This window comes from Amphiura filiformis, chromosome 9, assembly GCF_039555335.1.
Source record: "Amphiura filiformis chromosome 9, Afil_fr2py, whole genome shotgun sequence".
In the NCBI taxonomy this organism is placed as follows: Eukaryota; Metazoa; Echinodermata; class Ophiuroidea; order Amphilepidida; family Amphiuridae; genus Amphiura; species Amphiura filiformis.
The window spans coordinates 52,206,116-52,327,278 of NC_092636.1; the positions used below are offsets into that span (position 1 = coordinate 52,206,116).

The window sequence follows — 121,163 nt, forward strand, 5'->3', positions numbered from 1 at the left end:
CAATTAATACTATTTTCCTTCGGGCTGCGCCCCTCAGGAAAACAGTACTATTGATCTCACCTCGGGCCCATAGTTTTAACCAGAACCTCTCATGGCAGTATATATTTGTATACTATCTACTGAAGATAGCAGATAGCAGATAGCATCATTCTTTGTAATTAAGGGACATTTGAGCTATTTACTGAAGATAGCATCATTCTTTGTAAAGAAGGGACATTTGAGCTATTTACTGAAGATAGCATCATTCTTTGTAAAGAAGGGACATTTGAGCTATATATTGACGTTATCATCATTCTTTGTAAAGAAGGGACTTTTGAGCTATCTACTAAAGATAGCATTATTCTATGTAATGAAGGGACATTTCAACTATCGAAGATAGCATCATCCTTCGTAATGAAGGGATATTTGAGCTATTATAGCTTCATTCTTTGTAATGAAGGGAACATTTGAGCTATCTACTGAGGATAGCATCATTCTTTGTAATGAAGGGACATTTGAGCTATCTACTGAAGATAGCTTCATTCTTTGTAATGAAGGGACATTTCAGCTATCGAAGATAGCTTTATTCTCTAAAATGAAGGGACATTTGAGTTATCTATTGAAGATAGCTTCATTCTTTGTAATAAATGGACAGTTGAGTTATGTAATGAACATAGCATCTTTCTTTGAAATGAAGGGGCATTTGAGCTATCTACTAAAGGCAGCACCATTCTTTGTAATGAAGGGATATTTGAGCTATCTACTGAAGCTAGCTTCATTCTTTGTAATGAAGGGACAATTGAGCTATCTATTGAAGATAGCATCATTCTTTGTAATAAAGGGATATTTGAGCTATCTACTGAAGCATCATTCTTTGTAAAGAAGGGACATTTGAGCTATATATTGACGTTATCATCATTCTTTGTAAAGAAGGGACTTTTGAGCTATCTACTGAAGATAGCATCATTCTTTGTAAAGAAGGGACATTTGAGCTATATATTGACGTTATCATCATTCTTTGTAAAGAAGGGACTTTTGAGCTATCTACTGAAGATAGCATTATTCTATGTAATGAAGGGACATTTCAACTATCGAAGATAGCATCATCCTTCGAAATGAAGGGACATTTGAGCTATTATAGCTTCATTCTTTGTAATGAAGGGGACATTTGAGCTATCTACTGAAGATAGCATCATTCTTTGTAATGAAGGGACATTTGAGTTATTGTAGCTTCATTCTTAAGGGAACATTTGAGTTATCTACTGAGGATAGCATCATTCTTTGTAATGAAGGGACATTCTTTGTAATGAAGGGACATTTCACCTATCGAAGATAGCTTTATTCTCTGAAATGAAGGGACATTTGAGCTATCTATTGAAGATAGCTTCATTCTTTGTAATAAAGAGACAGTTGAGTTATGTAATGAACATAGCATCTTTATTTGAAATGAAGCGGCATTTGAGCTATCTACTGAAGGCAGCATCATTCTTTGTAATGAAGGGATATTTGAGCTATCTATTGAAGATAGCATCATTCTTTGTAATAAAGGGACATTTGAGTTATTGTAGCTTCATTCTTAAGGGAACATTTGAGTTATCTACTGAGGATAGCATCATTCTTTGTAATGAAGGGACATTCTTTGTAATGAAGGGACATTTCACCTATCGAAGATAGCTTTATTCTCTGAAATGAAGGGACATTTGAGCTATCTATTGAAGATAGCTTCATTCTTTGTAATAAAGAGACAGTTGAATTATGTAATGAACATAGCATCTTTATTTGAAATGAAGCGGCATTTGAGCTATCTACTGAAGGCAGCATCATTCTTTGTAATGAAGGGATATTTGAGCTATCTATTGAAGATAGCATCATTCTTTGTAATAAAGGGACATTTGAGTTATTGTAGCTTCATTCTTAAGGGAACATTTGAGTTATCTACTGAGGATAGCATCATTCTTTGTAATGAAGGGACATTTGAGCTATCTACTGAAGATAGCATCATTCTTTGTAATGAAGGGACATTTGAGTTATCAATTGAAGATAGCATCATTCCTTGTAATGAAGGGATATTTGAGCTATCTACTGAAGATAGCATCATTCTTTGTAACGGAGAGACATTTCAACTGTTGAAGATAGCATCATTCTTCGTAATGAAGGGACATTTGAGCTATCTACTGAAGATAGCATCATTCTTTGTAAAGAAGGGACATTTGAGCTATCTACTGAAGATAGCATCATTCTTTGTAAAGAAGGGACATTTGAGCTATCTACTGAAGATAGCATCATTCTTTGTAATGAAGGGACATTTGAGCTATATATCTACTGAAAATAGCATCATTCTTTGTAATGAAGGGACATTTGAGCTATCTAATGAAGATAGCATCATTCTTTGTAACGGAGGGACATTTCAACTATTGAAGATAGCATCATTCTTCGTAATGAAGGGACATTTGAGCCATCTACTGAAGATAGCATCATTCTTTGTAAAGAAGGGACATTTGAGCTATCTACTGAAGATAGCATCATTCTTTGTAATGAAGGGACATTTGAGCTATCTACTGAAGATAGCATCTTTCTTTGTAATGAAGGGACATTTGAGCTATCTACTGAAGATAGCATCATTCTTTGTAATGAAGGGACATTTGAGCTATCTACTGAAGATAGCATCATTCTTTGTAATGAAGGGACATTTGAGCTATCTACTGAAGATAGCATCTTTCTTTGTAATGAAGGGACATTTGAGCTATCTACTGAAGATAGCATCATTCTTTGTAATGAAGGGACATTTGAGCTATCTACTGAAGATAGCATCATTCTTTGTAATGAAGGGACATTTGAGCTATATATTGACGTTATCATCATTCTTTGTAAAGAAGGGACTTTTGAGCAATCTACTGAAGCTGGCATTATTCTATGTAATGAAGGGACATTTCAACTATTGAAGATAGCATCATTCTTCGTAATGAAGGAGATATTTGAGCTATCTACTGAAGATAGCATCATTCTTTGTAAAGAAGGGACATTTGAGCTATCTACTGAAGATAGCATCATTCTTTGTAATGAAGGGACGTTTGAGCTATCTACTGAAGATAGCTTCATTCTTTGTAATGAAGGGACATTTCAACTATCGAACCATGATGATCGTAATGAAGGGACATTTGAGCTACAGCATCATTCTTTATAACGAAGGGACTTTTGAGCTATCTACTGAAGATAGCATTATTCTATGTAATGAAGGGACATTTCAACTATCGAAGATAGCATCATCCTTCGTAATGAAGGGACATTTGAGCTATTGTAGCTTTATTCTTAAGGGAACATTTGAGCTATCTACTGAGGATAGCATCATTCTTTGTAATGAAGGGACATTTGAGCTATCTACTGAAGATAGCATCATTCTTTTTAATGAAGGAACATTTGAGCTATCTACTGAAGATAGCATCATTCGTTGTAATGAAGGGACATTTGAGCTATCTACTGAAGATAGCATCATTCTTTGTAACGGAGGGACATTTCAACTATTGAAGATAGCATCATTCTTCGTAATGAAGGGACATTTGAGCCATCTACTGAAGATAGCATCATTCTTTGTAAAGAAGGGACATTTGAGCTATCTACTGAAGATAGCATCATTCTTTGTAATGAAGGGACATTTGAGCTATCTACTGAAGATAGCATCTTTCTTTGTAATGAAGGGACATTTGAGCTATATATCTACTGAAAATAGCATCATTCTTTGTAATGAAGGGACATTTGAGCTATCTACTGAAGATAGCATCATTCTTTGTAATGAAGGGACATTTGAGCTATCTACTGAAGATAGCATCTTTCTTTGTAATGAAGGGACATTTGAGCTATCTACTGAAGATAGCATCATTCTTTGTAATGAAGGGACATTTGAGCTATCTACTGAAGATAGCATCATTCTTTGTAATGAAGGGACATTTGAGCTATATATTGACGTTATCATCATTCTTTGTAAAGAAGGGACTTTTGAGCAATCTACTGAAGCTGGCATTATTCTATGTAATGAAGGGACATTTCAACTATTGAAGATAGCATCATTCTTCGTAATGAAGGGATATTTGAGCTATCTACTGAAGATAGCATCATTCTTTGTAAAGAAGGGACATTTGAGCTATCTACTGAAGATAGCATCATTCTTTGTAATGAAGGGACGTTTGAGCTATCTACTGAAGATAGCTTCATTCTTTGTAATGAAGGGACATTTCAACTATCGAACCATGATGATCGTAATGAAGGGACATTTGAGCTACAGCATCATTCTTTATAACGAAGGGACTTTTGAGCTATCTACTGAAGATAGCATTATTCTATGTAATGAAGGGACATTTCAACTATCGAAGATAGCATCATCCTTCGTAATGAAGGGACATTTGAGCTATTGTAGCTTTATTCTTAAGGGAACATTTGAGCTATCTACTGAGGATAGCATCATTCTTTGTAATGAAGGGACATTTGAGCTATCTACTGAAGATAGCATCATTCTTTTTAATGAAGGAACATTTGAGCTATCTACTGAAGATAGCATCATTCGTTGTAATGAAGGGACATTTGAGCTATCTACTGAAGATAGCATCATTCTTTGTAACGGAGGGACATTTCAACTATTGAAGATAGCATCATTCTTCGTGATGAAGGGACATTTTAGCTATCTACTGAAGATAGCATCATTCTTTGTAAAGAAGGGACATTTGAGCTATCTACTGAAGATACCATCATTCTTTGTAATGAAGGGACATTTGAGCTATCTACTGAAGATAGCATCATTCTTTGTAATGAAGGGACATTTGAGCTATCTACTGAAGATAGCATCATTCGTTGTAATGAAGGGACATTTGAGCTATCTACTGAGGATAGCATCATTCTTTGTAAAGAAGGGACACTTGAGCTATCTACTGAAGATAGCATCATTCTTTGTAATGAAGGGACATTTGAGCTATCTACTGAAGATAGCATCATTCGTTGTAATGAAGGGACATTTGAGCTATCTACTGAAGATAGCATCATTCTTTGTAACGGAGGGACATTTCAACTATTGAAGATAGCATCATTCTTCGTAATGAAGGGACATTTGATCTATAGCATCATTCTTTGTAAAGAATGGACATTTGAGCTTTATACTGAAGATAGCATCATCCTTTGTAAAGAAGGGACATTTGAGTTATCTACAGAAGATAGTATCATTCTTTGTAAAGGGACACTTGAGCTATCTACTGTAGATAGCATCATTCTTTGTAATGAAGGGACATTTCAACTATCGAACCATAATGATCGTAATGAAGGGACATTTGAGCTACAGCATCATTCTTTGTAATGAAGGGACGTTTGAGCTATCTACTGAAGATAGCTTCATTCTTTGTAATGAAGGGACATTTCAACTATCGAATCATAATGATCGTAATGAAGGTCATTTGAGCTATAGCATCATTCTTTGTAATGAAGGGAACATTTGAGACATTTACTGAAGATAGCATCATTCTTTGTAAAGAAGGGACATTTTGAGCTATATATTGAAGATAGCATCATTCTTTGTAAAGAAGGGACATTTGAGCTATCTACTGAAGATATCATTCTTCTATGTAATGAAGGGACATTTCAGCTATAGCTTCATTCTTTGTAATGAAGGGAGATTTTAGCTATCTACTAAAGATAGCATCATTCTTTGCAATGAAGGGACATTTGAGCTACCTACTGAAGATAACATCATATTTGATATGAGGGGACATTTCAGCTTCATTTAGCAATCTTTGGTATTGCGGTACTTTCGAGCTATATAACGATAGCAATATTCTTTGCTATGAATATACCTAATAATATTACAATTGGAGTTTAGGTGCCCTTTAGGTGCATGTATTATTGTCAACCTCTGTCATCCATCAGGACGGCATTTGTCTATCTTAGTTTATCAAGGATTTTAAAATAGTGTCTTAGATTTTAAAGTTCTGGCTCTTTGATGATAACATCAATCTTTGTTATAAAGGGACGTTTGTGCTTTTCAATCCAAGTTATAAAGGGACGTTTGAGCTATCTGCTAAAGTTAGCATCATTTTATTTGTAATGAAGGGACATTTGATCTACCGAAGATCGCATTATTTTTTGCGATAGAGGAACATTTGAGCTATATAATGAAGAATTATATAATGAACTTACACAAGTTACTTCTTACATCCCAGACTCCCATTTAGTCAGCTTTGCCAAGAATCAACAAGCTACGCTTTAATAACACACTTTACAAATTAAATATTGTTTAGGGATCACCCTCTTTATTATGATTAATAAATGATATCAATATGTCTTTATCATATTAATTTTAAACAATATTACCTCATATAATGATGGTTTTTGGCCACATTCTTAAGGTAGATAATGGCCAAATGAATAACCAATTTGAGGATTGGTAAATGTACACTTCTAAAATTCAGTCTGTGTCTTGTGGTTTTTATATCATCATGGTTGTATACATGTCTGGCACAATGATAACGCATGTTGCATTAAATTAATTGGTACACATTAGTTTTTGATGTTTATTGAAAAGCCTGTTTGTCCTAATGCAACATTGAATTTTCTTGAAATGACCACAATGCATGACCTTTTATAATTTAGATCAACAAATTAGGTACATCAAATGTCACATTTTGATGTGGCAGTCATCCTAACTGCCAACTGATGGGTACCAATCATTACAATGTATCCAGTAGACCATTCTCATACTTGAAAGTGGGTTACTGTTAGTTGATAGCTTTATACAATCTGCCACTCAACAAAAAACCATCTGCAACTTTAGCATTACATTTTATTGATGTAGTAACACAAGTCTTTGCTTTAGTACAAACATCTTGAAACTTACACATTCTATATCAGCCTCAAAACTTCCCAACGATTGCCGGATAGCAAGCACAGTTACCAACTTTCCGTGCTACAAGCCTACAAATGCACAGACATATCCCGCACATGCACAGACACATAACCGGGACAATTTGCTGCTTGAAAATACTATCTGCTGTCCCATAAATGGGAAATGGATATTATCAGTATTGAAATACTCCATCAATAGGTTTAGCTTGACACTTATGAGAATGGTCTTATGTACATATCAGTACACCCTTTGCATGGTTCAGCCATTATGGTTCAGCCATTATGCTTCCAAAGCAAAGTTCTCCATGGAAATGTATACATCAAAGTGCATTATTTGCTCTTTGCTTGCCTCCCATTATGCAGACAAGCACAGCAAAAAAAATATGAATGTAAAACATAATTATGCACAATAAACATGTTTATGCTTGCTTTACGCATATACCTCACACAGTATGCAAATACAACCTTGTTTTAAGATGACCTTGCATAGGGTAGCAGAATACCCATTCAAGTGAGCAGCAAAATAAAATATCATCAGCTTACTTAATGTGAAGCTGTTGTAGCAAGAGCTATTTTTGGTATTTCACCATGGAAATTACATACTCTTTGGTCTTGGAAACCTCATTTCATTTGTTGACACTACATGACAACAATCTAATACGACAGACAAAGGATTACGGAAATAATATGACACATAAAGTTAATTTCACACAGTGCAAGGACTTCGCAACTGTGTACACTTACATGATTTTAGAAGTAAAATTTCATGTGAATATCAACTTGCTCCCATTTACCCACAGTCCCATCACAATTTCAATTTCATCTTACTCCATAAAAGTAGCAGCACCAATCTAAATGAGTACATAGTACATTAACTATCAACAAATTAGTCGTCAGCCTGCTACGCTAAAGTCATTTTTTGTAATTTTGAGAACAAAGTACAAAATATGGTTCCCAGCATGCATTTATACATATTTATTCACCAATCTTTGCACAAGAACAAATGATAATGACACAAATGAAAGGGAATAATATGAAATAATTAGGGTGATTACGTAACTGATGCATGCTTGAACCACATTTTGTTCTTTGTTCTCAAAATTTACAAAAAATGACGTAGGCAATTAACGTAGCAGGCTGACATAGTGTTCTTGCAAGTTAGTTGACCCGTAATTAGGAGCCAAAAAATACTTCATGGTTAACTTATACCTCTCCGGAATAACATAATTCAGATTGTGACTTCACTTGATGCATGCAATCTGTTCACCAGTAGCAATATCAACCCCTTCATAGTAATTAATCTGTTCATTTACAGGCAAAACTATCCCACTTTGGACCTTTTGCACAGATCCATCATTTTGTTACTAAAACAAGGGTTTCCTGTGTCTCAGTTTACATTGTGAAATGTACTTCCAATCATGAAGCTATGTCACTCATGTAAGTCACTGGGACAAGACTTGCATGTATCTTTGTGTGAAACAAATACGGCATTGTACTAACAAACGCAAAATGGTTCATTTCAGATAAGAATGAAATATGCTTCACTCCACTGCATGTTAAGATGTAGTCCAAGACATCCAACAGTGCAAGACAAGGGGGTGATCTCAAAACCCCAACCGCAGGGCGACTGTCAATGCCCAAGCAGAAAAGACATTTTAACTGCGTTCTACTGTTCCGAACAATTGAAATGAGACCGCCGGTTCTGCCAGGGTGGTTGGGTTTTGAATGCATTCCACAGTTCCATTACTCCCCTTAAACCACATTGCATTTGTACATTACATTGTATTTGTATAGTACAAACCCCAATACATTTGTACACAACTTTAAAAAGTACAGGTATCTGTAACTTACAGACTGGATGACAGGATTGATTAGTAATTTTTTTTTGATACACATTTTTTTAGACAGCCTGGGACTCTCCATATTAACTGCCCCTTAAGAGACAAAACTTAGCACATTATAACTTAAACACACTATACATTATTAATAAAACTAGTCTATGTTATAACAAATACTGTTTAAAAAACATATATATTCTAGGTTGTAGAACCAAAATAATTGACACTAAGCAATACAAAAAAAACATGTCAAACTTATGACTTAATAATACATACGCTATTTATAGGTGGGCAAAAATGAAAATAAAGAACATATAAATGTCAGTTTATAAGTTTACACTTGGAAGTCACTTCCATACAATTTTACGTGTGGACATTTCAACTTGATGTCCATGGTCCAATAATTAGTATTGCTCCTAATCCATCATGTAAAACTCATGACTTACTGGTATTTAACCTCAAAACCCGCAACTGAAAAAAATGGGCTATTCCATATAGAATGCACACCCCACTGCAGGAGACTTTGGAATTGCAACCAAATTCAACAGTTAGTCCAGATCCAACCATTTTCATCCATTAAAAGTGAAAAAGGTGTGGAATATTTTGGAAATCCAAGCAAAACTGAAATTGAGATGGCAGTAAAATCTTCCACATGTGGTGTGCAGGTTTTAAATGGAATAATCATAGACCAAAAAGATAACAGACGGTGAGACCGCGTACAAGCAGTCAAAGTCTCAGCATCACCCGATAATGAGGGCTGATTGTTCCATGGAATGTCAAAACCGTGTATTTTTACGTTCTATTGAAATGCAATGCTCTATCATGTATTTGTGAAGGCACACAACACTGTTCTTTTGAATTTTAGATACTGCACTAAGCGAACAATCAGCCCTCATGAATATGCGAGAATTCACAGCATACAATACTTTGACTGTTGATACATGGCTGTAGTAGTCTGTGGGAATAACCCAATCCTCATTTCCATGGAAAATGGAGTGATGGTAACAGGTGTCATCTAGTATATACTAGGAATATACATGCACATGTTGACATTCATTTTAACATCTTTTTCCTTTCAGTTGCTGCTTTGAGGCCTACTTGAATTGAAATAACAATAGACACTATGATTTGATTCAAATTACCATGTGCCATTGTTGCTGTATTACGCCCAATCCACCCTAACATATTGGGTTATTCAAGTTTAGTTTTTAAAAGAAATTATTGCAATATTTCAGCATAAATATTAGTTGTGAAAGAGTTAATAATAATCTAACTTCTACTTACTGTTTTGGATAAGGTCACAAAAAGGGATTTTTGTGAGACAAAATTTTGTGGGAGAGAAATAAATATAAATAAAGACGTAAGGGAATACATATAATAATGAAAATGTTCAAATAGAAGAAAATTCTAATATGATTAGCCTATGTTTTGGTATCAGGTAGTTTTCATTCTTAAATTTTGGCACAATGGTTGCATTAGTATTTTTAATTAGGGCTCGACCCTATGTAAAACATTTTCGACATCAACAACCAACCTTAGATATGTGCTGAACTAAAGGTGCTGAAAAGCAGGGTGCGTAGTATGTGGATTGTCTAAATAGCATGGCTCTTTAAATATTCAACATAAAGATTGGAAGTGTAGAGATATTACAAATGACAAGCAAATCTATTTTAAACAATCTTGTAAAAACGAGAGAAAGAGCCAGGCCTATGCCCCAGTCACAAAACCTACACTGCCCATTGTTGTAACGGAATAAGTAGATCAGTGTATTTACAAAAATATGGATTATTTAATTAAGGACCATAAATTAGACACTAATAGGTTTTAGACTGAAGGGGTCTGTTGATTCAGAATATTGAATCTAACACAAATCAGTTTAAAAAAAATCTGAAATCGAATGTATCCACATCAGAAATCCTCAAGCTCCGCAAATTACGGGAAAAATTGATAACTTGACATTACTGTGTGTCCGACTCCAATGTGTTTCTAGTATTCTTTTCACAGGCTTCTGATTTCAGGCAAATATTTTTTATAACTTGGAATGGTCTCTATTGGGGCATTTTGTTTTACACTATCATGACTTGGTGTTGCAGCAAGTTGGTATGCACTGCGTTATTCCAGTTGAAATCCATACTCCCCCTATAGAAGACATGACCTTAATCTCACACACACACATGGGGGTGTAGATTTCAAATGGAGTCACTCTTTCAGGTAACCTCATTTGAAATTCACACTCCCTGTGTGGAAGATAAGGTCATGTTTTCCATAGAGGGTGTATGGATTTTAACTTGAATTGTCCATTGGTAGGGCTTTATAATATCGCACTATACCATTACTATACTAATCACTTGCAGTGTAGAACAAATTTGTGGACTCCATCATTATTTCATTCTGAAATTCACTTTTTTTTTCAATCACAAAAATTGTGGTGGAAATTGTCATCATCAAATTTCCATAATATGTTAATATTTTCACATTTAAATGATCATAATCCAGTTTGATAGTGCAAATGAAGCCATGAAACTCTTACCTTTGCTGATATTCTATGTCCCTCATGACAAAACAGTGCTTTCAAAGACTGTAATGATTGTACACATAATGAATATTAAGAGTTAGTGTTCAAAATTAGAGACTAAAAATATCATTAAAAACTCTTCCCATAACTTGCATACATTTGAAGGCGCCCAATGATATACCCTGTCCATAGTAGTAAGCACCATATTTACTTGTCTTTCTTTCCTTTTTTGCCCATTGTTTGTGAATGTTGCATTGCCTCTTCTGCTGCTGTTTGTTTCTTCTTATTGAAAAAGTTGATTTCTTCCTCTAGCTGTCGTCGCTTCTCATCCAACTGTTTCTTCTCCTCTGTGTGATCTTTCTTCAATTTGTCAAATCTTTCATGGAGCTGCAGAGAGAAGATAAATTAAAAAGGTGAGTCAAGCTTTCATTTCCTTGACCAGAACCAAAAACACTTGTTTTACATGTATCTCATCTTCTATGTATGTTTGTGTATGTGTGACATTTACCTCTATTTCTGCATGTTTGCATAGGTGTTGCTAGCAAACGAAGACACACACTTCACCTTTAAACCGTGGACCACTTTGCAATGGGTGATCATCCTGGGTTTCTGAAGGTCTGCAAATGACCACAATTGCATGTTTAATGTATTTGCGAAATACATCATCTATCATATGTGAGATATATAACGTTCACAGTTGATAGGTTAAATTCCATTCACATAAACAAAATGGCAGAAAATGTCCTCTGTATGTCGATTGAGTATAGATTCAGATGACCACATATGCATAGTCCTAAACGGCATCCATGTTTGGAGGCAATTACATGTGGGTGGGTGTGTGTGTGGGTGCATACAAATGTGTGACATTTTACCTCATTTTGCATCTGTTCGAGTTAACCTTCCTGACCAGCACCACAAGCACTGGTCTCTTCTGTGTGTGGGGGTGCATGTATGGGGTGTATAATATTTACCTCTTTCTCCATATGTTTGAGTTGACTTTCCTTTTCCTTGACCCGAACTACAAAAACTTGTCTCATCTCATCTTCTTTCTGCTGCAGTTCCTGGATGTGTTCTTGACGCTTGGCCTCGTATGTTTCTTGTAGACTATGGCAAAAAGAGTATGGGATAGTAATTATAATACAATAGACTCATGCATCATGGAAGACATGGAGGGGTCACTATTGGCTTCCTAGAGACAGTAACGTCTGCGTGTGAGATACACATGCAATCAAAGGCGGTGTATCTGTAGGGCACAGTCACTTCGCGCTTCGCTATAGATGCACCACTTTTGATCATGCGTATTTCACACATGGATACTACTGTTTTGAGAAAGCCAAATGGTCTATAAAGACTTGCTCACAATGCCAGTACTAAAACCATAGGTTAGCAAAACATGTGTATTTTAGTCAAACAAGTTCAATAAAAAACTGATCCAGATAATTGTTAGCAGTCATATTTTTCTCGCATCTCGCAAGGCCTTGATGTTTGGCAAACCTGTTCTGATTTGATACAATACTTTCACAATATACACCATTTTCACAACAATTTGCAAACACATAATAAATTCCAATCCAATGGTAATATTTTGTGTTGATTTGGGACCTGTGAATTGACCAATTGTTTAATAAATAAAACAAATTAATTAATTCAATCAAATTCTAATTCCAAACAGATATGTCAGAAACTGGGTCAATGCAATAGACCTGTAATGATGAGATTGACTCGTTATCAGGGTCCAACGATTTCCACGGTGAAATTGTGCCACAAAATTTCCCTTTTTCTGCGCAATTTCATTTGCTCTGCGAAATTTGTGTTTTACCGCGCAATTCAATATGAAATGTAAACAAAAACGGTCATTTTGTTGAAATATCAGCCTTTTTTGAAACGTCACAGTAATGTCAATCATTTGCGATTTGGCTTTTTTTAAAACTTTTTAACCCATTTTCTTATAAGTTTGTCCGTCTTGAAATTTGCCTTGCCCCCCTTTATAAAAGTCCCAGCTACACTATTTCACTTACCTAATTGGTTTGTTATCTGGTGCTGTATCCATGAAACCCATTTCTTCTAGTTTGCATCGTCTGTACAGCTCATAGTGTCTGGTGTGTGTCTGCTCAATCAAATCCTCCATATTGGTTCGGATAAGCATCTCACGCAACTTCACAAAGTCGCAATGGTTTTCATTCTCAACTGAAAGAACAGATGGCAAAATAAATGTGAGTACATACCTACATAAAATATTAACATGCATGGGAAATGGGATTTTGTTTCGTTAGCGAAAGTTTGACCTCCACAACCTATTATAATACTTTGATATAACAAAGTTTTAGTTTTATTGGTAGTACTTTAGTTCCTAAAGGAGGCTGTATAGCTGTAAAAACCATCCACAAGAAAATAACACGATCCCAGTTCCAATTTTTTATTCCTGCTGTATCTAAAATACAAAGGTTGTCATCTCAGACATATTCTGTATTTGCTAAAATTATTCAATATAAAGTCAGATTCTACTGGTATATTGTTCATCTTACCTTGCACAACTCCCCATGGGTACTGCCTAGCTCGCACCATCTTGTTTCCCATCTTAACTTCCTCTGTACTTCCTACTACGGCAAATGGAAGATGACCCTGTCATGTATATAACAAATAGGATTTGTCATCAGTGTTTTATTAGTACAACAATAACGATGAGTGTCTGAGTATTGTAAAAAGTGGAACTTCACCAGTTTTACTGTATGTATTTGGACAAGCTTTGTACTTAAATTTCCTATTTCATGACCCATTTCAGACAAGATTACCACTACTTTGTTAGTGTAAACACTATTGTAAGTGGCAGTCTTTAATCACACCAATGATAAAATGGTTTGTACATAATGCAAATGATCATGATTAGATTGTTGAATTTGTGGCATAGGTTGAGCTGCACCTATTCCACTATTCAGCATGACGGGTACCTTTGCAAATTGTGGATTTAGCCACCCATTTATGTTGTTGTAGTGGATAATAATTTGTTAATTGTGCACACTTGGTCTAACATTTGCACACATGTTTTAGGGTTAGAATAAAGGTTAGATTTAGAACAAACGATAAACAGTGAATTAAAACTACAGATAACTTAATCTAGTATACCTGCAGTTGTTTGTTTCTGAGTGTAATTCAAATGTAAAATACGCAAAACTTATATTATGCCCATGCTAATGTATACGCTACAGATGTTTTAATGAGCCATGGGCAGCTTCTTTTTGACAGTTACTGGTGCATTTCAAATGTTCAATATTACATGTATTACTATTTCTGTTTTCTATGATGCCAGTTACCAATTAATTCTTGATTAATGTGACATGTCCTGGCTCGGACAGAGTGGATGAGATTTGAACTTAGTATGAGGCCAAAAAAAAGGTTTGTCTCAAAGTTTACAAGTGGTTTGAAAACAAATTCGAAATGCGATTTAAAAAAAAAATTCCTGACTTGGTATTTCGCTGATTTTTCCGGAAAAAATAAAAAAAACATTTTTTTTAAATATAAAATTTCTGCATTTCTTTTTTTCAAATCACGCAATTTTAAAAATGTGCGCGCAAGCTTTGAGACAAACCTCCTTTTTTTTCTTGGCCTGATAACTTACATTCATGGTTGAGTTCAGGTCTGCAACTGTCTCATCGTCTGTTGGAAACTGATAAATCTGTACTCCATTGCTTACTAGTTCACTCATAATCTGCAGAATAAACACAAGTGTCATAGTAATGTTAATACAATGGTATAATAATTTTGTGAAAATTATACAAATTAAACTTAAGTCTAAAAGTTTTTTAAATCCACTTACTTTTCAATTTAATGGTGATCACAAAAGTTGAAAATGAAAATTTAGCTTACAGTTCAAAATTTACCAATTACAATCTTTCAATTTTATTTTCTGGGAATATTATCTAAACAAACAATCTTGTAAAGCCAATTTTTTATGGTGCCAAAATAAATGACAACAGATTCATGTCAGTATTGTACAGTTTTAAGAAGGCACAGTGGTGCAGCGGTCATAATCACAAGATCACAAGATAGCTCGAGGTCATGGGTTCAAGTCCCTGCGGCATCAATGTGTTGTGCACTTAGGCAAGGCTCTTCACCCCACCTATTGCCTCTTATTCAATGCTGGGAAGGTAACAGACTCAGTGTGGAGGGGGTGTAGCAATCTCCCGCAGTAACATTACGTATACATGGAGGAATTTGGCTTCAAACAAAGGTTCATCCCTTTACCTTTTTGTACAGTTTTAAACCTACCTTGATTTTGAATTTGTGTAGTTCACTTTTGGATATCGTGTCTGCTTTGGCAATCACTGGAATGATGTTGACTTTGCTGTCTAGTTTCTTCATTGTGACTAAATCTAGGGATTTCAGGGAGTGTCCGGTGGGGGCGATGAAATACAGACAAACATGGATACGTGAGTCGTGGTATCCATGCATGCTGCGCTTGATCTTGAGCTCTTCTTGCAGAAAGTTTTCAAATTGTTTGTCGATGTGCTCCACTATGGGCTGGTAACTGTCAGAACAAGAAATGTTATGAAAAAATGGATTATTAAAAGTTCTACTTGACGACTGAAATAACAAGTATTCTCACATTTGCTTTAAATATCAGAAAATAGGATAAATCCCCCCAATATTTTGCGGGGGGGAGGGGATGATCCATACAATCATCCCCCCCCCCAAATGTTGATGCCTGTATGTGGGTTTCTGACCAAATTAACCTCATATTTGGCTATTTTAGCCCCAAAAGTGCCATTATTTGTGTGCTTTGTGCGAATATATTAAACTTTTGCACCATATTTCATCATAAAGCTTCATTTCTACCATAAACTTATTTGGTCGCCAAAAGGCGCTGGATTCACTATACTTCAAGAAATTTTTGCCAACTCCATTCGCCCCAATGTCAAAAAGAAATCTGTACCCCACTAGCTGAAAAAGTTTGTGTTTGGATTTGGATAGGCCAAAATGTGCTCGGAAATTAGACCATTCATCATTCATAGAGTATTCTACACCAGCTCAATTCAAATCCATGTATCAATTCAATTGAAACCTTACCATAAACTCATCAGCAGTTGGGTAGTATGGTCTTTATCACTTCCGCACAGTTAGATGTGATGAAATTGGACAATCTGATGCAAGTTGGAAATAATATTCATTTTCTTGATTTGTCAACTTACCTATCTTCTTTGTTGATCTGATCACCAAAGCCAACAGTATTCACGACAGTTAACTTCAGTTTCACATTGCTTTCTTGCAATTCTGCATAAAAGGCAAACATATTCATAATCATAAGGTCAGATGGAAAATTCCACATATATTCCATTTAATTATTGTGTTCCAAAGTTGAATCCAACAAAATGGTGTTAGAATCATTATTCATATAATTTCAAACATGAGCACCAATACATATATTTTACCATGCAGGCCGATTCTAAGTAACTAGGTTGACAGCAAACTTGTTCTCACACTTGAACAATGGACCATTTCAAATACAATGAACTAAAACACTGTACAAATGCTTTTGCGAAAATTCTCCACTGGATAGTACATTGTTCATGTTTCTTATATTCTTTTATTATAATTATAACCATTTGTACTTGTACCTTCAATATTAACTGTCACAACTACATGTATACCTGTTTGTTTGGCGAATGTTCATGAAATATTGATTAATTGATGAATTGACTGGAAGGCTATGGGAAAATTTACTGTAATACTCTGACATCGACAGGCACCATAATACTGATTAAACTGGTGGCTACCAGTACCACCAGAAAGCGTATTAATACCAAGACTTATGTTTGAAAGTATGATGTTACTGTCCTCAGATTGATGTGCCAAATCTCCTGTTCAACGCACTACATGCTTTTTAGTCCATGTTTAGCCTATATGTTATATAATAGTTTTATAATCTTTCTCACCATATGTACTGGAGCTAACTTTGACTCCTGGAAGATCATGTGGTGCTGCTTCTGCTTCAAATGCTGTGTTGAAAAGTGTGTCCATAAGAGTTGATTTACCTAGACCAGTCTCACCTACAGGAAATAAACAAAGTTTGATGTCAGGTCAAGCAACTCTGTAACAGGGTAGAATGCTAAGGGGAATTGACCTTTTTTCACAATATTATTATTTACAAAAATAAGAAATAGAAACACCGTCGCGAGACAATTTTAGATACCGATCATCTGCGATCCTTTCATAAACGGTTATAGCCGAATGATTCCGATCTATTCATTATGTTCAGATCCAGTTTAAACCAGTTTTGAACAATGGGGGATGGGAACAAAAACCTGTGGTCCGTGCTGAGATAGTTCACTCTCTCGCTGAACCGACACGGCACAGTAACTATGGTTCTATGATTTGATGAGCTTTGTATTATTTTATATTATCTGAAGGATGAAAAGAAATAAATAAGTTACTACCAATCCATATGAAGACTGAACTTGTTTTGTTATTTACCAATACCGCTATCTAACTCGGCACGTTATAAGCTGTGATAAAACATGGTTGACGAAGTTTAAAGGGTTTTTTCCAGAATAGTTATGTTTGTTAGTTACAGATTCAAACTTTCTTTAATCAAATGTAAACATGGTAAGGCCTAAGATAGGCCTACAATTTTTTTTGTGTCGGTAAAAAGGTGCCATTTAAAAAAAATCATGTTTTGGGCAAAATATTATTTTCAGCATTGGCTGTGTCTTAAGTCCCATATGAGAGAGCTTATCAGAGCTGTGTAGATATAAGCCTTTGTAACAACTGCCAAATTTGCCTACTTCGACTTACGAACAATTTTGTCAGTGATGAGAATTTTTATAAAAACTGCTTTTACTATTTGTCTAAATTGCACTGCAAGTGTCCAAGTGAAATATTAAAATAAAATGGCATTAATTTATTCATTGCTATTCATAAGGTCATTTAAAATATTTTCAAAAAATAAACAAATTTCCCTTCCTCCAATCCCAATTTAGTTTGAATCTGTTACCGGAAACCAACATGTATTTGTTCTGGCTTAATTAGCAAGCATTAGGCCCATTGAGCCAGGAAGTTACAGATTAGTATTATGATACTGGTACATGCACAGGTAAATTAGGTAATTCTTGGGCAAGTTCAAACACTGCCAGGGATGCTAGTGGCTCAGCGATAAACACACACGCACATAGCGTGGTACAGAAGAAAGCATGCACGTGCCATACATTGCATGTACATGCTTAGTACGCTACATGGATGCAACAGACACGTTCGAGCTTGGCCAAGAATTCAAGAATTACTTAATTTACCTGTAGTAACCTTTTGTTCTTTCTCTTCTCTTATAATTTTGATTGTGGCAATAAAGTTGATTGATTTACAGTACCCCATTACAATGCATCTCTTACCTATACACAGAATGTTGAAAGCAAATCCTTGGCCAACAGATTTATTGACCAATTGGTCTGGGAGACTGTCAAATCCAACATGACCAGAGAGCTCCAAATTTCTTCCATCCCCTCCGGCACCAGCTGGTGGGTGCTGTGTAAACAAACACATTATCAATTGAATATTAATTCAATATAGTTCCACACAGCCCGCTACAACTATCTTGAAATTTTTTAGAGCTATCTGAATTCTCCTCAGAAGTTAGTGTGGTTCGCTCTTTTCACACAATATGAGTGAAGCGAAACCAAACTAGTTGTTGGGGAGACTATCTACGATCAGCCGGCCCAGAATTCCAGAAGTGGTAGCCACCAAATACAGGAAGCTGTTTTGGCATGAATTTCTCCGGAAATAAACTGAGCTCAAAAAGAAACTTATAATTTTTCACAAGGTCATATCTTGAAATCCTGTCCATCAAATTGAACCAAAATTACACACCGATTTACTTCAATACTCTACTCTTAACACATGTCAGTAAACAAGCAGTTATCCAACTGACACAACAGCAAAATGCACTGACATGGGACAGCTTCCTGGACCACATTCACAGCCCAGCCCTGTTTCATGAAAAAAAGTGTATGAAAAGCAGAAAGCAGCACCGTTTTATCATCTGTGCAAGGATCTTGTGTGCATTCTCACAGATTTTTTGTCCTGGGTGCCAAATGTTGGGCTGTGAAAGTGAAGGAAGTCCAGGAAGCTGTCCCATGACAGTGCATTTTGCTGTTGTGTCAGTTGGACAACTGCTTGTTTACTGACATGTGTTTTGAGTAGAGTATTAAAGCAATCCTGTGTGTAATTTTGGTTCATTTTGATTGATAGTATTTTAAGATATGACCTTGTGATTCACAAGTTGTAAAAAATTATAAGTTTCTTTTTGAGCTCAGTTTACATCGACTTGGAGCATCAAATTTCAGGATAGTAATGAGAAAAATACGAACTTTTTTCAAGTTTTTGTGATACCAAAAACTCATTAACAATGACAAAAAATCGGGGGTGATATTCTCTTGGTCGGGCTGACGTCACAAAGGTAGTCAGGCTCACATCACACACTATAGGTGGCGCTATTCGTCCATAGGGAAGTGGAATGTGCCTGTACGGTCCAAAAATGGCTTTACTGTGGGGCTCAATGGAAAAAATTACTAAAAATTAATTTTGACAACCAAAACCTAAGTGATGTTGACTTGTAATAATGGATTCATAAGCTATCACATAGTGCAATCTACGTTCCACCAAGTGGACGCTCGTTAAAGCGCAAAAGCAATTTGTGTGCAAATCAAGACCATCCAAAACAGCTTTCTTGCAGTAAAGAATAGGAGGTCATCTGGGGTCACATACCGTAGTGTACATTGTACATGTGCCTGCTGTCACAATTTCACACACAAAATTTAGGACAATTTGGTTACACTATTTTTGTCTGTAACTTCAATAGTATATGCACTAGAAACATGATCGACCCCTTATTGTTTAGGTAATTTGATTCTCTTTCAAATGAAAGAACTTCCAGCTAAAAATATTGAACTTCAAAATTTTATGAACATACCTAACAAAGGGAAATAGCCTTGTAAAACCAGCATGCCAGTGTACGCATGTGCAGTTCCCCTTTCTCGAGCTGGTTGCTATGCACAGTTGCACACGCTTGTGCGAAGAGGACAATGTTTCCGGATGTCCAACCGAGTGAATTGTCGATCAGGTTACGGACGTTATCTGTATCTGTATCTGTCTTGTCACGTACAATCACCATCTCTGGTTGTCGCATACGTTGGGGGGTCATGTGCAAGTCGCGGTTAAATATTGAAGTGGGCCTTTGAAGTCAGCGTCTTGATGTTGATGGTTTCTAGATTGGTCTTGAAGGTCTTGACGTCGGGTGCGGTGCGTAGGTTCTGGTCGAGTTGGTTCCATTCGCGAATAGTCTTTGGATAAAGCGAGTGCCTATAACAGTCTTTGTTTGTGGTGATTATGTTGTAAGATAAGGGCCCCGATTGCCTGGTCCTGGGTTGACTGGATGAATTTGTATCACGAAGACGACATGTGATGTTACTTGGTATGTACCCGTGAGTTTCTTTGTAGATGGTCGTCAAGCGTAATTTGGTCCTCACGGTCCTGAAGAGGTTCCCACTCTAAATCAGCAAGAATTTTAGTGATACTGGACTCCCTGCTGTAGTCGCCAACAGTAAACCTGGCAGCTCTTTTTTGGATTCTTTCTAACTTATCCCCATCTGATTTGTGCTGTGGATCCCAGATCCCGGAGCAGTACTCTAACTTGGGTCTTATCAGGGACTTGTAGGCAATAGACTTAGTGCTGTTGTTGCAGTAATATATGTTTCTCTTCAGCAAGCCCAGCATTTTATTAGCCTTGGTAACAGTTTGATTGATGTGAGTAGACCATTTCAAATCATTGCTAAGTTCAACGCCGAGGTACGGGTGATGTTTCACCTCCTCGAGGATATGGTGACCCATCTTGTAATTCTTGGTAACTGGATTCCTCTTGTGAGTGACTCTCATACTGAAGCACTTGGAAGAATTAAAAGACATCTGCCAGTCTCTCTCCCACTTGACTAAAGCATCAAGATCTTCTTGGAGTTTCTCGGAATCCTCGGTGGATTGTATTCTGTTGTAGAGAATACAATCGTCCATAAAAAGTCTGACCTTTGAGTGAACTTTGGACGGCAAATCATTAATGTATGCAAAAACAGTAGGGGTCCCAAGACTGTAGAGTGGGGGACCCCCGACGTAACACTAGCTCTGGTGGACGAAACTCCTTCCAAAACCACCTGCTGGTGACGACAAGTAAGGAAAGACTCAAGCCACTTCAATGTGTTGTTTCTGATTCCCATATGGTGAAGCTTCATCAAAAGACGTTGGTGGGGCACTGAATCAAACGCCTTGCTGAAATCCATAATAATTAGGTCCGCCTGGCCTTTATCATCCAAAATCTTAACAAGGTCGTCAACAAGAGCAGATAATTGAGTGTCACAAGAACGTCCTTACGAAAACCATGTTGCACGTCAACCAATATGTGATGTTGATCAAAATGATTCATGATGTGGTGATGCAGGATATGCTCCAAAATCTTACATGGAATTGATGTCAACGAAATTGGTCTGTAATTTCCAGGGTTACTTCTATCGCCTTTCTTATGAAGCGGAGTTACGTTAGCATCAAGCCAGGCATCAGGTAAACATCCCGAATCAAGCGATTTTTGAAAAATCTTGGTTAACACAGGAGCTATTGAAGAGGCGCAAACTTTCAAAATCTTGCTGGTATAGCGCCTGGGCCCAAGCTTTATTTGGATTCACATCTTGCAAAAGTTTCTCAACACCATGCGTGTCAACGACAATATCTGGTAAATCAGGAAAATTTGAGTCCGTCATATTAGGGAAATTATCTTTGTCCTCGTCGGTAAATACTGAACAAAATTGGTTGTTAAGGGGTTGTTTGGAATGACAGGTGAGTCAGGGGTCAAAAACAAAATGTTTACCTTTTTGACCTCAGCACATGTGTATGTATGATCTGCCATACAAAAATTTAAAAAACAATACCTCAAAGTATAATTTTTTTTGTCATAATCACGCTTTTCTACAAATTTCATCTGTTTGTACCGGGGGCGTGTCTGTTGCCAGGTAGGCCTACATGACAGCATAGACACACGTTACAACCTTGAATAATAATACCGAATTGTGACGTTATATTCTTCTTAACCTATCTTAGAACTGCCTATTATTTCAATTGTTATACTGTTCTGGTTGGTTTATTGCATACTGTATAGAAATTATGCAATATGACGTCTAGCATGACAGAGTCATCTTCATTCAAATAAAATTCAGGTACCCGTAAGGTACCACGGAGCAATTCGCACGATAATACAATAAAACAGATGAAAGGTATGAATGGTTGTGGAATCGAATTGCAGACCTGTCCCTCTGTCACCTTAGAACTGCATCTCGTAGGCAATGGTAGGTAATAAACCAACCGGACGGTATAACAATTGAGATAACAGCATGTCTTGGTCTCAATTCAAGATGTGCAATTTGGACACACATGGGTGACCGGACAGCGTTAATCTGCATTGTTGGGAAATCATTTATTGGGGAGTTGTGAGTTAGTTTGCAGAGTTTTGCACGCGTTTTTAGACGTAACATGATGATGCATGTATGGGTGGGGGCTTGTGTTAGGATGTGGTTACCTCATCATTTCTGCTTAAAATGTTCGGAGTGATGTGTGCTTTGTGTGATAGCGCCTGTGCGAAGTTGAGGACTTACATTTCATTTATTATTAATTTTCTAATAGACAGACACGTATAGCAGAAACAGTTTCACCTTAATTTACTGGTCTTCCACATGATAGTTATTTATAACAGGAATGTACAACATTTAACACCATAATGTGAAATTCTTGTCAAATTTGAATCTTGAAAGATGATGAAATAATATACGTAATAACATTTAAAGCCGAAATGATGAGGTAAATGAAATAAATAAATAAATAATTAATTAATTAATTAATTAATTAATTAATTAATTAATTAATTAATTAATTAATTAATTAATTAATTAATTAATTAATTAATTAATTAATTAATTAATTAATTAATTAATTAATTAATTAATTAATAATAAATAAATAAATAAATAAATAAATAAATAAATAAATAAATAAATAAATAAATAAATAAATAAATAAATAAATAAAAATTCATCCGTTATCCTCTATAAAAACAGCAACTTTATTTTAGTCCAATAAGGTGCCATGGGCCACGTGTAAAATTCACAAATATGTAAAAAAAAAAAGGTTTGGGAAATATCAACGTTAAAATTTCATGTTCAAACGTCGTCACTTTATGCATTCCAAATAATGTACATTTTCCTGATTTTTGCCCTTAACTGGTGGCATTATTTTCATAAAGTCATTGAGGTTAAATGTTTCAGTTAATTAAACATTCATGCAATATGAAGGTCTTTCTTTTTGTTCACAATTAGGATAAAACTTAATTAATATTCAAGACAGTGGTAAGTTATGGGTTACACGCCGATATTCTTGAGGTCATTAGTCCAAAACCCAGTAATTTTGTTCTATACCCTAAACTTCACTAACTTATAACCTAAGCTTTAATCCTAAACCTAAACCTAGCCCTATAACCCCAAACCTTAACCCATGACTCTCTGAATCCTAACTCTCACTTCTAACTCCTCACCACGCAACCCTTAATACACACCCCCCACACCTCACACACCGCGTAGCACCCACATCCACACACCCCACGCCATCGACCATGTGGACTTCAAACATATCCCCATATCCCAAAGAGCTCACTCTGCTCTAACTCCTATTCTACCATATAATAACTCGCCATTAAAAAACTCAAAAAAATTTACATGCTGCTGGAATATGATTTTTAGCTGTTGTTTTGTTGCTCCTCCTACTCGTTGGCTGATTTATACTTCAAGTGACAGAAGTCGTGAATTATGGAGGGTTTCATTGAACTTCTACCAGCAAAATATGGAATAATACTAACACAAGACACCAATCGAGATGATGATACCAGCCATAATGGAAGGCTTGTATTTGACCTTCTTATGAATCCAATTTCGTGGCGAGAAGTTGAAAAGGTAATGTATATTTCAAGAAATTTGGGTTCAAAAATTCCGTATCAGCTCGTATCATCAATTCCGTAAATATGGTGTATAGAGGCACAACTTGACAATAAACTGAACTATTTAAACGTAAAGCACGCACTGGATACACATAAATTTGTGTTTCCTTGCTGGCGGAATAGTTGCAAAACTCTTTTTTGTCAAAAAAGTTGGACAACTTATGAATTATGATTGGCAAAATAGCGAAAGGAAATAGACTTTTCCAACCATGTAAAACTACACTGGGTTGTTGACATGGTCGACATACATTAAGGCATATGCATGTTCCTAAAGTAGGAGGTAAGTACTATAATTAATTGTTTAAAGTACTCAACATACCAGCAAAAAGTTATAGGGTCATCAGAGTACAGGGACTTTGTGAAATACTCGGTACAAAAAAAAAGTGCGTGAGCCGATATGCAACATCAAATATAAAAGCCGATTTACATAATTTCCCATGACCTTACAGAAGTGATCATGCTCAAATATAAAACTATAGAGTTTGGTCCTTGATATGCACCATCAATTGTGTACTTGTGATCAATATTGCTAGGCAAACAATCACAGCAAACATGCCAAAATCCTCCCATTTCTCCTCCATTTACAAACAAATAAACCCATCCCTTAAGCACATTAGCTTTGTCTTTAGCAGAGCAGACTTTGGTACCATCAGAAGAAGTCAAAGATGAGACGCCAAACACCTCCTGCCTCTTTGATTTGATGAAATTCCAGAACGGTTTAGTGTTGTTACTCTCTAGACTACCGCCGATGATATCATGAACATACTCTCGCTTTGCTTTACGGATTTTACGGTCTGTTTGTCTACGAAAATGTTTGAAGGCATCCCAGGCAGCTGTGGAGCCATGTTTCTTTGCTTTATTATAAAGGCGTTTCTTTTTACAAATATCTTTCTTATATAGAAAGATTTAACTCTTGATCACAATACAAAATATTTACCTCCGAAATTTTCAGCTGTTGATACTACAGCTTTCTTCAGCGGACTGACCCGATCGAGCACACTTGAAGTGTGACGTAATGATCGGGTCATAGACCTTTGGCAGCTTGTAGCGCCCTCCGTCCTTGTTCAGAGATGGTTGGTTGGCCCTGATGTGTATGGCTTCCTTAACTCCCCTCTCGAACCAGCGGGGCTCCCTATCCAAAATTTGGACTTTGTCCAAGTCAACGTGGTGGCCTGGTGACTCAATATGGATGTGGTTGGAAACCTCGGACGAAGTGGTGCTTGGACGTCTGTGTTCTAAAAATCTGGTTTTAAGAGAACGTTCCGTCTCACCGATGTATGATTCTTGGCAGGTTCCTCTTGTGGTCTGCCCCTGGCATGGAATCATATACACCGGACCAGTGGCGTCCTTTTATCGGTTTTGTCCTTTGGCGCCACTAAAAATTGGCGCAATGTTCTTGTAGGTTTAAATGTCACTCTTATACCAACTTTCTGGAAGTTTCTGCGAAGTGCTTCCGAAATTCCTTTGATGTAAGGTAACACCACCTGTCCTTTAGATGTAACAGTACTGTCCCTGTTGTGGTTGGATTTCGCTCTCTTGGGTTTGTTGATTTTGTTGAACGCCCATTCGGGGTAGCCGCACTTAGTGAGAGCTTGCGTTATGTGCTGTTTTTCTTCTACCACAGCTTGGGGTTTAGTGATCACAGACTCCATGACGGTGAAACAAGGTCTGGATTACCCCAAATTTATGTTCTAAAGGGTGGTTAGAGGAGAAATGCAGATATTGATCTGTGTGGGTTGGCTTGCGGTAGATTTTTATTTCTAAGCTGCCGTCAGCTTGGATCACAGTGGAAGTGTCCAGGAACGCTAATGATCTATCCTCCTCTCCTTCAGTTGTGAATTTGATGTCTGGGTCTAATGAGTTAAGATGGTCTGTAAATTCCTCCGCGTACTCTTCTTGAGTTTCGTGTGCGTGTCGTCGACGTAGCGATACCACCACGCCGGGGGGTGGGGTGCTGTTCTAATGGCTATTTGCTCTAAATGTTCCATGTATAAGTTACACACAATTGGTGAAACCGGCGAGCCCATAGCTGCCCCATGAATTTGCTGGTAATATGTGCCATTATAAACAAAATACGTGCAGCGAAGGCACACTTCAAGAAGCTTGACCACATGGGCCGCAGACAACTGAGTTCTTTCTTTCAAAGTCTGATCGTTTTCAAGTCTGGACTGTATAATTGGAAGTGCTTTTTCCACAGGCACAGATGTAAATAATGCGGTTACGTCGTATGACCGAAGTTCTTCATCATCGTCAACGCGTTCACTTTTTATACAGTCCGCGAAATGCTGGGAATTGGTGACATGGTGTTTAGTCTTACCAACCAAAGGCGTTAAAATTTCAGCCAAGTGCTTAGCACAGTTATAAGTTATGGTGCCTACACTGCTAACAATCGGTCTAAGTGGAATGTTCGGCTTGTGATTCTTTGGTAGCCCATAAAACTTTGGTGGCGACTCAGTGGTGGGATAAAGCTTGCGATATTCTACCCTATTAATCCCTTTCTCATTCTCCAACTCTTGCAACACTGCCACTAGTTCTTTCTTATACTTAGGCGTGGGGTCTTTTTTGCCTAATTTCTTATAGGTTGCTGTGTCACTAAGAAGATTTTCACATTTTTGTTGATAATCTGAAGTATCCAAAACAACAACAATTCTGCCTTTATCGGCAGGCAAAATCCGAATGTCCTGATCTTTCTTTAACTGATTGAGAGCTTTATGCTCATCTGCATTCAAATTGGATTCAAGTTTCTTTGGCCGACTCAACAAACCAACTACTTTTGATCTAAGTTCACTAGCATCCCGTTCGGGTAACTTACGGCACGCCGATTCAGTGCTGGTAATGATGTCAACAACGGAACCTCTGTTGGTGCAACTGAGTAATTCAAACCTTTAACCAACACCGATAGCTCAGAATCGTTCAGGAGCCGTTCAGAACAGTTTTTCACCCATTTACTGATGCAATCGGACGCTAGAGTGTTGTTAGTTTATATTTTGTATTGTGATCAAGAGTTAAATCTTTCTATATATGGATTACCAATACAGATGAACTTTCATGCAAATATCTTTCTTAATTGAATTGTTGATCCACGGTAACTTCCATCTTGAAGAAGTCATTTTGGAAGGCACAAATTCATCCATAGAATTCAGGATAACTTGATTAAATTCAGTCACAAGTTCATTAACAGTCTTAGCGTTTAAATAGTCAGGAGTCAACTTTCGTCGAAAGACTTAATCTTGTCCCTATGTCGTCAAACTTGGCTTTCTTGTAGAGAAAAATCTTGCGTTTGACTGGTCGAACTAACTTTGGTTTCACAGAAGCATTCACAATCACCGCTTCATGGTCGCTAATACCAGGAATAACCACCACGCTTTCCACAAAAGATGGCGAGTTCGTGAAGCACAAATCAAGAATACTGTCTAGTCTAGTTGGCTCTTTCACTTGTTGATGTAAATTGAAATCAAGCGCAATTTCCAGCATTGCTTTGCTGGGTCCAGCATAGCGACCTCCCCGCTTGAACTTGAAAATTTCCCAATCGACATCCGGAAGGTTGAAATCTCCCAACAACCACACTGAAGCTTGAGGTGGAATTTTACAAAGAGCACTATCAAGCTGTTTCACATAGTCAGTATTGGTAACTGCGAACGGTAGAAAACTCCCACATACATAGGCGTCATTCCCTGCATGCGAATGCTTACCCATAGGCTTTCTGTTTCTGTCATAAGGTCCGTCTCCTCATTAGCAATGAGATTGTCTTTAATAGCGATGAAAACACCCCCATGTGAGTCGCCACCACTCCTATCATTTCTGAAGACTTGGTAGCAAGATGGGATTACTTCACCTGTGGCAATATTACTATTAAGCCACGATTCTGTACCTGTAATAACGTCCGGGTTTTCTGTGTCGAGCATCACCAGAAAACGGTCATTTTTTGCTTTAACACTCTGGCAGTTTATGTTTAGAAACTTGATGGGCTTGCACTTAGATTTCTGCTTGGCTTTACTTTCTTGACTAGCAGAACGCTTGGGGCTAGAAGTAGGATGGTGAACATCTCTAAGCTCCAGGTTTTCAAGGTTTAAGGAATCCATGCTAGTATCAGGCGATGCAGCCAATGGGTCAAATGGGTTTGATAAATCAAAACTGTCTGTAAAGTGAAAAAGGGATGAGGCAAAATTTGGAATGCCACATGCGGTACAAATCCAGGTGTAAGAAACATGATTTTGTAAAGCTTCAAACACTTCGTCACTCATATTCAAACATTGTTTATGATACCATACACTGCAGCCTTCACATTCGATGGCTTGTTGCTTCCATTTCACAGCCTTGTTACAAACACCACACGGGTACTTGGGGGCATATGGACCAGGGTTGATGTTGATATCCCCAGATAACATTAACATGAGCAAACTCAGATGGGTGGTACTATTCAAGTTCTTAATGGCAAAACGGTTGTTGTGGCTTGTTGATGACAAAAGAGAAAAATGGAACAGACTCACCGGCATGTCTTCAGTGATGTTTAACGTTGAATCAAAAAAGGATGGACACGCCCAATGTTCTAAATCCAATATGGTGGGCGGGTTGAGTTGTACAGCTGATGAGATGTCCAGAGGCACTACAATCTTCTTTAAAAAGCACATATATGTCAAAACAGCTAATGAAATGCGAGATTCCCCATAATAAAATGATATCCAGGCACAAAACAGCGATTAAAATATCCAAAGACTTAGCGAAAGTTAAAAAGTTCACTAAATTTTATACACGACGAAGTATACAGTACATCAAAATACGACGGCCGCGAAAATTTACAACACTGTGTTACATCAAAAATGTCCAAAATATTAACTCGAAGAATAGTTAAAAGTGCAAAAATGCACGGCCCAGCGTAAGCTTGGAACAGTTAAAAGTCAGATTATGAACTCAGGAAACTTAGGTGGCTGAACATAATCATTAAAAACTTAGATTAAAAAAGATAGCCCGGAGCTATCTGAAAATGCGACTTGCACGGACGATGACCGAACCCCGAACGTTAAGTTAAAACTGAACTTTTTATTTTTAATTTCATGATTTATTTAAATTATTATATTATCTGATTTCAAAATTGTTTTTGTTCGCATTCCTAATATCAAGGGACTGAGAACTGATGAGTTAGAATCTTATTTACAGCAACAAAGGGACAAAGTCGTAATTGTCCGGAATTACCTTGATTTATCTATTTATTAGTTCATGAATCACACATGTCACAAATTCCACGTTCATCCTGTGGAGCTAGTAAATTGCTAGTGTGAGTCACACCCATTTTTGTAAGTACTTTGATTTTCAATACCATTTCATACATGATCATAAGACATTTTAACTTTTAAATTTCTGAACAAAGTAGAGAATAGTACAGACTATATATCTCACCGAATTTTGGTTCGTTTCAACTGAGTTTTGGTCACCTTCCATCGTCATTTTCGAGGTGAATCAGTGTAACTTTTTACAAACAATTGATTTCCACAATCCACACAGGCACGGATATCCTTTTTTAAACGTGTAGTTGATGATGTGTCAATAAGAAATTAGTAGACAATTTAAATAATTATAAGATAGAATTCAAAAAAATATTACTAAATATACTCAATTTTCAATTTTATAATATTTTTAAAAGCCTTGCATTCAGTCATTTATTATCTTAAGTGCATATAAGAAAAAACAATATCACCTCACACAGCTATGAAATTTTAAAGTGTTCAAGAAACGCACGCTAAAAATGAATGAGTCACTCAACCGCATGGTGGTTTTCGTTATTTTTTGTGACAATGAGGCGATTGCTTCACGGAACCTTGGTAGTCCTACATGTGTACACAACAGGGACAGGGATTTCCACATCTGGCCTATATCATTATGTCTGTGCAGTGTTTAAAAAAAGTTATGTACTTTATAAACCTAAGGCTTAGGAACCGGGGGGCTTGGGGTGGGTTCAGCCCCCTAAATAATTTTGGTGTGGGGACTGAGATACCTTTCAGCCCGGCCCCCCAATCCTAGATGAAGTAAAAAAATTGTGATAAAATAGAGGGAAAATGGGTGACTGTTTAATATGACCTATATTTTGCAAAATTTTCTGGGGCACCCCCAGGGTGGCCCACCAAAAAGTTAAAAAAATCCCCCCCCCCCAAAAATGTTGAAAACCTTCCTAAATAAAGCCAATGTAGGCCCCTATATAGGGACCATTTACACCGTGAGGGTTGGGAGAAAAATAACTTTTATGTTCCTCCTTTGCATCTAGGCCTAATTGCATATGTTCAGCATTCTTGTTTTCCCAATTTTCTGCAAAGCTATTAAAACACCCCCCCCACTCGATGATGGATGGTTAAAAAAATCAGATTGCCCTCAAATCCCACCCCTGCGGTAAATATTGAGTCGTCTCTATGAACATTTTCTGGATGGTGAGCTGATATCTGATATCAAACAACTTTGCGGGGCCTGGGAGCTCCTGGGGGAGGGAGGGGTGGTGGAAGCATGAAATGTTAGGGGCCGAGTCAGGGGATGAACATATGTGACGCGATCGATCAAGGGAAACATTGCGACTAGTATAATTGGCAAAGTTCTTTTGTCGTTTTCAGCCATTGAAAAGTTGTTTGGGGGGTATTAGTTTCTGAAAGCTCTATAATTATGTCCTCTTTAGAATCCTAGTATGTAAAACTCATTTTCAACCATGGTCGACATGTGACTCATTCCCCTTGATCATGTCACATATTTGATATTTTGTTGCAGTTTCATAGGCTGAGCAGTAGGCCTATATCACGTTTTTTGCAGGTAGTTTACAATAACTATTAGATGACTGACATGTGGTAACAAAGGTAACAGTCACTGCAATTTGAATACTTCCCCTCTGGTTGGCCATTCAATACATCCCTGTGATACACCATGCACCATTACCAGCTATTACCATAGCAGGCCTCATAGCCTATCATGTTGGACTATAACTTATTGCATGTACGGCCAACAATGTGGAGGTCAACGCACTTCTAGGTATGGGCAGTATGTATTACATAATGATTCCGCAGGGGACAATTGAACGAATGAATGACCTACGGTATGACCTGAAGATTGCGTGTGAATGAAACCGGGGGTGTCACTCCCATTGTGGCATGTACACCATCCGCGATAATCAACTTTTGATAAGCACCCTAAACAAGGATTTAACCCTTGGAGCTCCTTGGCTAAAACAATACCCAAAACAGGGATTTTATTCCTTGCATCAAATTTCATACCCTAAATTTCATTTCCGCGTATTAGGCTAATGAAAGTCAATTCCCAGTTTCCCGTTACATACTTTTTCATGACTGTGTAGGTGACCATTTCATTATTCATTATTCATTATTTTAAACCATTTCATTATTGCATCTGTTACATGTGTAAACCACTAACTACCCCGATGCATACATTTGATAAATCACAGTTTGTAGTTTACAAATGTAGTTTACAACCACATGAAGGTGATTGTATTATCAAAAGTTTCACAATATATTTTACGGGATGAGATCAGAGCAGATCAAAGAGTGCGGGACAGAGAATTGAGTAGGTATTCATTATTATTTCATTATTATTTCATTATTAACCATATACCATGCTCCTACTGCAAAGAAAATCCCTGGAAATCAACAGAAAGTGATTTATGATATATTTTTGGGAGTACCTTTAGAATACCCTACCACATCGACGGCGCCGCGAAGCTGCACCTTTTTTTGTAAAACTACACCGACGTCGGCACAAATTACTTATTAATGGGATAGATTTAAATTAAGTTAGAGGTTTATGAGTCAGGTTTTTAATAAAGTATGTCGGCGTTTGACTTAATGAAGTTTGCAATCATCAAGGTAATAAGTGTTAGTACGATTAAATTATTGTGGTTACTTCTAGATAGAAATAATGTCATTTGAATTGAATTTAAGCATAATGAAATAACTATATTGCATTATATAATGGCTTAGAAGTATTAATTATGCGTAATAGATTTTAATGTACTCAAGTAATGATGACCGCATCAAAAGATGATGTTAATAAGCATGATATAATTATAATTAGTGTGACGTATAAGGGGCCGATTGTAATTGGTTATGAATGATTATATAATTATAATTATTATGATGGATTAGAGGGCGATGGTAGTTAATTAATAATTATGACATAATAATAATGAGTGTGAGGGATAAGAGGGTTGTTGTAAGTAATTAACAATGATTGTTAATAGTGATTAAAGTTATATTGATAAGAGGAATGTTAATTGTTAATGAGTGGTTTGATTAAGAATGAGTAGCATTAATTTCATGGAGTAAATCGTTAAGTATCATATATTGAATAATGATGTGATGGTGAATGAAGGTATCGTTGTTGCTGTGCTACAGCGACGCCGCAAAAAGGTATCGCTGTTGCCGTGCTACACCGACGGCGCGAAGCTAGACCATTTATGAGGGGCCTACACCGACGGCGGTAAGGTAGACCTATTTCCGTAAGGCTACACCGACGGTGCAAAGGTGCATCTTAAGTAGGCCTAATTGTTAAAGTTGTCATATTAGCAAATGAGTGTGGTGGAGGAAGGTATCGTTGTTGCCGTGCTACAGCGACGGCGCAAAGCTAGACCTTTTACAGGACTACACCGGACGGCGCGAAGGTATCGCCGTTGCCGTGCGTTACAGCGACGGCGCCGAAGCTATACCTTTTCAATGGGCTACACCGACGGCGCGAAGGTGTCGTTGTTGCCGTGCTACAGCGACGGCGCAAAGCTAGACTTTTCGAGGGGCTAAATCGTCGGGCGCGAAGGTATACCTATTTCCGTATGCTAACACCGACGGCACTGAGATATACCTTATTTGGTCATGTCACCAAATGAATGTAGGGGAGGTAGGTATCGCTGTTGCCGTGCTACAGCGACGGCGCCGGCTATACCTTTTACTGGGCTACACCGACGGCGGGAAGGTATCGCTGTTGCCGTGCTACAGCGACGGCGCGAAGCTATATCTTTTTCCTGGGCTACACCGACCACTTGCTATAAGGTTGTTGCCATGCTACAGCGACGGTGCGCAGCTAGACACTTCTGAGGGCTTAAACCGACGACGCGAAAGTATACCTACTCTCGTATGGTAACACCAACGGCACTGAGGTATACCTTATTTGGTCATGTCACCAAATTAATGTAGGGGAGGAAGGTATCGCTGTTGCCGTGCTTACGGCGACGGCGCCGCAAGCTATACCTTTTACTGGGCTACACCGACGGGCGCGAAGGTATCGCTGTTGCCGTGCTACAGCGACGGCGCCGGCTTATACCTTTTTACTGGCTACACCGACGGCGCAAAAGCTATCGTTGTTGCTGTGCTACAGCGACGGCGCAAAACTAGACTTTATGCGCATTTTGTAATGACTTGATCAAATAAATGTAATGAAGGGGAGGAAGGTATCGCTGTTGCCGTGCTACAGCGACGCCGCTAACCTATACCTTGCCATTGGGTGATTTTTTTAATTTTTTTATTATTTGATTATTTAAAGAATAAAAATAAATGACCAGCTTGGTTTTAGGATTAAGCAACACATGTTTATTTACGCTTCGCCCGCCCAGGCCTGACTTAAAAGCCGTTAAAAACTAATCCCTATTATTATATGCACGTATTGAATCATATATTTGCATATTGATACAAGTGATCGTTGGATTGTAGATGATTATGCTTGGGCGATATACATATGATGCACATGTGAAATGGGGAGTTGCTTGTTTGTTGACAAGAGGAAATATTAAGTTAAGCTGTCATTGGTAAGCGCATAATGCACATAACTTAGTTTGCACCTGCTTGTCACTGGTTGGGGCATTTTATGAACGACGTATACACTGGTTTATGTGATTTCATAATTTCCAGATATTATAAATAAAAACAGGACCGTGACCACTGAAAAGTTAATTAAAAAGAAACAGAACTTTTGCACCTGGTTATCTTTGGTTGGGGCCTTTTATGAACGACGTACACACTGGTTTATGTGATTTCATACGTTGTAGCTGTTGTTATAAATAAAAACAGACCACTGAAAAGTTAATTAAGAAGAAAATGGTCATACAGTCCCGACTAGTTAGGTGAAAAAATAAGCATCATAAGACATTTTTTTACAAGTTCAACAAAACATTGTGAATGAAACAGAACTGTTATCTGCCATCTTTATTCAGATTTGTATTGAACGTAAGAACGCGGTCAATGTAAAGTAAAGCTTGTGAGTGGTAGGGGCGTTTTATGAACGACGTATAATCATGATAATTTTTATCATTTAGGCCTGTACTTAGCAAGGTCGTTTAAAAAGAAGAAATTTGGTACAAAAATCATGGAAATCGATAGTAGGGTTGTTGAGAAATTGTCGTTCACGGCGATGTCGCTGTAGCCTGCAACAACGATAACCTTCCTCATAGGCATCGCATTAATGGGTGAATATTTATAAAGTTTTGTTTGTTTGTTTGTTTGTCAATTAATTCATTAATTATCAAACGGCGATGTCGCTGTAGCCTGCAACAACGATAACCTTCCTCATAGGCATCGCATTAATGGGTGAATATTTATCAAGTTTGTTTGTTTGTTTGTTTGTTAATTAATTCATTAATTATCAAACGGCGATGTCGCTGTAGCCCTGCAACAACGGTAACCTTCCTCGCGTGCATCATAATTTACATATTATACGGTAATTAATGACTGAGTATTGTTAAAAGTTAATGTTTTTATTTAATGTTCTTAAGTTAATTAATAATTCCTTTAAATAAGATAATTAATGAATGGAAACCGATCATTATGCAGATTTATGATTCCTGGCTGATTATGGGAAGCAAAGCAATAATTATGAACATTAATTAAATTTAAAATTTACTAATGTTCCTCTTCTTCATTATATAGTGGCATTATTAATTAAATTACTACAATGTTGTTTTGAATCTCTCTCGTTCGTTTATTTAATTTGCTAAATTAAGTGATTTATATATTGCACTGAGTTAATCCATACATCATTCAATGTAATCCTATCATCGAGTTTCGCGCCGTCGGTGTAGCAGGGCTAAAACTAGGGTAGCTTCGGCGACGGTCAAATGTGGTAGGGTATAGTAAAGTTTAGCCTATTTTTGCGCGTTTTCATTATCGCGGATGGTGTACAGGCCACAATGGGAGTGACCCCCCGGGGAATGAAAGCTATGATGAAAGCTCAGGGGGAAAGCTAAGAGAACGAACGAATGAATGACTGATCCAAAAAGTTGGTGTAACCAGAAGAAGAGAAGATTGAAGAAGAAGAATGATGAATGAATCGGAAATTATTAAAATGAATCGGAATGAATGCATGAATCGGAAATCGGAATGAAAGCTAGTGAACATAGGCATATATCAAAGATCCGGGGGGGGGGATAACCCCCCCAATCTTTTGCCAGGAGGGATGGTCCATACAATCATCCCCCAATGTGTTATGTTGATGCCGCCTGAATATGAGTTTCTGAAGGCTTTTTTCTCAAGATTTTTTTCCAACCCCCATCCCCCCAATGTCAAAAAGATATGTGTACACTAAGTGCCATCATTTTTTCAAACAAAATCACTGAAAACCCAAACTTGCCCATGTTAAGAGTGATATAGAGGGTCTCAATGCGCGCAAAGCGCGCGGAAATTTTGGGTTTTGAAGAGGACAACTTTTTGGCCCCCCCTTTAAAACTTTTGGTCCCCCTCTTTTAAGGTCCAAAACTTTTTTGGCCCCCTCCTTTTACCAGCCCCCCACCAAAGTATTTCGGAACACTCCCTTATTGCACAGCCCCTTATAGAGCTCACAGATATTAGTGAACCGATTCTGATCCGTCTATCTGGGTAAGAACCTGAGCACAATTTACAGTTTTCTTATTTTTCCACACCCCAAATTTCGCTTCCATAGCATAGAGTATTATTAACTTAATATTGGTAAGACCAGTGAGTCAAAAAGTTTGCAAGTGATATCAATTGCATCATTTTGCATGAAGTCTGATTGACTTGGTCAATATAATAATGCATGCCTTGGCTGACTTGTTTAATACTTTTTTAACCTTTCCATTTATAATTAAAAACTACCCCGAGATAATTATAATCATCACACACAATTAGGGTCTCATTATCATAGTGGAATAATGGTTTTCTGCTCATCTTCCCACGAGAAAATATTACAACTTTTGTTTTGCTTGGGTTTACCACTGCACTCAGCAAGATTCCCATGTTTCACAATAAAGAGAATTTTGTGACTGTCCTTTTCGCTATCGATTCGCCCATTCCTACTACTAAATTAATTTTTCCAATATGGCGAACTCCGTGGTGTCCTTGGACCACTGCAAAACATGGGATAAATCTGGCAAAAATGAGTTGTAAGTTCATTCTGAATCATCTTTTACACCAATCGTCATTTTCTTAAGATTCCAGAGATGCGTCCTGAGCTAAATTTGTGGGTCACAGGAGGTTGCATAGCTACCAATCGAGAGGTTTTTCTCGAAGTGTTTGCGACGTCCACAGTGATCATGATCGAAATTATCAGCAGGAAAAGTATTTCTTCTGGGTCGACTTTGCCTTCAAGTTTACCGAAGTTGTCCATATACACAGCCGAACTTTCGCACTTAGATCAAGGATGAAACGGTTCTCCCAAATCATTACGTCAGGTGGTATGGTACACGGCTATTTTGCGTTTCGCTAAATCCCGATTCAATCGATTGCATGATCATGATTGCATGATCTCAGTGCATGAGTGATGATTGGAACGTCATGGTCGAAGTGCAAGTTACCAATGGCTACAAAACAAGTGATTGATTATAGTATTACCATCATACATGAATGTGCTTAGTTGCTGTTGGAACACGTCAGAATTGGAGGAAGAGGCCCTGCTGCTGTGTGTTTGCGAGCGAGTCGGTGTGTTGTTCGTCAACCCAGAAGAATCCAGCCAGCCATGGCAAAAATAAAATGGTGCTCTACTTAGAACTGCTAGTTCTTCGTTTGCATTGAAATTGCCACATTCATTATGTTCATGATGTGAGCAGCCAATGCATGTGCTAAATTCTAGAAACTGAGTGAAATTTACAATTTTCGAGGTGCAGACTTTTGAACTCTTCATGGATGCAGTTGTTAGTTCTACATTTATCATTTGAATGCAGTCATCTCAGCATGCAAGAAAAGCATTTATATTAATTGCAGTTGCAGTTACTGGGTTCAGTAATCAAAGCTGAGTGGTTTCAATTTGTGCAAAAAATGCATAGTTTATTCATCTGTCACAGAATGTCCGGAGTGAGAAGTCATGTTGTGGCTGTGGAAGTTGGTACCTGTACTTGATGTCAACGTTTCACACAGCAGTGCAGATCAGTATGCAATATGGGAATAACCATGATAAATTCCAGTTTTTTAGAGCAAAAAGAGCTGACATCAGATGGCCCAAAAGCTGTTTGGAATACTGTTACAGATCTATGTATGTACCAAATGAAGTCTGAAGTTCATTTCTGAAGATTTAAATCAAGTCACTACCAATGCCATGAACATTATTCAACTCAAGATTGCTGTCTACCACCAAAGCATCTTAGCATTCATCCTCCTTCGCATCAGAGATCATACCAGTTTACCTACATGTATACACAATAATTAACAACTGGCCCAGCCTGCTTTGGAGTTGACTCAGAGGGTTATCAGTCTAAATCTTGCCCTCAAAGTTATTCCTCCCAAAGCCATTCACCAGTTGTCTGCAAAATAAGCCCAGCCTCCTTCAAACCCTGTTACCAGAAAGCGATTAAACCTGTCATCAGCTAGCAAGATCCGAAGTTGTCGCAACAGCACCAGCACACTTCCAGGTGAAAAGGTCAATTAGATTCCAGTCTACCAAAATGATGATGCCAGATCCTGATACATGAACGGATACAACAAGAAGTGGCCCTACAACAAATTTTACCAACAACAGTTGACATCGTTGAAGATTATATGCTGAAGTGCCCAGGAGCTGTTACATTTGGTTGAGTATCAATGCTTGGATTTCACAACATGAGCATGCTAATTTACAAGATTCACACACTTGGAGGAGAACTTTCATTCACATGAACAATGAAAAGCCACTACCGTACCTGAACAGCAATGGAGCAGTCATGAAGACACCTGTATCGAGAAGTAGGCCTACATGTACTACATTGTAGATGTACTTGAAGACATTTATCGCATTTTATTGATACGTGCAGTGAAGTGTGAGAGAACCTGGGATAATTTACAAACCTGAATTTATAGAATTATTACATCAGATCACATACTTGGAAGAGATAGCTCTCTCCTAATGCAACATAATGATTGTTGATCATATTTTTAAAAGGAGTTTACTTTAATACAAAAATCTATTATTCTCATTATTTATAATGTATTTCATCTTTTGTGGCTTTGAAGTGGTTCAAACTGAGTGAGAAATGAAGACAAAATACAATTATACTATGTACACAACTTTATTATTATTGATCAGCAATCAATGAAGCATTAATTTTGAAGATGTTATGGCAACGAGAGCATTTTAACAGCTTGTGATGAGCACACTAGTCACTTGTGACCATTACAACATCAAAGTTTAGTTAGTGTGAGTGATGCAGTCATCATGACATTTTAAGTCTTCGCTTTCAAATGATAGCAATTATCAACCAGCATCTTATGACTGTTTTGCTAACTTACATCCCTGCATTATTATTGCCTTAAATACGGAAGGCAAATTATAGTATTCGCTGAAATATGGATATTTTCCATACATTTTCAATCTTGCTTAAAGTTACGGTACAAAAAGAATTTTATCACATCAAGACCAACCTTGGAAGTTGGATGTTTCAATCTTGGATTCAATCTTGCTGTTCATAGCATAGTTGAGTGTGTTACACAAGAAAACCTTGTTCCAGACTTAGGTGTTTACACAAAGTTACTATTTAGTGTTCTTCAAACTATTTTCTTAATGCTTTCTCCTTTGTGCTTGGGAAACAAAAAGCATACTACCATTGTTGTATAAATGTAAGATCTTACAAGCCGTACTTTGTCTCAACTTGAGTTTGGCTGGGACACTGATTTCCCTGGTTGCAGTATTGAATCATGCATGCCATAAACAAAGTTAGTTTGTCAGCATGCTTGCTGCACAACTGCATAAAATCACAGACACCAGAACCAAACTTGAGGTGAAATGAAGTGTAGTAGATAGTATATGTAGGCTAAGTGTAAGATATGTAGATAGAAATTTGACGTTAACCAGTACAATGTATGCGAAAAGATATTAAGCTGAAAAGTACTACCTAGGGTGACTTTCACTTCACCCAGAAAAGCAGAGTCTTGCCTCAGAAACATTGTATCTCATCTACTTAAGAAATTCTGGGTCTCTCAAAACCTCTTTTTGTTTTGTGTTTGATGAAATTTTGACAAAACGAAACAAGGTTTTGAGAGACCCATAACTTCCTAATTTGATAAGATACACTGTACTTCTGAGGCCAGGTTCTGCTTTTTAGGTACCGTACCGTAATACTATTCAGCGTAATATCTTTTTTTGTCAAAATAAGAGTGTCCCAAAACGTGACTAGTTCAACGACGCCACGCGCAAGAGCAATAAGTGGGGGTCTGGGTCAAATTTTGACAAGCCATTATCTCTAAAAACGCTTGGGAGTTGAGCATTCATATTTTTCAGGTGTTCCTTATGCCAATAGAGGTATTGCTAGAGGGAATGACCACTGACCAGCCAACCCATTTGTTGATATGGCATGGAATGACTTGCATACATGAAGTATAACCTAACTGATTTTTTAAGCAAAACCATCAAGGACATATTTTTAACATACCTGAAGTGGATGGTGGGGTAAAATGTCTGACATTGGTTTTCAGGGGGGTCAAAATGTACAAAAAATGTACAATTGGGGTTTTGCATGGGTAATATCTCGGCTAAAAGTATTAAATCGGCTCAATATTGGATAATAGTAATGTGCCACCAAAGGGCTCTGACTGGCAAAAAAATGGACAGTAAAATTATGTTTACTTTTTGAGTTCTGACCCCCAAAGTTGGTCCTGGAGGGACGAAGTTGCATTTTGAGGGCCCTATATCTTCTAAAGTAAGAGAGTTACACATTTGCTGATGCCAGATTTGAATTCTACACAAAAAGTATCCCAGGTTACATACCTTTTAAAGTTGTAGGGGTTCCCTTTATACATTTATGGAATATGGACCTCCAAACATTGTCTTTCGCGTCGCGGCACATTTTACGCTGACCCCCAAAATTTCAAATTGCTGCCACAGGAAAATGAATGAAGTATGAAGCTCAAATTTTCAGCATTTTAATTTCTCAACAATATCTACCACCACATAGAAAAAGAAAAAAAATTGAAGAGGTGCTGCGGTGCACATCCCTGAAGTTGACATGGATTGAATTATCAAATTTTTTTTCTTCCTCTTACAATAAGGATTCAGAAAAAAGTATAATTTGAACTATATAGATCTTACAATTTCCATGTTTGAAGCATTTTATAAGCAAAAATGTTTAAGGTCATTATTGTAAACATTATTTTTCACCAGGTTCGCCATCGCAAATAATAAAGGAGACAAGTAGAAAAAGTGATTCCGCCTGGGAATCGAACCCAGGACCTACGGTTTACGAGACCTATGCCTTAACCACTTGGCCACAGGAACTTCATGATCAGGCTGGTTGAAATTCGAACCCATAAGCGGTCACTTAAACTTACCTCCTCCCCGCATGTTAGCAAGTAGCCCATAGTAGCTAGGGCCGTAAATGCGAGAAATAAATTGCCATCCTCCCTGTGAGGAAATATAACAGTGGCATGATCGACGGGAATTATTCCTGTCGATCATGCCACTGTTTTTCCATGTAAATTATTGTTTTGTGCTCCAGTAGTGAGTCAAAATCTTAAATGCTTTGATTTTAACCAAAATGGTCTCAAAGTATTGCAAAACAAATCAAATAAAGAATAGTTTCATAGTTTGCACCATCAAGGATGTTTCCTTTTACATCACAAAATGAGATAGATCGAGGTCAGTGGACATCTTTCTCATTGATCTGTTGGTAATGAAACAACCAGGATATATGGCAAAAATTAGGATATTTTTGAAGATGAATTTACTCCTTTTAAAATGAAAATTGAATTCTATTACCATGTATTGACACCTGTGGAGCATAAGATATGACCTTTGACCTTGGAATTGTAAATCACAGATTTATATGTACCTTTACCTTTTAAAGCTAATTTGACTGGCCTTTATCAGAAAGTTACGAGGTTTACTACCATACATCTTTTTAATTCTTTTAATTGTATCAAAAAACTTTACTTTGCATAATTCATCATTTCATGCATATAGAAAATAACCTGGCAACAGTGCATACAAAAAATTAAAAAGTACGGTAAAAAAAAAAAGTTTTTGCCAACTTCTTGGTTTCATGCCATTTTAAAAGGCCATATTTTGGTAATTTAATGTCCAATATAAAAATATAATTGTCAGTCTTTTTTAATCAGGAGAGCATCAAAATATTTAAATAGAAAAAATATCTATCCAATAGTGAGCTACCATAATTAGCAGCACCTGCATTTGGCTGAAAGAGATCATAACCTTGTACCGTACCTGTAGATGTTCAAGTTCAAAGTTACTTAAACTAAAGTCTGCACAAAAAGTAAATCAGCTGGTATAAATATGCCTATAGATTCAGAACTAATAATTGTTTTCACAATATTTCAACATAAAAAGAAGGATGATTTATTTACACGCATTTTGATACCCATTTGTCCAATTTTCTTCATTATTATGTTTTCAGGGTTATTAGGAGTTAAGAAAACCTAATAATGATAATATTGGATGGCTTATTTCGCATGATACCATAACATATCAGATTCGTCATACAAATATCGGACTCGCCGTTGGCTCGTCCGATATTTTTATGACTCATCGGATATGTTATGGTATCATGCTCAGCCATCCAATATTATATCAATATTGACAATACAGCAGTGTTTTGAAAGAAAAATACCCCAATTTAAAAGTTGCAGTTATTTGTATTGATTTGAAGTAAGAGCGAAGATAATGGCGGGCTTTACGTGTTACAGTGCTGGCATTATAACCATTGATCGCTGTAAACTGCAAATTTTAAATTAGGGTAAAAACCGTATTTTTCTGTAAAAGCACTACTGTGTTGTTAATTTTGAACGACATTTGACGAATGGGGTATAAAAATGCGCGTAAAAAAATCATCCTTCTTTTTATGTTGAAATATTGTGAAAACAATTATTACTTCTGAATCTATATCGGCGTATTTATAACAGCTGAGTTACTTTTTGTGCAGACTTTAGTTCATAACTGATCATCTGCCCCTACATGTAAGGATTCAGAAAAAGGATACTTTGACTTATACAATTAGGGTCTTACATGTATAGGCGACGGGCGTAAGGGTAACATTGCGACGTTGTAGACTTATTTTGGCTCCGCACGAGGCAAAAAAGAAAATTGCTCTGATTTTGTTGAAAATGGTGTCAAATTATTTGTCTTGAAATCAGAAACAGTGAACTCTCCAGGCCTAGTCCAGGGTACTTCTTGTCCAGGTAACACACCAATTGTCAAGGTCAAAAAGATTCAACATAGTAACTCAATTGATGTGACTCAATGGTGGTGTCCTGTGTTAGCAAAGTGACAAAATATCCTACATGTATCTCGTATGTAGGGCAAGTTGTTCTTTTTCTGATTTCTCATGGCAAGACAAATAATTTAAGCCATTTTCAACGAAATCAGAGCAATTTTCATAACCTCTTTAGACTTTGTGCCCATGTACATGTATAACGTAACTATATATGTTATATGTAAATCGGTCAACTGTACTCTTTCTGAATCCTCATGACTAGAGGAACACATGAGTATATTTGGTTTTTCAAGTAGTATTAAACTTGCCCACTGATACTGTCGAAAAGTTCAGCTGGGGTGCTGTTGAAATGGCTCCATAGCCTACATGTATGTATGTACATTTATAATGATGACCAAAATACAGCAAATTAAACATGATTTGCAAGTGTTTGGCAGAAAATTGGACTAAAACTAAAGGTGGCTATTGCAATGGTGTGCATTATATGTATATTCCGTCTGTGTGTGCGTAGCTGTATGTTCCTTTTTCCCAATATCTGGATATCCATGCAATGATTTAAGGTACTACACTACACCCTTCGATAAATTTGTGACTATTTTTGCATTTTTCTCAAAAATAATAACACACTGGTAACAAAAGTTATGTATATTATAGGGGCAAGGAATCCAGTTACTACACTGGAATTAAAGTGACTCAAGACAAACGGTACATTATTTATGATAAGAAAAGAGGTACCATTAGAATGTACCTCATTTCTTAACATATAATGAACCACTTGTCTTGAATCACTGAAATTTCATTGAAGTAATTGGATTCATTGCCCCTATAATATACATAACTTTTGTTACCAGTGTAGTTTATTTTTAGAAAAATGCAAAATTAGTCACAAAATTTATCAGGGGTGTAGTACCACCTTAACTTTTAGAGAGTTGGACTGCCAGAGGTTTTCAACCTGATACATTTTTCGGCACAAAATATGCTAATAAATTATCTGGTTTGCCTTATTAATCTAATGGCACATTGTTAGGGTTTTTAAAAAAAAAACAGCCAAAATGTGACTCAACATCCAATAGGGGTAAAAACAAAGAAATACACATGGCTAAAAACCCCAATGTTTAAAAAAGACAAGACATCTTTATCAAGGGAGAGAAACCAGCTTTATGTATGTACAGGGTTAGCGGTGACCTGCTGAGTCCAGGGGTCCAAATTGGCAAATAAAGGGGTCCATGCATCTAATTCTACACAGACGTACAAAATTAAGGGGTCCAAATCACGGGGACCTGCCAAATCAAGGAGTCCTGGACCCCAAGACCCCTTAAAACGCTACCCCTGTGTATGTACATGTACTGTATAGTGTACAAATGTATAATCGGGAGACCAGCTCCCAAGTTGTACAAAAATGTACATGGGGTTAAAAAAATCATCAAAATTGGCTTCCTTTCTTCTATTTTAAGGGGAGGGCTGCTGTAATGTACCATCTGAAGGGCATGGGTAAGGGTAAGAGACAGAGTGCATACAAGTACATGTACATTTTTGTAGGTCCTTTGAAAACTTTTGTAAAGGTGTTTGGATGTCTGAAATAAACAAAGCACTAAGAGAACAGATGCAAATTATATTGACTGCTTATGAGGGGATGATGGAAAGTATTGTCAGCAGATGGTCTTGATAGCATACATACATATACGTACGCCTATTTCATTGAGACCGAATCACAATCCTCCAATAAAGATCAGTCAGTAGTTGTTTTATATAATGTACACCGTACAAATATTTTGTTCCACACTAGCAACCATATCTTGCTAACAAACTTCATTAAACAGGCCAATGAGTGCAGGCAGTGTCACCATCATGATTCATGCCCGATGTCACAATATCCAGGCCTTGTCTTTTGAGGAGTGCGATCGCAGTCATTGCTCACCTTAACTAGCCAAGCTGCACCCCTGTGGCAAGGTAGGCCTGTGCACAACACCTGAGGGCTTGGGGGTTCGAAACCCGAGAAAAAAAGTTTTCTCTTCTTCTTTCTTCCATTCCTCCTTGCCAAAAAGCAACTGGGGCATTAGGTTTAAAGATAACAAACTGTAATTTTTTCTAATTAACTATGAATTATCCTCCGAATAGGTCCAGTCCAGTGGTTTGTGCCGGTCGGCGCCGGTCCATGCTTGTTAGTCCCGAACAGAGTAACTATAACCCTGCTTGCTCTCTATTTAGTCCTTAGCCATAAAAATCCAGTTATAAGAAGCCGCAAATTCAATTACAAGAGTGTCTAATGTCAAACAAAGCTGCTGTTATTTGTTTACATTTTGCAGGTATACATGTATATATACCATTCCTACTATACTAACTTGCAACTGTTTGGGTTCTATTAAAAAACTTTACTGGATATCACATTTACGCAAAGATCCCTTTTGTTTTTTTTCTGAAAAGCACAAATGCAATTACTAATCATGAAAGTCAATTTTATGCTCTTTGCTATTGGAAATTAAAGAAGAAACAAAAAAGGAGAGAAGATCAACAAAGAAATCACTTAGACCCTCCACATGCCAAACACACGATCGCCGACTAGTAGCCACACAGATTATGCTGCCCCAGGCAGTGAGCATATAGCACCTAGGGTGATTGCGTCATCGCAGACCCAGGGATGCATGCATGCGCAGTGGTTTTCATCTTGGTATTTATGGGTGTTAGTGTTAGGGTTAACATAGGCTTCAGTCTGAAAAAATAAAGATTTTACTACAATTACATGTACATGAAATTCCACTGCAAATAACATTGATTCTTATTTATTTGAATTTAACAAGCAAATTTGTAATAGTATAATTGTTATGCCTCCACCGGAGGTATTACAAATGTATGTTCCTGGTTGTCCGTCTTTCCGTCTGAGCTTGCGAGTGAAATTTCTCGGAACTGGTAAGGCGTATAGTGATGCAATTTGGTGGAGGGGTGGCAATTGGTGGTCTCCAAGTTTTAGCAGGTTTTCGTCGCAAAACATGGTATTTAAGTACAAGTACCTAATTTGCATAATTTATGCATATGAAGCAAAATAACCTTGTGCACAGATTATCTGGAGATCTGTACGAGTTACAGTGGTGAAGCTTGGCGGAGAGTAGCACAGCCAGAGATTTGCTTTTCAGCGCAAAATTTGCGTAATCGCAAGGTCATTTTGGGGTCATCCGAGGTCAAATTGCCATAGATTGTCGCAGGTTCATGAAATTTTGTGGAGACGACCACTGAAACAAGGCAAAAATGTCAAGGTCATTTTGGGGTCATTCTGGGTCATCTGGGGTCAAATTGCCATAGACTGCTGCAGGTTCATGAAATTTGGTGGGAATGGCCACCTTAGTGAGGCAAATAATGTTAAGGTTATTTTGGGGTCAAGTGAAATTGCACCGGTTAAAATGATGGAGGCCTTGCCGCGCAGGTCGAGAACCGCGAAATTCTAGTTATTGTTAGAGTCTGTTTATGCGGGTCTTCCTGTTTTAGTATTGTGTCACATAATTTGAAGGTCGTATAAAGTTTTAAAATGTTCTCATGTGAACAGTTAATTCACACAAAATCGTGGCCCGGAGGCTGAATTACATTGTACACAAAATATAAGCTAAAAATTACAATGAGAATAGCATTATGAACAACAAATTGAGATCAGAACACAAGGCAGCCAATAAGAAACAAGACCCACAGGCGGAGATGAGGCAGAATTTTAGTAACACAACAAAAGGACTGGACTCCTATAGTTTGATCAGCTCGTAATTGGCGTGCCTTATAATATCGCGCATTAATATCAATTTATTTTATTTTGAGAATTGCCTTACAAATGTATGACATCACACCAGAAGCATCAAGCAGAAGTCCTATACTTTGTAAACTTTATTTTTTTTGTATTTTTTTACACAATATAGATCAGACAGGTCAACTATACCACTCTTAACGTGGGTCTAGTAGTGGTAAAAGCCTAACAATTCCCGCCGATTACGAGTTGATCAAAGTATAGCCAACAGCATTGCAAATGTTGGGCATAGGCGTAGTAATAACAGTGTAGTACTAGTATGCAGTCTCAACTGGAAAGGTACATGTACCTCAGTCCTGCCATGACCCAAGCCATTCCAAGGTCATTAGGGGTTATCTGAGGTCAAAATGGTAACAATTGTTGGATTTTCATGAAACTTGGTACAGTAATTTGAAAAAATATGAAAATTGTTTCCTGCCAAAGTTCATCACATAAAGAGTTGGTCTCTAATGCAGGCAAGTTACTTAAAAAGTCACCTTGTTAGGGAGTCTTGGTTGAGCAGCAAGGTAGCTCCCGACACCATCACGCTGAATGAAGACAATGTGATGGTGTCACAAGCTTCTTTCTTTCTCATTGAGCAATGCTCAACAAAGACTCTGAAAAAGGTATCTTTTAAGTAAGTCAAAATGACTTATTTTGACCGTGCCACTGTTCCCTACACATACATGTACCTACTCCAGTACACCGTACATGCCTTTGGAGAGTGTGAATTTAAAATGATGTTTTATACATGTAACTCGCTTTGGGAGAGTTTAAGTACCAAGTTTCATGAAGATCCAACAATCTACCATTTTGACCTCAGATAACCCATAATGACCTTGAATTCCCATATTTCTTTTCAAGTAGAAGTACCTAGTTTCATGAAAATCCAACATCCTTTACAAATTTGACCTTCAATGGCCCCCCTGATGACCTTGGAGTTAATGTTCAATATGTCTAGCATGTTCTGCATGATAAGCCATAGGCTTGATCATATTTTCTAATCTTAAAAACCACTGAACCAATACTAGGCTTGTTTGTACTATTTGTAATGCACTTTTCATGCCGAGTTCAAATAATGTCATGAAAATGTGCAATTCTGAAATTTCTGATTTTTAACAGAAATTTTAAACTTTTCATCTGCAGTCAACACTCCCATGAGGATAGAGTTAATGTTAACAGTTACATGTATAATGTATACATGATTTTTGCCAAAATTATTTTTTGTAGAATGGGTTGAAGAACACTAATGGCAGTTAACTGTTGTAAACACCTTTTAAAATGTGACATTGTATGTTGAAAATGAAATATATAATTTGAATAAAATTTCTTGCCATGAGGAAGTTGATTTGTGTGTTTGTGTGTTTTCTATATATAGTATCAGTTAATGGGTTGATTGGGCGCCGAAAAACCCCCCTGTTTTATGGGCGGATGGACTTTAAGGATGGTTGCTCAGTCGGAATCTTTAAGCTAAAATAACCCTAGAATATCACGGAAAGCTTGAAAATTAGGCAAAAATTTGCAGTCAAAATCCAAAGCATTTTGGCCCAATGACTGATTTTACATGATTTTAGCAAAAAGTAAAAATTCTCCCAAAATGCAAAATCTGGATCAGTCGGGCCTGTAAAACTGGGTTTATTTTTGTCGCCTTATCATTCACTGTTTTTTTTTTCATCAACCAAGGCTGTTATGGATAGTTTTTACTATTACGACAATGCTTATTATGTATGTCCTGCAATGACCCATCGTGTCTGAGCCAGACAGTTTGTGTTGTGTATGTGTAGGGAAGAGAACAGAATTTTCCCTCTAAATAAGTCCCATATGAAGACAATTATTTGGTGTGTTATTTCCCCATGCACCTTATGCGCATATTTTTTTGGGGGGGCTTTGGGGGCGCCAGCCCCCCCAGGGTAAAAGCAGGGGGGCGCCAAAACGAAGGTGCGACAGAAGAAGAAGGCGGCAAAAGAGGCGGCGGAAGAAGGGCGGCAAAAAGAATTAGTAAAGAAAAAGGACAGAATTTTTTTTTTTTTTTTTGCTCTTCACTTTTTCAAACCACCGAAAAAAAAAAATTGGGTCAACCTTTTTTCGGGCTGTTGAGGAAGGGGCAGCAAAATTGAATTTTCTTCAGCCCCCCCAGCCCGGCCACGGTACGCCACTGCACCTGTCCGTAAAAAGAACCAGGGTCACACAATGTTGGATCACATCACCGTAAAGAAATAGGACTGCCCACTTGGCTTTGACCATGGTTTTATGGATGCGGTTTTATGTGTGCATGTCCGTAGCCAGGGGGGGGGACAAAAATGCCGAAGGCCCAAAAGTCCCCTTTTTTGACCATGCCTTTTTTTATGCCTTTTTGGTCCAAAAATGTCTATATGCGCTCCCAGTCCAAAAAGGTCTAAATTATGAAAAAAGGTCCACTTTTTCAAAATCAGCACCCCTCCAAAATAAATCCTGGCTATGGGCCTGCCTGTGTGTAATCACACCAGTTTAAGTCAACAGGCGATTTTATACTGCACACACTGGAGCATGCACGGATGTCACTTTCTCGAGGAAGCTATGAATGGACTAAACAAAGACCAAGTGCAGTGCACATCCCTGTCATGAATTTGTGTTTGATATGTACATTGTGAATGCAGGTGCTGGGAAAAGTGCATGTAAAATAAGTATGGCTTGGTGTGAATTAACTCCAGATCATTAAATTTTATTGAATAGTTAATGATAGAAATTATCCCTCTGACCCTACCTCCTCATTTTATTGATGCTATCTTCATTTTTTTTTTTTAGACATTATTTTGCATTCTAAATTTGAATCATACAATACTGTGATAGCCTATATTGATAATCATTGACCATTTTTGTTATTGTTTCAGCATTAAATTATGCCGCAGTCATGTATCAGGTGCAGGAGACAATGGGTTGCCAATAGAACACGCAGCTGGTAAGAACAAAATTTGCCGCTACTTTTCGCTTCATTGTACTCTGTGGCTTTGGCCATAAATTGGGTATTTACCTTCATGTATGGTCATCTAACAGCATTTCTGATTGGTTGATAACTTGAAATACTAGGCTTTAAACTATGTATGGTCAAACTTGCATTTGTAGATGATCTTATTAACACCATCCTTGATTGGTTTAAAATTAGACATAATATTCATTTTGGCCAATCGGCAGGTAGTTCTCATGGGGTTAATAAAGCTGTCTGATCAATGAAGTCTTCACAGCAGCAGTGTGTGAAATAGAGCATGTCCGAGATGGGCTACTTTGTCTTTCCTATTTTCCTAACCAGTCCATCCGGCGTACGCTTTGAAAGGTTGCCACCATACCTAGTAGTGGCATACCAACCACTGAAATACCAGGACAAAATTGACCAAATTTCAGCATTTTGACATTAAAAAATGGCAAATTTTTGCGCACACACACATCTCAGTAAAGTCATTTGGTAAAGGGTTGGCTGGACAATTTTGCCCACCATGGAAATCGTGTCCACTGATAACTAAACACTAAGACAATGCCCGAGCACAAAGATCAAACCAAAGTTACATGTAATATGGACATGTGACTTCCAGGTCGGACAGGCTACTTTTAGCAGCAGCCCGTCATGCGGACTAGTTGCGTCTTGACTAATTTTACACACTGTCAGTAGGCTAATTTTGTATGGGCTTATATGAAGGATAGACTGGATATTGCAGTAGTATATTCCATCTTGTGTTTGTATATGTGACACGATCTGGTCCATGGGGCCAAAGGCGGCAAATTTGAAACTGAGATAAAGGTAAAAATATGGAGTAAAAAATAATAAAATACATAAGAAAATAGACATCAAAAAACTTCATAACTTTAGAACAAAGTATGCTAGACCTTTGGTGTTTTCAGTAAATGATAGCCTATTGTATGTATAATGTAATAATCACAACAACTCAACTTTCAAAAATGCCTCCTTGGGCCCCCATGGACCAGATTGTGTCACATATATGCATATGTAATGTATGTTGCATAAAAACAGAATACAACTACACAGCATTTGACACTGCCTTCTTCCTCCATAACCACATTTACAGGTCTGCGTGATGCAGTATATGAGTTAACATGGCATTGTCTACGAGAAAATATAAAACTGGAACAGACACTACAGAGTGTGGGGGTGTTGACGGTGAGTAAACATCCACTGGATTGTAGATTATCATTGATGAACGATAATTACTTTTAAACTTGTGCAATCAATAAACATTTGTAAGAATGACTTGAAATACAAAGTGCTAGTACTAGTATGATTTGTGGTACTTTTCCTCCTTGTAAGGCCCACTGTGAGTTATGTTATAAATGATTTGAAATAAAGTTTGTACCACATTCACAGCAAAATTATACCAACATTTTTATTGGGCCACATCATCTCTTTTTATTGACAACAAATACCATGAGTATGAAAAGTGAGTATGGGGATTTATAACACAAACCCATTATGAAGTTATGACAAATATAGAGTAAGTTCATAACAATCTACAAGTGTATTTTTGTAACTACATTAAAATAAGTGAGCAAAAAATGACCCACCTGTGAGTGAAAAATAGCACAAACCACACTATATCATGACATTGTCAGCATATTGAGGATGTGGCTTAACTCAACACATAATCTATCTGTACTTGATCAGTGCTTTTCACATGATCATTTCTGACTAGGTTACAGTGTAGGACTACTAATGAAAGTTAGAAGGAAAAAAATGACATTTTCTTGTTGCCTTATTATGTTCCAGGACATGCATCCAGGTATACCATCTTTACTGGCAGATACACTCAGTGTTATAGGTAGGTTCTTAAGCAATTAATGGGTTATATGTTTTAATTATAATATGCAATAGAAGCTGTATGGAATAGATTTTAAGATCACCAATGTAATTTGATGTTAAAGGATGTGAGGAGGGTAATCGGCCAGCTGTTATTTTGTATTATATCACACATACATTAATTCTAGACAGGTCATTGGTCGATTGCCATTTATCATAAATACTCTATTGATGTGATACTCTATTAATGATTTCAAAATGAATACAAATTAAATGCATTTTGAAGTCATCAAAAGAGTATGATATGAACACAAATTATCATTTCGCATATTAAAAACACTAACAGTTTTTTTGTAGGTCAACCATGAATGATCCCAGCATTTGGCTTTAGGTCCAGGGACACTCCAAACCCCGAAAAAATAAATAATCTAACCTTTTTTGGGGGTAATCTGATGCTGTCTCTCTTACCCGGGTATAGGGTTGTAAAATTCCCGGGAATTTTCGAAGTGGAAAATTTCCACCAGCAATTTTGGGAATTAACAGGAATATTGGGAATTTTCAGGAATTTTAGACTTAGAACCCGGACTTAGAAAATCCCACGTGAAAAAATCTTTTTAATTTTTTTAATACTGAAAATCTGTGGTAAAAGAACATATAAACAAGGCCTATTCTTCTTTGGAAGCACTTATCTGATTGTAAACATCATATATAATGTTGTGAAAAGATTCAATTTGCTTTCAATTTGCTTTCTGAATGATTAGATATTAAAATACAAGTAAAAAACATAATAAAAGCCAATAATTGAAAATTCCCAAAATTCCCAATATTCCCGGGCCCTTCAAAATTCCCGGAAACTTTCCGGGAAACTTTCCAAAATTCCCGGAAACTTTCCACCCCTTTACAACCCTACCCGGGTAGTGAAATCCCAGTCGATACCCGAAAACCTAACAGAAAATGCCTGCCTTAAGTATGTAACAGCAAAACATTGTGTTATGTTGAAGACAAAATAGTGATATAAAAAGCATATAAACTGTCTTAAATTTGTTTAATGGTCTAAATATAATCACATGGTGATAGAATTATTGTTCCATTCTACTCGCCATTCTGGCTCATGGAAGGAAACAATCCATCTTTTACCTCTGATTATATTTTGACCATCACACTCATAGACAGTTGATATTTTTATACTCACACATGATTGGTACCTGTAGCTATAAGCAGCACTCAACACAAGTGTTGAAAAATTTAATTGTTTTCAGTGGGTATTTTCTTAATTCCAATTCATGCTGTTAAATCATAACCCTCTATCTGTGCTGCCTGTTTAAGAGTTAGTTAAAGAGCACATGATGTCTTGTAGATAATTATTTAGGGCTCTGCATATGTTGAACTATTCAAGTTAAAATTGCATAGCAAAGTACTAGTACTCAGTTGGGGTAAATCAGCCAATCTTATATTGGTGTAAGCGTTTAATATATATATGGTACCTGTTTTATTTTTTACAGACACAGAGACCACCTGTCAGGACAATGAATCCGTGAGAGAGATCTTTTTGGCTCTATTGTCAGAGAGCAAGGTCAGTATAGTAGCTAAATTCAGCAGTGATGTATGAAATGCCTGAATTTGTAATGTTATTATTGTTGAAGAGTTTGTGAAATATAGGAGACAATGTACAGCCCACATAATGGCAGTGTATGGATGCTATCAGTGTGACTCTAAATGCAAATTTGGCTTGGAAGGACTGCCCAACTTAGAGTTGAACTAAGAGCCAATTAACACCATGCAGTTACATAGCAATTGGTTGTTGCAGACCACCACTCCATATCACCTTGCATTTGGATTGTGCTATGTGATCTGTACTTGTAAGCGGATTGATACCCCTGGGTAACACTGCAATATGTAGTATACTTTCAAGCATATTGGTTGCAATATAATGTAGTGCAGCTGATTGTGTTGTTTATGAACTATTATGTCTGTCAGTTCGCACATAACTTTCCCACCAAATTAATAGGCCTTGAATATGTAATTGAAATGTCTTCATGTGAATTGACTTTAAGGAGACAAAAAGGTTGATTAATAGCCATAACCAGGAATTTGTTTAATCTGAGGACAAGCTACAATGTAGTAAGGGAGCTAGCTGCCCATGTTTCTCAATATTGTTTTTTTCACTTATTTTTTGTTAGTTGAATTTAAGCTTGTATACCGTATATCTGCTTACATTACAGGAACTAATAGGTGAAGGTCTGCTAAAGGAAAGATTGGATTATGAAACCATGGAAGCTGTCAAAGTAATCACAAATAAACTAGCTTTTAGCCAGAAATATGTTCGTCTCAAAACTAAATTATTGTAAGTATTAGCAAATTGCAACTAAAAATAAGTGGTATGGCACATTTGTCATTCATTGATATTATAATGAACAGTAGAGATCTAGTTAAGGCCAAAAAAAAAAAAGAAGGTTCGTCTCAAAGCTTGCGCGCGCGTTTGTAAAATCCCACGATTTGACAAAAAACAAATGCGGAAATTTTTTTTATTTCAAATTTTTTTTTTTTTTATAGTTTTTTCCAGAAAAAATCAGCGAAAATCAGACATTTTTCTCAAAATACCGGTACTGACGCGAGTATAGTCCCACCCTTTTTTTGGGTGAAAAATTACCAAAAATTACCATAACAGTGAATTTACGTCAAGGTCTCCAATATTCGGCACCGACCTTCCCAACAAGCTTAAAAAAGTAGTCTCACTTGAGTTGTAAAAAACTTCTATTTTCTCCTATTTTTGGGTGGAATTTTAGCCTTACCTTCACTAAATAGAATTTTGGGAATATTGTTGATACAAATGTCCATTTCTCTGAAAGAAATGACATGCAAACTATTTTATTTTCAATTTATTTTACGCCTACTTGTCTGAATCTCGCCAGCCAGGCCATGCGTGTTATTTATGTAGGCGGCCATCTTGGATTTGTCCACGGTCGTAAAGTTTATTTTTTACTGAATTGGACTTTATTTTCTCATATCATAATCCTTCAAAAATTCCAAAATAAAATGTTTCCATGCATTCATGATTTATGTAGAGCATTTTTAATATTTATGGTTGATTTTTACAACAAGTATGAGACAGAAAGTAAATAAAATGAGTGAAAGTGGTTGTTTACACGGTGCATAGGAAATAATGACAACTGATTAATTTTCCATTTTTCAAGCGAGAGTATTATGAAAGCTTGATGTTTTGATGAATTTATAACATCTTTAAAATAATATGTGAACTATATTGACGATGTTTCAAGGTAAATAAATAATCTAGCAATGAAAATTAAGCTCCGTAGTCACAAAAATAATTTTGAGGTGATTTTGCAAATGAAGTTGCATGGTTTGGGTTGCCAAATTCGGAACCAGGTGCACAAAGTCGGGAATAAACAAAATAAAATAATAAAAAAATCGCATTTCGCATTTGTTTTTAAATTTCTCGTCAGCTTTGAGACAAACCTTTTTTTTTTTGGCCTAATCTTCCCCTTGTTTTAAGAGGTAGTTGGCTCTGTCATTTCTGAGACTTTCTGATCTGAAGATTGCCCATCTGTTTTATGATGATATTGAATCATTCCTTATTATGGATAGCTCTGTCAGTATAGTTATACATATCTTATAAGCATTGCTGATGTAAATGTACAGGCAAATAATAACAAAATACAAAATGAATGTTTTGCATGATTATGGCCTGAAGAAGGAACCCTTTCAAGTTAACTCATTGGTACAATGTTAGAGATGCCATATCATTGGTGTTTGATGATGGGAGTTTGAGCCCCAGTACAGGTTTTTTTTTTCCTTTAGTGAAATAATTGAGATAACTTGAAACACCCCAGGACAAGGATGTAGCTGCTTATTGTCTCATTTACCTGTAGGAGAACTCTGGTAGCCAATCATGGCTGCGATGGTTTATTGTGGTTTGTATAGGGTGTGATAAAAATGAAACAATTGTATAGTCACACTTGTGTAATCCTAAGCTTTGATTTTCCCCTTTTTGTACTTTTTATACCCAGTTACAAGCAACAGAAGTTCAATTTACTGAGGGAGGAGAGTGAAGGCTATGCTAAAGTTGTGACTGAACTGATGCAAACTAAAAATGACTGTAGTAGCACCATGGCTCTGGAAGGGATCAAGTCACTCATTGGTAAGTCAGATTCAGGAGATAACCAACCTCCCAGTTGTATATACGACACATACTGGCTATATCGGGCACAAAATCACAGCATTATGTATATTAGAATTGTTTATGTAATATGAGGTTAAAATTAAAAGTATGTTAAGCATAAGAAACTTCATTTACATGAATAGCAAATCAGAATAGATAATCAGAATTCATTTTGAGATAACTACTTTATTTTGAATATTCATTGTCAAAACAAAAGTAACTTTGATTCAGAGCTATTTAGTACTCTATGTAAATGTCTTGATCGTAATTGATTCTTTCCATTGAAAGATCCGGGTGTTAGCTAGCCACCCGTTCACCTGTCATTTTGGACAGGCAGTTTACTCCTGGGATAGGAATGCCTGTGACATATGCTAAATTCTAAACACAATGCTTGAACAAGTAAGTACTGTAAACTTAAAACAAGACTAGACTAGTAAATCAAGGCTGTAGTCAGGCCCGTACGCAGGGGGGGGGGGTTCGATGCACCTCCCCCCCCCCAAATTTGGAAAAGTATACAAAAAGTCCCAAAATTTCAGAATTTGCGAGCGTAGCAAGCAAAAAATCAGGTTTTTTTTACACTGTTTTGGACAAAAAGCTTTTTCACAAAATTGCTCCCCCTTGAAAAAAAGTCCACTTTTAAAAAATTGGCACCCCCAAATGAAATCCTGCGTGTGGGCCATGCTGTAGCAATAGCTATTTGAGCTGACTGAACCCCAGAGGGTACAGGTGTCTGGTTTATGCTTTCAGGATCAAATTTTGGACTAGTGAAAATGATGGGCACTTGCCAAATCCTACCCTGAGAATGATAGAATAAAGAGTAACTGTTCATGTTTTGTTTTCAGGTTGTTTTGATCTTGATCCCAATCGTGTCTTGGACATCATCTTGGAGGCGTTTGAGTGTTCACGCATCTAGATAAGTTCTTCAGTATCTCTTCTAGAGTCCTACATGTATGAACCAATCACATTATGTCATATGCTGGGATTTAAATTCCAGTTTTATAAGGTAAACATGTGTGTTTGTGATCACTTGTTTCTTCCTTCGTAAACTAGGGGCCAAATTCTTGTACAATGTCATTATCTTGGCAGGTGTGTACTGTGTGGCCGCTTGCCATTATGTGCAACTATTATCTATACTGCGCCAATAAAGTATCCTTACACTTGGAAAAATAATCACAATTTCCAAACTGAACAATATTGGGGTAAATTTGTTTTTTTAATAGATGTACTATCAAATCCTGCACATTATGACACCACATTGAATCCAATGTGACTTCAAGAAGCAAAGTTACAAGCATTTGATTAGACGAAGGTCCCGTTTTAAAAGTGACAAACTGGCCTATTCAAAACTCCACAGACTAGACATCTGGTTTATGAAAGTGGTGAATGGCTAATTTATCGCTTGGCTTTAATTTAAAACAAAAGGAACAAAACAAAATTGAAACAAAAGACTGACAAATAAAATGAAAGTTATGAAAAATATAGAGAAGTAAAAACTGAAATAAAAACTGCTTTAAATCATCCTTCATTGAAGAAACTGTGTTGTCTCTTTGTGTCGCTTGTTGGAATCTTTTTTTTTTTTTTTTAGGCCAGTTTGTCACTTTTAAAAGTGGACCCTCGTCTATTCAATTGCTTGTAACTTTACTTCTAGAGGTCACATTGGATTCAATGTGATGTCATAATGTGCAGGATTAGATAGTGCATCTATTAAAAAAACTAATTTACCTCAATATTGTTCAGTTTTGAAATCGTGATTATTTTTCCAAGTGTAAGGATACTTTATTGGCGCAGTATATATACCCATGACCAAGGCCACACACAGTAGATGCGAAAACCTAAAACAGATTCAGACAACTCCAGAGGTGTCGTAGATTTACATGGATTTAAAAGTGCCATGACAGTGTAATTAGCCACATGTCTAGGTGGTAGTGGTCATACTCATAGCTTTATAGTTTTACAAAATTTCAAAGTAGCTGCACAGTACAGGGATGGTGATACAGCCCATCTAAGGTCTCTCTTACGATACTGTTATGAGAATCAGGCCCCTGCTGCAATAGTCTTTCAATATGAGGTTTGCTATGCTATAGGTTGTTTTTTGAAGCACAGGTTGCTTTTTGAAATGGGACATATATTAGTAATGCTATTTAATTATCCAATCAAAGAAAATATAGCATTGTATGTTTCACCACACCATATGTACGAGGGACATGATGTTGGCAATTACTGAATACTTTGATCAGCTCGCAATCGCCGGGAATTGTTAGGCGTTTACTACTATTCCGAAAAGTAGACCGACGTTAAGAGTGTCAGTGATATACATGTAGTTGACCTCTATGGTCTTTTGCGTGTTAAAGAAAGTAGACAAAGTATACTATGATCAGCGCTTAATAGACGGGAATTATTCGGTTTTTGTTACTGCACGGATCAATAAAGTTCCAACTTACGCACGCGTAAATTCACAAAAGCACGCGTCATTCACACAATACGCAAAGCGCAGTTCGCGTAGGTGCTGCGCCCAGCTGTGTGTACGCCATTCTATATCAATCCACGATGTTACGAGTCCCGCCTATTATTTAAGAGCTGATCAGAGTATATAGGACTTCAATTAATAACTTGTGATGCTCCTGGCGAGATGTCATCAGACAATTCTCAAAATAAAATATAATTGATATCAATCTGCGATGTTACAAGGCCCGCCAATTACGAGCTGATCAAACTATAGAAGGTTGACTTAAAGTGAATACTGATATTATAATGTAATAATGCATGTTCTGTTCCTTTTATAAATTGTTTGTATATATTTTACTACTGTGTTTGTATGTTCATACATTATAGGAAGAAGATATAGCCACACCAGAATCCTTGTACAGGGTAGCTGCCTTACTGATGCAGCATGGGTTACTACAACTAGACAATCTCTATGCTCATGTAAGTAGCTTAGCTCTTTTGTTATGTCCGATACTTAAATATGCAAAGTGTCAAATGATGCTTTTTTTCCTTTTTTCCTTTTTTTTTAAATTTTCCATCTTGATTTCACTAGGAAGAAATGGTTTATTTTGTTTACATGTTAATCTTATCTGGAACAGATTCTATATATCTAGTGGTGTGAAAGCTACTTCACTGAGACATGATTCCGAAAAGTTTTTTCAGTATGCAAATAAATATTATTACTATTATAAGTTAATTATCACTGTCCCCACCCACCTCAAGAGATTAAGTTTATATTTTGAGTTAGGATAAGGGTTATGATTAGTGTTACAGTTTAGGATTAGCATAAGTGTTAGAATTAAGAGATTAGGGTTAGGATTATGGTTGGGGTGACAGCAGTGATTATAAGTTATTCTAATGAATGTAAATGTGGCAGTCATAAGATGTTGATTCTGTCTCAAAAATTAACATTTAGCCTCATCTAATTTGGATGATTCTTTCCCCTAGTTGGCACCTGATGATAGTGAGATATTACAGAAAGCCAAGTTGGAGATGAGAGCTGCTAGGACGTATGCCAGGAATATGAGTATGGTTATTCTGTCAGACAAAGGCGCTGATAAAGAAGACGAAGACAAGGACAAAATTGAAAAGGTAAGATGGCAATTCAAAATAAGAGATGAACTCAAACAAAAGTCGGCTTGTGCAAATGTGTTGTTTTTTAATTTTTTATCTCCAATGGTTTTACCATACTGAGCATTATTTTGTATTTTTTTTTTGCATCTATGTTTGATTTATCAATCAATTAGAAGTTGGCAGCGCATCCAGCGTTGAAGCGTTACTAGATTAACTGAAATCAACTTTAAAAAAAGACAACACAAATCACCATCGCTATAGTCTGTTTAATTTATAATAGGTGTATAGCATGGCACATGCACTCTGCATAATGTATGACCAGCACACACTTTACTTAGGACATGAGAATTTACTTGGAACATGTATTGATGTACAAAGTAACAAAAGCCGAATAATTTTTGCCTATTACGAGTGTAACAATGACTGAATTGTCAGTACATTGTCAGTAACATTCGCTAGTATGATACAAGCGATACATATGTATGCTGTACTTCCCATTTTGTATGACAGTTTAATGATATTTATACCATTTATTCCATGCAGCCTGTAGACAATCAGAAACTTGGTTTATGTGAAGCATTACTGAACCTTGGTGATTGGGACCATGCTAAGCAGGTGATTGACAGGCTACCTAGTAATAGTGCTGTGTCCAATCCACAGATTGCTAAGGCTCTATGTATACTAGTCAGTAAACTGATTGATCCTCTATACAGAAGGTAAGTATAAGACTGAATTGTCTAATATATGACACCTGTTTCTATTGGGTGTACTCATCTAATTAAAGGGGCATTTCGTGAGCCACAGCCTCATCCCCCACTTTCTCAAAAAAAAGTTGAGATTTTTATATCACTGGAAACCTCTGGCTACATAATGTTTATGTACAAAATATTTCTTGCAGATTAATTCGTTTTAGCAAAGATATCGTGAAATTTGAATTTCGTTCTGGTGCACCAGAACGAAATTACTAAACGCATTGTCTATGGAGCAGTGTAATACACACAATCATGCATAACTCCCGAACGCAAAATCGGAAGCAACTGATCTTTTGGGAATAGGTTTTTTCGTGGATATCTAATGAAAAATGACATAAATAGAGGATGCTAGGATCACGAAATACTCCTTTAACCTACTAATAACTATAAATATTTTGATTGGTTACAAAGAGGCTATATCATGCATTGAGCCAATCAGAGATGTGGTAAGAATAGTCAATAGGGTTGAAGTAGGTTAAGCTTAAAATTGCCCAGAGATCTAAAAGCTCTATTTTGATTGGTTACAAAGAGGCTATATCATGCATTGAGCCAATCAGAGATATGGTAAGAATAGTAGGGCTCAAGGGAGAAGCTTAAAATTGCAAAGAGATCTAAAAGCTCTATTTTGATTGGTTACTTGGATGATTATATCATGCAATAAACCCAATCATGCTGTTAGATGAGTGATATGTCCAAGGTTGGAAAAAATGCGATCATAATGGATTGGATTTTTCAGTGTGTGTTTGTCATGCAAATTAAATTTTGTAAATCTGAACTGTTGATATTTTTTAATAACTATGCCAACTGTTGTTGAGCAGCATGACTTAGTGGTTTTAAAAGATCTTTGACTCTGGTGCAAGAGGTCCCCAGTTCAATACACTATGGAGGCAACTGCAAAAAAAGAAGAATTTTGGGGCGGATTTAGTGTATGACAAAGAATTTGCAGCCAGTTCCGAACAGGATAACGCCTGACTTTATGTACTTCTCTGTTTATAAAGTTAGTATAGTTTGGTTTAAGAAATTGTTATATAAATTATTAGTGATGATTTGAAATATAATTTGATTTTATAACCCATACTGGGCTTTGAAGCTACATACTAATATAATCCATACTTGGCTTTAATTTTTACAGGTATGGACAGCCCAATGGTGCTAAACCACGCCGTGTTGGGTCCCTAACTAGTCCCTTTGCACTGAAACCACCTACCAGAATCAGTGAGTTGGGTCCAGTGTTTCAAGTGGGCTGTGTGTTAGGCCCCTATGCCAGCTTAGATCAAGTGTTGCTATGGAAACTGCTTCGTCTGGGAAAATACATCATGAAAGAGGTAAACATAAAAGTCTGACAACTCAACATGTTATATACGACTAATAGGCCTGGGCGATGTAACAAAATAACATTAACTATTTTGTTTATAGGCTATCTGAAAAAGATGCTTGAAAATCCCTAAAAAATACCAAGTTTCATAGCAAAAATATTGCATTTTCTGGTTTGATTAGTGTTTTTTTACCAACTTGTTTGTTCACTGTAGGTGTTCCTAAAACCAGGATAAAAGCCAATGATGAAGAAAAGTTAATATATTCTGTTCTGAAATAATTTATTGAAATTTATTACTAAACCTGAAGTAAATTTTTATATCTAAGGCATAATTGTAATTTCCACTCTCCTTTTTTATTGACAGAAAAACTCAACAAAAGGAGGTATCAGAACTGACTTGGTAAGTGATTATACTGTATATTGGAGATTAGGTTAATCAAGATTTCTGGAAATGTGAGAGGATAAAAAAAGTATCATTCATATGGTATACTCATCAGTATACACTAAAGTTTGTAATAAATAATTAAACTCTCACAATTGTTTTGATCTTCCGGGTCTTGAAAATGCACACTTTAAAGAGCTTTTAAAAGACTTCTCCCAGCAAATCACCACTGGAACTGTGTCTCTTAACCAGACTGTGTCTGTCCAGATTGATGACTTCTCAATGTCTAACTAATCTATATCTTAAAAGGGCATTACGTGATCCACAGCCTCATCCCCCCACTTTTCTCAAAAAAAGTTGAGATTTTTATACCACTGGAAACCACTAGCTACATAATGTTTATGTACCAAAAATTTCTTGCATATTAATTCATTTAGCAAAAATATTGTCAAATTTGAATTTTGTTCTGCTATACCAGAACGAAATTACAACAGTGGCCTATGGAGCAGTATAATACACATAATCATGCATAACCCGCAAACGCAAAATCGGAATCAATTGAAATTTTGGGAATAAACTTTTTTTGTGGATATCTACTGAAAAATGTCATAATTAAGAGGATGCTAAGATCACGAAATCCTCCTTAATTGTTTGTTTGCCCAGAGTTAATTATTTGTTCTGTTCCACCATACAGGAGGATGTTTACAGAAGGTTACTCTCACTATGTGAAATGGTGCTACTTCCTTCTCTGAGCATGATTGAGAATAATGCATGCATATCAGAGGCTATGTGGACACTCATCAAAACATTCCCATATCATATAAGGTAAGTCTGAGAGGATATGAGAGTGAACATAAGTGCTGTGACTGCAATTCTGGGTATAATTGGTGCTGTATGTGGATGTCAGTGTCACTTCATACACATTTGTCTGTGAGTGAGTCTGTGCACCACTCTGCTTGCTCCTACAACAAAAAAACCCTGCCAATTGAGATGAGACCAGGTCTCAAAGTATGCTGTATGTTGTCATAATTTCCAATCCGAAATGTGCCTGTTACACCACAACTTTCAAACTGGGGTGCAAAATTGCATTACAGGTTTTTGAACGATAAGCATTCTATTGCTTATATTTTCAAACAACATGTCAGTGTGGTGCAATTTAGTGACACAAGTTGATATGTTAAAAAAGACAAGGTTTTGAGTACTGGATAAAATTTGCAGAGTAGGGCCTTCAAGTGTCACATCTACTGTTTTTAGTCACACAGGTCTTACAGTCATTTTGGTAAATTGCATTTTTTTTACTCAGGTACTCACTATATGGTCGTTGGAAGAACAGGATGTATAATCAGTACGCGCCACTTATACGCATGAAGGCCAATGCTCTAGATAAGTCCAAGTACATCATGAAGAGATTGACCAAGGAAAATGTAAAACAGATGGGACGACAGATTGGCAAACTCAGTCATGCTAACCCAGGGGTCCTCTTTGATTATGTAAGTATTCTTGATCTAGTGTAGAATTCATTTTAATTTATCATAGGGAGAAAGGTCTATACATTAGATGAACAAAGCAATAGATAGCCACCAAATGTGTAAAATTGTTAATGAAGATCCTCCATTCCTTGATATTTGTGAGACAAATTTGCTAAGCTCACACTATGCTGTCAGAAAATGTTTTCCGTTTTATCTTGCGTTTAAGAGAGCATAGAATTTGGTGCATAGATTACAATGATGGATTATAAGCTTTATTTTGTGATCTTTAATTGTCCTACACTAACTAAGGATACACCTATTTACAGAAGAACAATCATCCATCTTTCATGTATACCCATTAAACATGCAACACTGCATTGTTGGCCGCTTGAATATAAGTGGAATAAAACGGGTCCATCTAAATCTAAACAGAAAACTGGCATACAATGAAAACAAACCAGTAAACATACCCAAATGGATTAGACAAAATATATGTGAAATGTATTGTATTGATCTATTGTTGTGTTTTGTTTTACAGCTCTTATCTCAGATACAGAAGTATGACAACTTTATTCTTCCTGTTGTGGATTCACTGAAATATCTCACCTCTCTCTCCTATGATGTCATGGCATGTATCCTTTGAAATTGATTGTGATGTAAAAACATTGACCCAAAACTTCAATTAAACATGGGCTCCAAACATGACATTAATATCGACTCAGAAAAACCTAAGTGGGACATGACTTGGACATGAACCTGACTTGGATGTTTACTCAATTATAGACTTTCACTTATTTTCAAGAGAATAAAGTCATTTTTTTTAAACCAGTGACATCTTTCTTTGTTTTGAAAATATTGTATGCATCATATGCTAGGTATTGCTGTATATAATATTGTATGGCCATTATCGGGTTCAAGTTCCTTTCCATAAAGCGTATACTTCATTAGTTAGTGATGAATATAATTGTAGAATTGTTGAAAAAGAATGGAAATTGTTATGTTTACTAGACCAGGAAAATAACATGTTCTAATATATACATGTGTGTAATCAGGACTTTATTTTTACAATTCATTGTGTTAGCAAAAAACTTATTGAAGAATTATTACAGGTAGTTTATGTGTGGATTATGCATTGTTTCAGTTCTACATATTCCTTGACTACATACTGTGTGTCAGATTGTGTCATAGAAGCATTAGCCAATCCTGAGAAGGAGAGAATGAAGCATGATGACACAGAGTTATCCATGTGGCTACAAAGTAAGTAGATTGCCTCTTTATTTGGTTGTGTAGAAAATGATTGAGCAATGTGAACAAGATGTTGCTGTTTGGACAATTTTATACAGCTATAAAGATCAGGTAGGTAATTTTGCCTGAATTCAGACTTTTTGTGGTCCATATTTACGCAATTTCTTTTATTTTCAGTTGGCCCATTTTAGGGCCATTTTGGTCATTTTCACACTGTTTTTAGGCTTATTCAGGCTTATTGTCAAGAGTGGACTTTCATCCGTGAAAGATGTTTTATTCATTGTTATTTGCTGTGCATCAAGATAATGACATTTTATTTGTAGCAGATGATCTCTTGTTGAACATTCAGTTTGCTGAGGCAAGACATCATGCACAGCTTTGTTATGCATGTGTCATCCCCCAGTGGATGTTGTGTCACATTTACCCTGTTTTTACTGTTTTTAAGCAGTTGGAAGTTATTACATTTCATAGCTTATCAAAAGTGAATATTCCTCCACACCTTTTCTTACCTAGGTTTAGCCAGTTTCTGTGGTGCTGTATTCCGCAAGTACAACATAGAGTTGACCGGGCTGCTTCAGTACGTAGCAAATCAACTCAAAGCTGGTAAAAGTTATGATCTGCTCATCATGCGAGAGATTATACAGAAGATGTCTGGCATTGAAGTGACAGAATTGATGACTGCGGATCAGTTGGAAGCCCTAGCTGGTGGTGAACTACTCAGGGCAGAGGTGAGTTACAAGCTAATGAAAACAAAATGGTAAAATATCTCAAATATATAAATTAGCATGTAGGAATTTCAAGCTAACTCAGTTTTCACAAGAACAAAATTTGATACCATCTAGCACCAGAGTCTAGATCCTTACCGATCAAGCTAACTGGACCGATTGGCCCTGATACGATAAATATAAAATATAGGCCCAAACGCCTTGTCAGACATCAGTCCTTGAACGAGGCTAATGCTGTGATATAAATTAGAGCAGGATTTCTTTACAATGTTTCATGAATAAACATGTATTCTCATCCAATTGACGTATTCCTGTTTCAACTCTGTCCATAGGGAGGCTATTTCTCTCAGGTGCGTAATACCAAGAAATCCTCGCAGCGTCTTAAAGAAGCTCTGCTAGAAGACAACCTGGCTGTGAGTCTATGTATGCTGATGTCGCAGGAGAGGTTCAATATCGTCTTCAAACATGGCACAGAAACACATCTCAAATTAGTTGGCAAACTCTATGACCAGGTAGGTACTATTTGTTGTGACATCTGGATAGATAATTTAATTGGTTTTACAGAAGTAGTCTCTGTTGAATATCATAAAGTGATAAAAAACAAGGTGATAGTTATATTTGTTCATTCTTGAAATGCATGAACCATAAAACACTGTCAGTGTATGTCATTTGATTCACATATAGTATAAGCAAAAGCTGTGCATTCAAATTATCATAAAATATGTGTACATAGGCATAGGAAAAAAGCAACTGTTGGTATGGAGTGTAAGCAAGTTAAACATATATATTCCAGGTCAATTGAGGTATTCAAAATAATAATATAATTTGACAAACATAAAATATACTTCATATCTTTTTATATCAAATCACATTTATCATCATTAAAACAATGTGTATACCTCTTAAATATTCTAACAGGTTTAGCTCAAATATATTAAAACTGGAATCAGAATTTTTTTTTAAATGATCAGAGCTTTATTCACAAAATATGTGCTCTTTTTTTTCTCCTTAGGTACTTGGCTGTTTTTAGTGGATTTCAAACAATATTGACTGTTTGAGAAAGGATAGTGAGCATTTGACCTTGACCATTGCCTGCAGTAGGAAAATAATCATGACTACTGCATAGCATGGATTTAACAGACCCCTCAGTTCATCACAAACCTGTACAAAAATACAGATTAATACAGATCAGTGTGGAACTAATAATTGCATGAAATGGTGACTTAAGTTATAGGTAATAATTGACGCCTCTAGTTTATGCTGGTGTTGTATGATTAATTGGTCATTGTTTGTTCTCCATTTCTAGTGTCAAGATACGTTGGTGCAACTTGGTGGTTTCCTAGCCAATCTACTCAACACAGATGACTATGCCAAACACCTGCCAGCACTTGATATACTTGTGTTGGAATATCAATTAACTGCAGACAGTGCCTTCTTTCTACATAGACCAATGTGCTCACATGCTATCATGGTAAGATTGCAGTGTTGCTATGTTAGTTCAGTTGATTATTTTGTGCATGTGTATTATAGCAAGTTCTGAGTTACAACAAAAATTACAAAAAGGAGGGGGTGGTTAGAATATGGGGCAAAGGAAGGAAGGGAAATTAAAATGTGCATCATCTAAAGTTTGTGGGGGCAGACATATTTGGCTTGGAATCATCTGATCATGATCACTACTTATATCTCCCGAATTATAGGTTAAACTCAGTTTTGGGTCTTGATGAACCTTAACATAGAGTCTGAAGTTTTCCGTTTTACGGAAACCGGAAGAAAATCACGGAATCGGAGGTACAACACGGAAAATTACATTTTTGTATGATGTGACAAAAATTGTTAAAGGATAAGAGAAATGTTAAAAACAATCATGAGTTGTGTATGTCAATTTTTATGATAAAAATACTGTTTAATAATACCGAAATAACACTTTATTGTGACATTAAGATCATTGTTTATACATTTTAAGCTTATTTCATGACACAGATTCACAAATATTACAACACGGATTACAACACGGAAAATGGATTTTAGAAAACGGTTAACTTCAGACTCTACCTTAACATAAAAGTGTACTAAACAAGCTTCAAATGTCAACCCAGGAACTTGGTTGGACCTACTCTAGATCTTATCACATTGCAGATATGTTAAAGTTCATCAGACTTGACACTTGCTTTGGGGAAGTCAGTTTTGATCTTTAGTTTATGCAACAAATATACCCTAGATGGGAACATTGGATGAGTTGCTAAAAAAGCTTGGCATTGCTGACACAGTGTCACATAATTGAATTGCTGAAAATAAAAATACCAGCAAATAATGTAAAATGAATCATTTGTGTGTATTTATTATCCATAGTCCAAGTATGATGAGTTACGGAAACAAGACAAGTTGGACAAGAGCAGCAAGTCATCTTCATCAGGGTCCAGTCAACAGAAGACACAACGCTACGTTGAGGCGGTTGAGGCAGTTATACCACCTATTGTAGAGAGGGTCAAAGCATTACAGTCACCAAAAGTCTGGGATGAAATCAGGTGAATGCAATTGGATTTTTATTATTAGCAGTATGCGTTGGAGTATTTTATCATACAGTTTTTCAAAAATTCTTTTTGAATTGAATAAAGTTCTAGGTTTATAATTTGCAGCATCTGGTACTACACCTGCAGTTTTTGTCAGAGAAGAACGGCAGTTGTTTACATTTTGAGAGCGTGCAGAGAGTAAACACGAAAGTGGGGTTCTGATTGGCTGAATCAATCGTCTGATAATCATAGCAACAGACCGATAATCTGATTGGCCGATTATGCATCCAAACTTTGGTCGATGCAGATCAGCGCCCTAGAAGGACACGCAAAGCTCCGCATATGTCTCTCATTAACAGGGCGCTCGCGTCAATCTGAGCAAGGGACTGCCGTCCTTCTTGAAACCCAGTGTAGTACTTCTTCAAACCTGAGGAGAAGATGTGAGATTAGATTCAAAGAGTTTTGACCTGGCAAGCAAAATGGAGGGCAAGTAGTGTACCTCCGGATTTGTTTGCCATGCGTTTGATAAACCTTAATTTAAAAGTATGCGCTTGTTTGCATTGAGCGTCTAATGGATTGTGCCAGCTAGCATGTGCAAAGCACTATACGCAAACCCTTGTCAAATGTTGAAGTGTCCAGTAGTAGAAAAGCTCTTATTTTTAATAAATGCATGAGCTACACAACAACAACAAACCATACTGAGTGCTTATAGTGCTTTACACCGAAGTCCCTTTGTGGAAGTTGCTGTATGCAGTGGAAGTTGACTGATGCGAAGGATATTGTTATCATTGTCTTAATTTTAAATCTTGTTTTGCCTTTTAATCAGTCCTCAGTTTTATGTGACATTCTGGACCTTATCAATGTATGATCTGAAGGTGCCAAGTAATAGCTACACAAAAGAGATTGCAAAGCTGGATGCCTCTGTTGCAGCACTGGAAGATAACAAAGAAATGGTAAGTACATATATATGTGTGTGTATAATGGGTGTGCATACTGTGTGCCTGTGTAGCAAAATCTCATTTGAGGGGAAATTGTCTTGGTCATAGAATAAGGAAAAAAAAAAGATTGTTTGCTTGTCCTCCAACGACCGACCCTAATTTGAAAAAAAATAGTAGAGAAATATCCCAATTCATAACTATTTGGGCTATTTATTAAGCTAATTAAATACAGTCATGTTTTGGCTATGACCTTTAAAAAAAAAAAAATAGTAATAATCCCGACCAACCGACCCAATTCTGAAAAAGTTGTGGAGAACAAGCAAACTATCTTTTTTTAAAAACTAATATTGGTAGAAAAGGATGCTAAGTTTCCATGAATTTTCATCTCTTCCTTTCCGATTTAGCCTGAAAGCACAAGTGACACACTGCACTGGTTTTATACAATGGTTGACATTTTTTTTTCAGGTGTCGGCTAAGAAACGTAAGGAAAAGGAGCGATTCAATGCCATCAAAGACAAGCTGAAAGATGAGGAGAAGAAACAACAGGAGCATTGTTCCAGAGTAGAAGCAAGGCTTAAGCAGGAATGCAACGCATGGTTCACACAACGTAGGTTACTCAATCTACATTTATCTTTGTCGTCTGATTTGTAATATATAGTATCTTGCTTATTTACAAAAAAAGTAAATGTTTTCAGGCTATTTGTGATGATACATGTCTTCCTAATCATATTCCAGAATTCAATGTCCTTTGATGCAAAAATCAGTTTGGTTGATTTATATATTTTGTCAATACCAAGAAATATTTTCCCCTTTATGTTGTAAGAAAAAAGAGCGTACTTACTGCATGATAGTGGTCTGTAGAAGCAGTATTATCATAAAAATGAAATACACTATCAAACTGGATTAAATATTTGTCAACCTGACTATTTTTTGTGGAAGGAGCACTCACTCACATTTGCTTCTTTACTTGTTGAACCAGAATATCCCAAGAAATTTGCTCATCTTGATCAAAAGAAGAGCAGTTATAATCGTGAGCCAGAGTATCCTCTTGAGCAGAAGAACGAGTTGTTGTAATCATTGAATTGGGATAACCAGCTTCATATTATGCTTATTTCTAAACCTGCCATTGAAAAATAAATTATCACATGCTTGTATCTCATTTCTGTGTGTCAGGCTCTACCAAGAATGAGACTATAACCCAGTTCCTGCAACATTGCATCTTTCCTCGCTGCTGTTTCACTGCCAGTGATGCCTTATACTGCGCCAAGTTTGTGCTCACTGTTCACCAGCTGAAAACTCCAAACTTCTCAACACTTCTATGCTATGATAGGGTATGTATACAGAGTGAATAGTGGTTATACTTATTAAACAACAACTATTTGTGTAGTCCTTTGTAATTATATACTTCAGCAATAAGAATTGATTTGTTAAAGGTAGTTCATGTGACTTGAACAAACATAAATGATATATGCCCTGGCAAGTCCCATGTATGACTTATAAGGAATAACTTCATATGTCAACAGTTAGCTTAAACAGCCGAACTCATTCCTTGTAATTTTGAGAACAAGTACAAGATACGGTTTAAGCATGCATCAGTAATGTAATCAACCTAATCGTTTCTGATTCCTTTTAATTTGTCTCATTATTATTTGTTCTTGTGCAAAGATTGTTGAATAAATTATGTTTAAAAGCATGCTTGAATCGTATTTTGTACTTGTTCTCAAAATTACAAAAAAATGAGTTGGGCAATTATCGTAGCAGGCTGACGATTTGTGACACAATCTGATCCAATCATACCAAAGTTGGCAATATTGAAATTGAGATATAGGCAAATAATAGTTTGCCAAAAACCATAAGAAAATGGACATGTAAAAATTCATAACTTTGCAACCAATGTTAAGGTATTAAGCAAGTTAGTAATGGTAATGACTCAATTTTCAAAATGTCCAACTTTGGTCTGAGTAGATCAGATTGTGTCACATTTAGGGATGGTGGCATGCACTTTAATTGATGCAACATACTGTAAGGCAATTGTGCTTTGTGTTGAGTGTGGTTTTGGCCAAACATATGTAGGTGCAACATGTGAAAACTGTTGCGATACACTCTTTCCCAGATCCCAAGTATTGTTTGATTCTAGCATGATTGGTACTGTTATATTGCAGGTTTTCCAAGATATTACCTACACGGTGGCTAGCTGTACAGAGAATGAGGCGAGTCGCTATGGCAGGTTTCTATGTGCAATGCTCGAGACTGTTATCAGGTGGCATGGGGACAAGGCAATCTATGAAAAGGTAATTAGTCACATAACTCGTAGTACTCATATAAGATGCAGTGTATTGAAGTTTATGTTAGTCTTTGGTTGAAAAAGTTATAATCAACAGTGCAATGTTAGCAAATGTAGGAAGCGGTTGTGTTGGAAATGCTATAAATAGAGTAGGCCTATCCATTTTATAATGGTTTCACATTAGATACCAATCAATGTAAATAGGTAAGAGTGGAGAAGATACCTTGCACGTCCCACACTGCTTCTCTTCCCTGTACTGATTTGCTATTATTCAGTGCAACATTGGTTGATAGTGACAAGAAATACCTCAACTGCAAGATCTGGATGAGCTCTGTTAATTGAGTACATTTTTTTGTCACTATCAACTCATGTTGCACTGAATAGCAAATCATTACAGGGACAAGCAAATGTAGACTTCATTTATGTACTTTAATCAGTGACCTTCCAACCATGAGGATTTCATGTCAAACCAATAGGCCTACATAACAAGTAAAAACCAAAAACAGTTCCATCAAACACAGGCCTAAAAAATACACAATGTAACATCGCCAATTACACGTTTTTGTATGTTATTTCACACAGGAATGCAGTAACTACCCAGGCTTTGTGACTGTAGTGAGGGCAACAGGTGCTGGGGATTCCAGTAATAAAGCAGACCAGCTGGATTATGAGAACTTCAGACATGTGTGTCATAAATGGCAATACAAACTCACAAAGGTAATAAATAATAGTCTCAACCTTTGCACAAATTTGTTGAGATGTTTTTTCCTTTCATCCATCAGGATTTTAATTTTTTCTGTGAATGTGAAAAGTACATACTTTGTTAAATTGTTAATTTCTCAAATAAAATGTTGTGATTATAGGTGTGTTTAGACGGTAGCCTACATTTGAATGTTACTTACAAGCGAGCCAGCAATTAAATTATGCTACAAGCGAGTGTGTGTCCACACGGACTTACTAGTAAGCCAACTCACTTGTAAGAGTGACCTTCACTGGTAAATCATGCCATGATTATGCACAATCAGAATAGGATTGGGTCATCAAGGTCATGCTTACAAGCGAGCTAACATGCAAGTCTTGTTCACACTGGCCTTACATTTGAATGTTACTCGCTACATGTAAGATCTCTTACATGTAAAATTGTCACTTGTAACTTGCATGTAGCTTCATGCGAGTGTGTTTAGATGGGCACTACATGCAAGTTTACATTTGAATGTAGTTACAAGCGACTTTACAAGCGACCGTCTGAACAAGCCTTATAGGCAATTTCGTAATTGACCACTTAAATGCGTGCCGGTGGCGTTTAGCTCTCTAACTCCAGTTTAGCGGAACAGAAACACTGAAAGCGAGGCCAAAGATCAAATTACATACTCCCAATTATGCAAAGTTAATTTGCTAAGTAAATATAAGGACTATCTAGCTGAGACTAGATACATAATGTAATACAAGCACAATAGAAGTATATTATGTTTAGCATTTTGCTAATTTTAATCTGCATAATTAATTATGGTTAATTTCTTGAAAAAATAAAATGAACTCTAATTAATTATGCAGATTAAAATTAGCAAAATGCTAAACGTAATATACTTCTATTTTACTTATACTACATTATGTACCAAGTTTCAGCTAGATAGTCCTTATAGTTATTTAGCAAATTAACTTTGCATAATTGGGAGTATGTAATTTGATCTTTGACCTCGCTTTCAGTGTTTCTGTTCGCTAAACTGGAGTTAAGATAGCTAAACGCCGCTAACGGCATTTAATGGTCAATTACGGAAATCGCCTATATTACTTCCTCTCTCCCCATCATTCCCTCTCTCCTTCCATTCCTCCTTCACATTAGCCCTTCTATCCTCGTAGCGCTTAAGCTAGTTGTGCGTTGCATAATGTGTGACTGGCGCACGCTTATGTGAATATACGCAAGCTTGAGATGGGACTTTATTGACGCGTGCAGTAACAAAAATCAAATAATTTATTTATTATAAGCCGAACAAACTTTAGAGCATGAATTATTAACATTGTTTTATAACTAATATTGAAGGTATTACCCAGCACAGGCTATTTACCATTGTTTTCCATTTGTTAAATTGTGTTGAGTTTCTGACTTCATGGTTTCATTATTTGTCCAGATTATTGATTGATAACTATAAAAGATAAAAATGTTCTTCAACCCAACACTCTCAAAGCATGAGCTCAGTTTTTGTATTTTTGTTGTTGTTATTTTGCAGGCTCTTGTAGCATGTCTGGAATCTAAAGAGTACACACAGATAAGAAATACACTGATTCTGTTAACCAAGGTAACTTAAAAATGATATGATAGAATGTAGAAAACATGATTGTCAAATATAGAGCGGGATACAGATAGTAATTTTGCTGTCACTGAGACACCTTAATCAATAATCCCTTGCTTCCCCCTGTTACACATTTTTTTTTATGGAAGCAACACAGTTCTATCTGGTTAGGCTGAAAAGTACAATCATAATTTTTTTTTAAATTATTTCTGTTGTGATGATGACATCTTCAGACTTTTAGCTTGTTCCCAGTATCTTAGGGAATCTACCATACCAATGAATTTAACAAATAGACTATTGAGTGGATTTAAAAAAAATTAGATGTAATAGCCTTCAATTGTATGTAATGATCAAAATTGTATGTAATGATTAAAACTTATACACGGTTTCCTCAATAAGCATTGCTTAAAACATTGCATTGTAAAACACATTGCTTTTTGATTATATTGCATTGTAGGGCTTAATGTGTGAACTGCATAATGTTACATATTTCTTGACATGACTTTTTTTTTTTTTTTTTCATTTTAGATTCTACCATACTTTCCTCTTGTTCAAAATCTTGGCAACGTACTTGAGAAGAGAGTGGACAAAATCAGGGCAGACGAGAAAGACAAGAGGCCAGACATTTATGCACTGGCTATGGGGTATGTATAACTATGAAGTATGCATTTGTACTGACCCAAACCTGGACACGATACATCAGAGTGGTGTGCTGCCCTCAGCTGACCAAACTTGCCATCATCATACAACAAAGAATATGAGCATTAATATAATTGAACCTACAGAGTGTCCCAGAAAAAAATTACCGAGCGAATAAAATTGAACGTAAATTGAGAAATAGACATCAGAAGCAAATAATTTAAAATGTAGCACATAGCTTATTTTGTTGTGCCTCACATACAAAAATTGTATTTGATTCGGTTGACTGGTTGCGAAGAAATGAACGATTACATAATGCGTGCATCAATTCAGTTCATTCCAAGTTTGATCAACAGGCGCTTTTTTCATACTCGCTCACCACTTCCTAAAGTTTGTGTATCTCATTAAATTAAGTCCACATCACACTATCTATTTTATAATCGGACGTTGCTATGTCATTCATGCTTTCACTGAAGATAAATAACAGTTTGTCCGAGAAAATTTTGCAATTTCTGCAATTGCAAGCTTTCCAACTGCAATTCTTTATGTTGTGCAAATTTGTTATATTTTAACTTTCCAAAGAACATTTGAGCCAAGAATAATAATGATCAAGTGCTTACAGCTTTACGTGTGATATTTGATACCATGCAACATTAATGTTGAAGTTTTTAAAGATTTAAACTTTAAAAAATACAATTTCTTGGAAATATTCCAAAAACATTAATGTGTGTGAGAAATTTTTTAAGCCAGCTGGAATTCTTTATGCAATTATTCTTTATGCAACATTTATATCAACATTAACGAAAAAATATATTTACAAGTACCAAGCATCATCTTATATGCAAGCTTTCATTTTCAATATCGTGCAGGTTTTCAAATTTGAACAACAATTGTAAATTGTACTCGCAAGTGTACAGGGAAAATTACTTGGTTCCGTCATCCTTTTTCTTCAACAATTGATTACTTTTTAGTATCAGATGGTTTATTCCGATGTGTAAACAATATGATTGTCGATGAGGAGCGTGAATTCAATATTGGAAGTGATCATAATATGCTTTTCCTAAATATGAATATTAACGATATTCCTACAGAAAAATATGCTTGTAACAAAAAAGAATTATATGGGACATTAAGAAAGGTCAGGACTTTACCGATTATGAAAACGAGATTAAGTCACAATTTTGTAATTGGAATGCTAATTCTTTTGATGATCCAGATTCCCTGTGGAGTGACTGGAAAAATAAGCTAATTTTCGCAGCAAACAAAACAATAGGTGTGAAAAACTCCAATTGTAAACCAAAACAATGGTGGGACAAAACAATAGATGATGCCATAAAAGACAGGAAGAAGAGTTGTCAGGCTCATCGCAGGTGGTCCACTTCAAGTTAGATCTTCAAGTGTGGGTCATAATAAGGAAATTGGAGATAAATTATGGAAAGAATATATTGAAAGAAAAACTCGAGTGAAGAACCATATTAAGAATCGTATAATGCAAATGCGAATTGATAGAAGTGTAAAATTGCTAAAGAAGGCGGTCCCTCAAATAGGGACTTTTGGAAAAACCTAAGAGGGCCTAAAAACCAGATAAGCAATGTATACTCTTTAAAATTGCCCAATTCGATGATGTAACTAACGACCGTAAAGTCATGAATCAAACTGTCAAACAATATTACCATTCATTGGGCAAAATGAATAATCAGCTGTATCAAGAAGATTTTATTAATGATATGATATCTAATACTAAGTATCTAAGCAACCATACTTTTAACAATCTAGATGTATCTGAAGATAATATTATGCATAACATTGTACTTACACTTGATGAGGTTATTGATTCCATTAATCAAGCCAAATATAACAAGTCTCCGGTATTGATTCAATCACAAATGAGCTTATCAAAATGGCGGGGATGCTCTTAACAGTTCCATGTTCTTTTTGTTCAAAAGATTGCTTGTTTTAGAGAAGATCCCCAAAGAATGGAATAAGGGAATAATTATCCCAATTTTCAAGAAGGGCGATAAGAAGGATCTCAATAACTATAGAGGTATCACCCTTACCTCATGTATCTCCAAAATTTTCAACCGTATTATATCAAATTCAATTTCGAATTTCTGGAAGATAATGACGTGCTGTCGGAAATCCAGGGCGGATTTAGGAAAGATCATAGATGTGAAGATCACGTTTTTGTCGTTAAGAGTATAGCTGCTGCCAGGTTAATTGAAAACAAACCAACTTTCCTAGCTTTCCTGGATTTCGAAAAGCTTTTGATACGGTTTGGAGGGATGGCCTCCTCTCTGTGGCCTGGAACGTAGGGAATTCGAGGGAGTGCTTGGAAATTAATTGAAAGTCTTTATTGTAATGTAGAAGCTAAAGTAAAGTTTGGTGATATTGACACTGAATATTTCGAGGTGGAAGAAGGTCTTAAACAGGGATGTGTCTTATCCCCAATTTTATTTTGCATTTATATAAACCAGCTAGCTAAACTTTTCAAAGAAAGTGGTAACGGTATTCGCATTTGTGATGTTCAAATAGGTTGCTTATTCTGGGCTGATGACGTTGTTTTGATCGCAAATGATGAAGACGAACTTCAGAAAATGCTGAATATTGCATCTTCTTTCTCTCGCTTATGGAAATTAGATTTTAATTATGATAAGTCAAATGTTGTAGTAATTGGAAAACAAGTAAGTAATGACAAGACATGGAACCTATGTGATAGCACCATTTCCTCATGTGACAGTTATAAATATTTAGGAGTTCATATTTCTAAAAATCTTTCTGATCACACACATGTTAATGAAGTTGTAAAAAAGGGAAATAGACTTATTGGTTATATTAGATCTATTTTGGATGGTCACGATGACTTTAATAGGGTGCAGTATGGGGATATTTTATGGCGTACACTTGCTCTACCATGTATTAATTACGCGTGCGCAGTGTGGACATGTGGAAGTCAAGCGGACATCAAAAGAATTGAAAACCTGCAGTTACAAATGGCCCGATATATTCTTAAGGCACCGCGTAATACCCCAGCGGCAGCCCTTTATGGTGATCTAGGATGGCAATCAATTGCCTCCATTCAAGATACTATTAGGATTAACTATTTTGCTCGTCTCAGATCAATGGATTTACATCGATGGCCAAAACTGCTTTTCAATACTTTATTCATTCTTGATTGCAATATTGACAAAATTCGCTTTAAATGGTTAAGCTCGACCAAATCTGCTCTCGATAAATGTGATATGAACCGCCTTTTCACAAACGACGCGTCTATCAACATGATCAATCCACACTGGGCCAAATGTTGTAAAGAAATTATAAAAAATGTGTATGAAATCTCGTGGTATGACAATGCCAAAACCAAATCTTCTCTGGCTGAATATGTTAAGTTTAAACAAACACTTGCCTTTGAAAACTACCTTCTTGACAAAACTGATTTTTGGGGGATAAGCCTCAAATTTAAAGCACGTTCAAACACTCTCCCTTAAATGGTAGAATCCACGGTTGGACCGAGGGCATGGACGACACCTGCCCTCTATGCAAAAAGCGCAGCGAAAATCTTAGTCACTTCCTTTTCACCTGTAGGACTCTGAACACAATTCGCGCAGAAGAGTACCTGAAACTGGAAAGTGACCTTTATGATCAGCAACTTGAGGCCTTTTGGTACATATTTATTGCTGGGAATGAGGACATTAAAACGTGCTTGATGCTGGGGGCCCCCTTAGACAGTGAAGAAGGTAGTTTTTGTTTTGATTCTTTTGTAAATCATTTCTTAAACGTGCTTGGGCTCTTAGAGCTTCTCTTGTTAAATGATTCTATGCACAATTAATGCCAGTATTTTGCCATGTTAATGTATATTATTTTAATATTATTTTATATTTCGTTTTATTTGCCTGCTAACGACCCATTTCAAATCAACTTGGGTTGACACAGGCAATTTATTTATTTATTTTGCTTTTGTTCTGTGCCATAATAATTGTGCGTGTATATTGTTTTTAAATCATTTCTTGTATATAATTATGTTTGATATTGTTTTGAACGCACCGCTGGTTAGGCGTGTGCCACTGTTACAAAAGTGTATGTTCCAATAAATAAATAAATAAAAATGTTTTGCAAGAAACAGGTTGTTTAAAAAGAACGAAAATGATTTCACAGAACAAAATATGAAGCTCATTGACAGTTAACCAATGACCTTTCTTTCAAACTTGGAATGAAGTGAATTGATGCATGCGTTATGTAATCGCTCATTTTTTCGCGATCAGTCAACCGATTCCTGTAAAATTGGCGTATAAGATGCAGAATAAGATGGGCTACACGCTGATTTTTAGATTTTTGGATTCTCGACTTACGTCCAAATTCATTCGCCCGGTAATTGTTTTGGGGACACCCTGTATACTTGCAGGTATATGGGTGTTTGGTTGGATTGTATGATATCAAAGAAGTTTTTGCATAAGTTCATTTGGTAAATTGGTATTTTCAAACTGCTAAACAATTTCCATATGTACATTTCCAATTAAAAAAGACGGAAATAGTTAAATTTTGTCAGTGATGTTTTTTTTTCTGGCAACCGTTCTGACTCCTTTTCACCCTTTAATTTTCATCAGCAGTTCATGTGAAGCATGTGACAAATTAATCAGATATTAAGTGTGCAGTTCCCATTTTCTTTGTTTATTGTCCTCCTCAAGTAAAGCGTTATACATTTGTAGACGCGCAAACCATGGTTACAGAGAAATCGGTAGGCTAAATGAAGTAGATCGTCATAAGTTTATCAATTAAACAAGCAAGGTTGTTGCGGATTTGCTGTTTGAAACATGTTGTTATCTTAATTGTTAGCTCAGATACGATATACAAGCAAATGATGGCACTATTTAAAATAACTTACAGATATTGACAGATTTTTAGGTAAAAATATCTTGCATTTGATATCCAAGAATGACGGTTCCTAACAATATTTTGTTGACTTCTTTTTTTGCTGCAGATATTCAGGTCAGTTGAAATCCAGGAAACCTCACATGCTGCCTGAGGATAAGTTCCACCAGAAAGAGGTAAGACAAAGTTTCAATATTTACAGATCCAAAGTTAGTTTTTGCTTATTTGTACATTTTTGTCCTTTATTTGATTTCTTATTTGAACCTGAATGAATCATTCAATGTCAGCCACTGTTGTCCCATGATGCCTAAGTAGGGTGTACAGACAGCCAGGTGTTACCCTGATTGGAACTGACTGTGAGATCTTTGTCATTCACAGTTCAAATGCAGTATGGAGAGAGCGGGTAATACATTTTTGATAGGTGGTATCAAACTAATAGTTAACAGTCATTGAGTGACAAAGTGATAAAATGCTGGAAGTGATTGTTATTACCATCTATTGTGTCTTAAAATCAGTTGTTGCTTGTGATAGTGATAGATTTGACAGGAAATCACCTGCTAGCAGCATAGTGATTGGATGTAGAAACTTCTTGGATTATAAAGATGCATAAACTGTACTGTTTGAATAATCCATAGATGTTAACCAGAGACCCGAACACCCGTCATTTGGACAGTCAATTGAAAAATTGCATAACCTGTTTGATCCCTGATGAGATAAATTTATAGTACAATTTTGTTTAAAAATCTATATTTTGGTAAAAGCAACAACCTAATAGCCTCTAAATGTGTATAAAAAGGCAATTTCTGATGCATTATCACAGTCAGAATGTAGCACAATAGTTGTCATTTTGATATTGCAAAATATGGTTGTAAATTCATAAATCAACATGTGATCAACCTGTTTCATACTGGGCACAACTGTGGCTCAATGTTATTTTTTCTGCCTTTGATGTGTTGGCAGAGAGAAGAAGAAAACCAATGTTTTATTGGTTCCCATTGTAAATTAAAAAAACCGAGAAAGTAAATTTTTAAATATTTAGATCATAAACAAAGGTCATATAGTAAACATGTACCACTGTGTCTTGTTTTCCTTTCAGCGTGTAAAGTCAGCAACCTCTGAGGCTGTTTTTGCCAAACCAAATGCCTTGGTATACAACATTTTGATATACATTCAATCCTTTTGACTCATCACTCTATATCTCCTTTTATGTACATACCATCATGCTAACATGAATGAAAAGCATCTGTAGTGTGACTTTCTCAAGTCAGTGATATCAGACCCCTGATGTAACTACACACCACTATAGCCTGTCTTGTCTCAAGTTGAGAGTAACGCCATGCTGGATTTTAAAGTTTCCGATTCAAATCGTGCATGCTAATCTAATCCCGTGGGGCATATACACACACACGTAGAAGGGCAATTTGTTCATACGCTGGTGATGCAACCACATAAACGCACTGATTCGAGTCTGCCACTATAAAATCCAACATGGCGTTACTCTCAACTTGAGACGAGACAAACTATAGTCAACAAACAAGTGATGTGTTCACTAGTGGTGTGTAATTACACCATCTGTGAACAAACAAGTTAATTCTTAGTTTCAGTGTTTTTAGTATGTGGTTCTAAACATTACCAACAGAAATGAAAATGTTACCCAAATTCTGAAGTGAATATTGTGACAAATCTAGTGACTGGGTGGCAATTTGGCTCTATATTTTGATCATATGTGCAAAAATACACTGGAAAGTTAACCCACAAAGGCTATTACTGATTCACAGCCCAAAGGACATTAAGATTGTCATAACAAGTAGCTTTCACATTAAGATTGTCTTTACATATTGGCCTATAGCTTTCAGTTCATGCCTCATGAATGTAGTTATATAGCATGTACAGCAAAAGACATATACTCAAGTTATTAACCTTGCTTATTTTCAATCCATTGTATACTTAGTATAATATTATGTAACCACTAAGTCATGCTTTCTTGATTTACCCAAAACTCCCAGGTATTTTGGGCAGATGTGTCAGTTCAGCCCTCTCAGGGCTATTGAGTTTTGTTGGGTTCAGGGTGGAGGTGGTTAGGGTTAATGAAAGAAAACTTGTTCAGTAAGACACATTTTTGATCAAACATCATTTTCATGTTACTTTTCATGAAGTTACAGTCATGGTTATGAAAATAATGTTAGTTTAAAGGCCTATTCAATGATCACAGCGAAAGTGTAAACAAATTAAAATTGTGTATAAATTGCCTAAAGTGAAAGAAAAGTTGTGAAAAAAAATTGTCATTAAGAATTTTTAAAATGAAAATTTTGGCAAAAACAAGGAAACCAGCAATATTAACAAAGTTGAAACCCTATTCAAATACATGTAGCTAATTTCTCTACTTAAATGGAGAAATTATGGTTACTCCTTCATGTAATTATACACAAAATTAGGGTTAGGGTTAGTTTAGGGTTAGGATTAGGGTTAGGAATAGCTTACACAAAATAATTACACGAAGGATCTACCAAAATTACAGATTCATGTATTATTGTCTTTAATACAATACTTTCGGCTTAACAACCAGCAGGCTATATTAGCACATCTACATGTATGATGCTAACGAAGGTGCCAAATTCTGAATTTGGATGATTTTTACGATCCTCCGGATGAGCAAATCACTGAATAGGCCTTTAAGTTCATTTAACATCCTTAAACCATGATGTGGCCAACATTACACATCTGTAATTTGTAACTATTAGGGAAAGGTTGCTTTCTTGTAATTAACACAAGAAGGATATTTGATTTAATCTTGGTCATATACTGGTTGTTCCTACCCATTTAGTTTCTATCTGTTAAGGCAGGACTGATTTGTTGCATGTTATATTGCTGTTCTCTCCAATGGATAACAAAATTGTGTGTTTGATACTAGTATTGATTGCAGTATTGCATGCAATAACTTAGAGAAAGATTTTCTTCCTGCCCGTATGGGTCTGGGTCAACATTGGGGTTACATGAAAAGTAAATTCATTAATACCAAAGATGCCTTATGCTTATCTCAGGAGAAGCATGTGAGAAACTGCTGTTAAAATAGAGCCTTTACAGGAAAAAACCCATCCCCTAGTTGTTACTCCAAAATGGTAGGAACAGGAGTGGGTTTTTTTTAATGGAAGAATGTTACCTACCTTTGATCTAGCATGAACTCATTGTGTTGATCATACCCCAATAAAAGCTAAACTTGTTGGTGGGACATATCAGAACACTTTTCTACAATATCAAATGGGGTGTAAATTAAGACTTCTTTGGGCAACATCTGCATGTGTCCTCAACCGTCACTCATGACTACCTTTCACAGGGTCATTTTCACATATTGATGGGCACTACTGTGAATGCAGCTGAACCAAAATTATTTTTAAGCTGAATTTACACTAGATCGCTTTTGCAGAAATTCTCTTCCATTTTCAGAGCATCAAGCTGATTAATCCATACAAATAAGATTGTACAAAGTAGTAGTACAAATAGTGAGGCAAAACAATGTTGATTTTGCGAGTAGAAGAAATCACAACTCCCAAGCGATATCACTTGTCGTGGAATGTATCAACCAATCATTTCCTACCAACTGTATCTATTATTTTACTAATTAATTTAACTTTCTCGATCATTAACTTTTGGTGACGCCATGATTAGTATAAATGCAAAAGCGATGAGTGATCCATCGCAATGTTTTTAGAATATTAATTAGGAAATACTGGTGGGCTTTCCAAGTTGGACTCTAGCCTGCATGGTTATGGTAGTAACATGGAGGTGGAGGAAGTGTTTTCCATCAGTATACCATTTTGCACCCTGATGTGGCAATGACGTTAAAGTGGTTAGGCAGCTGTTTCTCGCTCACATCTATTCAGCGTCTGTAAGTGTGTGTGTGTGTACGCCAGCGCTTTGATCGAATGCTAGCTATTTGAAGCTGTGCTCAATGAAATGCGCACTGACGTCACTGCCAGATCTGACAGGGTGAAATATGATATAGTTTCTATATATTCATCTCTATCAATAGTACTATATTGCACAATTCAAATTCAACTTAATTCAAATGCATTTTCAACTGGTACCAAGGTTATTTTACACTGCATGTATAGGTTATGAACATGTTAAATTCAATCCATGTATTTAGGTAATTAATGAGCTATGAACAGGTTAATAAAAGTATTGCCCAGTTCTGTAATCTGACAATCATTCTTGATGCATCTCACATAGCATGTGGCTACATTGTTTTAAGAAATTGATCATTACTCTGTTTGGTTCATTAGTAATCTTGTGCTTTTGGTATCTTCATCATGCAGGCCAAACCAACAGCATCAACACTTCAACTGGGTCAGCAGCAAAACGGAACTAGTAACAGTGCTGCCAGTAAGAAGCCTGCAGGGACAGCTACAGCAAACAATTCAGCAACAGCAGCTGTGAAAGAGAATGGTACTACAGGAGTAGAGGAAGGAAGCAAGACAAATGCCACAAAAGGTAGGGGACTCTAAAGGGGATTATCAGAGAGATGTCACTGAACCAGAACACCATAAAATTCATCAAAATTCAGATTTGGGCATTTTTCATACATATGTGACATGTGCTACTGAAACAGACAAATGGCAACGTGAAAGTAATCTGATAAAGACAAAATCGGACATTAAAAATTAAGATGTAATTAAAGTGTGCTTGTTCTGTTATTACTTCCGTTTTCACCAAGGATAGCAATTACACTTACAGAGCGGATTATTTACATGATATAGTTGTTGTTTGTTTGCAAAATATCTGATGAAGTCTTTAAGGGAGCAAAAGCAAAAGATCTCAAGATACATGAAGTTGGTTGAACAGGTTATTTCTAGTAACAAACAGACATACAAAGAAACCTGGAAAAATAACCATTGTATTTACCGTTGATTTACAGAGAGGGATCCATCTACACCAGACAAGACGATAGGGAAGACCAGTACTTCATCATCTACCAAACGGTCATCGGGTAGTCCAGCTCCAAGCAAGAAGGAATCAAAGTAAGAATATACATGCTTGCAATCTTACACATCACTTGATTATAAAATAACAAAATAATCATGTGATACCCCTCGTGATCTAGCTTTCGCTACCCTATATGATATGTCAGGAAGGTGCCAATTCTAGGAATGGTCTATAAGGTTCTTTATAATGTGTCTTTATAATGCAAAGCTCTTTTTAAAATACAAGTGATTATAGTTTTCAGCAAGGTTCTTCAGCGGTCTGCCAATTTGGTGCAGTTTATGGTATATACGTAAGTGGAGTTAAGATGGGCTAATTGAATCATGTTATCATCACATCAACACCTCATTCCCTGGTCAAGCTGCATAACATCACATGACTAGTTCTTTTTACACGATAATCAGAAAGAGCAGACGGACACCGCTGAAAAGGAACATGCTGAATATTATTATAGTTCTGAAAAGGTGCCAGTATGGTAAATGTGCCAGTGCATATGTGAATGTTATTTGTTTCTTCAAATCTGGTGATAATTTACACTAAATTAACCACATGAGAACTACCTGCATGCCGATTGGCATGTATGTACATGATCCACCAGTGGAGCTTCTGCGACCCCTACTCAGAACTTCCGATAGTGGATTATCTGCGCACGGTGGACGCAAGGAATCCACTGCGGATTTTCGGCATGCGTTATGTTTTGTTTTTAAACATGAAACTTGATGCCAGAACTGACTCTAAACATATATAGGCCCTAAAATAATATTTTATACTTTCTACCTTTTAATAATATCAAATCATAACAATTCATGAGATGATTAAAACGTGCGCCGAAAATCCGTCAGTGGATTCCCTGCGACCGTGCGCAGAATTACTCCACCGGAGCTATATACAGAGGGGAGCTTCAGCCCACGCACCCCGGCAATCCGTCCGTGGATTCCCTGCGACCGTCGCGCAGAATTACTCCACCTGAACTATATACGGAGGGAGTTTCAGCACGCGTGTGGCGAAAAATCCGTCAGTGGATTCCCTGCGACCGTGCGCAGAAATACTCCACCGGAGCTATAAGCGCGCCGAAAGTCCAACTGTGGCTTCCCTGCGACCGTGCACAGAATTACTCCACCGAACTATATCACGGAGGGAGTTTCAGCGCGCAGCGCCGAAAATCCGTCAGTGGATTCCCTGCGGCCGTGCGCAGATTTACTCCACCGGAACTATATACGGAGGGACTTTCAGTGCACGTGCGCCGAAAATCCGACTGTGGATTCCTTGCGTCCACCGTGCGCAGATAATCCACTATCGGAAGTTCTGCGTAGGGGTCGCAGAAGCTCCAATGGTGGATAGCTTACATAACTCCGATTGGCCAAAAAGAAGTTTTCAGTATCAATTGGACCAGTCAGCAACATTGTTAGAGTATAATTTCACCATGCAAAAAAATTGGGGTGAATTATTTGCAAAGCTCCATTCTGATTGGTGATTAAAGTGAAGATATCATGTAATTGACCAATCACAGGCAATGTTAGATCGGCTGGTATTGCCCAGGGGGTTAAGTACTAGATATAGTTATGCACTATTAGCATATGTTACTTACCGTTTTGTTCAATTTTATTTTGACAAATAGGTCTGATGGGAAGGAGCGCTCTAGTAAAGAAGAAAAGGCATCAAAAGACGAGAAGAAAGAAGAATCCAAGAAAGAAAAGAGCTCCAAGGAGGGAAAGAGTCACAAGAGCCACCACAAGGATAAAGATGTCAAAGGTCACAAGGAGGATAAAGGTCATAAGGGTGAGGAGAAATTGTCAAAAGGAGAAAAGGTTAAGGACCATAAATTGGGGAAGGGCCACAGGAAGGAAGAGAAGGAAAGTCACAAGAGGGCTAACACAAAAGAAGATGAGAAGGTTGACACCATGATACAGGGTGAATCGGAGATTAAAGGTCACAAAGATAGGATGGCGAGGTCGTGGAGCGTGGCATCCAATTCTAGCCAGGATTCGACGGCGTCATCCTCATGGAAGGCGTCTCCTGGCACAGAGACTGATCGAGGTAAGGTTGTGTGGTAACAGTCCTGGTTGGTTTGCTTGATTGCGTGGGTGGTTTGGACTCTAAACCAGGTTTAAAGCACAGTTTGTAACTGGGTTTATGATGCCATGAAACCTGGTGTAGCTGTCTGAAGCAATAGTTGAGGATTGGACATTTCCAGAAATTGCATGTTGCATTTGTGTCTTAGCCACCACAGCAAGTTTATTAGACTACACACATACATACACACCCCTACTCGTTTTCACCGACAACCGTGGACCTGTGTTGTTTGTGTGGTTGTTGAAATTGAAACTGTGGACCCAAACACACACAGACATATCATAATTGAAACCTTGACTTAATTATGACAGTTAATCGACTAGCCATGGACCTGGTATTACACCTATGATGGAGGACCCTACCCCATGTGCAAAGTTATGCTGTATTGCACCATCTCGCTATCTAACGACCATGAACGTCCACTGTTCACTATATGTGGTTTTCGCAACATAAGAGTGGACCGAGTCCATGTTTGTAGGTGAAAACCTACACCATACACTACCACAGACCCACCCCACCCTGACATGCACATCCCACACATATACATACTCACCCTCTGTCGCTATCTTACGACCGTGAACGTCCACTGTTCGCTATGTGTGGTTTTTGCTGCATAAGCAATGTTTGTAGGTGAAAACAAACACGTCCCACACCATACACTACCACCCGACATAAACACCCTATATACAGTGTATATTATACACATTTACATACTCGCCCTTATTAATGCAACATCAGCATTTTCAAACTGAAGACCTTTAACTTGGATCTATCTATCTAAATTGGACTTGATTTGCACTCCTGTGCCAAAATGTGGACTCACTTGAAGTATTCCAATCCAATAGCAATCGAGACCTGACTCTATACGGGCAAATGGGACATGGTCTTATGCATGCTACATTGTTTGCAATATGCTGGTAGGGGAAAGGGTCCAAGGATGTCCTCAACACACCCCACCCCACCCCATACACACAAATAACTTACCATGACCTTTTTTTTCTAAATTTTCTCAACAAAGAAATAACAAAATTCATAGGTTGACTTTATAACTCTGCTGAGTCTTGTATGCTCATTGTGATTGTTCAGTGTTTGAATTATATTAGCCAGTAAATAGCAGGTAGCTTGTAGCTCAGTTTATATTTGAGATAATAGTATATATAGTCACTTTGTCTTCATTTTGTCTATCTCTTTAGTAGATGTAGTCATCATGGCAGTCACGTGTCCTGACAAGTCAAACTGTAACATACAGCAAGTCATTTTGAAATTTTCCTGCATACCTGTTTACTCTCCTACTTCGAACTTTCCTTCCTTCATTCCATTCTTCAAAACAGGTGTATACTGACCTGTAAGGGGACAAACCAAACGTTTGATGATGTCCAATAAATGCAAGTTCGTTAGTTAGGAAGCTGACCCCTTCCCCCGTCCTGAAACGTAAATCAAATGATGAAAATTCCAAGCTGAGAGGTCAAAGTCTTTGACCGATATTTTAACTAGATAGGTCGTCCGAAGGAAAAAAAACCTTGTGACATCATGAGTCATGTGTCCGTCTATGTGGGGTGTGTCCATCTGTGTGTTGTGTCCATCAACAATTAATGTAAGGAATTTGGTTAAAATTTGGTCTCATAGGAACAGTTCACATCCTATTGCAACCAAGTGTATGAAAATATTGGATCTAAAACATAATAATGATAAAATTGGATGCTTTACACCCAATATTTATTGGTCTCGCTATGAGTTTTAAAATATTGGACTATACTATATCTTGTCCAATATTTTATAACTCATAACTCGACCAATAAATATGGGCTTGATCGATCCAATTTTATATCAAACTTAGCTGAAGCTGCATTATGGGAGCTTTATGTTATGGTGGTGTTCAAGGTCACAGATTGAGGTCAAATATCATTTGGGTCAACTGGTAAAATTAGCTGAAAATGAAAAAAAGTGTTCCACACAAATGAAAAAAATGTTTCACATAAATATTTAGGACCACCATCCCTAATTATTTTTACAAATGTAATCAGATTTGTTAATCTCCTCTCCCAAACAAAAGGACTTGTCATTTATTGGATGTTATCAAACTTTTAATTTGTTCCCTAAATAAACCTATTCTTGACCAACAAAAGAAAAGGTTTGTCATAAACCCAAGAGCATTAAGTATGTGAAATCCATCCCAGTGCATAGCACTATGCGCTGGGCTTTTTTTCCCAGGTTTTTTCTTAATTATCCAAATTGTTTTTTTAATATTTGGCTTCAGAGACCTATCTTGTTTTCTACCTTAAACTCAATATCTAGCCTCAACGTTCTCACTTATGGGAACACATTTTTACATAAGATTTTTGGCATGTAAGCTACTGAAATGCATCATGTCTCCCTTATTTTCTCTCTCGTGGATATAAAAATATCAGATGTACACTTTTAATTTTCATCACTTTCTCATTATTATGATTGGTTAATATTGTGCATATTATTTCAACATTATATAGTGAAAATGAAAATTACGAAGGCAAATCACTTGCAATTTGCTACTTGTTTTTTAATGTACAATGTCAGTTTTGTATTATTGAGTGTGCTTTGAATTCAATGTTATCTGTGTCATTGTACTAGCATATAATGTAACTACCCCAATGATTGATGTAAATGTGTTCAAATTTAGGCACAAGGTTTAATTTTTTTCCAATTGTGAAATATTCTGAAAAATAATGTCATGAAAGTCTTCTCTTTTATGATTATTTAAAGACATCTCACAATTCAATTAAACAATTACATTTTTTTGTCTAAGTTAATTGAGCATAATAGTAGTACTGAAAAGTTATCATACCAAAGGATTCGTGCAAGAATGTCCAATCTGCCATAGCTGCCCTATAGACTGCATATACTGTAGTCTGTATACTTTCCTCGAGTCAGTAATTTAGAAATTGTTTTTTATTGTATCTCTAAATGTAATGATGAGAAGTATATAAAAGTACACATTTTCAGAAAGGAAATGATACAAGGAATCCAGCTAGCATAACAGATTTCTGCAAAAATTAACAGTTTTTGAGAAAATCTCACAATTTGATTTTACTTTACTGACTCGAGGAAGGTATACGGACTATATATTGTATACATCTTAAAATATGATACCTGGCAGCTATTGCAGATGGGGCTTTCTTACACTGACATCTGGATATGTTGATGGGCCAAATGAAATAATGCATATCAATGCTATGTATCGCCCAAATTAAAGGGGAATGAGAAGGAAAATGGTAGGGAAACTAAAACTGATGGTGGTTATTATTTAAGTGTTATGTGGATGGATAAATCAGTAGGTTTGTCTCAGGAGACTGTGCACGTAGCTTTAAAATTCACAATTCAGTGCATTTTTTTTAGAGGGTTTTTTTTTGGGTATTAGGGGTTGGTTTTCTATCATCAGAAAAAAGGAAAGAAATTTGGTCGTGAAGCAACTGGAAAAAGAAAAAGAAAGTGGCCCAAAAAGTGTATATGTGACCGTCCCACGGCGAATGAGCCGTAAATTCCTCCCCGGTCAATTTTGTTTTATTTCGTGTTTAAAAATAAACATCATAAACTTAAAAATGGTATATCATTTGACTTCAAACGATATCCAGAAGCGGGGTTATGGTTTGTTAAACATTGCTCCTTCAACAAAATTATAGCTTTTTACGTTTTTACATGTGTCTCTTTTTCCACATTGTTGGCAATAAATATCAAACAGTTATAATTGGCGGTCATTTCAAATCATCCCCAAGTCAACGAGGTTTAAGAAAGTTCTCTCATTGTTAATTGTTGATTATGCATACCTGTACAAAATACAATGCCTGGTAACCCGCCACTTGAACAGGATTTAGCAATATAAGCAAACAAAGACCAGAACTATTAAAAGTTCTATAGCCATCTAAGGTAGAAGCTTATTATCCACTTCAACAATAGGATTATTGATTAGTTTTTGACTATCGAAATGAGACGGATGTCGGGCCAGCCTTAGTTACCGATGAATATGACCTTCGTACACATTTTACACCATAACTCAGAATACAATTTAGGGAATTTAGGGCTCATTTGTGCTGCCGGGTCACATATCGCTTTTGTCTTTTTACCATTTGCTCCTGAGACAAACCTGTTTTTTGCCTTAAGTGGTGATCCTAACATGCCATGCTTATCTTTTCAGATCACAAGAGGAGGAAAGTAGAGCATTCTTCATCGGTAAGATAACAAGTGGCTAATAAGCATAACATTAGTAGGATACCATAGAAGTATAATGTACTTCTAAATGAAGAGTTTTTGTTGACAAAAGAGACGAAAGGTAGACATCCTCCACAAAAACATTACAATAGATTGATCTTGCAATAATACATGGACGTACAACACCTGCTTCGCCTTGTTGTTTTACTTAAAATAATGATGTCGCCTGTGTTATATGAGACGATAGATGCACTCCAGAGGCTAAAAACAATACCTTTATTCTCTAATGGTCAAAAGGTCAAATTAGGCACAACTCAATGCAGAATCTGGTTGCAAAGTTCAACACTTTTTAACACATAAGTTTCTCAGTCATCAACACAGATAGTTGACTAATGAGGACATCAGTCTATGGGAATACCTCATGAGTGGTGCATTGTGGGATATTGGGAAAAAGGTATACAGGAAAACAATCTTATCAACCCATGCTATATATCTTTGTGATTTGAATAATTGCAGGATGGAGCTTCAGGTGACGTGAAAGACGGATCAAGTAAATCAAGGAGTAAGGTAAGACACACTATTTAAATCATGATTAAAATGATCAAATTATTCCACCATAATTAGTAGGTATTCCTCTCTTACCAATGCCAAGTTGTGTAGAGGATAACTGTGTACTCTATTTACTCTATGTCAAATATATACATGTTTAGACACATCTTTTACTCTTTCAATGGCTCAAAGCACTATGCCAGTGCATACCAAGTAATAAAACTGTATGCCCTCAGGCACTGGCCTATTTTTGCTAACATTTTCTGATTTCTTGTCTGTTTGTCCATAAATTCAATTCAATTCAATTCAAAAAAGTTTTTCTAAAATGATTTAGTCAATACTAAAATGATTGTTAAAATCACTGAACTTATAGCAGTAGGTCTATACTATCTCTCCCATGTTTTTAATTCATAGGAAACGACAGGAATTGTAAAAATAACACAAAATGCCGAAGAAAATTGTTGGACACCTGCCACTTTGCACATGCATGGGAGTATGGTGGCATAGCGCTTAAATTATCAGACCGTTAACCATTGGGTGGCGGGTTCAGGTCACATCACACACAACATGTTGCATCCTTGCATAAGGCTTGTAATCCTTACTGGCGTGGTGGCCTAGTAGTTAGAGCGTCCGCCTCACGATCGGGAGGTCGCGGGTTTGAATCCCGGCCGGGCCATACCAAAGGCTTTAAAAATGGTACCTACTGCCTTCTTGCCAGGCGTTCGATATTGAAAGAATGGAGTAGGGAAAGTTAAACACATGGCTACCAGTGGACTATCCCCCTGCTGTAGCTTTTCTGCTTGCAGACATGTGGCCTAGGGTTATGAAACGGAGATAGGCGCCGCCCAATGGGCCGAAAGGCTTGGGAAGGATTTAACTTCTTTTTTTTTAACTTGTAATCCTGTTTGCTTCACTTCACCCAAGTGTAAATGGGTACCAGCTTATGAACCGGGAAGTTAAACGGACTTGTTGTGCAAGAGGAGTGGTGCCCCCAGCAACATTATCCATGGCTCCAAGTCACTTTGTATGATTAATGGGCACTCCAGCCTGTGAACACACAGGCATGAACTTTAACCTTTCCACATTAAATAGCTACAAATATTAGGTTTACCCTGATTTGATAATTCAATGGCTGGTCAATTTTCTTCCTAGCAGTCATTTATTATAATTTATTAAACTTAAAATTTCTTAATGAATCATGATATTTGCAGAGCCGAGAGAGAATTACAGTGGAGAAAGACAGAGAGAGGGACGAAAGAAGTAGAAGTATGGAAAAGAAAGGTGAAAAGAAGCGGGACCATTCAGAAGGAGACAGAGATTCCATGGAAGTAAAGAGACGCAAGGAAGATGAATCTAGTAAGTCTTAGTAGAGACACATTACAAAACAAAGCAAATAATTAATGAAGAAATTATGAAGGAAACTATTTTGTTAGGGGGAAATGGTTTCAAAGGGTGGTTACGCTCAGCCACAACAGCACTCGCTGCTAACAAATGTCACTTAACCTTATTGAAGCCTTCCCATCTGGCACATACTTAATTTGGCTAAACATACCGAATATTTCAATATTTGGTCTAGAACCTTTATAATGTAGTATTTTGTGCTTGAAATATGAACATTTAAAAAAAAGCACTAATATCACCCTAGTTATAACCTTGTATATATTGACTGTCTGTTAAGAATTTGTCTATTTTTTTATTTTTTTACCCTCAGGTTCTCGACGTTCATCCAAATCGCCAAGTTCTAAGGAAGAAAAGAAATCAAAGTCCAGCAAAAGTTCTGGTGATGCTGTTAATGGTGAAAGACTGAGCAAAAAGGTACGTACAGCCATGTTAAAATAGATTTTTGGTGAAGGTTTAAAGAGCATTGGAATTTCAAAAATTGGTAGAAATAAAAAAAAATCAACATAAAGATCTCTTTTCGACTGTAAAATATAATTACATTGCACTGCTTAGTGTGGAGTCATGCAATGACCCCCTCAATTGGTAATATTATCTGAGTTATTTACAATGAACGTGGAATGTATTTATACTATTATAGTAGTCAGTATAATAGTAAAACATATTAAATCGTATATTAAGCAACCTAAACATTTTCACATTTATCAGAGCACATAAAAAACTTCATGTGGCACCACTGTATAAGATTCCAGTTGTATATTGCCCCAAATTGGAAACAGAATTAACAAAAATTATTATTACGCTACTCATCTTGGTTTTTGACAGTCTGTTTCACATGTGCAGTTGCATTTACCCACCCTATTCTTGAGCTTCTTCCCCCATTTTCCCCCCAGTTAAAATAAGAAATTGTGGGAATTTCCTTTTGGGGCAAAAATCCCCCCTCCCCGCGGAAAAAATCTGGTTGCTGCCAATGCATATTGCATTGATATGGCATGCTTCATTCATAATCAAACATTAACAGGACCAAATTAACTATTGTTGTGATTATTTTAATTTTTAATTTCCATTTGCAGGAGAAGAGGGAAGAAAGGAAAGAGAAGAAAGAAGCCAAAGAAGAGGCCAAGAAGGAGAGCAGAGAAGAAAGGAGAGAATCAAGGGAAGAAGGCAGAGAGGCTAAAGAAAAGAAAGCCAAGAGGGAAAGTAAAGAAGATGGCAGGGATGAAGACAGACAATATCCTTTATGATTAAAACTCTCAATACAAATAAATAGAACAAAAAAGAGATTTTTTGTTGAATTTTAATTTTTTTTCTTCAAATCTAACATATTTCCTGGTACGATATAACAACTGATGTGTTTGCCTCCGGTAGGTGGGCCCAAAACCAAGATTATAACTTGAAATGGTGCCTCACTGATAGTTTAAACCATACTTTTTCTGAATCCTGATGGCTAGAAGAATACATTGGAGCAGTTTTCAACAAGATTCAAGCGGATTGAAAATTGTCTGTATCCAGTAGTGTCCCTTTAAAACGAGAATTGACCGCTTTCCCCTTATTACAAATTTTACCTACAGCTGATTTGAACTCGTCACCCTCAAACTGACCTAAAACACCTCAGATCTTTCAGTGTATCTTGTGTATGGTTCCCCCTTAAATATGTCACCTATGGGTCCCCTTGTAAAAGCTGCAAATGTAACAATAATTAGCATCTTTAAGCTTGTGTGTCGCAAAACTCTGTGTACATAAGTGTACATTATTGTCGCATTGCAGAATGCAAGCATGCAAATATTACCAAAACTTGTTTACCTTAACATATCTTACTCATTCTAGGAAGCAGAGATCTCGGTAACAAGAAACATAACACAGAAGGGAGAATATGATGGTGGGCAACCAGGAAGCAAAAATTGTAGTGGTGACAAAGTCACTTTCAATCGAGTACCTAATTACTTGGGATACAACAAGTGGAGTGGGCTTACTACAAACCTGAATACATCATGTGAACTGGACTTACTACAAAAGTTACTTGATATGTAGCATGAGAATTGTGCTTACCTCAAAAATTACCCGATAGACAGCATCTGAACTGGATTTAATACAACACTTGCAGTTTCCCACTTTTAGTCGCCATTACCTGTAGCGAAACATTCCTATTTTATTGTCATAGATGTGTCATAAGGAGGCTTAGTTATAGATAGCAGCTGGACTCTTAATTTACATACAAAGAACAAATCTACATGTAGTACTTGTGGAGATGATTTTAAATACTTGTGGAGATGATTTCACACTCAATTTTGATAAACATGTGACCTCCAGTGAAACCCATGAACTGTCAACCTATTTTGATTCTTAGCAAGAGAAGTTATTAATAGAAATAAGCTATCAGGTCAAGTGCTTAACAGTTACTTGTTAAAACATCAATTTCCCAGCAAACAAAACGTTTTACAGAAAACGTTTAAAATGTCTGGGTAAAATGTTGGATGATTATATCATTTTACAGAAAACATCTTAAATGTCGGGTTATATAAAGGGTACAAAATACCATTCAAAAACACTTTTGAAAACTTGATGCAAAACATTCTAAGGTATTTTGATCTAAATGTTAACAAAATATTTTGTCAAATGTTTGCCAAATATATTTTACAATAACAAATCTTGACTTTTATATAACCCATCATCTGAACTTATTAAAACGTTTTGACTAAAACCAAAACATAATTATAATGTTTTAAAAACATTGCTGTGTTTGCTCGGTTCTTAGACCACAGTCACGCAGTCACATGTACTGTTGTTTCATTATTATGACAAAATCACAATAATGAAACGATTAGCAGTAACACATAAAAGCTTTTTTTTGTTTTTATTTCCCATTGTGATAATATACTTATCATGCTTGTGTAAACAAGACTGCCTCATTTTATTTCCTGCTCTGTGTCCATTACAGTACAGTAAACATGGTATCATGACAGAATGCAGGCATTTTAGACTTTGACTGATCCAATGATGAAATGTTAGATGAAGATATGATCATGTAGTGCCAACTTTGAGCAGTCACACGCTATAATAAGATTGTAACACAATTGTATTTGACATGAAAAATAACTGCTGTATGACCCGGTCTTTGTCAAGTATTACAATGTACTTAACCTATAGCTTACTATGGCTAACTTATTGTCAACACTTACATTGTCTTCGTTTTTGCATAGTGTTGAATCACAGATTACTCTGAACTGCCATTTGGTATTATACAATTTGTTACCTAAACAATTTTCAGTCCAAAAGCCATTTCTCCCATTGTCTCTATCCTGGCTTGATCTCATGTAAGGCCCATCAGACTATCATATTTCAAGAAGGGACGTTTTATTGTAACAGAGATGCCACTTTTCGGGTTATAGCCTGAATTCAGGTTCTTTGCGAGTCCTGTTTTGGGCCTGTTTGGCCTGCATCCACATACTTGTTCAGGTGAAACAAGTACTTGTTTCAGGTGAAACTGAGTGGCATCTCTGATAGTAATCTGGTAACCATAACAATGAAAATACAATGATATATATGTGATGCGATCAAGTAAAATGAGTCGGATGTCGGGATATAATCTGATTTCAAGATGGAGCCAATAATAGTGTTGAATTTCCTTTGTATTTTATTGTTCTGAGCAACACTAAAATTGCCCTAAGTCTAAAATTATGATGGGCCTTCTTTCAGCAAAGGAAAACTCTGAGAATAGCTCATGTAATTAAATTGAAAACTGAATTTTGATTTTGATAAACAGACTCATTTAGCAATCATGTAGATTGATGAAGAGAGTTTGCAAAGCTAATACAAAGTGGTTATATAATGTGACACAATCAAGGGAATGATGCTTAATGTCACATATATTCAGGGTTGTAGCCATGCTGGACGCTGGTCCGGTGCCGGTCGGAAGTAATTAAAAAAAATTTTCCCACAAATGATTTATTCATCATAAAAAGAGTAAAAGACCAAAAACATTTCGGGGGTATACCCCATATCCTATTCCGCGATCCCTCATGTTCGCTAAAAAGATTGTGCCCCAAGCCAGTGTTCTAATTTGATAGTAAAATTAGCCGGCACTCAACTTGGTCTAGCTACAACCCTGCATATATTCAATGCTAAGTTTCTTACATCAGTTACTAACCTTTCAAACCTCATGAAAATTGAACTTCTGGTTACCCAATTATATGCAATATATCAGTTGCTGAAAACAATAATACCAAAAGATTTCGAGCATCTATTTTGCCAATAACTGAAAGTAAATATTAACGACATCGAACTCATTCCCCTTGATGGCAGTTCCACTCACAGTTCATGTAGGCAACAGAGAGAGAGAGTTTGGGAAGCAGTAATCGACTCAAAATAAATTGTATTCAATAGGACTTTGGGCATGCTGCATATTACATGTATCACTCTGTGCAGTACTGCAGTATGTGGCTGGTGCAGAGATGGCCATCAACATCAATTGTACATCCCAATTATATGGTTTCTGAAAGTTGGAAAAGTCAATGAGCTATTGATAAACCCATTACTCCATCTGCATAGCAAAACTATTTTAAATGCAGCTGTCTGTGTTTTTATAACCTGTTCAAAAGATCCCTCAGGGATATGGAAGTTTTATATATTGGCTTGACAAAGAGTTTAACACATTTGTGATGCGATCAAGCAAAATCAGTCGGAACTCGGAAATATTAAAGTTTCTTGTAGGATAGTAAGAAGCATTTACAAATCGAGATTTTGCATAAAATACCATTGAAATTGAACAACCAGTTCCACAAATATGAGCAATTCAAGAATTTCCAAAACAATATGAAACAAAAGGAAATATTTCCTATGTATGGTTATATCTCAAAATCAATATTTCTGAGTTCCGACTGATTTTGCTTGATCGTATCACATTTGTGGAAAAATTGTTGAGTATTACTTTTGTTTGATAATTGTAAGTTATTTGAGTAAGAAAACAAGTAAATTCATTATTTTGTGACTAAATTTTGTGTTCAATTTTATTTTGTACTTTTTAGTCAAAATGTTGAGTATTCTATTTATCACTTTCAATGTGTGCGTAGGTTCAGGGAAATTAATGCGGTATCACTGGAACTGGAATAGACCATTGTAGTTTTATTCAGTTGCTCAGTTCCTTATTTTAGATTTTTACATTTCAAATGGCGTAGCTAGGGGGCAATGGGCATGTTCCCTGCTAGGGGGCGGCAAATTGCTGCTGGTTAATTTTTTGGGTCAACCAATTCAAAATATTGTGTGTACAATGTAATATGCTGCCAAAATTAATATTGCTACAGATATGTATGCTGGACATTTATTTTATCCTCCCCCACTTTTAGATTCTTGAGCGCCCTGTGCAAAAAAATCTGGGGTCAACAGTTAACAATATCAGTCGGCAAAAACATTGTCTACAAGATTGGGGCGACATTCTGTATCCTTGCCTGGGCCGCCAGAACCCCTAGCTACGTCACTGTACATTTCAAAGAATAATCAAGTGTTTGAAAAATATTAAAGTCAATGTACAACACTTTCTATTATTTTGTTTAGTGTTAAATAATAGAAATTCAAGGACAATTCACACCCACTTAAATGCTACTAAATATATCATTTCATTATTCAACAATAAAATTGAACATGCTTTTTGCCATAAAAAGTACAAAGAAATATCTGATATTTTATTGAGCAATCAATCCATTAGTTTTTTATTTGCTTGAGTGTGAATGAACTAAATCACTGTATTTGTGTGACCAGAGATCAGACAATGTTTAAGAAAACATTAAAATACTATTCTTAGACCTGGATAATGCTACCACATTATTTCATAGAAATTATATTGTTGTTTTCGAATTACATTACAAAGTATATAATAGAGACAATAAACCAGCGTGTGATTGAGTAACTAACTCAAAATACTTACAAGCAATGTTCTTTTGTCTATTACATGAAGGCACTTTATATGATTGCTGTTAGGAAGCTTTTAAAAGAAGAAAAGTTCACTTGGCTGAAGAACTTAGTAAAATTGATTTAAATTCAGAGGCAAATATGAACAAGTTTATAAAGGAAAAGGACAATATAGATGGCAAATAGGCATGTGGAGAGAACAAAGAAAGTTAGAAAAGTGAATAAAAAGCAAATGAAAAAAATGTTCAAAAGTAACTACAAAATATCACTGACAGTAACAAGGGGGGGGGGCTTCATAAGTATTATGAAATTTAGAAAGGAAATTCTTATGTATTTCAAGTTTGAAAAGTTAAAAAATGTGCAATGGCAGGATTCCTCATTTTACTCATTTTCCAGCATTTTGCGTGAGATTTACTACCTAGGAGTGAGATTATACTTATTACTACCTTAGCGTGAGAAAGTGAGCCAATGGTCGAGACTCACGGCCAATGCATGGGAGTTGACAGCCCTGATCCAGGCTACTGGGCGATCATGCATATCATGCTAAAGATGAGGTACAAAATTAATGATTGACCGGCAGCCTGGATTTGTTGGAAAAACACCCCATGATGGGTTGAATCTGCTGTAGGATGTTTTTTTATATTTGTTGATGTATGATTTATCCAACTTTGGCCTCTGCAAAGCAAAACAGGCCCTAAGTAGTGTTTTGCTGTTTGTTTCAATGTTTTCAAAGTTCTGTAATAGAGGTTTTAAATAATCATGTCAAAATGATTTTAAAAAGATACAATGATACAAGAGTTTTAATGAAAAGTACAAGTTGTTGAAAAGTACCATATAGGCTACATATTATCAATGTATGTATATTTTTTAAAGGAAGGATTCATTTGACCGCTTTGAGTACAAAAAGCTTATGTGCCTTTTCAAAACAGTCATGTGTACACTGGATGCGGACACGTAAAGCAAGGAGCATTGGTATTTCAGAAATTATGAGAGTGCCGTTACTTACAACAATTACAGTACATGTAAAGTCAGAATGTCCGATACCCTAGTCCAGTGTACAAATCAGTTAAGCTTTTTGTGCTCTTAGCAGTTGATTTGTGCAAGCATTCAGTAACTTCCAGGGTATAATGTAATATAAGTTTGTGTCTGCTAAGAAATCAATTGCATCATGTAGATTTCTATTAAGCACTGGATTATAAACAGCGGTATTGGTTTGATGCAATGATTGGGCTATTCTTGTTGAAATCCATACACCCCCTGTGGAAGACATGACCTTAATCTTCCTCAAAGGGTGTGTGAATTTCAAATGGGGTTACCTGAATGGGTGACACCATTTGATATCTACACTTGCTGTGTGAGAGATTCAGGTCATGTCTTCCATAATAGGGGGTGTATGAATTTCAACTGGAATTGATGAGGCAAGATAGATTTAATGCAAATTGGTGGTATATAATTATTTTGTTGTGAAGTGAACCTATTATATTAAGTCCTTTGTGTTTGGGTATAATTTCGTGATTGGGTATTGTTTTATAATCAATAGAGACAAATGAAATGACATGAGGATTACAGAGTATGTGCCAAGAGTGACCCTTGACCTCATCACAGGCATCTCACCCTGTGACCTTTAACTTAAGGCCCACAACTTTGGCAAATATCCAGCTATACAAATGAGCTACTACCATTGATTCTGTCTGGTACTGGTATGCTAGTTACCAGCACTAGTTACCCATCCCCAGTGCATTGCCATCCCCTGCGGTTCAAGGTTTCTGGGCACAACCCCGAGTACTGTGTGTATTCAGGCATCTTAATTTCACCTTTGACATTTCAGAAAACCATAGCTACCAAAAACAACAATATTCCATGGTATTTCTATAAGAACCAATCAGTACTGACCGGTGTCCTTCATATAAAATAGTCAAGCTGGTCATTCAGCATCATTCTCACAGTACATGTCCTGTAAGTAAGTTATGGCTGTGTAGTATTTGCTTTGATATACATGATGTATGTATGGTATGGCAGGAAACATACCCTGTGCTTTTGTATACATATCCATCTTTGTGTGTAAATATGTATGTACAACAGAATAAACAAGTCAAAAAAATGTCAAATCTTGTGAATTGCATTTCTATTATTTATTTACATGTAACATTTCATTATTCAAACGTGACCCTCAGTATCATTTCCCCTTAGTATCATTCTGTTTATACCAAAGAATGAGCGACTCAATTCTTTGGTATAAACAGAATGATACCAGAAGGGGAAATGACACTACTAAAAAAAATTAAAGCATCAGACTTATTTATTGGCATTTTCTCAAAACAGCATCAGTGGCATAGCGAGGGGGACAGGCACGTGACCTGGGCGCCACATTAGGGGGGCGCCAAAATGGTGGATAAAGAAAAAAAAATTGATTCTGCACTTAAAGCCATATTATAACATTTCTTTAAAAATAGATTAGTATTTATTTTCCATAAAATGGTAGCTTTTACTGTCAGATATGTTCCCTTTTAATTTTGAGCCGAACAAGTGAGGTAAACATGGTAAAAGCAAAGAAAATTGGAATTTACTACTAGCGCCAATGCATGTTACTCCGGCGGTTTGTAATATGGTACGATCCTCTGGCATGTGTGTGTGTGTGTCACGCACGCCGTGTACGTAGAGGTGTGTTGACATCAAATACGCGTTCGACTAATATTTCCATCGTAATAACAAAATGCTGAGTCAGGCGGTTTATTCAAAATCTTGGATTTTGACAAAACTATAGCACCTAAAGTCTTGATTTTTGCAGAGATCTTTGTTTACTAAAGTACATTACAATCGTGCAAAAACCTGAATTTAAAATTTTTTTGAGGGCGTTCTCCGCAAATGTTATAATATGGCTTTAAGTGCAAGTGGTAAAAGTCAAAATTCAGTCAATTCAGCACAAGTAGTCATTTTGAAAGATCAATTTAATACCAAAATTCAACTTTATAACCAAAATTATTGAAAGTGGTGTTTGTGCAAATTTTGGGGCACTCCGCGGGCAATTGTTTCAAGAATGGGGGGTGTAGGGGCACCATTATGCATCCTTGCCCCGGCCCTCCACAACCCCTAGCTTCGCCACTGAACAGCATTGACACTGTTGATCGGATGAATGTCATTTCATGTTGCCTGGAGTAAATATACTAGTTTGATCGGTGATTACAGTATCCCCAACTGATATTGTTAAACGGATGAGTGTCCTTTCATTCCAAACACTTGCACTATTAAGTACTGAAATTGCAAAACACTGGTCAGATTTTAAATTTTGCTCAAAATTGTGACATGTCATGTCAAAAGGAGACACTTTTGGGCAGGTTATCAATTTTGAGGTTTTTACATATATATCTTAAATAAAGAGATATTTTGCTCCCAACACCGTTTTCCCCAATGAAATTGGACATTCCTAAGTGAAGATATTGAGTTCGTAAGTTATGGTATTATAAAATTGCAAATTGAGATACCGGTCTTTAAAAATATTATTGACAATGTTGAGAGTAGGAATTACCTTTGAAAAATGTCTCAAAAAATACAATATTTTTAACATTAATAACATCACAAATTCGCAACAAACCCGAATTGCGAAGGAAAAAAAAAACCCGGGCAGATTTTTGGCTATTTCTCCATTTACGATCCTGCCCAAAAGTCTCCTTTTGACATGACACGTCACAATTTATATTCTAAAAAGTCCTAATAAAACATTCAATTTTGAAATCTTTGAATGAGATCTACATGCCTACCTAGCATATTTTGCCTTTTTTTTTTAGATGGCCTCACTGTCTTGTCCTCCCCACCACCTGCGCAGTGGCGGGTGGCATTGCTGGCTGGTGCCAGGGGTGGCTTTCCTGCCACTGGTAGCACGTCTGAGATAGACCGTGTTTCCAACCCGAAAGGATCTGCTGGTGTGGCTACCCTGAGGGAATCATCGTTGGTACTTCCTCAAAGGAATTATTGTTCATCAGTTCCAAGATATCACATGCACTTTATACTGCAAGGAAATATAGCTTCTTGGCCAAACCTTTCTTTTGACCCAAGCCTGGGATTCTTTTGGATTACTGGATGTAAATGTTTTGTGAATGGGAGATGTAACTTGTCTGGACACTGTGGCCCATATAAAAATTCTGGATACGCATTTCAATAAAAACATTTCCAAAATTGGATGATTCACACACAAAAATATTTTTGAAGGGGTGTGATATACCGGATGAGTTCCCATAAATGTTTCATGGCCATGGGCCAGATCAAGTTTCGGTTACATCTCCGATGAATTTAACCAATGGCTTATTTTTTTTCCACATGTGGTGTCCTGTCATCTGACATTGCCCTTTACATCCAAACAACCAGTTGTGTATGCAATAAAGCACTGCAAGAATGGTAAACCAAGGTCAGTAAGAGCACTGAAAGAAACAAACAAAACTAGACTTAGCTGTGGTCTAAGACCACGAACACAGCCGCTTTTGTGACCCCTTAATGACATTTGACCCCAAAATATATGAAAATCCCATAAACATTGGCTAATGTCAACGTATGTGTGCACGTGGCATCACTTTGCCATGTTATTTATGGCAGAAGGGGCATTTTGAAGGCTTTTTTGTCTCAGACCGGAAGTTACCCCTTAATGACCTTTTACCCCAAATAAAAAATACCACGTATACACTGAGTAACATCAATTCATGAGTGAATGTACCGTCTCTGTGCTATATTTTTCTTGGCTGATAAAGTTTTTGAAGTTATTTCGTTTTATACCGGAAGTGACACCTTAATGACCTTTGACCTCAAATCTGTGTACACCCCATAGACACTGGGTAATAACAATGCATGTGTGTAAGTGGCATCACTGTCCTTCGTAATTTGTGGGAGAAGATGCATTTTAAAGGTATTTCGTTTTATACGGAAATGACCCCTTAATGACCTTTGACCCAAAATAAAAAATACCATATATACATTGGGTAAACACAATTCATGTGTGAACATATCATCACTCTCCTATGTTTTTCTTAGTTTATACAATTTTTTGAAGATATTTCGATTTATACCGGAAGTGACCCCTTAATGACCATTGACCCAAAATCTGTGTACACCACATTGACACTGGTGTCATTGTCCTACGTAATTTGTGGGAGAAGATGCATTTTAAAGGTATTTTGTTTTAAACCGGAAGTGACCCCTTAATGACCTTTTGACCCCAAATAAAAAAATACCACATGTACATTGGGTAATTGCAATTCAAATGTGAACATACCGTTACTGTCCTATGTTTTCCTGAGCTAATAAAAAAATTTGAAGGTATTCCGTTTTATGCGGAAGTGACCCCTTAATGACCTTTGACCCCAAATATGTGTACACCTTATAGACACTGGGTAATTACAATGCATGTGTGCAAGTTGCGTCACTGTCCTACGTAATTTGTAGGAGAAGGTGCATTTTGAGTTGAAATCACGTTTTTTGACACCTGTGACCCCAGCATGACATTTGACCACACGAGTTTCATGTGACATGTAGGGGCAAGGTCAATGATCATTGTGACGAAGTTAGGTCAAAATCGATGTAAGCATGTGAGTGCTAGAGCAAATGTAATGGTTGACAGAAGAAAGAAGAAGAAAGAAGAAAGAAAGAAAGAAAGAACCTGTAAGAAAAAAGACACAGCCGTGACTAACGTCACGGCTGTGTAAAAAGTCAAAGATTACATTTTGGGATCCATATGGATTAAGGGATTGGATAGCAACGTTTGTGCAGTATTTTTTGTAGGACATGAGAGCACCTCAGACACCTCAAAATTTTAGGTCTTTTCCTCCCAGCTACATACACTTTTTAAAGTACATTATCATTAGATTTATAAAGGTTACCTCATCAAAGACTGTTAAATGTCAAAAATATGAAAAATATCAATTTTTAATAATTTGCCATAAAATATGTATTGTATCGCGAATTCCATAAAATCTAAATTATTTGATATCAGAAGGACATTCCTCATATTCAGAATGCACTTTGGTGTATCTGAGGTGCTCTCAGGTCCCACAAAAAATACTGTGCAAACATTGCTATCTGATTCCTTAAACCAGCTCAGATTTTGATGAAAATGATCTAGAACTGTTAATCCTTGTCATTAATTAGGGTACTTGCCTTTTCGTGCTTGGAGACAAAAAGTCTGACTTTAATTGACAACATCTGCAGATTAAATTCAGACTACCTCTCCTTCCAAGGTTCATTTAGAATTTGGTAAATGCTGGGGGTAACTGAACCATGAAAGTACCCTGTAAAGTGAAAACCCCTACTGTCCCAATTCCGGTGGGTTCAGTTTGTATTTAAAGGTAGGGCGTATGACCGTTCCAGGATTTGAATATGACCCCCTATTTCACGGGGAATCAAGGACATTTGCAGCAATTTTACTCCATATTTTGCATGAAATCAAAGAAAATTTCCCCCAAATAACCCGCTATTTGTATCATTTTGAGGATGCATTTTCATTTCACCCCCTTATTTGGGGAATCACGGAAATGTTTTCCAAAAAAATACCCCTATCTTAATCATTTCAAGGACACTTGAATTTTACCCCCTATTTCACAGAAATGAGGACAACTACTAAAAAACGGACAGAAAAAACACAAACTGTAGCAGTAAAAAAGTCCTAGAAATACACCTTATTTTTCATTTCACAGACAATTATGCTCCAAAACACCCTTAATTTGGACAATCACAGCCAATTTTATCCGCGAAAATTCTGCAGATATTTCTTGAAACGTACCCCTAATTGGAACCATCATACGTACCCATCGTCAGTGCAGACTGAACCCACCGGGTCCCAATCCATCCCAGTTACATCAAAGAGGATCCACATGGAAAGCAATTGCTTTGGCACTGATTAATGGCTAAATAACATAAACTGGCCTCAAAAGAAACTTATAATTTTCACAAGGTCATATCTTAAAATCCTCTCCATAAAATGAACAAAAATTGCACACAGGATTACTTCAATACTCTACTCTAAACACTGGTCAGTAAACCAAACAGTTGTCCAACTGACACAACAGCAAAATGCACTGACATGCAACACCTTCCTGGACCACATTCACAGCGCAACAGATTTCTTTGGCTGGGTTCCAATTATTCACCTGTGAATGTGATCCCGGAAGCTGTTCCGTGTCAGTGCATTTTACTGTTGTGTCAGTTGGACAACTGCTTGATTACTGACATGTGTTTAGAGTAGAGTAATGAAGTAATCCCGTGTGTAATTTTTGTTCATGTACAGGCGAATAATTGGAACCCAGCCAAACAAATATGTTGCGCTGTGAATGTGGTCCAGGAAGGAGTTGCATGTCAGTGCATTTTGCTGTTGTGTCAGTTGAACAACTGTTTGGTTACTGACCAGTGTTTAGAGTAGAGTATTGAAGTAATCCTGTGTGCAATTTTTGTTCATTTTTATGGAGAGGATTTTAAAATATGACCTTGGCTTGTGAAAAATTATAAGTTTCTTTTTGAGGCCAGTTTAGTACAAAATATTTTGCAATACCTAAAACAGTTTGCATTACCCTGCAAAATAGTTCAACATCAAGAAAACAAGGGATGATTAGATACTATGCTGTGTCTTGTCTCAAGTTGAGAGTGCTGTCAGTAGGTTACACAGTGGCATCGCCAGCCTACAGACAAACCACAACTCAACACGTGTGTATACGACCCGCGAGATTAGGTTGGCGGATGCGATTCAAAACTGCCAGTGCGACATCCAACATGCTGTTACTCTCAAGATGAAATACACTATGAAAAGTTTTCATTCTGATAAGTTAACCCCCTGGACACTACTGGTCATCTAACAGCATTTCTGATTGGTTCATAACTTGAAATACTCATTTCAACTGCCAATTAGGACTAGGCTTAAAACTATTTATGGTCAAACTTGCATTTGCAGATGATCTTATTAATACCCTCCTTGATTGGTTCAAAATTGAGCACAATATTCATTTGGCCAATTGGCAGGTAGTTCTCATGGGGTTAAGAAGCTTCCAACCGATCATCTTACCTAACAAGGAGAGGCTGTGGTAGACAACACTGAGTCTTTTCTCTGATAGTCTTTACGGTGGCTGTAACAGAAGACACTAAATCACGCTTACTAGCTTTATCTGCCTTGGTCATAATCATCTGAAAAGTGGCAAGAAAATGAAAATATGGAACTTATCTGTATTCATCTTTGTTCATAATTGCCACTTGACCTGGATCTTTATGTAGAATTCATGGGTATCCAATACATTTGGAAGAAAAATTCACATAGGGTCCACTTTTGGGTTTCAAAATATTCATAAAGTCACTTTTTGGGGATACATCCACATTTGAGATACAAGTTGATTTCCCCCAAAGAGGTACACATTTGGAAGCCCTGCATCTCCAAAATATCCTGGCCTGGCTATATACACACATCTTGACACTTACTGGTAGCCATGGCTGGGGACTTTAAAAAAAAAAAACTGTTTTAAGCTGTAACTTGCATTTGATAAAGGCCTTGGAACTTTTCTTCTTTTTTATAAATTTAATTTTTTACTTACTTTTTAAAAAATTTATTCATTTTTTTTTTTTTTGCTAAAAAAAAAGTCTGGTGTCGGGCCTAATTTTATTGTAGGGTGGGTTATGCCAATCAAACAATTTTTTTAGGCCTATAAGAATGTATCATCTGGTTTCATCAATAACTGAATATCAATATTAGCAACATTAGACTCATTGATCTTGTCCTTACTTACTGCATACGGTTTGGCAAATTCTTCAAACATTTCCATGGCAACAAAGTCCTCTGGCCGTAGACCAATATTGCTATCAACTAACATAAAAGTAAGCTGCAGGCTGGAAAAGTCAAGAAATAAGAAACAAATATGGACATCATTTTGAATACACACAAGGCTTTACTTTTCATTGTCACCATATATTAGTATCAGCTACATGTACAAGTCAAGATTAATTTACAAAATTAAGTTATAATACTGAAATTTTACTGAACAACTGCAGTGTAATTTGTTGCTGTTTTTTTTTCATTTTGATGGTCTCTGGCCAGTGAAGAGCCACTTATTTTGAATGCTACTCATAGATAAACTAGTAACACACAATGGACTTCTCATTATAATTAATAAAGTGAAGTTTGTAGCTTGCACTAGATTATTCTACCTAATTCTCTTTTGTTTGGAACGAACATTTTACGAGAAACAGATCAAATGTGAAAAAAGGACAAATTATATGCAAATATCAGAGCAAAACCAAAAAAAACCAACAATGAAGGCAGCATGACAAAGCTGAATATCGGGAAGCCTTGGGGTGCACTTAAAATTAGACACAGACCCCTCATCTCTGATCCCAGTAGGGATTTCATTCCATAGTTTTGTAGGCTCCTTCCTATATGGCAAATGAAGTATCCTCAGCCTTTCTAAATGAGCATGGAAAACAAAGGCGAGTAAAATTGGATGAAGAACAGAGTCAAGGTCAGAGACCAAGCCCATCACTGATGTTCTGTAACTGGATCACATGGATCAAGTAGCCAGGTGCTTTGGCATTATATGCATTTGAAAATGTACATAAACTGCACTTTGTTTTACCAGAAGCCACTGTAAATCATCCAACAAAGGACTGGTCCCATCTAAAAGTGCATGAGAACAAGCTGTGCAGCCTTATCTTGGAGGCACTGCAAGCACTTAAGATCAAAAAATGCCCCAAACAACCTGACAGCATTGATAATGACAGTGTGTAACTTGTAATGGTCATTTAGACTTACTTCTTCCTTGAGCTAATATATCCCTCAGCAGATGTAACAAAGTTTTCTGGTTGATTATACCCATATCCTGGCATATCGACTAATGAAAAGTAATTCCCACACTGGTAAAACAGCAGCAACTTGGTGTGACCCTGTTATAACAAAATAGACATGTAAATTTTATTAGCGATACATGTATTTAAAAACAATTTAACCCTAACTGAACACATGGTTTTTATTGCTATCGGAAGGGAAAGAAGAAACAAAAAAGGAGAAAAGATGAAGAAAGAAGTCACTTGGCACCCCCCGGATTTGAACCTCGGACCCTCGCATGCCACGCGGAAGATCCCCAGCATGTAGTCACACAGGTGACGTTGGCCCGGCCAACGATTCCCCAGGTATATATGACTAAGGCTGACGAGCAGTGGTTTTCATAGTGAGATTCAGTGAGATCTGGTTCTGTTTAGGGTTAATTATGTAGGTTTCCCTTACACTGCCAGACATCTAACAAAAATTATATCCACTAATAACTAGTATTCATATTCACTTAACAAATAATATGCTAAATACTGCTGTCTACCGTGTGATAGACAACATACAAGAACAAATGAAATTCAGCGCTTATAAGCCAAACTACAGCCACTGACTAAGAAGTGCTCATATTTGTGTATGAAAAATGGATCTGTTTATCAATCCTGATGAAGTTGTCCTATGTGAATGTGATGGACAAAATATAAAATAGTAACTTTGGTTTTAACAAACAAAATGAAATCACTCACAGATTCAGGATTAGAAAGGCTAAAATTGGCCTTCCAAAAATACTACGTTTTGACGCAAACTGCAAGGCAATTTTTCAGTTGTTGAAAACAATAAGAAACCAAAGCATTTGAGCATCTTTTATGCCAATGACTCAAAATTCTCGTTAGCGACATAAGACTCTCATTCGCATCACTTTTGTTATTTATACTTACCGGTTTACCAGATGTCCTGACTTCTAAATCTACAACTTTGCCAAAAAGAGATTGGATAAGAGATGACTTGCCTACATTACTATGTCCAATAAATGCTATCTGTCATAACAAACAAATGGTAAAGAAAATAAAACTTATTTTGGGCCATTCAACATGCCCTATGAGTTTAAATGTAAGTATGATATATTGTCAAACTTTTGCAACAGGTTAATCTAATTATAAAAGTGAATTGAATCATATAAAAATACTACAGATTTCAAAGGCTCCACACAACAGAAATAATATTTCCTAAGTTCTTAAAACTAAAAGGCCAAAACATGAGTGTTGTATTGAAATTAGCTGGAAGGATGAAACATGAAATCTCCTTGCCTGATAAAAACTCTGGTTGGCTTGAACCAACAACTATTTTGTTTTTAACCCTCAAATTTATTTTGTGCAGTCAGCAAATGCATCATGTGAGGGTACATGTACCGCATTCGACCAAATTAGCGATGACTATCATTCTTTATGATGATTTTGGCTTCAGACACAAACTCTATACAGTACTAAAATCACTGAGCAACTTCCTAATTTTGACTTACATTTCAAAATTTTAAAATAAGCACCCCTAAAAGTGTCCAGGTACTAATTAGGTAAAGTACAGTCATGGAGCTTTTAGAGGTGCTTATTTTAAAATTAGGGCACTGTACTTGTGGAGCATAATAATTAAGCTCCATGAGTACAGTGCCCTAATTGTGTCTGAAGCCCAGTAAAGTGTGGCACATTATAAGCAGAATGTTGTAGTTTCTTGGATGATACACCAGTACAGCAGAACTGTTGAAAGCTGCACCCTGTGAAATGTACTGACCTGAGTGACATCACTGACTGCACCAGAGAAAAAAAAACTATAAGTGTTATTTTCACCATTGATTATGTAACAATCACTGTCTCTAAGTAACAGTGGCGTAGCATCATTGGGGCATGGGGGGCACGTGCCCCCTAATCGACTGCAAAATTTAGAAAATCCCATAAAAAAATTGCCAAAAAACAGCTTGTGCCCCCCAATCAGACTACGCCACTGCTAAGTCACCCGGTCCTCACATTCCCAAATATATTAAGGGCTGGGGTATGAGCGTTTGGGCAGTATTTATTTTGGGACATTAGAGCACATCAGACATGTCGAATTGCATTCTGAATCTGAAGAATGTCCTTCTGATATCAAATAATTTTGATTTTTGAAATTCGCAATTTAATACACATTTTATGGCAAATCATTAAAATTGATATTTTTGATATTTAACAGTACTCGAAGTAAACTTTATAAATCTGATGATTTATACTTAAAAAGTGTTATGTAGGCGGGATGAAAACCCGACGATCAATTGAAAATTTTGACCTTTCAGTATTGAATATATGGATTTTTTTTTTCCAAAAACACCAAAAAAAATTAGGTCTTTTTGGGACAAAAATCCATATCTTCAATATGAAAGGTCAAAATTTTCAATTGACCGTCGGCTTTTCCTTCCAGCTACATACACTTTAAGAATATATCATTAGATTTATATAATTTACTTCTAGGACTGTTATATATCAAAAATTTGAAAAATATCAAATTTTTATAATTTGTCATAAAATTTGTATTATATTGTGATTTTCAAAAATGAAAATTATTTGATATCAGAAAGACATGCTTCAGTATTCAGAATGCAATTCGATAGGTCTGAGGTGCTCTTATGTCCCACAAAAAATACTGTCGAAACGCAATAAACGCTCATTCTAGATCCCTTAAGCTGTATGCATGCTATTTCCAGACCTTTGACAATTTAATGTTTCAGTGAAAACATCGCTTTACAATAATTTCACAAATTTGTACCCCTTCAATAATACCTGTATCCTTTTTCTGCATTATAAATGTTAATAATAAGTTATATCTGTTTGATGGAATTAAGCGCAATGCAACCAACATGTGACTGAATAAGTTGGCTAGTATTAATTATGTTTCCCAAAATTTCAATGTAATTTTAAAGTAATTTAACACAATTCATACATGAAAGATGGCACTTTTTATTATATGTGACCATCCAGCACAACTGAGCCCTGAAGGTGCCAATCATCATTTTGAGATATTCAACCAAAATATTCTGCTTGAAATTAGCTTTAAAATGATGTATATCATGTCTATAGTACAGTGAAAATCAATAAAACAGTCAATAAATCCTTTGTTTCCTATTGTTTATTGTTAAGTTCAATGGAGCATATCTCAATAGTGGCACTGGAGACATCCGGGCTCAGTTGTGGTGGATGGTCACATATGTGTTTTGAAAAAAGATTTTTTTCTTGTTTTCTGAATATTACTTCATCTCAAAAATATTGCAGACCACAGTATCTCACCTCTGGCAGTTCATAATCTGGAGCTTGGTAGGGATAATAAGCTCCTTTAACAAACTTGATCTCATGGAACTTTCTTGGTATAAAAATCTTTTCAGCTTGTTCTACTTCCTTCGTCGTTGGCATGAATATATTGTCCTCTTCTCTGATGAGTTTCTCTTTAGTAAATGATTGCACACCCATGAGTGGATTGATGGATGGTAGAATTTTCTTTGCAACATAATTTCTGATGCACAACTTCCAATGTTTTGTAGGCTTTTGATCACAAAGTGATTTGAGTTGGACTCTTTGAAAGAGTTTTGTTGAAACAGCTTGGTATTTATTGCATACAAGCATTGTTAACGCAATCGTGTACTGACACTATTACTGTACACCTGTGCATGTGTTGACACTATATTACATCTGTGCATGTGTTAAGATCAATGATGATACACTCCCTGTACACTTCCAGCATCTAAAATCTTACTATATTCTGTAAAAGAAAAAGAAAATAGTGTAAATCAGATTTAAAGTTTAGTAAAATTCCAAGAAAAATTCATTAATTTTCTCCATACAGTTTTGCCAATCCTATATGTTGTCTTTTTCAATGGTGGATCTGATGTCAGAATGATAAATGAAGACACTAATATTATGATGAAGAGTCTAATGAACATTGATGAGGGGGCATTCCACCTTAGTCACAGCTATGACTAATTGATCCAGAAAGCCTCATCAATATTATCATCTATCGCACAAATTTTTGGATTATCCCGTTTATGAGATAATTTTCTTCGCTGGTGCATTCTGCAATACACTGATAAGATAAGACATTATCAGTTATTGAGTTAAATAAAAAAATATCATCAAAAATTTTATTTTTGCATTTTTGTAAAGAATAGATATGTGCTAACATACCCTGCAAGTGATACGACCAAACACAACCCAAATACTTGGGTAAAATGTAGTGCTGTAATCGATAAGCTTTCTGGGTATCGATATGTCGGGAGGCAAACATCCGACATGTCGATACTATTATCGATCACTTCTTTTCATTCGCTTAGATTGAAACTCAGCGATTTCGATCAGGGGATCTGGAGGGGCAGGAGATCGTGAAGACGACATGATGCATGTATTCTAGATGTAAAGCTCACCTTGGAATTGGGAGGCGGTAATTTGAGTATTTGACGGTAATTTGAGACCTGATTTGAGATAATCTAAGCATGTGTGCCATGTCGTTTGTGTATCGATACTGACATTGAGTGTTTCGACATGTCGGAAGTCTATGTATTTTCCGACTATCGATACTTACGACAATCGATTACAGCACTAGTAAAATGTCATATTTTAGTCAATGACAAGGTTGGTGGAGTTTGTCCATCTAACTCCATACTTGTACATGTAGTAGATACACACAACTCAATGAAAGCTTGATATTTATTAACACTGTTGTTTTCTTCCATTTTGCCAATATATAATTGAAAAAACACTAGAATAAAATAGCAAATTTTAATGACTTGCTATCCTAAAACAAATATATTTTTACTCCTTTGCCAGGATCACTGATAATGTATAATTAGTGTCTTTTTTTTTTTTTAACTTAAAGGCCATTTCGTGATCCACAGCGTCATTTTATACCAGTGTAAACCTCTGGCTACATATTTGTACAAAAAATTTCTTGCAGATTAATCCTTTCAGCAAAAATATCAGCAAATTTAAATTATGTTATAGTGTACCGTACCAGAACGAAATTAAAACAGTGGCCTATGAAGCAGTGTAATAAAATAAATTAAATAAATCATGCATAACTCGCAAACGCAAAATCGGAATCAACTGAAATTTTGGGAATAAACTTTTTTCGTGGATATCTACTGACAAATGTCATAAAAAGAGGATGCTCATGTAAGGTAAAGTTAATTTTTCATTACTTCCATGGTCCAGGTACGCGCTGGTGAATTGCGATCGCGTAGAAATGACAAGGTCTCCTACTACGCGCCGATGACCGATGGGTCAATCGACTTGTTGTCAAGTGCGTTGATCATCCAATTAGCGTGATTGTTTATTTCTTCTGTGTGTACGCTTGTCTACACAGCTTGGACCATGGAAGTAAATAAAAAATTAACTTTATTATTCATTAAACCTCCTGAATATACGCGAAGCCTGTGATCCAAAAATTGTTTGCCTGACCGTGCACTTATTGCTCACAATGATCCTGGAACACGGTGATACCTGCTACAACGACTTCTGCACATGCATGTATACGCTAAGCGTAGTATGGTTTAACGCACACACCAGCCCTCGAATTAAGGATCTGAAGGGGCACGGCAACTTTTTTAGGGCAAGTTGATAATTGCCTTGGATTTTCACTGAAAAGGCAAGGCAGCACGGCAATTTGTAATATTTCAAAAGGGCATCACGGCAACTGTTGAAAATTTGAAAAAGGGCACCAAGGCAAATTTTCAAAAGCGAATAGATGCATTGCTGTCAGCTGAATTCAACACCAAAGTAAAATTCGACTCTCAACTTTACACTAAAACTAACCTGATTGCTCAAAAAACCTGCTTAAATAATACAAAGCAGTCAAAAATCAACAGTTTAATTTACTTAAATTTTGCGATCCCTAGTTCTGAGCTGCAAAACTGACTCGAAACAGCGGTGAAACAGCTGTAACTTTGGTAATAATATTGATCAAATTCGCCGGGATAAAAACTATTTCGTGCAAAACATATCTAGAGATGGGCTCACATATACAAGATAAGACGATACCGGAAGGGTATCGCCATCGGTTTGCAATGGGAGGTCAATGTTTGCTAATCGAGAGATCAATTGATTTGCCCAGCACTCAGATTTTGTTCACGACACGAGGAAGCTTAGTTACTATTAAACAGCATTTCTGATTGGTCGATAGTAAGCTGAAGGTATTTCTCCGACCAATCGAGAAAATGAAGTCAGATTTCTAGCAACCAGATAATGTATAAAAGCCGATGTGATTGGCTGAATATGTAAGCTTACGTACCTAGGATACATGTAATGAATATTAATTCACAACAAACTGATTGATAGCTGGGTTACGATGCTCAATATAGCGATCGTGTTCAAGATTTTTGATTTTAACATTCCACAATTTTTCGGGGTTTTAACTAAGGCAGTGACTCAAGCCCGGATATTCGGGTACCCGCCCGTTTTTTCCCTACCCGGATACAAATTCCATTTACGGATTACCCGAATTAAAAAAAAAAAAAAAAATGCTAGGATCATTCATTGTTTCAAAAAAAAAATGCATTGAATTTGTATCCATTTTGTAATCATTAATAGAGTATGACATGAGTACAAACTTATTCAAAACACATAGGCCTACATTTTTTTTTTTTTTTTTTTTTTGAATAAGTCAACCATGAATGATCCTAGCGATTTTTTTAAATTTTTTTTTTTACGTTTGATACGGGTACCCGGTTACCCGCCCGAAATTAACCTCGGGTACCCGAATACGTCATTACCCGATAGGTCACAGCCTTAGTTTTAACCAGTATATACTTGTTAATGATTTTATAATGAAGGGGCAGGGCTGGCTGGCTGGCTAGGGCACCCACGGCAACTTCATTAAAGGGTACGGCAAGTGACTGCCGTCGGTAAAGGACATATTTTGAGGGCATTATGGCAATGGGGGTGGGCACCCACGGCAATATGCCGTCGGTGCCGTGGGTTAATTCGAGGGCTGGCACACACCCCACACAATGGCGTCACGCTTCTGTGATTGGTAGCTCTTGTTGTCAGCGCTAATGTCAAGTTTGCCAGGTCAATTTTTTATAGGATAGGTTATAACATTAATTAAAGGAGTTTCGTGATCCTAGCATCCTCTATTTATGTCATTTTTCATTAGATATCCACGAAAAAAACCTTTTCCCAAAATTTCAGTTGTTTCCGATTTTTGCGTTCATGAGTTATGCATGATTATGTGTATTACACTGCTCCATAGACAATGCGTTGTAATTTCGTTCTGGTGCACCAGAACGAAATTCAAATTTCACGATATCTTTGCTAAACGAAATAATCTGCAAGAAATATTTTGTACATAAACATTATGTAGCCAGAGATTTCCAGTGATATAAAAGTCTCAACTTTTTTTGAGAAAAGTGGGGGGATGAGGCTGTGGATCACGAAATGCCCCTTTAAAGCTGTATAAATTTAACAACGTTTTATGGCATAAAATACATAAAATGCCATTGATTGTGATTTGTTCAAAATATCAGATATGACGGTAAATGTTTTGAGCCTAACTAGCTCGAGAGGCTCTATCTAAAATACAGGTTTACATTTTACTATCTTTCATTATCTTGATGTATTAAAACTACATGTCACCTCCAAGTGGGTAGGAAACCAGGGAAAGTGAGTATGGCCACTAAAAAGTATTTAAACGTTTCTGCCATAGGTAGAAAACCTGTTTTTTTTCTGAGAACAATACAAACACGTATTATCTAAATCTTTTCATGACTTCAGTGACGCGACCTCGATGGCCATCATTTCTATACAGTGTCCAGTGAAGTGTGAGAGAATTGAATAGATGCGTGTTTGTCACAACAGAAATTAACACAATAGAAATTAGCATCTCATGAATGTGCAACCAAACTTTAGAAATAAGAAAACCCACTTTTAGACAGGATTGGCTTGTGTCTGGGCCTAACTGTATTTTTCTTCGAGCACTACCGCGGTCCGCGCCCTCGGCTCGGAAAAATACCTCGGCCCAAAACAAAAGCTTTCCCTCAATGACCTCAAAATAGATGGTGCACAGTTATTACTGTCTAAGTACTTAGCCTTAGGTAAGCTTACTTTTTCAAGGGTGACAAGCAGACATAGACCTTAAGGTACATATTTCGAGGAGCATAACAAACACCAAATTGGTGTTGTATGACCTTTGACATGCATGCATTCTTTTGTCGAGAGTGACATGGTCTTTCAATTCGTGCCGAGTGTCCTTGGCAGACTTGACTATATGCTTCAGTGGTCATGATTGAAAGGATTCAATAGATAACCTCTGCCCCACTAATTCCAAGCTATTGTCTGAAATTGCTCCTCGGAAGATGTATCATAAGAACTCAGTCTTCAAATGATAGTCATTATAACAACCAAAAGATAAATGACTGACTATCACTGAATACCAAGTTCCGCAGACGCAGTCTAGGTGACAAGGTCAAAGGACTAGAGTTTGTTTACTTCAAAAACTTTATTAGAAGACTTTGGTTAGTTTTTTAGGGCATTTTTAAATAAAAATTAATTACACAAAGTTGAAATGTATAAGGCTAGTAAAAAGTAGCGATGCCGATAATACTAAAAAATTAGATACAGCACGTATATTGGCATGATGAAATTTGGAACTAGATTAGAAGAAGAAGCTGTCGAATTTGGAACCAGCAGGGTCATGGGAGTGAATGCTGTCGTGTCTTGCCTTGTTTTGAATCATTTACATTTGGAAAACAATTAAAACGGACATCTACAAATGTTCACTTACTATTGCCATAAATAGAAAATACGCGAATCTTCAATATTTTACCACATTTTCTGAATAATGGTAAAACATTTCTCCAACATCTTCCCAAGTCGCCTACCACACACTGCGCATGAGCAACACTGCTAAATACAACTTGTAGTAAAAGCAGTACCAATAATTTGATTGGTTGAAAACTTCAGGGTCGCTAAAACTTTTTCGGGAATATTTTTACACAGCCGTGACGTTAGTCACGGCTGTGTCTTTTTTCTTACAGGTTCTTTACACAGCCGTGACGTTAGTCACGGCTGTGTCTTTTTTCTTACAGGTTCTTTCTTCTTTCTTTCTTCTTCTGCCGACCACTACATTTGCTCTAGCACTTACATGCTTGTACCGATTTTGACCTAACTTGGTCACAACCATCATTGACCATGCCCCTACATGTCATATGAAACTCGTGGGGTCAAAGGTCAAGCAGGGGTCATAGGGTCAAAACGTGATTTCAACTCAAAATGCTTCTTCTCTCACAGATTACGTAGGAGAGTGACACCACTTGCACACATGCATTGTTATTATCCAGTGTCTATGGGGTCCTCACAGATTTGGGGTCAAAGGTCATTAAGGGTCACTTCCGGTATAAAACGAAAAACCTTCAAAAATTTTTATTTGCTAAGAAAACATAGGACAGTAACGGTATGTTCACAAATAAATTGTAGTTACTCTGTGCATATGTGGTATTTTTTAATTTAGGGTCAAAGGTCATTAGGGGCCACTTCCGGTATAAAACGAAATCCTTTAAAATGCTTCTTCTCCCACAAATTACGTATGACAGTGACGCCACTTGCACACATGCATTGTTATTACCCAGTGTCTATGGGGTCCTCACAAATTTGGAATCAAAGGTCATTATTAGGGGTCACTTCCGGTATAAAACGAAAAACCTTCAAAATTTTTTATTTGCTAAGAAAAACATTGGAGGGTGATGGTATATTCACACGTGAATTGTGTTTACCTATTGTACATGTGGTATTTTTTTCATTTGGGATCAAAGGTCATTAAGGGGTCACTTCCGGTCTGAGACGAAAAACCTTCAAAATGCCCCTATCTGCCACAAATAACATAGCAAAGTGGTGCCACTTGCACCCATACATTGACATTAGCCAATGTCTATGGACGTTTTATATATTTTGAGGTCAAAGGTCATTAAGGCGTCAAAACACGGCTGTGTTCGTGGTCTTAGACCACAGCTAAGTCTAGTTCTTCTTCTTCTTTCTTCTGCCGACCACTTCATTTGCTCTAGCACTTACATGCTTACACCGATTTTAACCTAACTTGGTCATAACCATTATTGACCATGCCCCTAGGCCCTACATGTCATATGAAACTCGTGGGGTCAAAGGTCACGCAGGGGTCATAGGGGTCAAAAACGTGATTTCAACTCAAAATGCTTCTTCTCTCACAGATTACGTAGGACAGTGACACCACTTGCACACATGCATTGTTATTATCTTGTGTCTATGAGGTCCTCACAGATTTGGGGTCAAAGGTCATTAAGGGGTCACTTCCGGTATAAAACGAAAAAACTTCAAATTTTTTTATTTGCTAAGAAAAACATAGGACAGTAACGGTATGTTCACACATAAATTGTAGTTACCCTGTATATATGTGGTATTTTTTAATTTAGGGTCAAAGGTCATTTAGGGGCCACTTCCGGTATAAAACGAAATACCTTAAAAATGCTTCTTCTCCCACAAATTACGTAGGACAGTGACACCACTTGCACACATGAATTGTTATTACCCAGTGTCTATGGGGTCCTCACAGATTTGGGGTCAAAGCTCATTAAGGGGTCACTTCCGGTATAAAACGAAAAACCTTCAAAAAATTTTATTTGCTAAGAAAAACATAGGACAGTAACGGTATGTTCACACATGAATTGTGGTTACCCAATTCATATGTGGTATATTTTTATTTCGGGTCAAAGGTCATTAAGGGGTCACTTCCGACCTGAGATGAAAAACCTTCAAAAGGCCCCTTCTGCCACAAATAACATAGCAAAGTGATGCCACGTGCACCCATGCATTGACATTAGCCAATGTCTATGGGGTTTTCATACATTTTGGGGTCAAAGGTCATTGGGGGTTACAACACGGCTGTGTTCGTGGTCTTAGACCACAGCTAAGTCTAGTTCCATTTGTGGCTTTTCTTTACTGCAAGTCAACACCTTTCCATTTGCATTTGTCGCTTTCTTTCTTCTGCTGTTTTGTTACAAGCCGACGACGGATGTCGGCTTGTTCTGTCTCTTCTCAATTCTTCTTCTTCTTTACACAGCCGTGACGTTAGTCACGGCTGTGTCTTTTTTCTTACTGGTTCTTTCTTCTTTCTTTCTTCTTTACACAGCCGTGACGTTAGTCACGGCTGTGTCTTTTTTCTTACAGGTTCTTTCTTCTTTACACAGCCGTGACGTTAGTCACGGCTGTGTCTTTTTTCTTACAGGTTCTTTCTTCTTTCTTTCTTCTTTCTTCTTCTTTCTGCCGACCATTACATTTGCTCTAGCACTCACATGCTTGGACCGATTTTGACCTGACTTGGTCACAGCCATCATTGTCCATGCCCCTACATGTCACATGAAACTCATGGGGTCAAAGGTCACGCAGGGGTCATAGGGGTCAAAAACGTGATTTCAACTCAAGGGTACATGCCACCAAATAGCTTTCCATAGACTTTACGTGCAAAACAGGGGTCACGTTTTAGGCTATAAGTCGAGTTACGTCTTACTTTGAAATATGTATTTGATATCATTTTAATCAGAACAGAATTCTGCATAACATATCTGAAAATGACACCATATTTTAGGTCTACTTTTTGAGAAAAATAGCGCTATATAAAAAGACCCGATTTTCCCGTGTTTACGTCTGACTGCTAACCGCGTTTTGACCTCGTGTGTTCATGCGCTCATCATCGTAAACATCACTCAAATTTTCGCGTTTTCTGTTGAAATTAGTAGAGATCACATTCACAAGTTCTAGCAAAACACGATTTGCAACACTAAAATTGTTAATATTGTACCGATTTTGCACATTTTTTATGCAAAGTTGGGACTATAGTCGTGATAAACTTTTACCGGAAACCGCTTCACACGCGGATTTAGTGGTATGAACCCTTGAAGAGGCTAAAACATCGTTTTTAGGCCTTGAAAATGATTTTGATATCTTTTTCACTACATTTTGAATTAATTGTAAGAAATTTTGGGTTATTTTCTTTCATACTTTAGACATGATGCCGATTTCAAGCACAATCATGATAGCCGACAATTGCCATTTTTCGTCATTTTGATGCACATGAATGCACAATGGTTGCTGATTTGCTATTTTCATGAAGATATTAATTGATGTTAATAGTAAACGTTCTTTGAACATCTTTTGCAAGTGCATAACTTCAAAATTAAAACATTCTCAGTACCTGCAGAATATTTAAAAGACAAGAAATGTCAATCAAGTAGGCCTACCCCCCCCCCCCTCCATCGTCACTTTTAACCCGTTTTGTCCAAAAAGCAAATGTAATGAATGGCTATTTGAAATTAATTATTAATATAAATTAAACTTTGAATGTTATAACAATTTAAAATACTGGACAGTGGTATAAATAAAGCAAACTAGAAACTTAAATATCTTAAATCTAATTTTTTATGTAATTTTATTCAAATTGAAGGCCAAAACTTGAGTTTAAATGACAAAAAAATTGGTTAAAAAATAACAATGAAATTGAAAAACTTCTTTGTAATTAAAACACCAATAAACAATGTTTTCAATATTTTGAAACTCTTCTTTATTCATATCAAAAGGTTTCAAACTTCTACCAAAATCGGAACTTTTAATAAATTGGAAATAAAAGCAGGCCTATTCGCGGCAAACGCACGTACAGCGAAAAACCTGGCGGCGTCCATGAACGCGCTTGTTGATGTCCCTCCTCTTTTCTTCGCGTGCATTTTAAATAGATAAAGACGCGCGGAAAACGCATGGAATTGCTCCTTAAAGGGTACATGCCACCAAATAGCTTTCCATAGACTTTACGTGCAAAACAGGGGTCACGTTTTAGGCTATAAGTCGAGTTACGTCTTACTTTGAAATATGTATTTGATATCATTTTAATCAGAACAAAATTCTGCATAACATATCTGAAAATGACACCATATTTTAGGTCTACTTTTTGAGAAAAATAGCGCTATATAAAAAGACCCGATTTTCCCGTGTTTACGTCTGACTGCTAACCGCGTTTTGACCTCGTGTGTTCATGCGCTCATCATCGTAAACATCACTCAAATTTTCGCGTTTTCTGTTGAAATTAGTAGAGATCACATTCACAAGTTCTAGCAAAACACGATTTGCAACACTAAAATTGTTAATATTGTACCGATTTTGCACATTTTTTATGCAAAGTTGGGACTATAGTCGTGATAAACTTTTACCGGAAACCGCTTCACACGCGGATTTAGTGGTATGAACCCTCAAAATGCTTCTTCTCCTACAGATTACGTATGACGGTGACCCCACTTGCACACATGCATTACTATTACCCAGTGTCTATGGGGTCCTCACAGATTTGGGGTCAAAGGTCATTAAGGGGTCACTTCCGGTATAAAACGAAAAACCTTCAAAAATTTTTATTTGCTAAGAAAAACATAGGACAGTAACGGTATGTTCACACATAAATTGTAATTACCCTGTATATATGTGGTATTTTTGTATTTAGGGTCAAAGGTCATTAAGGGGCCACTTCCGGTACAAAACGAAATACTTTTAAAATGCTTCTTCTCCCACAAATTACGTAGGACAGTAACACCACTTGCATACATGCATTGTTATTATCCAGTGTCTATGGGGTCCTCACAGATTTGGGGTCAAAGGTCATTAAGGGGTCACTTCCGGTATAAAACGAAAAACCGT

The 121,163-nt window shown here is 36.7% G+C and overlaps 3 protein-coding genes across 3 annotated transcripts; 1 reads left to right on the forward strand and 2 right to left on the reverse strand.

Annotated features, from left to right (window-relative positions):
• Nucleotides 1-6,244: 6,244 nt before the first annotated feature.
• On the reverse strand, nt 6,245-29,803 carry LOC140161146 (septin-11-like). Its single transcript, XM_072184578.1, has 10 exons — nt 29,675-29,803; nt 18,591-18,723; nt 17,142-17,255; nt 16,398-16,479; nt 15,478-15,736; nt 14,828-14,917; nt 13,737-13,833; nt 13,230-13,398; nt 12,183-12,315; nt 6,245-11,598 (listed from the first exon to the last, which is right to left on the reverse strand). The coding sequence occupies exons 1-10, from the start codon at nt 29,720-29,722 to the stop codon at nt 11,419-11,421; spliced, it is 1,305 nt and encodes a 434-aa protein (XP_072040679.1). The 5' UTR covers nt 29,723-29,803; the 3' UTR covers nt 6,245-11,418.
• A 25,675-nt stretch (nt 29,804-55,478) lies between these two features.
• Nucleotides 55,479-94,301, forward strand: LOC140161147 (THO complex subunit 2-like). The gene is made up of 33 exons (XM_072184579.1): nt 55,479-55,595; nt 56,459-56,619; nt 58,449-58,541; nt 59,049-59,192; nt 59,718-59,890; nt 61,059-61,251; nt 61,606-61,641; nt 62,318-62,448; nt 62,927-63,113; nt 63,631-63,724; nt 64,269-64,349; nt 64,851-65,065; nt 65,395-65,574; nt 66,369-66,533; nt 67,412-67,587; nt 68,399-68,525; nt 68,976-69,117; nt 69,684-69,841; nt 70,673-70,801; nt 71,377-71,511; nt 73,023-73,091; nt 73,614-73,729; nt 78,700-78,766; nt 79,687-79,737; nt 82,907-83,081; nt 83,506-83,608; nt 85,189-85,607; nt 89,812-89,846; nt 90,342-90,392; nt 91,586-91,730; nt 92,086-92,189; nt 92,846-93,003; nt 93,591-94,301. Exons 2-33 carry the CDS (start codon nt 56,563-56,565, stop codon nt 93,616-93,618), a joined length of 4,137 nt encoding a protein of 1,378 aa, XP_072040680.1. The 5' UTR covers nt 55,479-55,595; nt 56,459-56,562; the 3' UTR covers nt 93,619-94,301.
• A 7,136-nt stretch (nt 94,302-101,437) lies between these two features.
• On the reverse strand, nt 101,438-116,347 carry LOC140160358 (GTP-binding protein 8-like). Its single transcript, XM_072183604.1, has 7 exons — nt 116,242-116,347; nt 110,763-111,231; nt 108,393-108,491; nt 107,443-107,573; nt 106,424-106,523; nt 105,712-105,830; nt 101,438-102,091 (listed from the first exon to the last, which is right to left on the reverse strand). The coding sequence occupies exons 2-7, from the start codon at nt 111,093-111,095 to the stop codon at nt 102,004-102,006; spliced, it is 870 nt and encodes a 289-aa protein (XP_072039705.1). The 5' UTR covers nt 111,096-111,231; nt 116,242-116,347; the 3' UTR covers nt 101,438-102,003.
• Nucleotides 116,348-121,163: the final 4,816 nt, after the last annotated feature.

Coding starts and splice junctions, on each gene's coding strand:
- LOC140161146 (XM_072184578.1), bottom strand. CDS start 29,722: ATGACGATGGAAGGTGACCAAAACTCAGTTGAAACGAACCAAAATTCG. Junction 18,724..29,674: donor TTGAAACGAACCAAAATTCG/GTGAGATATATA, acceptor TTGTTTACACAG/CACCCACCAGCTGGTGCCGG. Junction 11,599..12,182: donor TCAAACATATGGAGAAAGAG/GTAAATATTATA, acceptor TTCTCTCTGCAG/CTCCATGAAAGATTTGACAA.
- LOC140161147 (XM_072184579.1), top strand. CDS start 56,563: ATGTATGAACCAATCACATTATGTCATATGCTGGGATTTAAATTCCAG. Junction 63,725..64,268: donor CTCCTATGATGTCATGGCAT/GTATCCTTTGAA, acceptor ACTGTGTGTCAG/ATTGTGTCATAGAAGCATTA. Junction 69,118..69,683: donor CAACGCATGGTTCACACAAC/GTAGGTTACTCA, acceptor TCTGTGTGTCAG/GCTCTACCAAGAATGAGACT.
- LOC140160358 (XM_072183604.1), bottom strand. CDS start 111,095: ATGCTTGTATGCAATAAATACCAAGCTGTTTCAACAAAACTCTTTCAA. Junction 107,574..108,392: donor TCAGGACATCTGGTAAACCG/GTAAGTATAAAT, acceptor TTGTTATAACAG/GGTCACACCAAGTTGCTGCT. Junction 102,092..105,711: donor CCACAGCCTCTCCTTGTTAG/GTAAGATGATCG, acceptor TGTTTCTTTCAG/TGCTCTTACTGACCTTGGTT.